This window comes from Tenrec ecaudatus, chromosome 17, assembly GCF_050624435.1.
Source record: "Tenrec ecaudatus isolate mTenEca1 chromosome 17, mTenEca1.hap1, whole genome shotgun sequence".
Classification (NCBI taxonomy): domain Eukaryota; kingdom Metazoa; phylum Chordata; class Mammalia; order Afrosoricida; family Tenrecidae; genus Tenrec; species Tenrec ecaudatus.
In genome coordinates, this window is record NC_134546.1 from 7,906,715 (window position 1) to 8,050,893 (window position 144,179).

General features: G+C 42.7%; 1 protein-coding gene and 1 pseudogene across 1 annotated transcript; both read right to left on the reverse strand.

The window, feature by feature from the left end:
- Positions 1 to 2,894: 2,894 nt before the first annotated feature.
- LOC142430625 (coiled-coil domain-containing protein 167 pseudogene) lies at positions 2,895 to 3,457 on the reverse strand (annotated as a pseudogene).
- Positions 3,458 to 16,430: 12,973 nt separating this feature from the next.
- On the reverse strand, positions 16,431 to 58,841 carry XPO1 (exportin 1). Its single transcript, XM_075536007.1, has 25 exons — positions 58,091 to 58,841; positions 54,872 to 55,003; positions 49,263 to 49,364; positions 45,664 to 45,736; positions 29,447 to 29,508; positions 29,205 to 29,249; positions 28,220 to 28,401; positions 27,530 to 27,578; positions 27,329 to 27,448; positions 26,047 to 26,175; positions 25,391 to 25,549; positions 23,884 to 24,081; positions 23,161 to 23,299; positions 22,647 to 22,828; positions 22,401 to 22,557; positions 22,158 to 22,321; positions 21,878 to 22,012; positions 20,720 to 20,903; positions 20,338 to 20,444; positions 18,902 to 19,096; positions 18,143 to 18,311; positions 17,697 to 17,831; positions 17,451 to 17,610; positions 17,268 to 17,364; positions 16,431 to 16,760 (listed from the first exon to the last, which is right to left on the reverse strand). Exons 2-25 carry the CDS (start codon positions 54,995 to 54,997, stop codon positions 16,614 to 16,616), a joined length of 3,216 nt encoding a protein of 1,071 aa, XP_075392122.1. The 5' UTR covers positions 54,998 to 55,003; positions 58,091 to 58,841; the 3' UTR covers positions 16,431 to 16,613.
- Between the last annotated feature and the right edge of the window lie 85,338 nt (positions 58,842 to 144,179).

Here is a 144,179-nt window from a genome sequence, read left to right on the forward strand (position 1 = left end):
CTTCATTTCATTGCGGACTGCTTCCAATTTTCCTAGATCCACACTTGGCCCATCCAGGTTCTGAGTACTAAGAGATGTTTGCAGTGAGCTCACCTTATTGGAGTCGTGCCTCATCGGAAGATGAAGGTCCCCAAAGCCTTGCTCCATCTGTGCCATTACCTCCGAGGGGCTGATCTTCCGTCAGTGTGTCAGACAATGCTTTGTTGTGATCCAGAGGGCTTTTACTGGCCAAGTTTTGGAAATAGATCCCCTTTCTTCCTAGTCTTCCAGGGTTAGAATTCTGCTCACCATGGGCGACCCTGCTGGTTTTTGGAATCCCATTGGCAACACGGCAGCCACAAGAGTAGGGCAAACTGGCAGGCCAGTGGCAGCCTGCATAGAGACCAGGAGGCTTCAGAAAGTTGGTGGGGAAAATCATCTTGTAATTTCTCTATGTGTGTGTGTGAATAAGTTTGTGGCAAAGTGGAATGAAAAGATAGTGAAATTTTCTCACGAAGCGTTTTAAGTCCTCTTGTGTGTACATACACCAAACGGTACCCTGGTGGTGCTCTGCCAAGAGCTAACTTAAAGATCAGTGGTTTGAATCCACCCAGTGGCTCCACAGGAGAAAGACCATAAAGATTTAGCTTAGACAGTCTATGGGGGCAGTTCTACTTCGTCACATGGGCTTGCCCTGGGTTGACATTAACTAATCACAGAAGCACATACCCAGATACTTTCTCTTCCCACGTTTTATTCATATTGTCCAAACAGCACTATGATTCATTTCACTAGCCACTTCCAGACTTTCCTGTCACCCCTCACTGGTCACCCCCTAAACAGTGACTCCCTCCCACCTAATGATGGTCTCTGTGTATTTGCTGACTCTGGAGAATCACATCATTTTTTAAAATTTTTAAATAATTTTATTGGGGCCTCATACAATTCTTATCACAATCCATACATATATCCATTCTGCCAAGCACATTTGTTCCCATCATCATTCTCAAAACATTTGCCTTCTACTTGAGCCCTTAATATCGGCTCATTTTCCCCCTCCTTCCCCACTCCCCCATGAACCCTTCATAATTCATAAATTATTTTGTGCCAGTTCATTATTGAGTAGACCCCTTGTTCATCTCTCTCCTGCTTGCCTTACCTCATTGCCAGTCCAGCCTCTGGGTAACCCCACTGAACCATGTGCATAGTTGACAATCTCTGTGCTGTGTCCTGCGCTTACCCCACCCTGGTCCTTACTTGTTCCCAAGTATCCACCTACCAGACTACAACCCCATGCAAGTATTGACTCTATCCTAGTCACACTGAGTCTCCAAGAGCCTGGCTCGGAACGTTGCTTGAATGGATACCTGAAGTATAGGAGCTGTTGCCACTCCAGGGGCGGGGTCCCTGGAACACACTCGGCTGTGGGACCTGCGTGCAGGTGTGCGGAGGAGTCAAGAAAGTGGGAATGGGCAAGGGTTGAACTGCAAAGCTAACCCCACTAGGCCTTCTCAAGGCGGGCTGTCCCTAACGGATTCAAAGGGCCAAACCTTTGTCCCCAGGAGAGACTAGTTTTCAGATGTCCCAGAGAAGTTCCACACTGGGGGCTGTGGATCCCTATAAACAAGCACAATTCCGGGTCAAGGACTCAACTGTGAGCCCTTGGAGTCTGTCTGCCCTGGCAGCTGTGGAGAGGCTGCCAACCTTTCCCACCATGGGAAAGCTGAATGATGTTCTACAGCTGAGACCGGCGTGCCTCTGCACGTGGTTCCTGCTCCCCAGTCTGTCTAATTACAAGTGTCACCGTCCTCGAGCTGGTGGAGTTAGCGTCAGCACAGCCCCGTCCCATTCACTCCCGCCCTCCTTCAGTAGCTGCAGAACAGCCTCTGTGTGCTGGGCACTATTTTAGGTGGGGGGAGGGTAGGGATTCTGCAGCACATGAAACAAAAGGTCTTGCCCGCAAGGAGCTTCAAAAAAGTGAGGCAGAAGATGCCACGGGAGAAAACAAACTGGAGAGGCTGTAGCAGTGAATAGAACGGTCCGGGATGGCCTCACTTTTGGAAATCTTAGAGCAGATCAGAAAGAGCATGTGCAAGGGGCCTGGGGTAGATGCACACCTGGATGCTAAGACGAGGGAGAAGGCCAGCAGGGCTGGGGAGGAGGGCCAGAGGAGGAGTCTGGGAGAGGAGAGGTCAGAGAGAAATGCTGGGCAGAGGCTCGGGGCATTACAGGGATCAGTCAACAAGTATGGCTCCTCAGATTCCAGGGAGTGCAGAGAGGAAAACAAGTCAGTGCAAAATCGTGTGGGTTGAAGGAGATCTAGCTTTGGTGGGAGCTAAAGCTTATCCAGCCTGGTAAAGGCCACTTTAAGGAGACAAAACACATTATAAATAGAAGATTAGGGACCAGGAAAGAAGAGCCAAGTGTAAAGGGCACCCCCTGGACTTAGGTCCCTGGGCTGAGACCCTCCTAGACCCAGGGAGATTGTTGTCAAGACGCATGGAGATCGTCAAGAAACATCAGGCCCATAACCGTCCCGCCCCCCCACCCCCATGCTGACACAGAGAAAGAGAGAGAGCCTTTCCCTGGAGCTGATTCCCTGAATTGCCCAGGACCCTCCTAAGAGGTCCTACGCTCCCTGCAAGGTCAGCAGTTTGAAACCACCAGTTGCCCTGAGGGAGAAAGACAGGACTTTCTACTCCTGTAAAGGTCCAATCTCGGAAACTGGCTGAGGCAGTTCTACCTTGTCTTACAGGATTGTGGCGAGTCAGCATTAACTGGATGGCAGAGATTGAGAGTGGAGGAGGCTTCCTGAACTAGGAGAGAATACATTTATTTCTGTGTGTTAAAGTCAACTACAGCAACAAAAGTGGATACTTATTCACAGCAACCACATTTTTTTTTCCAGCCGACCGTGCAGCCTGGCACGCTTTATTGCCTTTCCCTTGGGTGCAGGAGAAGCCAGCACAGTGGCTTTGTGGAGCAAACCCAGGCCCATGGCAGCCAGAGGGCCAGCTGGTAGGGCTCCCAGTGGCTGGGCAGACAGGAAGGTGCCCAGAGAAGTGGACCCGGCACCTTGGTCTTCTTGAGGCAGGTAGGGCCCGAGTGGTCTGACGGGAGGGAGGGGCCCTGCGAGGGCTCACATGGTCCAGCAGACGTAGACGAGGCTCAGGAGGACGAAGATGGCCACAGACAGCAGCATGTTCTTACGGTTCTCTCGCCGCAGCAACCTGAGCTCCTTCTCGTAGTGGGAGGCTTTGCTCATCAGGCTGCTCTTCTTCTCCAGAGACCTCCTGGCCTCAGGGGTCATCTCTGCATGGTCGAGCCTGTCTCTCACGGCCTCTAGGTCCCTCTGACACTGGGCCAGCTTCTCCTCCAGCCCATCGATCTCCAGAGCGACGCCCAGATTCTCCCGCTTCTTTTTAGTCATTGCCCTCGCCGGTGGCCCGCGTCCCTCCTGCCAACCACATATTTTTAAAATGACAAATACTCCAGGCATCATACAGACAAAGATCCCACCACAACCCAGAATGTGCACTAGTCCTGAGGCTTAGATGTCATGAGCTTCTTGATAAGCTTCATGTGAAATCCTTTGAGATAATTTTATGTTCAACTTGAAGATGTCTAAAAGTGTCGGGGTGGGAAAAAAATAAATAAATAAAATAAAAGTGTCGGGGTGGAGTCCACCCTGTCAATCAAGTCTCAGTATTCCTGAATGGTATGAGTGTGAGACGCTGGGAACTGATTGAATCTGCTGACTGGCCACTCTCTGGAGGACCCTGTCACATTTCCACCAACCTTGGATCCACGTGACTTTGCACTCACCAGCCTGTGATCTTCCTGCTGTCTGTGTCATTGCATGTGGCTGGGTGAATCTACAGAGGGATTTATGGACTAGTATCAGACTTATGGACTTCACTGGGCTGGGATGCTTTCTTGATAATTACTTCTTGATATTAAGCACTTTCTTATACATGTATGAATGTTATTGGATTTGTTTCTTTAGTCAACCTGGCCCCCCACATGACCCCTCTTGATACCCGATCAACCCAGAAAGGTAACAGGTGAGAAATGAGTCTAGGAAAAGGGGGCTGCTCGTCTCTCCTACACACGACAAGCTTGTGGCAAGAACTCATGTCCTGTCACCTCTCTTATTTGTCAGAATTCTGAAGGGAAACCATTTTGACCTGAACACAGGTTGATTTTTTTCTCAGTGACTAAGCCTGACTGGGCTGATTGGATTGACAACAATGACTATTTCTCAATGGCTAGTGCGTGTGGGGACGTGGGGGGGGCGGGAGTCACAGGGTAAGCACTGGGAAAAAGACGAGACTGTCTGCTCCACTCACTCAAAGATTTACACTCTCGAAACCCTAGATAAGGTCACTAGGAATTGAAATTGATTTGATGGCAGTGGCTTTGGGTGGATGTAATGGGTTAAATCAGCTGTTCCAAGGTGCCCTTGACAATCATGGTATATATTACATATTTATTTCTTTTCAAACTAACGGCCTTACATTATTTATTATTAACCTTTCCATGCGGGAGAATGAAAACCAAGGAAGAAACCAGGTATTTGCAGTATGTTCAGTTGATCAGATGGTAGCAAAGTCTTAAACTAGTATGACAGGTCACTAGTGAGCCTGGTTAAGTGCTGCCGTGGGTGCCATCCCTTGGGGTGGGGGTGGGGGCGCCTTATAGACCCAGCTCGGTTCTTTTCCAATGTTTTCTCTTGGAGTTGTACCTGATCTTATTACCAGTTTTCATTAAAAATCATTGGGGGGAATAGGCCGAGTCTGCGTTTGTTTCTAGATCCTGAAACTCTTCGGACACTGTGAGGACAGAAAGCCATCACTCAGGATGGTGGAGAAACGGACAGACTAGATGTCAGATTCTAAGGGGATCATTTTTGAAGGCTTTGAGCCAAAGTTCTGGGAAAATCAGTACTGCAGAGACTTGTACAGGTCATGAGCAGAGAAACGAGAGTGCATGCATAGCAATCACCCGGATCTGGCGGAAATGAAACTTCTCACTCAGTAGAGGGCAGCAGAAAGAGGATGCCCTCAACGAGATGGACTGGCACGGTGGCTGCCATGATGGGTTTCCACAGCAACAAGAACCAGCCACATGCTGCTATTGCTTTCCTAAGATGGCATCGACTCAGCAGTCCCTAACAGCAGCAGCAGCAGCAGCAGCAGCAGCAGCAGCAGCAGCAGCAGGCCTGAGCTGGGGCCTGAGGTTTCCTGGTGATGCAGACGCTGTGGGTAGAGGGCCACACTTGGAGCAGCAGTGGAAAGACTGGATGGGGGAGGAATATAGAGGAAGCCAGGGGTTCCTGGGTGGTGCACACTAGCTATGTGCTTATTTGCTAACTAAAAGGTTGTAAGTTCTGGTCCATCCAGAAGAGCTCCAAAAGAAAAATTTGGCTATCAACTTCCAAAAACGCAGCCATTAAAACCCAGCACCATTCTTTGAAGTGTCAATTTACCAGCAAGGTAAGCAAAGGTGTATTTGTGCTTGCTTACTAATCTGCTTTGAAGTATGGCTGACATGTGTTTTTTTTTCCCAACCCCACAACATACTTCCTACAGAATGTAAGCCTCTTTTCAATGCAGACTCCCCAAGAGAACTGGAGCAAAAAAGGAAGTCCCTGCTGTTTCTCATGGTGTTCCTAAGGCAACAAAGACTAGGCTGGAGGCAGTGGAAGAGGAGAAGAGCAGACAAGTGTGCAGTCTGTTTTGGAGGTGCACCTGATTACACTTGATGCTTGGCTAGTTGAGGGTAGCAGAGATGCTAAGGGAGTCTTATGGCGCAGGGGCTGAAACACTAGGCTCCGCTCGTACCAGGAAAGCCTCCTGTTTGAACCCACCCATCCGTCCACAGGAGAAAGACAGCACTCTGCTTCTCTGAAGACTGACAGATTTGGAAATCCTGGTGGCGTTGTGAGGTCTGCGTTGCGCTGCTAACTACAGGGTCAGCAGTTTGAAACCACCAGCCCTTTCCCAGAGAGAAAGATTCTTCTTTCTACTCCTGGGAAGATTAGAGTCTGGAAAACCCAGAGGCAGTTCTACCCTGTCCTACAGAGTGGCCACAAGCCAGAACTGACAGGAGGGCAGTGAGGCTTCGTTCCGTTTTTCATGGAGCATCGGCTGATGCCAGAGCTTTATTTGGGAGCTGAAAAGAATGACTCCCAGGTTTCTTGTTTGAGAACTGGATGAGCGGTTGCTATTGATAAGAGAAACGCTGAAGGAGAACCAGCATGCTTTGATGTTTCCTGAGGGGCAAAGGTCAGTGTCAGTTGATCTTGAGCTTCCGTCTATTAAGGTATATGGAACAAGGGGTCTGGACAGGCAACATACACATGAAAAGATGGTGTCTGCAGACGTGCATGCAGTAAATGAAGCTACGTCCGCAGGTGGGGGGGCAGTGAGGTAAGAGGGTCCAAACTCAAGCACAGCTGAGAAGCAGCACTTTAAAAATGGCTTTCAGACACTTCAGTACACGTTCACAGGGCCGCAGGTGAGTCTAACTTGTGTTTAAAGCCCACTTTTCAAGAGTATTCTAAAATCCTCAGCTCCAAAATTCCATGGCATTCTGAACCAGTCCCCTTGTTTGACAGTTCCAACATATTCCAGCTTTTGCTTCCCAATGTCACTGAGCAATGCAGCAGCACACTCAGATTTACCAAATTCTAGGCCGCTTTTCTGACTCGGTGACTTTACATATAGTAAGTCTATAACTATCCAAAAGTTATGACGCCCGTGAGCCTGGAAAGTCATTGATATTGATAGCCAGCGTGTGTGGTGATGACTGAAGTTAGAAAACTTCTGGAAGCCTCTTCAATTAATAGGAACTTCAGCCAAGTGCTTCAACGAGACAAGAAGAAATTGTACCAGTCATTACCTTGCAGAGACTTACCGTATATACTCGAGTATAACCTGACCCGAATATCAGCTGAGGCACCTAATTAATTTTACCACAAAAACTGCATTAAAAATGTGCTGAATGGAAACACAGAGATCCAGGACAGATGAAACCCTCAGGACCAGTGGTGAGAGTGGCGATACTGGGAGGGTGGAGGAAAGGTTGGGTAGAAAGGGGAAACCGATCACAAGGATCTACACATAACCCCCTCCCTGGGGGATGACAACAGAAAAATGGGTGAAGGGAGACATCGGACATTGTAAGACGTGACAAAATAATAATAATTTATAAATTATCAAGGGTGAGGGAGCGAGGGGGAATAAATGAGGAGCTCAAGCAGAAGGAAAATGTTTTGAAAATGACGATGGCAACAAATGTACAAATGTGCTTGACACAATGGGTGTATGTATGGATTGTGTTAAGAGTTGTATAAGTCCACAAAATAAAATGATTTTTTAAAAAAGTGCTGGGAAACGGCTTATACTCGAGTATATACGCTTTGAAGACCTGAGAAAGAGACAAACACAGCGACAAACCGTTAGTGAGCTGACTTACAACTTCAGCAAATATGAACAGGCATAGTTTATGAACTAGCACATATATATGGGCTTCAAAAAGTTTGTGGATAAATGCTATAATCTTAAAAAACTTTTAATTTAAAAGATCACTTTATTGGGGGCTCTTACAGTTCTTATAACAATCCATACGTCAATTGTATCAAACATTTGTACATATCACAATCATTATGTTCTGAACATTTACTTCCTATCTGAGCCCTTGGTATCAGCTCTTTTTTCCCTCCCGTCCCCCTTGCTGATTTTTTTTTCTTATTTGTAACCCTAACCCTAACCCCCACCCCCTTGCTGATTTTTTAAATGCTTTTTTCCATGAACTTTTGCAAGCCTCCTTGTATTGTGACTTCATGCTATTCTATAAACAAAATTGGGTTCAAATTTGCATCTCTTAGAGTTGAAAAGAAATACTGTGGTAAAAAGAGTTCAAAGAGAGTCTTTCTTCTTTACCTGGGCTGTCAGGAAGCAGAGATCTTAAGAGGCAGAGGATCGTCTAGGTAGGGCACACAGTGCAGTACTCCATTTACAAGGCTCTGTGGGGCACAAAATAAGGAGAAAGGCAATTTATTTCACTGCATTTTGGCAAAAAATACTGACCATTACAGAGTAGTCCAGAGAACCATTTCAGCTACTGAAATATAGTAAGATGCATCCCAGAACCTCTTTGTTATGCATTTCTTACATAGTCCATTAACACGCAGGGATTAATTGCAAGCAATCAGAAGTAGACCCCTTTCTCCCTATGTGCCAATAATTACTGCACTACAAGTTCATGAATAAAGAACAAAGAAACTCGCTGCACTTGCACTGAGGTGCTGGCAGGTGTGACGAGGCTCCGCACTGCTAGAACGAACAGGTGCACGCCAGCACTCTCCTGCTTCCACTGGACGTATGATGAGGGGCCAATTCCCGGAGGGCGTCATGTTCAGTCGAGGGTCAATGAAAACGGCAACAATGGGATGCATTGAGCCCGTGGTCGCCACAATGGGTGGTGAGGACGGGGCAGCACTGGTTGGAATTATTTCAGAGGGTCAGAAGAAAAACCAAACATGATGTCAGGCTTGCGGCAATCGGAAGGCAGGGAGGTCAACTGCGACGCTCAGAAAACCGGACCCACCTGCTGAGAGCGCTACTAATAATGGCCCAGAGAAAGGCATTTCTTGTAGCTCTTTCAAGTCATCAAGAACACAAGAACACTGCTGCCGTGGTCCAGGCAAGCCCAATCCTACAGTGGTGCCGAGCACTTGAGAATGGCACTGTCTTATCATCCGCCCTGCCCTTGACTGACTGGGCAAAGTCTATCAGCAGGACCGTGAGAGACGAGAAGCTTTCTATTGTCAGGGACTTCAGCTGGGGTTGCCTGTGCAGAAAATTCGTGTTTTGGAGGAATCGGTTTTTCTATTGGGAAACAACAAAAAAGGCACATGCCACTTGCACAAAACCAGTCCCAAAAAAACAAACAAACCCCCCCAAACAAAATAACAACAAAAAACGATCTTGTTGCAGTAGAAAACAGCCAAGGAAAGATGTAATAAAGAGTGGAAACTGACCTTCTACTGTATGGTTTAGAGAAATACTCATCGGCTGAGAGGACTCAGTGAGATACTGTGAGTCAGTCAGTCGCTCCCTTGTCAGGAAAAAGGGCTAGTCCCGTCAGCTGACTTGGGGGGTGGGGGGATTGTATGAGGTGTCTCTAACAGAGCAAAAGCAGTAGTCATGTTGGAAGTTACCCCAGTTGGAAGTGGGTAAAAGAATGAGCTTGGGAGGTTTTGAGTTTTTTCCAAAATGACTTTCCTTCCAATGGAAATGTTAGGTGCCATTAAGTCGGTCCCAGCCTACAGCGACCCTGTGCACAGCACCAAACACTACCCAGCCTGTGCCATCGCCCCAACTATTCCCATGCCGAGCACACTACGGCAGACAAAGACGAAGCCTCCCCCTCCTGGGCTCTAAGGCGCACCTTGGCCATACCTCCTCTTCCGAGACCCATTGGTTTGTCCTTTTGACAGCCTATGGTACTTTCAGTGTCTCTCTCCAGCACAAGGGTGTCCTTTGGTCTTCTCTCCATCAATGGAAATGACCACTGAGCTCACTGCCATCAAGTCGACGCTGGCTCAGAGCTGCCCTCTAGGCGAGGGTATAACTGCCCCAGTGAGTTTCCAAGATGGTAACTGTTGACGGGAGCGCAAAGCCTCTTCTTTCTCCCTTGGCTCCCTCGGTCAACTCTCCCAGCTCTCGGACTTGGCCGTGTCCTCTCCCGCTCAACTGGTTTTCGTTTTCCTCTTGCAGGCTGTCTTCGTTTGCACCTGGCAAGAGCTCTACTGGTTTCCTTGTACTTGTTTGGATGAGCCAGTCAGTCTCAGTGAGGAAGCTGAGGAGTCAGTGGTTTTGTCTGTGTAGATGGATTGATTTCCTTTGCAAAGGCTGGACAATGGAAATGTCTGGGCCAAGGCCACCTTCACGGGCATTGAGACTGAAAGTACATCTAAGTTCTGACTGGAACACTCTGGACTTCACTGAGACTAGAGTGACATCAACTACCTGTCACTGTTAATTCAATTGTTATATGAAGCCCCTGCTCGCCCCAAGCAAAAAAAACCCCACCAACTTTAAAGTATTCACTTATGAAAACGTTCTTATACCAGGTTATAAGTTTGAATAATTAAAAAAAAAGCAAGCAAGCAGTGGAATAAAACCAGAGGCAAAGGACAGAAATATTAGGAGGAAAACGAAAGCACACAACAAAATGTATGGGCTGCAGCAAACGCCTCCAAACTCATTGCCATTGCTCGACTCAGAGACCCTGTGGGGCAGGGTGCGCCACCACCTCGCACTTCTGAGACCGAAAACCCTTCTCCTGAGGAGCAGCTGGTGATTCTCAACTTCGGACCAATTTATAGCTGTTAAAAACTGTACCCCCAAAACAACCTGCACACCCTTCAACCATGGAGCTTAGGCCTATAAAGGCAGGGGGTACACCCTCCTTACAACCAACCAGCCTTTCTTGAGGCTTCCTCACCACCCACCATGACCCCAGTGATGCCTCTCACTTCGGACTACACTGGAGCATGTACCCAGGTGGAGATGAGAGCTCACGCAATCCAGGAACAGGAACGGGAACAGATACCAGATGGGAAGGGAGAAATGGAGGGGAAGAGGGAACCGATCATAATGATTGACACACAACCCCATTCAGGTGGAAGAACGGAAACCATGGGGGGAGACAGTGGTCGATGTGGGATAGGAAGACAACAATTTATGATCAAGGGGTCACGAGGGTGTGGGGAGGGAGAAGAGCTGATACCAAGGGCTCAATAAAAAGTAATTCATGTCAAGGGGATCAGGTATCATCAGAAAAAATATAACACAGTGAATGAGGGGGTGGGAGGTGTGCAGAGTGGAGACCCAAAGCCTATTTGTAAGCCATTGGACATCCCCTTACAAAAGGGTCTTGGGTAGGAGACAAGCCAGTCAGGGTGCGATGTAGCAACGATGAAACATAAAATTTTCCTTTAGTTCCTAAATGCATCCTCCTCCCCCGCTATCATGATCCCAATTCTACCTTACAAATCTGGCTAGACCAGAGGATGTACACTGGTAGATAGGAACTGGAAACACAGGGAATCCAGGGTGGATGATCCTTTCAGGACCTTGTGGTATGAGTGGGGATACTGGGAGGGAGGGTGAGTTGGAAATTAGGGAACCAATTACAAGGATCTACATATGAAACTCCTCCCTGGGAGATGGACAACAGAAAAGTGGGTGAAGGGAGATATCAGACAGGGCAAGATATAACAAAATAATAATTTATAAATTATCAAGGGCTCTTGAGGGAGGGGGGAGCCAGGGGCTTAGGTGGAGAGCAAATGTTTTGAGAATGATGACGGCAATGAATATACAAATGTGCTTTACACAATTGATATATGTATGGATTTTGAAAAGTTGTATGAGCCCCTAATAAAACGATTCTAAAAAAAAGTAACTGTCTAGAAAAGATGGCAAATGTACAAATATGCCTGATACAATTGATGTATGGATTGAAGAGCCCTCAATAAAATGATAAAAATTTTTAAATAAAGTATGCACTGGTGTTTCTGGAACTTTGGGTAACAAGCAAGTATTAGCTCACCAACAACAATTAAAGAACCATCAAGCACGAGTGTGATCCAAAGACGACGTTGAGCTCGGGATAAAGCTCTGAAGGCAGGGAGGGAGAGAAGCAAAGGGTGAGCAGGATGAGTGGTTGCACCACGCAGGCAACCATTAAGGCCACCAATCAAAATGGGTCAATGAATGCACCATGGAGAACCCATCTACTGTCACTTTTCACCCACATCTAAGTTACAAAAGAAAAGTTCCCTCAACTATACCGTTCCGCAACCAAGTGGTGAGTAAGGGCTATCCTGAGGACTGCATGATAATTCCCCAAAGGAAGTCACTTAGATCAGATTAAGTGGGCTTAGGAGACGAGGTTGCCCACGTGAGGCGGTGGCACCTGAATACTTAGGTTAAATAGAGAAATGACAAGACACACTCGGAGTAGGACTGCAACTAGAAACTCGATGTCTACACATGGCAAAAAGCACGAACCTAAGTTGGATTCTCATCTGACAAAATAGAAGTCCAGGAAAACATACGTGGGACAAATGGGGGAATATGATACATTATTTTCCTGAAGTAGCCTGGAACATATTCCAGAGACAGAAATGGAAAGTTCCGATGAGAAATTTTACTATTGTACTTAGGTGTTTTGTTTTCAAAAGCATATTTAGCCCATAGGGCATGAATGTTTTTCTATTTATATTCCGAAGACTTTTCTTCTATGGATGTCTAAGCACAAAGATAAATACGGAACAGTTACGTGGTGGGTAAACTAGTCCTTCAAAGTGTATGAAACTCAAAATGCAGGACAGGGCAGGCTAAGGATACTGAGCTATTATTTGGGTTGCTCATTGCTTTATTCAATTAAATCCAACATTGGTAGTAAAATGTACCATCATTTTATGTACCAATTAGTGAAAACACACTGCAACTTTAAGATCCTTAGGATCGTTGTGCAAAGTGCAATAATCCACAAGAGCAGCCTCTTCCTTTTGAAATTCTACTGGTTCAGACAGTGTCTTTCTGAATGAAATTCACTTGGGTACGGGGTAGGCACTTTTTGGCATGTTTTGTAGGCATCTTCTTTGCTGAGGCCCCATGAAAGCCTTGGTTGTTGCTTTGTAGGAAAAACAGGTAAATGTAGTTATCCTCAGAGTACGAACATTTCCTTCCTCAACAGCAAATTCGTTGGTATGGTTATCTATCTACAATAAAACACCATTTGGGAGATGACTGTAAATGGCAACACTCGTCTTTCTGGAGGGTCTTAGTTTTGATTTCCAGCCAATCCACCTTTACCAGCTGGGGACAACAGTCAAAAAATTAAGGGGAATAAGGATGCATGTAGCCTTATGATTTTTTGGGCAAAATGCAGTTCAAGTAACTTGTCATATTCCAGACCTAATGAACATCTCAACTAGGACTCCGATCTACTACAGAAGGGAAACTCCAAGTCCGTCAAATGCTGCCAACTTCGTCTATGCCAATGTCTGAAATGGTCAGCTGTTGATATGCTTTGCTGCCAAACACATGGAGAAGGCACCAAATGAGTAACACAGCTAAGCAACAAATTCCCAACCTGTGGCCTTTTATACTCGTATGCTGTATCTTCTTTGATCGGCACTCACAAAAAAGAATCTTTCTGAAAGGAATTGAAGGTTTCCAAGATTCACTTTACTCAACAAAGGTTTATTTTTGAATGGTTTCCCTTAAATGTACATTTAAGCATTGTAAAGGAGGGCATAATTTTTGTTACACGTAATTACATCCATCCCTGAAATAAACATGTACTAAACCAAGTGAATCTGCTGCATGAGACCTTTTTAAAACGTTGAAAATCCAGATGTTACTTTTGAGGACTGATGTGGGTCTGACCTAAGCCATGTTTTCAATTGCCTCACCTGTGTGGAATTGGACACCGAATAAGGATTAAGACAAAAATGGATGCAACTGAACAAGGCTGCTGGCAAAGAATATTGGAAAGTACCAGCAACTGCCAAGAGCAAATGTTTGGAAGACGTACAGAATGGTTAGAGGTAAGACTTCTTCACCGAGACCACTTTGGACATGTTTTTCATAAGTAGACCAGTCTCTGAAGAACATCATATTTGGTGGAGTCACAGCCAAAGATGAATGCCCTCAAGGAAGGCTGACATCTTTCATGGCCTTGACAATGGGTCGGCGCACAGGAATGATGGGGAGGATGGCCGATGACTAGGTAGCATTCTCTTCTGCTGTACAGGGTTGGAACCAACTCCACAGCATCTAACGGTAGCTCTCAACCTTCCTAACGCCGCGACCCTTGAAAACAGTTCATGTGGTGGTGACACCCCAACCATAACATTATTTTCACTGCTACTTCATAGCTGTAACTTTGATATTGATGTGAATTGGGCGACCCCTGTGAAAAGGTAATTTGACCCCCCCCCCACAAAGGAGTGGCGACCCACAGGTTGAGAAACATTGATCTAACCATTTGACAGAGATAGAGCACCAAGTTGCCAATCAATTTGAATTCAAAATAAGTCTAAAAAAAAAAGTCTAGCTCCTAAACTAAAAAACTTGGTTTCTTGAAACATCTAAAAACCTTCCGAGTCCTGAGGTGGTAAGGGAAGGGTGAACGTTATACATAGCCACCATTGGAAACAGATAGCTCTAGGTATACTTGACGAAATATCTGGGCCATAGTTCAACCAGAGCCAACAATCTGGACCTAGAGTCTTAAAACCCCCTTTAAAAACGTTACCTGGTACAGAGGCAGTAAATAAGCTAAAACCAGAAATTGTAAGTTCTTTAGCAGAAGCCTCTGAAGAGGCATTTCTAATACTCCTTCAATGTGTTCATCTTCCCATTTGTGGTAGAAGGAAACTGAACCCGGGGCTATCCCGTGGCATTGTCTGTGTAACTGTCTGGCCCAATGGCATTTCTAGGGCCAGCTGCTGTGGCTGGCTGCCACTAAGCCGGCTGGGGCCCAATGAGCCCACCTAAGTGGAACTGCTAGTTGTGATCTATAAGGTCTGCACTGGCCCATTCCTAGGACCATCAGGCTGTCCTTCCTACTCCAGCTAAGTCTGGAAATTCAGCCCGAACCGGCTCAGTGTTGTACACACGTGTTTGTTGACAAGACAGTAGCTATGCTATATGCCCCAATCCGCAAGAGGATCGATGTCCCTTTGTAACAGATGCTGAGAATTCTACCAAGGAACCAAGAGTGCCCCAGTGATATTTCAGTCCAAGACGTTTTTACAATCAAAGCATAGCGATTCTACAATGTTAATTCCCCATAAACACAAAGGCCGTTCTTGAGATGCTTTTAGTCTAAGAGAAAGCTGGTTTCACCCCTTACACATTAATCTGAAAGTTTCTTTCCCCAATCCACTTTCATGCTCATGTAGGGATAGCCACGTATTACTTCCCCTTCATTTCATTCATCCTAGGGCCCTTGCCTTTTCAAAGGATCCACTCTCCAAGCATGCAATTATTCTGGCCTCTCTGGGATGGATCACCTGTACCCGTTCTCATTATAGCCTGATCTCTCATTAGCTTCAGCTCTGAATCAGAGACAAGGTGATGTGCAATCCAAAATAAGGCAAAGTGACTCAAACTGCCACCAAAGTAATGTTTCCTGAGAGCATGTTCATTTCATACAATCATTGACATCGTAAATTATACATTAAAATTTTTTATTTTTAGTCAACAAGATGTCAACTGCTAACCCAAACCAAGGCATTAACTAGTTCTTCCTGGTTTTGTCATAGCAGATGAAATTAACCAGAAAGGACTACAATTTGTAAAATGTGGATATACTGAAACAATCAACTGCAACGGGGAAGCTAGAGATTTATAAATTTTTCATCCTTCGAAAACAATGGCAGCTGTGTGATGTGCCATACATACCTCTGTCAAAGAGGGCACTGGATTGGGTCGCTCTCTCTGTGGCCCTGGCAATAATCCAGTCTCTCCAATCGAGCTTCTGAAACGAGTTCTGCCCAGCTCTGTGGAGCCTGCCAGGCCACAGTGGAGGTTGACGGCTAGTGTGGTGCACTCACACGTCACAGACTTGTGACTGCGGCGGGGGCGGCAGCCATGCTTCAGCACAATAAGCACCTTAGCAGAGGAATAACTCTGAGCCAATAGAGGGCAAGTAAATGTAAACCAAGTTTATTTTGCTTTTTAAGTAGTGTTCTTAAAGCACTACAGCTTGGTAAACAATGTAAATTAGTATAAGTCATCTCAAAAGCCAGAGTTCTGTTTTGTTTTTAATGAGTTGTTAAAAAGATGCAGCCTATTCTAACAGGATAAATATCTTAACCATTTCACTTCGAGTTAATGAAGGCTCACAAATGAGCAACACTCCTCATTGAGGAAAACAAAAAGCTGTTGTCGACAAGCGACAGCACACACACACAAAAACAAAAGAACTATGTAAAAATAACTAACGGTGTTCCCATATTTTTTGAAGTCGCTTTACAATGGGATGATATGCACATGATCTTGCTGCAAACTTGCCATACAGACTGTAACACATGTAGTCTAGACCAACAATCCAGTCCAAGAGGTGCTAACTTCAGATGATGCAGCACTATAATCCTTTTAACAACGCAATTTGTTTTACTCATTACCTTTTCTTCTAGGCTGAAACACAGGCTAGAAAGAAAATGCTCCCTAATTAAAAATCGGTATTGTTTACAGGAAAAATTGTATAATCTTGCATTAGAATTTACAAGTATATGTTCAAATTGAATTTGCCTCCTCCCCCCAACCCAGCCACAAAATGGGCATGAAGTAAAATTTTAAAAAATGCCTTAATTTTCAACTTCATGCAAACTAAATAAAGATGACCAAAACAAAAGCTTAAACAATGGAAGAATTATTTCACAGAAAATTTCTTATACAAAAAACACATAAGAAAAAGGGCCACTAGGTGACATTTTAATTTACAAATTGGCATCATTTTGGTCGACAGATATCCAGATGCGGTTTCCTTCTGCCAACGGGAGTCGTACAGAGAGAACAACCCCAGCATGACTTCCCATTTTAATCACACATTTCTTCTGGAATTTCATGCGGATTGAGGATGCCAGGGACAGACATTTGAAGTTTATGCTTCTCCTCCTGAGCCTGCCTTAAGGCTGTTTCTCTTTCTTCCAAGAACAGATCAGATGTATCTTCACCTGCAAACTCCTGTGAAAACAGGTAGTTGAAAGGTAAACACAATGAACTTCAATTTGGGAATGTCTTCCCAGATAAACTATCAATTTAAGTGGTTGGGCTTAAAATTACAGCACATTAACGTAGCGAATCAAAACCAAAGCTATTCATTGTAAGAAAAAAGTTTACAACAGAATGGGCTAAAAATACTCTCCCTAAGCAGGGGCTGAGGCCAAGGGTGCTTGCTGACAGCTAGCAAAGTGCAACCAGCTGTGCCGTCACCATCTCGCTGTACTACTGTCGTTATTTAGAGCGTCAATTTCGCAACAGGTGTTTAGATTAATCCAAATGAATGAAAAGTTATCAAAAACACCCAAAACAGCCCAGACTGAAAATTTTTCATTCTAAAATCAGACTCAAGAGTTGCTGAGTATTAAGACTATATTATAGGAAAAAACAAATCTGTATTATAAATAAAGTGATTACTTTTACAAACCCGCCATTAAGGGTCTTAATGTCTCTGCAATAACAAATCCATACCTTTATTTGCACGAGGAAATCCCTAAGATGTTCTTTGAAAGCAGGAATGTCCTGATTTAGGCTGAAAAGCCCCGTCACAAAGAGCTTCACTTGAGCGCTGCAAATGAAAACAGTCAGTCAACAATTTGTTTCATTTTTTAAAATGCAAAAACATTCAGGTTGATTTCTTTTAAGTGTACTTACTCTTGTAGATGAGGGAATGCAGACTTAAGGAGATTAGCTACATATTCCTGAATAAACATCTGGTTGTTCAGTGGATTTCCAGGATTTAATGGAGTACTTATTTTTCCTTCTTCTACCAAATTAAACATATATGCCAGAATTGATGCGTGCATCGTTAAACCTAGTGACAAAAAGGGGAATGATCAACTACCAGATGTGGTAACAATAATCAAAACATTTAACTCTTTTGTGGCTTTCTAAACTCACCAGCAGTATGTGAAGTGTCTGTCACAACGGAAAAGATGTGCTGAAGGATTTCACAGAAATAGGTTTGATAGAAACTCTGAGCGGCCGCCTCCTCTTGTGCAACGTTTTGTAAGAGTGTAAAAAGTATCTGTAAGCCTAAGACACAGAACACCCACCGAGATTACACGCTGACATTCACTTTAGCGTTGAGCAAAAGATCCAAAACCAGAGAGCAACGAGAACCAATGCTCTGCATATTTATAATCTAATTAATGGCTGTTAAAATCTGTCCACAATTTCTGAAGCCTCCGTAAAAATTCCTTTCACTCCTACTCACGGCAGCAACTCCTGCACCAGAACTCGGCAGACGCCAAGTATTATCTGGAATGGCTCTTAACAAGTAGCTTTGCGTGAACTGAGGGACAAATGAACAAATGATTACACACAGACAATTTTTCTGTATTTACCTGTATCTGCAACATTCCTCATGGTATGTTTGAATGCCCAAATAATAGAATCCAAAACAAGTTTAAACTGTGCAGGTGGAATAGCCAGAAACGCTGGGAAACAATGAGAATTGACAGCCTGAAGTAGCAAGAAAAAATTCGTTCTGTGTTCAGGGTATTCTTCAAAATCCTAAAAACAAGTGGACCAAAAAAAAAAAAAAAAAAAAAAGGTTTCAGACCATACCCAGGGTTGTCAATGAATTCTCCAAAATACTTGTCTCCCCAAAGGTAAGCCACAGAAGTAGAATTCGCCTACTAAGCACCAGCCCCCATGATACAGGAATCACCAAACCGAAAGAGATGGGTTGCATCTTTGGAATCAACCCCCTTTTACTAAACTTTTAGTGAAGATTGAAATTTTGGCATCTGATAATAGTATCATGAGAGCAGACAGCCTGATCTCTCCCCTAAGGAGCGGGTCAAGTGATTCTGACGCGGATCCTACAGCATTACAAAGACAACTAAACAAGAAAGAAAAGAAACAACGAGCTGCTATTTTGGAGGGGGGGGGGAGAAATGGGATGAGATTTTTTTCTCCTTTATTCAATTTTTTGTGGGGGGGAAGCTTCTGACCTGTGTAGTAACTTCCTTAAAATCAAGTATTTCTCCAACTAAATATTAAATGCTTAGATATTTAAATCCAAAATCATGCCACACAGTTACATCTTGAGGACTTAGACATAACTTTCAATTATTAAATTAAAAATGTAAACCACATACCTTATTTATCATATTTAACGTGCATTCAAAAACAGCATCAAATATTTGAGGTATCTCTGCTGTTATGTGTCCTCCTAACTTGTTGACAATAATAGCCATAGTACTAAGCACTTCCGGCTCTCTAGCAGCCGGGACATTTCTCTGATAATCAATGAGAACTGCATCCAACAAAGGAGGAACAAAATTTTCAGCTACCTGTTGGGGAAAAATAAAACTAATTTTAAGCTTTAGGCTAAGCATTTACTTACTATCATAAAGCAGCCAGGTTGCCTGTGAGATTTAAGCTCATCATTCAGAGAAAAAAAGAAGAGCCTGTGCTTCGATTTTGTTTTACTACCATAAATGTTTTTAGGCAAATAAACCCGAAAATTCTATCACGAGCTAGAAAGCACCACAGTGTGTGCATTTCAAATCCATGTCCACAGCAAGGAAAGGGGGGCCTAAGAATACTGCAAATGTGAGCTAGATAACATTAAAAAGCGATAGCTTCGTAAATGGGTACTGTCTACAGGAACGTAGGAGCTAAATCAAATCACTAATAAATACCAACTCCAACAGTAACTTAATTACTTTTAATTAGAAAGTATTTTAAGAGCAAATATTATTTCACATTGCTTTCAATTAATCTTATTTTGTTAAAGTTTTAAATAAAACCTAACTAAAAAGTTCAAAGTTTACATTAACTACCTTTAGAATCCCACTAAGAATTGTATTCTGAACAAATTTACTGGGGGAAAAAAATCTTTACTAAGGAACAGCTTGAAAATTAAAAATCTCTATGATGTTAATCAGTTTTGAAAATATTTGGTTCCTCTGATTTAGATTTGTCCCACATACTGTTAAGTTGATGTAGCAGATTTAAAATTGTTTAAAAAAAGAAAGTTCATTGTCATGGAAGCAAACAGCCTTACTGACAAGCTAGAATCTGTGGAGGTGCCCAAGAGTAGCCAGAGCAAGGAGGCTCAAGTAAATGCGCCGAGAAGTCACTGCCCCGCCCTCCCAAGTTGAAGAGGCAAGTTTCCCTTTCTGAAAACTTAAGTCCAAAAGGAGTAAGAACAAAACATTTTCAAAGCCTCAATCTGGGAAGCACCCTCTTTATTTTACTGAAGAAACAAACTAATTACAGCTTTATAAATTGTTCTAGAAAATCATGAGAAACATAAACATTGCATCTGAATTCCATCAACAAGTCCTCCTCCCTATCCACAAAAACCTAAGATAGTCTCACCACTATCTTGTTATTACCCGCCTTGGCTTACATTGAGCAACGCCTTTCAAAGGTAACCTAAACAATTGGTAACAAACTCTCATAAAAATACACTGTGATCAATTCCACATGTAGCCCTCTACATTACTTTCAAAGAAACTAAGTGTATTTCAGAGAAAGCATCAACCTAACAAGAAATTGGAGCCAAAGGTTAGACAACATCCCTCACCATCTGTGGATCGTTGGAGCGGCTCACCCAACCAGATATTAATTTTAACGTCTCCCTTTTCACCGTTCGCATACTTCTTATCAGTGGTTGTTTTGTAACCATCTCACCTAGAAAATATAATCAAGCAAAATCTATTTTGACAACTAAAATTCTACAGCACAGCTATTGGTGTTTCAAATGTGGTTAGTTCCCACTTCCCACAAAAAAAAAAAAAAAGTAAGGCAAGAGTAAACTGGACGGGAAACCGTTGGGACTAATGAAAATGGGAAAGGCCTGGCGTTACGGGAAGGGGGTGGAGAATGGGGAGGATTACGCGCGTCCCGGGAGAAACACTGCTCGAAGACTGAAAGGCGTGCGACCGACACTCTTCAGACGCGCTCACCGTTAGCCTGGATAGCTGCAGAGATGTTCTCACTGAGGCACTTGTACACATTGAGCATATCTAAATAAATTCTTCCAAGCTGAATTACAAAGGGGTGTCCAACAGCTTTGCAGGCTCTCACATTTGTTTTTAATATGCTACCAAGTTGCTTGACGGTTTCAGGATCTTTAAGAATATCCACATTCTGGAAAGAAAAATTCTAATTATCAAATGATTATTGTCTATGTAATTGCTAAAGCAAAAAAGACCTCCCCTTAAAAGACCTCCTTTATGTCAAATCACATTTACAATACTAAATAATAGTCTATTACCTATGTTTAGCCAAGAATAAAGTGAAATGCTCATAAAAAAAAAGGCCCCCAAACAATTACATGGATGTGAACATGGGGAGTTGGTGTGGAGGCCCAAAGCCCATCAGTCGACAATTCAACCAAGGTGAAGCATAGCAACCACGAAACACACATCATGCCTCGAATTCCTGAATGCTTTCCCACCGGGCCCCCACCCCCCCATAACGCAGTTCTACCTTACAAATTGGGTTAGACCAAGTACACACACTGGTACAGATAAGCGCTCTCGACACTCCCGATACATGTAATTCAGGACAGATAAAACTCTCAGTAACAGTAGCTGGAGTCGTGTTATCATGAGGGTAGGAGGAGAAAGGGGGAACGCATCACAAAACTGGCTATGTAGCCCGACCCCAGGGGTGCAAAGAATAGAAATGTGGCTGAAGGGAAGACACGGAGTAACAGCAGCAATGTGCAAGTGATCAAGGATTCACAAGGGTGTGCGTGGAAATATGAGGAGCTAATATTAAAGACTCAAGTAGAAAGAAAATGTTTTAGACATGTTGATGGCAATATACTTTATACACTTGAGTATAAGCCGACCCGAGTATCAGACAAAGCATCTAATTTTATCACAAAAACTGCATAAAAAATGTGCCGAAAAACTTGGCTTATATGAGTAATATATAGTATGTACAAGTGTGCTTAATACAATTGAATGACAGACTGTCATAAGTGTTAAGATTCCCCCCAAATAAAATTATTAATAAAAGATAAACTTGTGGAATTTGAAATGTGAAAATATGAGCAGGTATAACACAATTGCCTTCTTGTGTGGTGTCTGTAACAGACTAGCAGTAAGACTTACTTTGGTTGCCTGCTGGATTATACTGTCCCACACTTGATTAGGAAGTAGCATGTATTTTTCTATCAAATGTTCTTGTACTGTTTGATCTGTTTGTGCACCAATCATGTAGCCCACAGCTTCATAAAATGTATGAACCTATTTTTAAAAAGCAGACATTTTACTTTCATACATTTGCTCATTTTTATGAAACACAATATAAACATGTAGTAGGGACAACTGATACTGGATAAACAGCCCAGCAAAGGGTTAAATTTCTGCCTCCCCATTAAAACGTACACACCTGTTGAGGCTGAAGATCACAAATTATAGTGTTAATGTTGTTCAAAATTTCATCAATAAATGGCATTACTTCTCCAACCTGAACCTGGACAAAATGTCTGCGGCATTTCTGTGCTATTTTAATGAAAGTGTCACAAGCCATGTCCTGGACGCCATCATGGGTCTCTACCAAAAAAGAAACACTCATCTATTTTGTTCAACAAAAACAGTAACCTAATAAAGGATGTTAAACCAAGACATTTACCATGCATGAACTCAAAAAGCTTGTTAACTACGGTCTTCAAAAACTTCCAGTGAGCTCTCAAAAATCTTGGATATTGACCTACTATGTACATGATATTCGATGCAATAATCGCTTTATTATCCTTGCCTCTTTTCTGCTCACATAATCCTAAGAGATCCTGCAAAACAGACAAATACAGGTCACTCATGGCATCCATGTGTGTGCTTACTTAGAGCGCTGGCTCAGACATGCACCGGCATACCTCACCTTTATAACAGTAACAAGAAACCTTTTCTCATCCTCTTCATGCATTGCTCCACTAATGGAGCCGATCGCCCAACACAACGTGTTCAAATTTTTCCATGACCACTCTGTACCATTCACTTGATTGTGAAGCTTTTCAGTCATTATTCTTTCTGTATCTACATAATCCAGATGAGTAAGATAAACTACAAAGGAGGGAAAAAAAATCTGGAGGTTTTAAATGCAAAACAGATAAAAGCTCTTATTGGAAAAGAGCAGCAGCACACTCAAGCCGTAGATGGCCATTAACACATTCAGTGACTTGTTCCGGAATAAACTCACGGCCAACTCAGTGGAATCTGACTTATGGAGACCCTAGAGGGCAGGGCAGACCTGCCCCTGTGGGTTCCTTAGACGGAGACTACAGGAGTTAAGTCTCGTCTTTCTCCCAGTTATGAGACTAAATACAGCATCTTTTCTAAAAGGTACTCAGCACTGCAGAATACGATTATGAAGGCAAAGATTAGTATCCACTTACCCAATGTTTCTCTCATATTCTTATACAAATTTATGGAATCTGTATCCTTCATAAATTCTCTCACAACTTCTCCTTGATCATTTTCTACAACCAATACTTCCTCTGGTTTAGCCATACGACTAACCATCAATAAACGGACCTTTTCAATAATAAACCAATCAATAAAAATGAGTTAGATTTAGAAATCCACACCAAATATAGACCTGCAGCCACCCCTTAAAATCAAGGCATGCATTTCCACGCAAAATGCTTCTCAAGTCAGAACTACAAGCAATGGCTCCCAGTCTCTAGGGGGAGTAAGAATCACCCCTAGCATTTCCCATCCCTAGACATCTGATGCACTAGGCTGCAACTTGTCTGTGCGGACTTGATTGGACCGAGCAGAACGGCTCCATGTTTTTGTCAGAGCCTGGAAGTATCTCATTCCACCCCATCCCCCCGTCCCCACCCCACGACCAGCCCGAAGGTGGCAGGCTGGGTTAGCAAGCCACACCATTAAAGTTCCTAAAGAAAATGACAAGGGATGCCAAAAGGCGTCCCTCAATCAAATCCCTTGCATGTTCCAGTTTTTAACGTTCTCAAAGTTGTCAAAATCTTAAAACAAAAAACCCAATTTGGATAGAGTAGGGAAGGGGGGTGGGGAGAAGCAAACATTGTATTGTAACTCACAAAACAACACAGTAAGCAACTATGAAAGCACTCCAACACCCTCTTCACTGTTACCTTGGATAATACGGGTAAATAGATCTGCCTCCTGGGAGGCACATCAAAATGTTGGCCTCCAGGTAGCAGCGGAGAGCCAGTTGTAGAGAATGGACTTTCTCTGTAGAGTTCAGCTGCCAAATGATTCCAGTACTCAAGACAAATCTTAAAGATTTCCGTTTCTTCTACTTCTGAGACCAACAACATATAATGGAGGGCCTATACAGAAGACCAAATCTATTAACACACTCTTTAGACATCACGAACCCCGCCCCCAGCCTAGTGGTCTCCCGCTTGCTACATTAGTGGGAAACACGATTCACTGTGATGTTAGTTAGTATTCATCCAACAAACAACATTCTTAGAGTAAAATAGTTATGTCTGACATGTCCCAGAACACCTACAAAACCTATTCATTGATAAATTCATGTTAATCAAGTCTCTCATTAAAAAGCATGGAATATAATTAAAGGACTTTGGCCAAAATAGCTAAGAGGCAAACATTTGTCAATGAATAAATGGGCATAAAACAACATGGCAGTATCCATAAATGGAATACTGCTCAGCTATAAAAACCAATGAATTATTGATATATTGTTACAACATGGACACCCGCCCCCCCCCGCAAATATGTGTTTAGAGAAAGTAAGCAGGAAGCCACAAAGAGACATGACTGTGATTCTGCATAACATATCTAGAGTAGGTTCATCAGTAGATGGAAAGCTGCCTGAGGCTGAGAAATGGAGACTGTTTAATGGGTACAAGGCTCTCCATTGCAGAAGACAAAATGCCTTAGAAACATAAACAGTGATACAGTATCATAATTATACCAACAAATAGTATGCTTTAAAATGGTTAGTTTTATGTCATTTGAACGGTACCTAAATTATTTATTAAAAAAATTTGGACTTGAAAGGAGGTGAACTTAGTGGTGCTGATGAAGAACGTATACTGCCTCTGAGATAAGGCTGACATCATGGTGACCCCCCCCATTGGGCTCACACGTAGGAGCCACTGTGTGGATGGCACAAGACCTGTCAGCACACAGGGCCACTATGGGTCGGACCTGACTTGATGGTACCTAACAACCTACGCCCCGTCGTCATGGCAGCAAATAAAATTTTCAAGCTTTATTTAAACCAACAAAGAGAAGTTTTACTACCTAAAGGCACTACACCGATACACTGCTTACTTTAAGGAAATGAAGCTTGGTCTGCCTGCGCCAATTTTCATCTTAGGGTGCATCTTATCATAGGCTACACTATAACTGAGTATGGAAAGGTCATCTTGTTTTCCTTGTAATTATCCCACCGGGAACTTTCAATTCTTGTTAAAAAATGTCAACTCTGGCATTAAGTGGTCAACAAAACCAGGAAACTTTGCTCACAGCCCCAACTCAGCATCAAGAACTATTATCTATAATGCACAGACAAGGAACAGGAATTTGAAAGCACACTTTAGTTGGAGAAAAAGCAGCTTTCTACTACATACTGAATACAGGAGCCAAAGGCTCCACCGCCAGACTTACCTCCATCAGTGTTTCCCTGAGGTTTAATCTCTTCTCTATAAGTTGACCATGTTCTTTAAGAAAGGTGCAGAGAAACAAACTGAGATTTTGAATGAAGTTCTGCTCATCATCTTTTCCATTGGAGTATGCAAGTCGAATATTAGTATTTAAAGGAAGCATCTACAAGTTTAATATTGAGCAATTAGTCTGCATCTTATTTTTGGCCTATTTACATTCTTAACCTGCCCATTATTAAACATTAAATCAAGTAATTTGTATCACAAGCCTATGTAGTATTCTGATTACTTCATTTATACGTACCTAAATCAAGGTCTATACATCATATACACCATCTGAATCTTTTTACAACTCATCAAAACCGTTTATAGACAAGCTACTAAAACTATTGAGACTTTTTCGTTTTCCTCAAAGTAAATAAACCAATGGTCACTCTCCCAAGGTGTTTAATTACTTCAATATGGATTAGACGGGAAGATTATCAAACTTCCCTTAGTTGAAGGAATTTTCAGATGCTCACTAAATTTACACTTAGTTGTATTTATAAACATACAATCACATCCCCACACATGTACTATAACTTGTACACTCCTAACAGTTTTTTTCCAAAGTATTAAAACGGTCAGTTTTCAAGATAGCATTTTTTGTATTATTATTACCTGTTTTAGCTGCATCATTGTCAGTGTAAACAGTGTTACAAACTGCTCCTCATACTGGCTTACACTGACACCGGCGATCTCAGTGAGGCACTTCAGAGAGACGTTGCGAAACATCGGAACATTCAGGAACTATTTAAAACAAACAGACACAGTTCAAGGACCCAAATGACATAAAATCCACCAACAAAGAGATCTTAAATAAGAACATTAAGGACGTGACAAATAAATATAGGAACATGGGCATTAAACATTTTATTTCGTACATATCTTTTGAAAAATGTCATTGTTCCCTCAATGTAGTCAGATACTTTAAGAGCAAGTTGTGCTTTCTTCGGCTGTGCCCACAGACAACTGAAAGACAGACACAAAGTGGCGTTCTTTCTCGGGGCTAGCCATACTTCATACTGCTTTTTTGTGCAATATAAACAAGAACCAAGATTCACAACTGCTCAGAATTTCAGTTTAAATTTTATTAAGTGTGTAAAAACTGGTTCTCTAAATCTACATGGAGCAAATCGTTGGCTACGTGTATGACCACCCTGTGTTTCTTGTAGGTCAGTGCTAACAACAAAGCGCTATCATGTGACTTCAAGCAGTAAAGTAGAGGCTCTATTATAAGTACTTCTATCAAATCTTCATACTACACCACCTACCTTTAACTGTAAAGTTTGGAACCTCCCTTCCCCCCAGAAAAAAAAAAAGTACAAGCAACTTTTACAAAGTTCCCATTAAATACGATATGAATCTATTTTATTCACTATCCCACTCAAACCCACCGACAATGAGTGGATTCCAACTCAGAAACCTTATCTACCAGAGGCCGCAAATCTTTACAGAAGCAAATGGCCTATCTTTCTCCCATGGAGTCACTTGGGGTTTGAACTGCTAACCTGCGTTAGCACCCTAACCACATACCCAACAGTGCCACCTTGAGAGCTATTCCCCCACCTCCTAAAAAAAAACAACAAAACAATAAGCCACTGGAAAGATAAATACAAGGGGCATCAAAACAAGCTCGTGGAAAAATGTCATTCTCTTTTAATCCCTTGTTTCTGCAAATTTTTGGAGCCTCACCATACAACGAAATGATAACGAAGACCAACAAAGTGGTTATCCTCCAGAAACAATGGTAGTTCTTGATACAACAGCAATTTTAACTTCAGATCACTTCTTATATTTGAGAAACAAAGTTGGTTATGATATGTGAAGATCTTTCAATATGAAAAAGCTTTACAAATTAACCTATGTGACAAATATAATGGAAGTTTTTTTTTTACCATACCTTATAAATTAATGTGCTGATTAACTTGGTTTCAAAAATATATCCTAGTGGAATCCAGTTAAGAAATCTGAGCAATGTTTCCAAGGTTGCGTGTACAAGTGGAGCATTTTGGGAATTTTCCTGCAACAAACACATATCTGTAAATCCTTGATTTCCTATATTAACTGCCACTTTAAAAAAAAGGAAATTTAAGGCACTTACCATCACAAACTGACACAGTTGAAATATTTGTGAGAACTCATTGCACATGCTAGATATAAAGAAAATAGATTTAGAATATATTTACATACTTACAAAAATAAGCAATTTGAGCTACTTCCTTTAAAAACAATTAAAATACCAGTAGTTTTATAAAAATGCACAAACCCATGAAAAATGGCACTAGAAACGATAACACAAATAGTTACTAATGACTAGAACAAATTCTTAATGGGTCAGGTAGTAGGAGTGCCCCAGTTAATCATAATTCACCCTGTTTGTTCACTCCAAAGAGAAGCCTGGTGAGCTGCTAGCGAGCTCTCTGCAGGGGAATCAGTGAGCAAGGCTACTAAGAGTCTAACAGACGTGCAGACACAAGTATTTCCTTGGAAATGGCCAGCAAAGCAAAATGGTGACCTCCATTTCTGAAAACCCTGGAACCCCAAATTATTTTGCTTGAGATAAAAAAAATTATGAGCTTAATTGCTTATTAACCCTTCTTCACACTCTGCCCAAACCTACGAATTTACAATACTAGCTGCGTGTTGGGACTATTTTAGCCCAAAACCACTATCAAGAAATGTAACATAATTAGAGAATAGTCATTTGAACACTTGAAATTTATCTCTAAATTTGTATACTCATTTGAAAAATGACTTGTAATCTCTGAAACAAATTAACAGAATTACTTGCCTGTCTTTCAAATGTTTGGCTTTCACTTGGGTTATCTGTCCACTAGAGAAATCAAATACTTCTTCACTTAAGAGTTTAAGAATCACCATATTATTCTGACAGAGACTTTCACTGGTTCTACTTGCTCCAACAATGTCACTGATGAAAGTTGGCCAGTGTTTGGGCCATTCTTGTTTCAGTATCTAAAAAAGGAATGACATATTACATTTTATTTTACTTGTCAAATAATTCAATTTCCAAATTTGTTTACACAGAACCCAATCCCCCACTGCTTTCCTTGGAAAATGTCTTTTAAACACTACTACAGTTAACAGATAAATATAAAACTTTTAACGTAATATTTAAGAAAAGGAAAATAAGACACGTTTAGAGACCAATTAAGTTTTTTGGTAACGGAATGAGGATTGTGACAGATGACAAAGGACACTCAACCCTACACATGATTTCTGAGACACTGAATCTTTATGGATGCAGCTGATAAGTCTGAACCACAAACCTGTGGTTACCAAACCAACCCTTAGCTGACACTTCACAACCAGAATTAGGCAAATCACAAACTTTCAAGGAATTCAATATAAATACAGATTTATAGTATTGGATACTTTCTATAGTAGCAAATTAACTTTTAAAAAGCTAGGCATTTGTTAAAATATAGCTCGTACTGGACAGCTTTCTCCAAGGAGCCTTAGGAGTGCTATGGGTTAGGCACTGGTTGGTTGGTGGTTCACACCCACTGGCCACTCTGTTGGGGGACAATGAGGCTATCCGTCTCCATAAAGACATGTCGTCTCAGAAACCCCTTACATCGTTTTCATGGGTCAGAATGGACTCAATGGCAGAGGATTTGGGCATTACTACTTTAGGAGCTGTCAGCTTAGTTATTTAATAACCAACTAAGTAAGAGTAGATTTTGGACATTTTATTTGAGCAATAAGCCTAACCAATGAATTATTCTATGGGGAACAGTGGAATCAACAAGGCTTACCTGAACAAGAATCATATTTAACTTCCCAATGTACACCTTCTCCTTCTGTGCAGAGAAAATAACTTATATTAAAAAAAGAATACAAACAGGCAATACTCTGAAGAAATAATTCCAAAACTCTATTGTCAATGAGTGTGCATGGTATTTTAATTACTTGTCTGGAAAAGGTAGCATCTAAATTTATACAAAGCCTAATGTATAAACATTGTTAAGTTTTCACAGAGTCTCCAGCAAACTCTTACCTCTACACAAGTTGGGTCAGATGATGTCTTGATAATGAGTCCAACAACGTATTTTTTAATACCTATTAAAAAAATTGCACATAAATGATAAAAAAAATTGCTCAGTATGACGCGCTAACAAATTTTCAGAATCGAGGAACCAGATTAAAAAGTTAATAGACAAAGCAACGTAAGCATTAAAACAAAATAAACCAAAAAAGGCCAGTATTTTATTAATAATACCTTTTCTCATTAACTTCTTAAACAAAATACTGGTCAGTTACAAAACTTTTTGCAAACTATTTTAAAGATATCCTTCAATTCCATACACCCAATCACAGCAAACAATTTATCAAACAGCTTATACAGATATGTGTGGTTTCTAAATATAGAACAGCATAAAGAATTATGTGTTGCTTTTACATCAGAAATCAAGCTTAATTAAGTACTTATAAATCAAGGCCAGATGCTAAATGCCTCCATTTTATAATAATTATAAACTATCAAACTCACTGGCATCGAGTTGATTCCAACTCACAGCGAATCCAGAGGACACAACAGACAGTAGCTTAGGGTTTCTGCGATCATAAAATCTTTACAGTAGAAGACCGCCTCAGCCTTCCCCACGGAGTTACTGGCAGGGCGGAGCTGCCCCCCATGGTCAGCCACCAGAGCTCCACTTGTAAGTACAGCATTGAAGTAATGCACAGAACACAGTAACGTTCATGGCATGTTCTTCAGGAACACTCAGTACCACTCAGGATTTGCAGAGCATTAATAGAGCTATAGGTCTCCTTATGCAAAACCCTTAAACAACTGTGCTCTAGGATCTTAGTTTTTGAAAACCTTACAGTAAATGTCACGTCTTCATTATCACCCCCAAAGGCGATGAAGGCCCCTCTGCTAATGGGACAAATTAGTACTTCTATCTATATGTAGATTAAGGAATACAAATATTATCTGTCCAGCTAAGGTTTGGTCACCAAAGGAGCTGTGAATATTCAACGTTTGCAAGCCTAGTGCTCTGATGTGGAACGCTGGAGCCAATATTCCAACAAATGGACTGCTAAAAATGTTCCCCCTGAACATGGTGACATATCTTTAAATTAATGGAATGTCAAAGTAATAGAAATTGAAATGAGTTAGTATTAAAGTGACTTTTCATAAACTATGGAGACATCACACAAATATTTGAAAATGTAATTTTTATTAAAGACAAAATTGGTCCCACTTTCTAATAAATAAACCTCACCCCACATCCTGCCCCACAAACTCATTATGAATGCTGAAAGCTTCCAAAGAATGAAGGTTACTTATCAACTAAGCATTGAATAGCAATAAAACTCAGTTGTGTTCAAATTGCTAATGTTTTAGTTAACAGCCCAGCACATAGACATTTGTTAAATTAAACCACAGGATAAAAGTTTAAATATCCTGTGTTTTTCAATGAATATCATGCCAAAAAGGCACCTTGGGGTTCCTCAGAAAATAAATTCTTGCTTCTTGTTCGAGTTATGGGAAAATGAAGTTTGGGATTTATCAAGAGATTTAGGATGGGTGGGATAAGGTTTCTCAAGAAAGGTTCTACACTCTTTAATGATGACCAGGTGCACTGTTGTGAAGCAAATGACACAACCTTGCTTGCTAAAAGCCAGGAGAACTTGAAGCACTTGCTGATGAAGAGCAAGGCTTGCAGCCTTCAGTAGGAATTACAATGCAATGTAAAGAAGGCCAAAATCCTCACAACTGGACCAATATGGACCAACCTTACGATAAAAGAAGAAAAGGTTTTAGTTATCAAGGATTTTGTCTTGCTTGGATCCATAATCAATTCTTATGGAAGCAGCAGTCAAGAGATCCCAAGACAGGTTGCACTGGGTAAATCTGCTGCACAGGACTGCTTTCGTGTTGAAAAGAAAGGATGCTGGAGGACTACGGTACACCTTCACCCAAGCCACAGTGTTTTCAATAACCCCATAGGCATGACACTGAGTAAAGAAGACCATAGAAGAATCGATGCATTTGAATTAAAGTACTAGAGACTGCTAAAAAGACAAACCCATCTGTCTTGGAAGAAGTACAGCCAGAGTGCTCCTTAGAGGCAAGCATGCCAAGACTCTGTCTCGCATACTTTGGACAAGCTGTCAAGCGAAACTAGTATCCGGAGAAGGAAATCGGGTTTGGTAAAGTAGTGCAAGGTCAGTGAAGAGAAAGCCCTCAGAGATGGCCAGACAGTGGCGGCAAAATGGGCTCAGGCACAGGCACTCTTCTGAGGATGGCCCAGGACTGCGAAGTGATTTATTTTATTACAGGTCAGACTGGACGGAATCGTGTCCAACAACAAAACCACCAAGGCCAAGTGTGAAGAAATATGGTGGACAGCTGTGTTTTTCACATCATTTCCACACGATGCTTATGAATCAAAAGAAAAATTGTTACCTGGCAGAGATAATAGTACATCACACAAGCAATTACCAATGTTAGTTAACGAGCAGTAAAACCTACTGCTACCCTTGTGTATTCTTGCCTCTGTTCCCCACAACAATGAAACCTGCCTCAATCTTATGAGAAAAGAGACAAACACTATTTTCTAAAAGAACGGACCAGAACTCACCAAAAGTACTCGGGACAGCAAAGTCAAAAATTGAAAGTTGCCTCATATCAGGAGTCAATGTAGGGTTTATTGCAGGAGAAAACATTGGAATTCAATTAAAGTCTTATCAAGTTATGAGTCAGAATCCACTAAATGGCATAGAGTTGTGAGTTCAACTCCTAAATGAATAAATGGTGATATTCTTTTAAAAAATCATGGTTAAATACAGACAACACAAAATTTGCCTTTTTAACCCCTTTCAATTGTATGATCCAATGACATCAATCACATTCACAATACTGTACATTTGTCATCCCAAACAAAAGCCTTCCCTCTCTATGTACTGGGTCATCCGAGACTTAAAAAAAAAAACCAAAACACCAAACTATTTTCCTAAGCCTTAAATTACTTCAAAATAACAAAAAAAAAGAAAGTCATGGTTTACAGATAAAGACCAAAAAAAGAGTTAAGGTTCCTTGTAATAGGGAGATTTTAACAAAACAGTAATCAGGGGAACAGAGTTATTTGAAAATGAGCACTATACTCAGGGCAATCCACACACTTCCCATGTGCCCTCAATGCATAGTAGAGCGAATCAAAATGGTGTCGTGGTTACGAATTGGGCTGTGATGAAAAAAACCAACCCAAAAACCTACTACCATCTAACATGCCATCAAGTCAATTCTGACCCATTGTGACCCTCCCTCCAGGACAGGTTTCTGAGGTTCCCTCGGGTGTCTGACGAGCCAACAACCCCATCTTTCTAGGTAGGAGCAGCTGGTGCAAAGTGCTCACCTTGTGGTTAGCGGCCTCATGCATAACCCATTATGCCACCAGGGCTCCTTCAGTCTCCTACAAAAGAACAGGATGACTCCATACGGAGTAAGGCACCCCCCTCTGAAACCTCTCAGAGTGTACAATAATTGAACACAACCAGAAAATCATCCTACTCTCATAAGATTAGATGACCCAAAACCATAGAAGATTAAAGAAATTCATTGTACTAAATCTGTCATATGGAACAAGATAATGCTTAAAACTACTATGGCCGCCTCCATGCGGTATATATATATAAGATTCTCAGCCTTCAGGAATAAGAAAACAGGATCAGCCAGATCCTCTATTCTTCTGCTACCAATTTAATTCAATGAGTAGCTTCCCCCTCTTTCCAAAAAGACTAGTGAGACTCGGGTAGAAAGATGAAGACAGAGAAAGTGCAAGGGATGTGAGCAAAGTTCCTTAACAAGCAACGTGTTTCTAAGTTAATGCCATTCTCTGCGGATCAGCACTTTTGGCTCAGCACTAAAATCCCTCAAAACACCGACTACAAACCCCAACACTTTTTGGAATCACTGCTCCATGTCTGTCCATAATCTCTTACCTGAGTAAAGAAGATTGCAACTTCCATAACCAAATTATTTCTTCCTGTAGCCAGCCCCAAATAAAAAGCAGTTCCATTCAGAACAGCTTAATAGATTGGGCAATACATCTTCAAAGAACCTAATGAAGCCCTAACAAAATCAAACCCCCCCGTCACAGAGCCAATCCCCACTCACAGCAACCCTATGGGACATCTGTTCCAAGTTTCCAGAATTGTAATCTGCACGCACGCAGATTGCCGTACTTTTCTCCCCGTTGGTTTGGCCCAGGCTAACCAACTGTTGACAGGTTGATTAGCAGCCCAGGCTTAACCCCCTGTGCCACCAGGCCTTAAACAAATAGCAACAGCTCAGCTTTTCTGAAATTTGAACCGGAAATGATGCATTGCCAGGGTCTCTTGTGCTCCAAAAAGAATCTATTTTCTTTGTGACAAATGAGCCAGTGCCTGCCAGTTACCAAACTGACATTTATGTACATAAGTTCCTTAAAACAAGGAAGGCACCACCAGTATTACTTTGGAAAAATCTTACTGATTTTAAGTATCAACTTCGAATTATCGAGAGTATTTGTGAATTGTGTATTGCTTCCAGTAACTTCCGTGGGAACCAGGAAGACTTGATATATAGATCAAGAATATTTCAACGAAAAGACCTCAATTCAAGAAGCTTATCTGAGAAGTACAATGCTCTTCATGTCCTCCTCATCATTTTCCCAACGCATCCACAATCCTGTAACCATCTTCCCCCACCAAGCCCACACACGTTGCCAATTATAACAAATTCTTCTGTTAACAGTCTAGACGAAACTTTTCTATTATTAATCAAAAAGTACTACCAACAAAAAAGATCAGCTACATATCATCATAAAAGTGTATAATTAACCACTAGGAGGGCAGCTTATGACATGTATCTTTGATAATCCAAATCTATTTTTTCAATTGTCAAGAAAAATGTCCTTCACAACCCCATTTCAAATGAAACCTCAAACCTAACAGCAATATCAACAGTCAACACAAACGTCATCTCAAAAGCCCACATGGAAGAAGCACACCGGCCAGTGCGATCACGAGGTGCCAAGGGACCATGTATAAGGCATCATGCAAAAAAAACAAAAACGATATAAGTATGTGTATGTATGTATGTGCATATATGTGTATATGTATATGTATACCATATTAAGTGAAGGGGGAAGTGCAGAGTGGAGACCCAAGGCCCAAGTGTCGGCCAATGGAGATCCCCTCATAGAGGCGTTTAGGAGAGGAGATGGGTCAGTCAGGGTGCGATGTAGTACCGATGAAGAACACAGCTTTCCCCCAGATCCTGGATGCTTCCTCCCCCCAACTACCATGATCCGAATTCTACCTTGCAGGCCTGGATAGGACAGAGGCTGTACACTGGTACATATGAGGGCTGGAGGTACAGGGAATCCAGGGTGGATGATACCTTCAGGACCAGGGGTGTGAGGGACGATGCTGGGAGAGTGGAGGGTGAGTGGGTTGGAAAGGGGGAACTGATTACAAGGATCCACATGTGACCTCTTCCCTGGGAGAGGGACAGCAGAGAAGGGGGGAAGGGAGACTCCGGATAGGGCAAGATATGACAAAATAACGAGGTATAAATTACCAAGGGCACATGAGGGAGGGGGGAAAGAGGAGGGAGGGAAAAAAAAAAAAGAGGACCTGATGCAAGGGGCTTAAGTGGAGAGCAAATGCCTTGAGAATGATTGGGGCAGGGAATGTGCGGATGTGCTTTATACAATTGATGTCTGTATATGTATGGATTGTGATAAGAGTTGTATGAGTCCCTAATAAAATGTAAAAAAAGAAAAGAGGAGAAAAAAATGATTAGGGCAAAGACTGTACAGATGTGCTTTATACAATTGATGTATGTATATGTATGAACTGTGATGAGAATTGTATGAGCCCCTAATAAATTGTTAAAATTTAAAAAAAAAGATTAATTTAGAAAAAAAAAGAGAAAAGAAATGTGGTCCCAGTTTGGATCCTCTAATAGCACACCTTATGATGTTTGTTGGGGGGCGTGGGTGGTACAAGATGTTTACCAGAGATGAACTGCGGAAGGGGGAGTTGGAAGCATAATTGTGTAATTGGAACATATATACTAATGTGCTTTATATAATTAATGGATGGATTGTTATGAGATGTAAAAGCTCCCAATAAAATGATTAAAAAAAAAAAAGCATCAACTTCAGCTGGCTAGAAGATGAGCTTTGAATAAACTCCTAGCTGATTGAGAAGTTGTATACTATTAGGCACAGCAACATCAATGTCACCAGGAAGTCTGCAAATATTGGACTCTTAATCACAGGATTCGGCAGGCGTTTGAACCCACTCCAAACCAGAGAAACATAGGGCAGTCCGTTTGCATCTACATCAGTCTTGGGAATCTTTGGGAAAGCTGTTCTTGTCCTATAGTCACCATTATCACAATCCATTCAAGGACCATGGATTTTGTTTAACCAAAGTTTAAAAAAACCACGTACTATATGCTCCTTAAATTCAAAGTTTAAAATGAACGCACACTGTTCCAACTTTTACCCACTAAATTACTTGTGAGAAGGAACAGCCAAACTCAAACAGAACCTAGACAGCATGGCTTCTAACCCTGGACCATCAGACAGGATGGGTAATTTTTCTTATAAATCACAAAACCACCAACTTGGCATGACTGATTAAAAACCAAACCAACACATCAAGCCTTGAGGATGATATTCCTGCTCAGAGTAGCCAATCCAAAGAGACCACATGCCCGGCCCCACTATGAGACATGACATTCCCCCACTGACCCTACAGGGGACAACAATGGAGACACAGCGTGGGAACTGTGCCCTAACTGATCCAACCACACAAAGGCAAAACACTAAGGGCATGCAACAGAACAGCAAGGGAACAGAGCAATGATGGCCCCAGGGAATACCAAAATTAAGACTTTGGGGGCAGGGCTTGGTGCCCCATCAGACAACTGGAAAACACTCCTAAAGGACAACAAACAGTCCTTGAACGAACTACAGGTTTTCTTTGTTGTTGTTTTCTTTTGCTGCTTTGTTTTGCTCTGTCTTGTTCTTGTGCATGTTATTATCTCTGCAGGTCTGTCTAAATAAGATAGGTTGGAGAAATAATCTGGAGGAGAAAACAGGACTGATAGTTCTAGGGGATATGGGAGTGGGTGGGTGGGATACAGAAAGGAAATGGAATCTCAGGGAATCCAGGACAGATGATCCCTTCAGGACCAGTGCTGGGAGCGGTGATACCGGGCAAGGGGGGGAACTGATTACAAGAATCTACACATAACCTATTCCCTAGGGGATGGACAAGAGAAGTGGGTGAAGAGAGATGTGGGACAGTGTTAAGATATGACAAAAACAATAATTTATAAATTATCATGGGTTCATGAGAGGGAAAATGAGCTGATACCAAGGGCTCAAGCAGAAAGCAAATGTTTTGAAAATTATGATGGCAACAAATGTGCTTGACATAATGGATGTATGTATGGATTGTGGTAAGAATTGTTTGAGTCCCCAATAAAATGATTATTAAAAATTCCACTTAAAAAAAATCTGAAGTTGATTGTTACACTTAGAACAGTATGTGTCACAAAGTGTTTCTATACTCAAGTGAATAAAACGATGATTCCCCAGCAAAACAAAATCAACAAACCAAACCACCCCATCCCTTTTAATAATTCTATTGTTATGTGGCTGAAAGAAGCATCATCTGGTCTCATCTTTCTGTAAGCTACACATAGCAGAAGACTTGGGAGAAACCAATTTGATGATAGTTTTTACAGGTGGCTAACAAAGGAAGTCCTGGTGGTGCATTGAGTTAAACATTAGGGTTGCTAACCACGAGGCTAGCAGTTCAAACTCACCAGATGCTCCATGGGGGAAAAAAAAATGAGGCTATCTGCTCCAGTAAAGATTTTCAGCCTTGGAAACCCTAAGGGACAGTTCTACTCTATTCTACAGGGTCACTGCACGGCACCATCAACTCAATGGCAGTTAAGCTATAGTGACAAAGTTCCTGTGAATTATTACTGACACCCTGAAAAGGCACTGCTCATTTATCTCTGTTATGATAGTGCTCCAAAAAGTGCATGGAAAACTGAATGAAAAGATAAAGGAATTTTCTCAGCAACTTTTTGAAGCCACCTTACATATGTAATCAGTATTAACTTTCTTCCTGCTATTATCTACCATTATATAAGCTGGCAAAAATGAGTGGGAGTGCTGACTTGTTAAATAATAACCAGTAACGAGAGAGATCCATTCCAGTCTTATAAGCCACTCAAGGAAACGCTGACGTTGAGTTTCTATTGTGAACCAAACATTCAACGAGGCATATAAAATTCTATGTACAGGAGAGAATATGGAAAAGGGTGTATTTCTACTACCAAGGAATAACCAGAAATTAAAAAATGAAAAAAAAATCATTATAATAGAACGGAAAACATTATATGCTTAGGAAAAAATCTGACAAAAGACCTACATAATGGGACCACTACAAAACACTGTTGAAATGAAAAGAACATTTAAGTAAATAACACACTGTGGTTCGTGTACTGGAGGAGTAAATATTATTAGAATGTCAAGTCTTTACAAATCAATCTATAGATTCAATGTAAGCTAAATAAAAATTCCAGGAAGGTATCTGAATTGGCCAGCTCATTTAAAAATATTTTTTAAAAGATAAAGCATCAAGAATAGGCCGGAAAAAAAAAAAAAAAGAATAGGCTGAACTTTCTGTTCTGATGTTAAATTGAATAATCTTTTAGTTTCCATTTTATTGCCTCTTAGAATCTTTAAATTTATCTTTTGAAATTCGTGAGTGACCCCCTAAGAGTGATCCTATCAGCAAATTACATGCTATAACACTGTATGTAATATGTATTACTAATGGTACAACAAATGAAAGCAAACAGGAAAACAGCAACTCACCCAAGACAGACAATTCCTATTTTGCCAGCAAATAGGAATGCCATAAAGTGACTCTCTGAACGGACTTCATGGATCCTACAGTTTAGGAGCTAGAGTTCTGGTGGTGCTGAGGGCTAGGTGTTAAGACTAACGGTAAAGTCTTAAGTTCAAACCCAGCAGCCACACAGGAGAAAGATGCAGCTGTCTGTAGCACCTGGAAACTACCTGGGGTGGCTGTGAGTCAAAATCCACTTGATGGCAGTGGAGTTCTTGGTTTATAATTTGAGGAGAGCAATTGGGAGTGTGATGTAAGGCTAACTTAAAACTTTCAAGTAATTCACTATCATCAAGACAATTCCAGTTCATAGTAACTTCACAGGACAGTGGGATGGTCCCTGGGGATCATTTTTATCCCAAGGAGTGGCTGGCGAGTTTTAACCGTTGACCCTGCAGTTAGTAGCCCAACATGAGGCAAAGCAAGAACACCAAATGTTTAATTAATTCCATGCCATGTCTTGCTCTTTAATATTTTAATCTTCTAAAATCCACTGGCACATACAGTAAGAGATAGGTGACAATCTAGAGTGGCCAGATTTTCCTAGAAAAGTACTTCCACATAGAGTAAAAGTGGAAACCATGAAAACTGGAAAGGCGTACAGGTCCCCAGGGAATGCTGAAAGTGGACTTTGGAGCCAGGGCGTGGTGCCCCAACAGACTGGACTGGGAAACGCTCCTAAGGGCCAGCAAACGATCCCCGAACTAACTACAAGTTTTTCTCTTGTGAAGTGTTTTGTTCTATGTCAGTGGTTTGCTTTTGTTGTCTGGTTGTATACTGTTGCTTTGTTTTCCTGTCTTGTTTTCGTGCGTGTTAGTGTCTCCACAGGTCTGTCTGAATAGGACAGGCTGGATGAACTATCTGGAGGAAAAACAACGGGACCAAGAGTTCCGGGGGGACTTGGGGTGGGGGGGTAAGGAAGTGGTGTTAACACAGGGACAAGAGAACAACATGGGACTCAAAATGGTAGAGAGTGGGGAGTGGCAGGCCTGGTGGGGAATGATCAAGGGTAAGGTTGCGTAGATACTCTAGCCCAGGTGGCGACGAAGCATGGTAGTACGGCAGGAGGAAAATCAAGGGAGATGGAGGAAAGAGCTAGGAGTCAAAGGGCATTTATGGAGGTCTAGACAAAGACATGTACAAGCAAATATATACAGGAGGATGGGGAAATAGATCTGTGTCTATATTTATAGGTTAAGTATTAAGGTGGCGGAGGGACCTTGGCCTCTACTCAAACACTCCCTCAATGCATGAATACTTTCTTTTATTAAATCGGAACTCTACGATGCTCACCCTCCTGACACAACTGCTGAAGCCAAAGCGGGTGAAAAAGTAAATGTGGTGAACAAAGCTGATGGTGCCAGGCTATCAAAAGAGACAGTGACTGGGGTCTTACAGGCTTGAAGATAAACAAGCAGCCATCTAGCTCAGAAGCAACAAAGTCCACATGGAAGAACACACCAGCCTGTGTGATTGAGTGGTCCCTGCACACCTCCATGATAGGATCGTGGAAGACAAATGGGTGCATAAGCAAATGTGGTGAAGAAAGCTGATGGTGCCCGGCTATCAAAAGAGATAGTGTCTGGGGTCTTAAAGGATTGAAGGTGAACAAGCAGCCATCTAGCTCAGAAGCAAAAAAGCCCACATGGAAGAAACACACCGGCCAGTGCGATCATGAGGTGCCAAAAGGACCAGGTATAAGGCATCATGCAAAAAAAAAAAAAAAAGATATATGGGTGTATATGCATATATATGTGTGTATGTATGTATATATATGTATGTATGTGTATATATACCATATTGAATGAAGGGGGAAGTGCAGAGTGGAGACCCAAGGCCCAAGTGTCGGCCAATGGAGATCCCCTCACAGAGGGGTTTAGGAGAGGAGATGGGTCAGTCAGGGTGCAAGGAAGTACCGACGAAGAGCACAGCTTTCCCCCAGATCCTGGATGCTTCCTCCCAACTACCATGATCCGAATTCTACCTTGCAGGGCTGGATAGGGCAGAGGTTGTACACTGGTACATATGAGGGCTGGAGGTACAGGGAATCCAGGGTGGATGATACCTTCAGGACCAAGGGTGTGAGGGGCGATGCTGGGAGAGTGTAGGGTGAGCGGGTTGGAAAGGGGGAACTGATTACAGGGATCCACATGTGACCTCCTCCCTGGGAGAGGGATGACAGAGAAGGGGGGGAAGGGAGACTCCGGATAGAGCAAGATATGACAAAATAATGATGTATGAATTACCAAGGGCACATGAGGGAGAGGGGAGGGAGGGGGAAAAAAACCAGAGGACCTGATGCAAAGGGCTTAAGTGGAGAGCAAATGCTTTGAGAATGATTGGGGCGGGGAATGTATGGATGTGCTCTATACAATTGATGTACGTATATGTATGGACTGTGATAAGAGTTGTATGAGCCCCTAATAAAAAAAATTAAAATACCCTTATGGACAAAAAAGTAGACAAAAGAACTGTCAGGTTCCATCATGAGCTGGTTCTGATGTTAAAATTGAAAAATCCCTTTTAATTTTCATTTTTGTTGCCTCTTAGAAGTTTCCTTATAGACTTAAAGAGGGGAGGGGAAACAATGCAACAAACTTATTTTAGCACGCTGTTTAGCCAACCTATTCTTCCTTAAAATTTCCCAAAAGGCTCAGCCTAGTCATTCTTCTATTGGCACTTACAGCACATATTTTATGTACCTCTTCGGATGCTCACATGTTTTAGTATTTATGCAAAAAACAAAAGCCAACCTAATTCATTTTTACGCAATGCAAATAAGCACCAATCGTGCCCTCTTCCCACTATAGTGCTTACAAATGCACCTTGGAAGGAGGACCTAGCTGTAGAAAATTGTACAACACACATTTGTGTAAAATTTTTGTGAATATTTGTGTAAAAACTAAGGTAATACGGTTTATCTTCCCAAGGAGAGTAGACATTGTGAAATGGCAAGTAGAAACAATCACTTTAAATGGCATAATAATTACAGATAAAGCAAACAATCCTTTTTGGGCTACACCAATTTATTTCCAATATTCAAGGTATTTAAAGTAAAAAAAACCTAGCAGTTGATAAGCAGACAAGGGGCAAAGTCATGAAATCATCTTAACTGGAACAAACCACCTCAAGGGAGTAAAACGCTGGGTTTAGGATCACAATCTGGGGTGGGGTACAGGATGGGCCCGATGACGACATCTAGGCCAAGTGACATAACACAATCTAAGAAGAAAATGTTCTACATCTTCATCTGGTGAGTAGTAATTGGGGTCTTAAAAGCTATCAAGCAGCCATCTAGGACAGGACCATTGGTCCCACCTATCAAGAGGAAAGAATGAAGAAATCTTCATTGATGGTAAATATGGTAGCTCTTCAAGAAATGGTCATCATAAAATGAGTGAATCTAGATAATTTCAGATACACCCTTGTTCATTCAGACTCAAGAAAAACAACTAGGCCAAAGGACTAATGGACCCACAGTCACTTACCTGACACCAGAACACCCAGACTGAAGAACACTGGACAAAAATTAATGGGGAAACAACTGTATAGCCCTTCAACATCCTTCAAACCTGAAATGGAATTCCCCCCCAGGAAAGCCTTTCAGCTAAAAACCAGCCAAGCTCCCCCAATAACGTGAGCCATGCAACCCACAGAACAATCACTCATGGGATCCAAAGGGTAGCACTTCCCCCCAAATAAAGGGCAGAAGACAGGAAGGATGACTAGAAAGGAAGAATCCCAGGAAGAAGCGGGAGGAATATTGTTAGATTGAGAAGATTGCAGCCAACGCCACAAAAACAACGTATTCATCAATTTTTGAACCAACAGTTAATTTGCTTTGTCTATGTTCCCCCAAACCACAAAGGGGGTGGGGGTGGAGTAAGATTTGAGATACAACAAAAACCTTAAAAGTTAAGATGTACTTTCTCCCACCCATGTAATGATTTCCTGGATAACGGTAACCATAAAATGAGTGGATCTAGAGTAATTTCAGATACACCCTTGTTCGTCCTTCCAGCAGCCTGTGGCATATGCAGTATTTGTCATCAGCCTTTTAATTCAAAGGCACCAACCTTCCTTATTCAGGGTCCAGCTTCCCATGCTAATGAGGCAGAAGTACGATGGCCTGGGTCAGGCCCACCTCAGACCTCAAATTAAGACTTTCACTCTCGAACTCTTTCAAGAGATTGTTAGGCATATCTGCCCAATGCAATTTGTTGCCTGATTTGACTGTTTCCAGGGATGGGGACAGTGAATCCAAGTTAAAACCAACATTTCAACCTTTCCTCCTTTTACCAGGATGCTATTAATGGCTTCTTTGTGATGTGAAGTTTTATCTCGAAGTATAATCCATATAGAAGGTTGCATAGCCTTATCTTCAGTATATACTTCAAATCTTCACTTTGCATATTTACAGCTTGTTAATGAAGTCTTCTGATGCTGCTTTATTCTCCATTGTAGTCCAGTTTATTGGACTGCTTGCTCAACATACAGACTGAGTATGTACAGTAAAGAGATAAAACCATGACATAAACCTGTCAAGGTTTTAACTTTAGGTCTAAATAACCTCTTGGTCTATGTGCAGGTTCCACAGAAGAGAATCATAGTGACCCTACTGGACAGAGTAGATCTACTCTGTGGGTTTCTGATACTATGACTCTTCACAGGAAGCAAGTCTCAACTTTCCCCATGAGTAAATTCTTCACAAATATTATCCGTTAATTATTAGCAACAATTAAATGCCTTTGTATATAGTCAACAGAACCTAAACACACACCTTTGGTATTCTATGCTTTTGCCAAAATCTACCTGACATCTGCAATACATCTTATCCCAAGTCCTCTTCTGAATCTGGCTTAAATTCCTGGTAGTTCCCTGTTCATGTACTGCTGTGCCTACGTACTGAATTAATTTCGGCAAAACTTACTTCCATGTGCTACTAATGATTTTATTAAATAATTTGACCCAGCATTTTGCTGGGCCACCTTCTTAGGAATGGCCATAGGTCTACAGGTCTGGTTATTCTTCCATTCGGTTGGTGGGTAAGTGTCATCCTAATGCTTCCAATGTTGCATGAGTTTGCTGAAATATCTCAGTTAATATTTTGTCAATTCCCACAATCTTTTCTAATGCCTTCAGCGTAGCTGGGACTTTTCCCATCAGTTTTTGCACAAACAGGGGAGCAGGTGAAGTGAAATGTCTTAATGTGAATCTTCCTTCCATTTCCCTGTAACCTCCATCAAATGATTAGATGGAATCTTAAGAAATAGCATGTTGGGCCTCTACTCAAACACTCCCTCAATGCATGAATACTTTCTTTTATTAAATTGGAACTCTATGATGCTCACTCTCCCGACACAACGGCTGGAGCCAAAGTGGGTGAACAAGTAAATGTGGTGAAGAAAGCCGATGGTGCCCGGCTATCAAAAGAGATAGTGACTGGGGTCTTACAGGCTTGAAGATAAACAAGCGGCCATCTAGCTCAGAAGCAACAAAGTCCACATGGAAGAACACACCAGCCTGTGTGATGGAGTGGTCCCTAAGGGATCAGTTACCAGGCATCAAAGAACAAAAAATCATAGCATTGACTGCACACCTCCATGATAGGATCGCTGAAGACAAATGGGTGCATAAGCAAATGTGGTGAAGAAAGCTGATGGTGCCCGGCTATCAAAAGAGATAGTGTCTGGGGTCTTAAAGGATTGAAGGTGAACAAGCGGCCATCTAGCTCAGAAGCAAAAAAGCCCACATGGAAGAAGCACACCGGCCAGTGCGATCACAAGGTGCCAAGGTACCAGGTATAAGGCATCATGCAAAAAAAAAAAAAAAAAGATATAAGTGTGTATATATGTATATATATATACCATATTAAATGAAGAGGGAAGTGCAGAGTGGAGACCCAAGGCCCAAGTGTCGGCCACTGGAGATCCCCTCATAGAGGGGTTTAGGAGAGGAGATGGGTCAGTCAGGGTGCGATGTAGTACCGATGAAGAACACAGCTTTCCCCCAGATCCTGGATGCTTCCTCCCCCCAACTACCATGATCCGAATTCTACCTTGCAGGACTGGATAGGACAGAGGCTGTACACTGGTACATATGAGGGCTGGAGGTACAGGGAATCCAGGGTGGATGATACCTTCAGGACCAAGGGTGTGAGGGGCGATGCTGGGAGAGTGGAGGGTGAGTGGGTTGGAAAGGGGGAACTGATTACAAGGATCCACATGTGACCTCTTCCCTGGGAGACGGACGGCAGAGAAGGGGGGAAGGGAGACTCCGGATAGGGCAAGATATGACAAAATAACGATGTATAAATTACAAAGGGCACATGAGGGAGGGGGGAAGGGGAGGGAGGGGAAAAAAAAAAGAGGACCCGATGCAAGGGGCTTAAGTGGAGAGCAAATGCCTTGAGAATGATTGGGGCAGGGAATGTGCTTTATACAATTGATGTATGTATATGTATGGATTGTGATAAGAGTTGTATGAGTCTCTAATAAAATGTAAAAGAAAAGAGGAGAAAAAAATGATTACGGCAAAGACTGTACAGATGTGCTTTATACAATTGATGTATGTATATGTATGAACTGTGATAAGAATTGTATGAGCCCCAATAAATTGTTAAAAAAAAAAGAAATAGCATGTGAAAACACTAATTAGAGGGGATTAGTAGGTATGAGAACTTGGCAAATTAGAAGCAGAGAGAAAGAATTCCTGAGAGCAATGAAGAAATTACCTTTCACGAGATAGCAAAGAGGGGGTTAGATATTAATACTGGGCATCATACACATTTCTTTATTTTAGAACTCAACCTTCCATAAACATGCCCACAACTATAAAGGTAATGTGCTTTACGATGTTTAGTGCTCGTTTTCCATTTTTAATAATCTCAAAACACATTAATTCCTTATGTTGCAATATTGATTATCAGAGCTGCCCCTTATATGATCAATTTCATTCACTTCAGATAGGGGCTTACAATCTCTGCTGTCCTGAATTGCTGTTGCAAACGTGATGACCAGGCATTGTGTATAGTCGACATCTACTTTTACCTCGGTATTTCCCACTGATCTCTTCTCTCATAAGATAACCCTAACTCCTTTCTCTAAAACAGAAATACAACCTGCTACACGATAAAAGCAACACTCTCCATTAGGCAAAGAAACAATAAAAAAACCAAAAGCCCCTATTAAATTCAACCCCGACCTACCCAGTATCCAACTATGATAAAAGTCCCAACATTAAAAAATTCTTAATTTAAAAGTATCAGCATTTTCCTACCTTCACACTGGTTCCTGGGAAGTATCTTCCACCTTGTTTTTATCACATTTTCCAAAATTTGTAGTCCATAATACTGAAAATCGGAGAATAGAGGCGTGTGAGCATACTGCTATAGGACCGGCCACTTCCAGGAGTCACATACCGACAGACACTCACACATACACATCTAAAGTTCCAAACCATTATACTACCAAGTTTATGTACACATATTAAACAAGGAGCTATTCACCCATATACTGAGTTCTCATGCATTTTCCTCATTTTACTGTTTACTACTCTATACAATGTCCTGCTGTTTATACATGCTCACACCAGGAGGAAAAAACAAATAAAAAAGCCCTTTAGCAGCCAAATCTGTAGAAGGAGAAGTAGCAGTCAGGTATGAATTCACAGCATAAATGACTGCTTATAGGCTTACGTACTTTTACACCACCAGGCTCCTAAGAATTTAGCAGCTTGGATGCTATCAAGCTTCCTACCATCCTCTAGGAGTCGTAAGCTTTTGGTCAAGCATTAAAGTCATGTCATGGGTACTTTCTATAGAAAGTGTTTACAAGCGTCACTGGTGTGTTACTTAAGGAGCAGCAAGACAAACCCATGGGTTTATTTAAAATTTTAATCCCACCCTTATAGTTGCTATTTCTACTAATTTAAAGATAAACTTTTGTGCACAGTCAAAGTAATTAATATACAAATGCATGCTGCAATCTGTGTCTACCTTTCAGGTATTCCTTCCTAAGAATAACTACAAGTGTAGACAAGTTTCCTATAAAAAAATAGATGTACCACTTTACAAGCCATTTTTTCCCTCCTGACTATTCACTCCAAATAGTCGATGGTATTGCTAAGAACTTATAATGCTCCAAGAGTTCTTATTAGGCAGAGGGTGTTACCATGACCAATTAGCGTGAACAAGCAAGAAGAAAAGTAAACAGCGCTGTGGTACTCTTCACGTCTGCGAACCAAGGAAGAGTCTGCCACAATACCTGGAAGGTAAATGCTTTCACGCAGAGAGATGTAACTTCAGATTGCAAACTTTGGCTGAGAATAAGAGTTCATCTTTAAAATGGTTAGTCATTACACCATAAAATAGGAGCATTAGTATTTCAACCAAAGGGATCATGGGAATGCTCATTTCATTCAAAGCACAATATAGACTGTCCCAAACTACATTGTGCTCAAACAGTGAATGTGTTTGCTGTTTTCTTTCGTTTTTAACATTTATTACTTTTGAGGGAAAATTCGCCATTTCAACTCAAATCCCACATTTGTGGAACATTCCTTAAAAAGTCTTTCAAAATAAAAACAAGTCCCAAGTAAAATTCTGAAATGACAAATTTGATGCCTTTTTAAAAATTTTTTTCATAATCAGCAGTAAGTAGTGGAACTTTCTATTCTTTTCATTTTTAAGAATACGCCTCTCTATAGCTCTATGTCTCTCAGAAAATATAAGTAGAAAGAACAAAAATTTGGTTAAAATATTAAACTGAAATTAAAAAAAAAAAAACACTCCCCTAAAAATGTTCCTCAAAATTAACTTGTAGACACAGAATGAGATTGCCAAAAATCTTAAGTTTAAGTTCAAGCAATGTATTTCTTACTTCCCAGAATATATCCTAATTATCAATGAATTAAATAAAAAGCCTTAACAAAGCAACCAAAAAACCTAAGAACCAAAGACCACCATATGAAAGATACCATATCATTAAAAATATCTTCAAAGGCAATGTCACCTTTTAAACAAAGTCAAAAAAACCTTCCATTCATGTTTTAAAAAACTGTGGGCATTTTCCTTTTCTAAGTTTATGTCCACTTATTTCTTCCTTGCTCTTTGACACTATTACCTAAATTTATTAGCCCCTAGTCCTTTCTCCAGCCTATTGTAAAAAGTAGCATCAGGTTGCTGATATGTTATTTGTATTTCAAATCTTTCTGCCAAGTGGGAGAGGCAAAGAGCCCAATTCTCACAAGTTAGGCCACACACGTGACGCCAGCATTACGTCCTGAAAGCTACTCATTATCCTAGATGCTAATTATCTGTATATGGAATGGAAATAGAGAAAATTCACATTCTTTGAAAAGGCATTAATTAGGAATTCAGTTCTAAAATCTGAAAGCCAATCAATGTTAAACAGTAAGTTTTGGAAATTTCCATATAGTCCAGCATTATTCTAAATAGCTATATTTCAGCTTAAATAACCTCAGGACTTCAGAAATCCACTGCTGAGTTATGAAGATGAGGGACAGAGAACAGCAAAGACTACATGGGGAAAAAATGCATGAAATGATCCCTATGGTAGAAATTTCTACTGAGCCCTTAGAAATACTTATTTTATGCATCGAATGCCCCTTTCCCTCCCACCACCCATGAAACAAAAACAATCGATGAACAGAATTCAGTTAAAGGGAATCAAAAGGGTAGACCTTGTGGAGGCCTGCCGTCAAAGCCTAGCTGTGTCAGTTGCACAGGAAGACACCCCTTTTCTTCCTATTACAAGCAATCAACATAATGGAACATTATGATTAATATCAGGTAGTGTTAACATCTTTAAAGAAAAAAAAATGATTGCATAAAAGCCAAATGTCATAGTGCATAAATTTAGCACCAAATCATTTGTAATTTATGTAAATTGAAGAATTCTTTACCTGTTGCTTTCTTTCTGTTCCTCTAATCATCTCATTTTTCACAAGACAAATTTGAGTTTTTAAAAATACTGTTGATAAATCAACTTAAACATTAGTAATGTCTGTCAGTATAAAAAGCAAAATTTACCAGGCAAGCAAACAGGCAAACACTGTATGTTACTTAAGGTTAGCACTTTGAGGAAGTTCTGGACTGTATTTTTGCCCTAAAATTTACAAGATGTCAAAACTAATTAATATTTTAAAACTGTTAACTAACACAGTCTGGTTTCAGAAACAGATGTGAACATGGCTATTTTCTGTTTTAACACATGTATATCAAGAAACCTGTGTGTATTAAACAGAATGCCACGCGTGGTATTTTATAACTTTAAGGCAGTTTAAAGAGAAGCGTGAATCATCAAGCCTAAAACAGTCAAAACACATTTTGATCAACCCTTCTGTTCAAACTTAAAAAAGGACCAGAATTATAACATTTTCAATTGCAAATAAAAACGGAGTGCTGTCCCATTAGAAGCATTGGTACCATGGAGTAGGGCTCTAAGCTGTCCACACAACTTGGTGTTGGAGGTGCCTAGCCTGTATTATATTGATTACTTGCCCAAAATAATTCCTCTGATGTTTCATGTCTGAGTAACATTCAGAATTTATATTACTTAGATCTGTATACATATTCCTAAAGAAAAAAAGAGGGGGGAGGAATAATAATAAAAAAAGCCAAAATAACAAACAACAAAAAAGCCACCTTGCATACTAGTCCCATTCACAAAACTTCATTCATAATTCTTAGGACTATTTGCAAGAATTCTATGCCTCTAAAAGACTAAATTTTGAAATAAGTTAACAATAGAATGATTTGAAATTAACAAATGCTAAAACTAAAAGTGAGATACCTTCCTCAAAGTTTATGACTGGAAGAAAAGAAATAATGGATTTTAAAACCACTACTTGCTTACTTTCGTGTTCATATTCTGTGAAAATTCCAAAATTGTGTCAACTCTTGTCCACGCATCAGGATGCTCCTTTAAATGTGTCAGCACCTCCTGAGCCATTCTTTGCTAAAACAGCACACAGAACATATTTTAAGCTCAAACTTTCTTTTGACTCATTCATCAAAACAAAAATACTGTGAACTTTCAAAAGCACCAGTAAATTATTAGTTCTTACATAAATTAATAAATGCTTAAGAAATCATCACTGAACAATGGCAATCTTTAATTCCGTAGAAACAGAACTGCTGAAAATTGAACTTAAACTCTACCAAAAGCCCACTCAGCACTTACACATTTCAAGTAACCCCCAGGCCCCTAAAACAGGCATTTTACACTTACTGTAAACACATGATTTTCCATTCTCCACAACACCAATCTGAGACTCAAAGTCTCGCTTATTTTACCTTTTTTGCTTTCAAGCTTAATGCAACTATGAATAATAGTAAATCTATGCATACACTATCCAGACTCAACCAGCCAATGTACTGCTGTACTGTGTCAGACTGCTTTCCCTAAAAAGAACACAAACTTAGGGAAGTCACTTTTCTTTCTTCCTAGTGCGGCTTCCTCCTCTGTTCTTTACAAACAGCACTTTCATGAATTTGGTGCGTCTTTTCCTGATTTCCACAGCATGTATAATTTTTTCCTGTCATTTCACTTAATTTTTGTGACTTAGCCATGGTGCTAGTTTCATTTTAGCCCAATGTTTTTCAGGATAGGAGCATCACATTTTGCCAAAAGCTTTTAATTTTACTGAAGACTGCCCAGCTGTCAATCCTTCCTACTTCTTTACCTATTTCTATATAAGATATTAACAAAAAGTTAGATGGTTTTAAAATTACCCCTCTTTTGGATCAACAAATTTAGTTTCATGGGTTATAAACAGGTATCAAGACAGAAAAGGCATTCTTCCTTTGGCCACCTCTGACACAAACGCCTCTTCATCCTATCTAGCTTAGCTTTTATTCCAACTTAAACAACAACAAAAATCACATGCCTTTTCTGGCTTAGATGCTATTAGTTTTCCCCACCTGTAAGTGGTAGATAAAATATCAAGTCCGTGCTTACCCTTTAATCCAATCAGCAATACATACTGCTGAAAACTTTTGAAAAATGTATACTCAGTAAGCTATACACTAGTTCTCTATTCTGATAATACCATCAGAACCCCCTGATGCTTAGGCTCTCCCCAGCGGTCACATCTTTGTTAAGCTCTTTAAATACAGTAACATTGTGCAATTAATTTCACTGAGGGGATAACAGATTACTGTATACAGGAGTATAAGCTGACCCAATTATCAGCCAAGGCATCTAATTTTACAAAACCTAAATGAAAAATGTGCTGAAAAACTTGGCCTCTACTTGAGTATATACAAGCAAGCACAAATGGACATCTAAATAATGGCAAAAAACTCAAAAATAATGTATTTAGAGTCAATGCATATTTGAGGAGTGTTTTCACACTCAGAATACCTAATGAGAGGGACTGACACAGTGGTTGTATCACTGGGCTCAGGCACAGGAACCCTGTGAGGATGGCACAGGACGGGGCAAGGTTTCATTCTGATGGGTGCGAGGTGACTCAGAGGCACCTAACAATATCAGCAAAGCCTACTGACTGGGTGGGTTGTGGTCCAGCTGCTAAAAGTTCGAGGCTGCTGACTATTACACAGGGCAGTCGAGTGTTTCCGAATGGCTCAAGGCACATCAAAGATGTGAAGTTATTTGGAGGAGATGCTATTTTGTCAAGCCTTTTGAAGTATGGAGCATTCTTCCAAAATTGTAAGGCAAAATGCTTCCCAATAAACATCTCATGAATTCACTGTTCATTTCAACCTCTGTTAAGTCTTGCGCATTTCTATTAACCTAGTATCTGTATCCTAACTGTATCCTTTATTGACCTACTCCCATCCCCCTTACATAGTATTGTTTTATCAATTTAAAATCAAAGGAATTGAAAAAACAAGAATAGGGGGAGAAAATCTGGTGTCCCGTGTTACTGAGCGGCTAAAGCATTTTAGTTGCTAAGTAATAGATTAAAGAGTTCAAGATACTTAACAGTAATACAATATTGGAAAAAACACCTAGCTCTTTCCCATACTCCCCCCCTCCTACTGTTGACTTGGCTAAAAAGAACCACCTACGGCTACCCTATAGGACAGAGGAGAACCGCCCGTGCCCTTTAAGGTTTGCTGTCAATCTTCATGGGAGAAGATGGCTCCATCTTTCCCCTATTCAGTAGCTGGAGGACCTTAAATGGCTAATCTTGGGATTAGTATCCTGAAGCACCACCAGGGCTACCTTTAAAGAACTGGATGCTCTAAGACCCAGAATAAAACCATACCCAATGTGAATGAGGGGCATGGAGTGGAAACCCAATGCCCATCTGCAGATAATTGGATATCCCCTCACAGAGGGAGCCACTTGGTGCAGTATAGCATCGATGATGAAACACACAACTTTCGTCCAGCTCTTCGATGCTCCTTCACCCCACTCTCATGCCCTCAATTCTACCTTACAACTTGGATTGGACCAGAGCATGCACACTGCTACAGATAAGAGCCCGAAACGGGGAATCCAAGCTAGATAAACCCCTCAGGGCCAACAAGGAGAGTAGAGATACCAAGAGGATTAGGGGAGGGTGGGGGAGATCACAAGGATCAATCTAGAACCCCCTCCCAGGGGGATGAATAACAGAAAAGTGGGTAAGGGGTGACGGAGGACGATGGAAGACACGGGGAAAATAATATAAAACTTATCAAGGGTTTGTGATTAGTGGTGAGGAGGGTGTATGCGGCCTGGTAGGGCTTAACCAAGGGTAATGCAACCAAGAGCAATTACTGAAATTCAAATGAAGGCTGAGCATGATAGTGGGAAAAGAGGAAAAAGGAAGTAGAAGAGCTAGGAGGCAAAGGGTATTTATAGAGGTCAAAATACAAGCATGCACATATGTAAATATATTTATATATGACGGGGAAATAGATCTATGTGTATATATTTATAGGTTTAGTATTAGGGTAGCGCATGGACACTGGGCTTCCACTCAAGTACTCCCTCAATGAAGAATACTTTGTTTTATTAAACTGGCATTCCATGATGCTCACCTTTCCTACATGACTGGGTGCATTAGCAAATGTGGGGAAGAAAGCTGATGGTGCCCGGCTATGAAAAGATATAGCATCTGGGGTCTTAAAGGCCTAAAGACAAACAAGCAACCATCTAGCTGAGAAGCAAAAAAGCCCACATGGAAGAAGCACACCAGTCTGTGTGATCACAAGGTGTTGAAGGGATCAGATATCAAAGAACAAAAAATCAAATCACTGTGAATGAGGGGGAGTAAAGATTGGGGACCCAAGACCCATCTGTAGGCAACTGGACATTCTCTTACAGAATGGTGGTGAGGAGGAGAGGAGCCGTCAGGGTACAGTGTAGCAACCATGAAATACAACTTTCTTCTAGTTCCTAAATGCTTCCCCTACCCCGCCCACTATCATGATCCCAATTCTGCCTTACAAATCTGGCTAGACCAGAGGATGTACACTGATACAGATAGGAACTGGAAACAGGGAATCCAGGACAGATGATTCCTACAGGACCAGTTCTGAGAGTGGTGATACCGGGAGGGTAGGATGGAAAGGGTGAACCGATTATAAGGATCTACATATAACCTCCTCCCTGGGGGACGGACAACAGAAAAGTGGGTGAAGGGAGACGAACAGTGTAAGATAGGACAAAATTATAATAATTTATAAATTATCAAGGGTTCATGAGAGGGGGAGCAGGAGGGAGGGGAGAAATGACCTGATACCAAGGGCTCAAGTAGAAAGCAAATGTTTTGAGAATGATGATGGCAACAAATGTACAAATGTGCTTGACACAATGGATGGATGTATGGCTTGTGATTAGTTGCATGAGCCCCCAAGAAAATGATTAAAAAATAAAAAAGATGGGACTCAAGAGCTACTACCACAGAATTTAATGGAATCAAGATGCCTGTAACACTGAAACATGCTCTGCTCCAGCGCTTTTTATTCGAAGTGAGACCTCCATGAAGAGGAGGCTGCACTGTAAGTTTAACGAAACGACTTCGGACGACCAAAAGAATCACTGATGGTTGGTAAATCTTTTACAAACACGGCTACTGATTGCCTGATCGTCTTTTTGTAATAACCTGCAGTAAGAATTCTTACTTTTGGGAAAGTTAACCCATTGCCTTTATAAACAAAATATTCAGATACATCTTCTCAAGTCAACTTTAAAAATAAACCATTTACTCCTAATACCATGAAACATTACTAAAAGCCATATAACATGCTTCATGATCAAAATTATTGCTACTTCTCTGTTAGAAGCCTAGAACACTGGTCTACTCATTACTGTGTACTAGGATAAAAAGACCTAAAGATTAAACTGCAAAATTAACTGAACAATGTGATAAAGCCAATACTCAGCTTTGCAGATGACTGAAGACCTGCGCACTTTGGGATCCCAGTTTAATTCATGTATAGCTGAATAGTGAAGCTGAAATCTATGCTAGGACAAAAATGTTCAATGCACAAAACCAGGAAACTACTAATACTGATGGAATGTTTTCAAGAGGGCATTGAGTTTATGGTTATTTGTGGTACAATAATTTGAAAAAGGTTATCAATAGTGGCTGCAACCCATGGAGAGCATCGAATTATACATGTAGGAATTGTTAAAACTGAACAATGTCTTATGCATATTTTTGTCACAATTAAGTCATTCTCAGAAACCCTAAGCTGAGTCGGAACTGACTCGACACACCTTTCACAACCACGACAGACTTTTCCCCTATTCTTACAACAACCGTCACTGCCCGTTTCAGTTTTTATTTTCTCTGTATTATATATAGTTCAACCAATTTTGCTGAACGTCACAAAAGAATGCAAATATTTTTACGCACCACACACCCTAATTTTGGTCTCTATAGAAGAAATCATATTCACCTCTCAGGTTTCTAAAAATAAGACAGCACGCAGATTTAAAAATAATTATGTACATATCTTGCTAACACAATTTCTTATGTAGTCGCTGAACATTAGCTAATCAGGAATGGGATGTTTTGGCAACAAAGTACACTATTCAGTGTACTACTAAATAGTATACCTGAAAAGATTTTGACCCAATAAAAATACTTCTACTCATTGCACATTCTTCTTCCACAAGGTTGGTTCAACAAGGTAAAGACAACTAAGGACTGACTGACCAGTTTCTTGTTTTACACACACACACACACACACACACACACACACACACACACACACACACACACAGACTCGTGACAAAAAATGCTCAGTATTGCTGACTAGCTTTTATTAAACACTATACACGTTTTTGAGATTAAAGATAAAATAAGTATACCCTGTATCATCTCACACTAACCATGTCAAAACTTAATGCCATCTCCTCCAATCAACTTTCCTTACAGCTAACTTATAATTCTAAGATTAACACAAAACACCCTTTAAAAAGATTAAAATTTTATTCTAAATCCCTAGACTCTTGCTACAGTGCAATAATGTTATTAAAGCTTGCGCCAGCTACTTTACCTGGGCTCCTTCTCCATGGTATAAGCAATTCACCACATTGTCTAAAAGGTTGATATCCAATTTTTGGCTGAAATCAAGCAGCTGGCGAGCTGCATGGTCTGCTAACATTGTCATAATTGCTGGCATAGATTACTGAAATAAAGGAGAAAAAAACACAACACATTGATTTTTGATCAAAAAACCTTTTACTCAAATTTTACTCCAACTTCTTAAAAGTATTTTAATGAATGCCAAAGTCTTATATATAATTACTACAAAACAATTCAGTAAGAATAACCGAAGCTTAAGTTACTTAGCTCCTCCATAGTGCAGAATTGGGGTTCATGGAACATTTCTAGTGTTTCTTTTAAGACAACACCAGAAACTTTACTATTATTTCAACCAACACTTAAACAAACAGCTGCCCTGATGTTTTATTCAAATCCATAATCAGGGTTTTATTACTCTAAAAATGTAAACAGTTAAAAGCCTGAATCTTAAAAGTTGTAAACATATGTGAAATATAGTTAATGTCCAAGTGGATGAACACCCCACCCCACGCAGTGATTAGTTAAAATTTAGCTTCCTTCACTTGTCTTTTTAAAGATATGCTAAAAGCCAGAGAAGTATTAAAAATACAATAAATATGGCTATTCTAATGTCTATTGTGCATAGCAACAACGATTAGCAGCAATTTTAAGCCCACTGAATCTTGGTACCAATTCCCCTAACCTTTCCAAAACTTAGTTTCCACACTTCATAAAGCCATCCATACTGTCTTAACTCTCAATGAATTTAAGGATTAAAGTTATATTACAAGCATGTAATCTGAGCCAGTCATTCCTTGACTACATGGTCTATGGAAAAACAACCCTATGGCAGTATGCCAAACACGATGATAAAAAAATGCTCAGGTATTTACTGGCATGATAAAAATTCAGCCATTTTCCAAATGAAAGCAAATTATACCATAACAGAGAGCTCATTACTTGGTTTTAAACACAGGTACTGGGCTAAAATCTACTGGTTTATATGCAATGTTACTCTTAAGAGGGTTCTACTCTACTATGCGGGCACTCCTGCTCATTTTTGTTGTCCAACATTAAAAATAAGTAAGTCACTCGTTTCTCTTCAAAATTAATGCCACTCAAGCCTAATTGGGTGAACCTGCAGTCCTTAGTCTTCGAAGAACACCATATAAATCTTATCCCCACTCTCTTCTAAAAATTCTCAATCTTGTATACCATTACAAAGGATTTAGAATCCTATGAAAATCCATCCATGAAACTCCAGATGAAGAATCCCTGGTTTAGGGCAGTTAAACCTAACAAGGGCAGATGGTCACAGCTCCACTTCTGGGGGGTGGGGGAAGGGTTTATTTCTGGACTATCAAAGTAGTTGAAAAGTGTTCAATAACAACTCTAATTTTAAATGCAAGTGGGTTCTTAAAGAGTGTCAGAACCAAATTTGTCTAAAACGAATGATTAAAAATAAACACAGGGAAATGGAGACGTTAAGAGTTCAAGGGCATTTTCACTCTTGGAACCACTGTTAACACTAACAGCACAGCATAATCTCCCATAACAGGTATGACACAACGTAAAAACAGCAAAGCACTGGGAACGCACGGAAAGCAAAGGCTGAACACCTAATTAATAGAAAAGCCTAAAATCGGATGCCAGAGAATATCAGAAGTACCAGCTCTACCTCACGAAAAAAGGCATTTCCTTATTTTCAGTGAACTTTTTTTACTCTCCCCTTTAGCTCCACCCTCTTAATAGACGAACCGCGCAGCCTTGGTGTGAACCCCGCGCCGGCATCGCCGGCGGTCACAGAGGGCTTGCCGTCCGGCTCGGGGCTAGCGGCAATCTCCCAATGACCTACCTAGTCGTGAACCGCACGTAGTGCAGAAATGGCGGCTTTGTGGTCACCGCCAGGCGCATGCAGCGCCCCACGCCAAACAGCTTCCCAAGCATCCTCCCCCCGAACTCGGGGTGGGGGCTCGGCACTCAAGGTGCAAGACCACCGGGCAGATCGCGAAAGGTCACGGGCGGGGAGCACCCCACGCGCTGCATTCGCCCGCCGGGCCTCCTCCTCGGTCCCCAAACCGACTCACGAGGCGGCATGTTCCCGGGGCGATCCTCGGTGACTCCACAAGTGACTGCCCCCCCAGAGCTTCCCGGGCGCTGCAAACTGAGCAGGCAGGCAGCCCACAGCCGGCTCCCATCCCCAACCCAGGAGGACCCAGGACGGCTGCGACGCTAACTTCACACCGGGTCCCCAAACAAGTTGCCACAGGGAGCGAGCCTGCCACCGCGGCGCGTGGGCCCCGGGCGGCGGCACCCCTCGGAGGCCCGCCCTCCCGGCTTCCCAGCCGGCGCGGCGCAGCGCCCAGCCGCAGCCCTCACCCCGCCCAGCCTCGCAGGAGGCGTGCAGAGCAGGCGCCCGAACTTCGCCGCCCCTTTCTCCAGGCAGCATGGCCTCGGCGTGCTCGCAGGCGCTCGGGGCCGGGCACGAACCGACTCCTCCACCACGTCCACCCACAACTCAGACGCCGGAACGGAGGAGAAGCAGGGCACCATCCACTGCACAATGCCAGCACTCAGAAATCCGACCGCTCCGCGCGCGCACACACCCCACACACTCACTCCAGCCCCCAAAGCGGAAAAGAAAACTACAAGCCGGAACCGCGGTAACCGATCCCCCTCAAAAAGAGAACGAGCCCCCCCCCAGCCCACCCTCATCCGACTCCGCCAAAAAAAGGGGGAGGGGGGCAGAAAGCTTTCGAGTTTGCTCGCAGAGGCAAGGACTCGGCAGCCCCTCCCTCCCCGATCCCAGGCTCTCCACCGAGGGGAACACGTGATGCAGGCGGACGTTTCAATGCTGCTGCACTAAATATTTCTGGAAACTTCCACTCCTAATAATGTACAGAGATCTTCCCGAAAATCCCTCCAACTTCTCCCCAGCCCAACGGGCTGGGGAAGCCCTCGCCGCCGCGCGCGGGGCCCCGCGCCGCTCGCACGCTCCTCACCTTCCTCCACCGCCGCCCGCACACGCGGATGACCCAGCAAGCGCGCCCCTCGCGCGGCCGCCTCCCCGCCTCCATCCCCCAGCGGCAGGAGCGGCTCCATTCAATCGCAGGCTCCACTCGGGCCCGCCGCCCGGGCTCGCCTCCCGCGGCCGCCGCGCCCCGCGCCGGCCTCCTCCCGCCCCTCGGCCCCGGGGAAACAGCCGACTTACCCAGAGACTGAACCAACTGCTTCTTGCTTCCTTGTCGGGGGATTAGGGCCGGGGAAGGTGGGGAGGGGGGAAGAGGGAAGGTAATCAAGGTGGGTTTCACAGTTTTCCCACCTTAAAAAAAAAAAGGAAATTAGAAAAACGAGAGGGGAAGGGCAAAAACAAAAAAAGGCTCAATAATATTTACTATTTCTGGGCCACCACCCCCCAACACACACCCACCCGTCCCCCCCAAAAGAAAGGGAATGATTCTGTGGGATAAATGCTCCCGCCCGGCAAGGGAGTGAGGGAAGGGGGAGGGGAACGGGGTCAAGTCCCAAAGATTCAGCCCCAGGGGGACCCTCCAGCCACAGGCGGCGGCAGGAGTAGGGGGTGTCGAGTCCACACGGCCGGGGGGACGCTCCGCTGCCAGTTGCAGTCCGACTCCCCCCCTATCAAAACACGGCTCCCTCTCTCACGCGGCTCCGGCGCTGGGCCCCCCCACCCAGGCTCGCCTAAACTTTCCCCCCTTCTCCTGCTCCTCAGCGACTGGTGGTTCCCCCCTCCCCCTCTGGGTGGTTGCACGGACTGCAGCAGCAAAGACGGGAACAGGCACCGCCGCCGGGCTGTAGCTACTGTTGCTCTTGCTGATGCTGTAGCTCCCGCTGCTCCTGCCGCGGCCGCTGCAGCCGCTTCTCCCCCTCCTCCTAGAGCCTCAAACTCGGAACCGGTTGAAACCGGTTCAGACTGGGAGATTCCATCTCGGTTGAGTTTTCAGCCCATGGCGCCGCGGAGCGTTTGGAACCTGGGCCTCCGCCCCCAGCCCGCCCGTCCATTGGCCGGCTCCAGCCAGAGCCGCGCCATCAGCCTACCTCTTATTGGTCCGCCTCGCCGTCAATCCCACCCCAAGCCTCCACACGAGCCCGCCGCTTCAGCCCCCGCCTCTTTCCAGCAGCGATTTGCCCGCAGAGTGGGGGAGGGGACGCGGGGCGGGTCGAAAGGGACCCAGAAGGGGGGGGCGCGGGAGGAGGAGGTGAGGCGGAGAGCCGAGTCGAGCGGAGACCCGAGCGAAGAGAAGCCGCACGGAGGATTGGTTCGAACGGGCTGTCAATCAAACTCAGCCCGCCCTCGACTTCCCGTCTCCCTCCCGCCGCTCCCCCTCCCAGTGCTTAGCCTGCAGGCCCAGCCTTTCCGACGCGCTCATTGGCTGGGCGCCTTTCGTGACGGAGAGGGTGGGGCGCAGCTCGCGAGCTGCTGGCGGCGCGCGTTTGAGCGCAGCGCGCGGCGGCGTTCGCTCGGCTTTCCCGGGATCCGCGCTGGCCCGCCCCTGCGGGTCCCGCCAAGCCGAAGGGCCGGGAGCCCGCCTGCGAGTTGACCCGCCCCTCGGATGGGGCCTGCCCTCGCAAAGCGGAGGGCACACCCAGTTTAGTGCTATTCCTGGAGGGCTGGTTGTAGGAAGATGGGTGGAAAAGAAACAAAACTGGTAACCCGTGGTAGGCCCCGCCAGCCCGCTCTAGCCCACCTTAGAAACTTGGGTTGGGACCAGACGGTAAGGAGGACGAAAAACCGTGAATGAGGTTGCGGTGCTGGGTGGGTGTGCACTCCTTGTGCCTCGTGACTCGAGTTCTGAAAAAGCCGAAGAGCTCTGGGCAAGAGCCGCCTGAAATCTTACCTCTAGCTCCCCAGGTTTGCATTTGGCCGCTCCAGCTCCCTGTGCTGCCTGGTTAGAACCTAAAAACTGAAAACACTGTTATTCCTGTCATTGGTTTAATAACGCGTACTTCTGCTGGGTAAGCATGCATACCAACTGCCTCCCACCTGGTGCCCTTGGACTGCCCCACCCTCAATTTTCCTTTTCAGTTTAGTTACCATTCACATACTTCTTCATATTCAAATAGTATTTTCTGTGAGAGTCACACGCACGTGGCCTTTCACATGGTTGCATCTCTTTGTCCCCAAGTGCCCTGCAAATCAGCTTTACTGATTTAAGAAACAGCCCACTGAAACTTGGACTAGGCCCATCCTGCCACCAAGATGTTGGTGAATTGTTTATTAACTCGGTTTTCTTCAGCAAACATCACAATGGACAACAGCTAACAACCAAAGCACCACTTAAAAATAACTCCCTCCTCCTCTGGTAAAGCAGAACTTAGATTGACCAGATGATAGTGAATGACTTTCAGACCTAGGATTTTTATTCATTACTTGACTGAAGCGCCTTAAACTGTCACAGAGGGGCGCTTTTAAAGGTTCATGAGAAAATGTACTTAAGAATTTTGTCTATCAACGTTTTGAACCTCCTCTTAAGTGTATGTGTATATATGTATAAAGTTTAAATGCCATTTTTTAGTTCATTTTTTCCATGAACATATGCATGCGAGAGAAAGTAGAAGTATTTCTACCAGGGTTCCAGTTCATACATGCATAGGTTAATTCCCAACAAACTTGTTTAAAAATCTCACTCCCATCAGTGGATAACCTAAGACAATAAGCTACCTTTAAAAATAGGTCTAATTAAAGTAGAGGCTTCCCAGGGGACCTGCTGGGCCAGTTAAATTCACTGTGGAGAGGTCAGCTCAGAAGGTGATGGCGACTGTTTTGGAACTCCAGAGCGATAACCTTGATAGAGTTTCTTGAAGAACACTGGACAATCACAGGATGCCAAAGCAGCAGTTTTGATGTGGTATAAATTGAAGAGCACAGAATTCTTCAGGGAAGGGATCAATAGATAGAAACACTACCTTTGAAGCGTGTAGATGGAGGATATGTCAAGAAACAAAAGCTTCACATACTCAGATTTTTGTTTAATAAAGGGTTCTATGATTTCATAACAATATTTATTTATTTATTTATTTTATCTTAATTGCTGATGTCAGGTGGATCTTGGTTACAAGGAGCGAATACCAGAAAGCAGTTTGCCTGTTATTTTCTTGCCTAGGTAAAGGCAGTTGACTATGTGGCTCATAACATATTAGGAAGACTGGGAACTCCGGGATACTTTAACTGTGCTCCTGTGGAGCCCAAGAGGCACTTGCTTCAGCATAAGGAAGGGAATACTATGTGGCTTAAGATCAGGAAAGATCTGCCTCCGGGTAGTTTCCCAACTCTTTAACCACCGGTGACATGCAGAAGATCCAACCTTACTTATTTGCTGAAGAAGAGAAGACGTGGAGCATTTACTGATGATCATCAGAGACTCCGGCCTTCTTAGGAAAACTTCTCAAAAACTCACTGCCTGGTGAGTCCATGCCAACAAAAAGTGACTGTATAGGACGGGGTAGAACAGCCCCTGTGGGTATCCGAAACTAGCTTTTTAAACAATCATTTTAATTGGCGCCTCCTACAACTCTTATCACAATCCATGCCTACATCCATGGTGTCCAGCACATTTGTACATTTGTTGCCCTCATTCTCAAAACATGTTCTTTCTACTTGAGCCCTTGGTATCAGCTCCTCATTTTTCCCCCTCTCTCCTGAAACTGTAACTTTTTATGGGAATAGTTTTGACCTGCTGACCTCGTGGTTAGCAGCCCAATGCTTCAGGGGACCTCAAACTTTTTAAACGGGGCCAGTTCACTGTCCCTCAGACCCGTTGAAGGGTCGGACTGTAGTTAAAAAAAAAAAACTATGAACAAATTCCTATGCACACTGCACATATCTTATTTTGAAGTGAAAAAACAAACGGGCAAAAACACCCGGCGGGGCAGATAAATGTCCTCTGCCGGCCGCATGTGACCCGTGGGCCGTAGTTTGAGGGCGCCTGGCTCAGCCCACTAAACCAGGACTCCTAGAGTTAAAGAGAGTGGACTAATGAACCATTGCAAACATCAGTCTCTAGTAGAACTATCTGGTACTTAGCTGTCACTACCACACTACCAACCACTCTGAAAGGAATCACAAAAGAAGGCTGTGGATTGAGTGGGAGAAAAATGTGGAACAAAACTCAAAATCATAAAAGGGCTTACTGGTCAGATGAGACTGGTGGGATAGCCCCATTATCCCCGAAAGATTCTTAGTCGCCCTTCTGGTCTGGAGCTGAACTCACCCCCATTGATCATTTTATCAGCCAAACAATAGACGGGTCTATTGATCTGTCTGCGAGTCTTAATTCACACGCACACGCCCACACACAACAAAAAGCACAGACTTCAATATGGATTATACTTCAACATAAAACAAAAATTCTCACAATTGAACCAACCAATAAGCAACATGATAAATGAAGAAAAGATTGACGTCGCTGGTCAGGGAGGTGGATGGATGAGCAAAGAGGAACCCATCACAAGATATAGCATACCTCCCCACAATGGGACGAATAACAAATGTGGGTGAAGAAAGACAATGGAGAGTGTAAGATATAAAATAAAGACATTATAGTTGATTAAGGATTCATGAGGGTGGGAGGGAAGGGAAAAAGAGAGGAGCTTATACCAAGAGCTCAAGAAAAAATGTTATGGAAACGATGATGCCAACATATGTACAAATATGCTTGATACAATTGATGTATGGAATGTTGTAAGAACCCCCAGTAAAATGATTTTTTTTAAAGATAGAGGTTGTCAAGGAGTTCATTGAACCTGGATCCACACTCAGAGCCAGTGGAAGGAACAATCACATCAAAGAGTGGACAAATCTTTTGTGAAAGACCTCTTTGAAGTGTGCGCCTGTGTGCTTCACATGTGTGCAAAAGCTGGACATGTGAATAAGGAGGACCAAAGAAGATTTGATGCCTTTGAATTATGATATTGCTAAGGAATATTGAATATACCATGGGCTGCCAGGAAACTGAGCAAAGTCCCGCTCTTCCACACAAATACAGCAACGCACATGAGGGTGGGTCATAAAGTATCGCTACTGGGTTTCCGGTTCATGCCTGCGTGGCTTTATTGCAAATACAACGTGATCAGTGGATAGCTGAAAACAAATTTTCTCTGTCGTGCATGTGCTTTAATCTCATTAGGAACCCTTAAAAAAAAGCATTTTATGTCATGGCAAAAAGACAATTTTTGAAGTAAGGGTTAATGTGAAAAATTTTATGGAACTCAAGTGGACATTTGTCCAAATTATTGGAGCTTTGCCACAAGTTTACAGTAATGCTGCCTCATATAAAAAAATCACAGCTTTAAAGGGGCCCTGGTGGCCTAGTGGGTTGCTCACTGGGCTATTAACCACAAGGTCAGCAGTTTGAAACCACCAGCTGCTCTGTGGGTGAAAGACAAGGCTTTCTATAAAAAACAACAGTTTTTATATGGCTGAAACATCTTAAGGAAGGTTGGGAAGTTATCCAAGATGATTTTGAGGCAAAGACGTCAGCTCAAAAGGTTATGGCAATTGTGTTTTGTATCCCAAAATATTTAAGATTTTCCTAGAAGGACCTAAGTTGATTTGCAGGTCTAATTAGACATTTTAAGAAAACTGAAAACTGTACTGGTGAGAAAAAGACGAGCCCTATGGAGTTTCTTTTCCAAAACTATGCACCTACAAATCCTTCAAGGGTAACAACGGCTATCTTAGGAAAATGTTGCTGAGAAATGTTACCCCCTCCACCTGATCTTTCCCTTTCAGACTTCCTTCTCCTGCCCCTTCCCCCACCCCCCAAATAAACCCTAAAATCAAAGCTCTTTGAAAAGGAACATATTTGGGGCTTTGAGAGTGCCCAAGCTGCCATTCGGATGTGCTGTAAATTAAAGAGCATAGACTTCCCTGGGGAAGAGTGAAAGAGGTGAAGACACCGCCTTCAGAAGTGAACAGACCTGGGTGGAGGGTGTTGAGAAGCTACAGCTTCCCATTTTGAGATTTTTTTTAAAAAACATTTTATTAGGGGCTCATACAACTCTTATCATAATCCATATATATACATACATCAATTGTATAAAGCACATCCGTACATTCTTTGCCCTAATCATTTTCAAAGCATTTGCTCTCCACTTAAGCCCTTTGCATCAGGTCCTCTTTTTATTTTCCTCTCCCTCCCCGCTCCCCCCTCCCTCATGAGCACTTGATAATTTATATATTATTATTTTGTCATATCTTGCCCTATCCGGAGTCTCCCTCCCCCCCTTCTCTGCCGTCCATTGAGATTTTTTTAAATCCACCCTACAGCCTGTGCTTTGTAGCAACGCTTTTTGACTTGGTGTGTGTGTGTGTATGTGTATGCACATATGATAATGATTATATTACATATAATTACATATATAGCAATATATTTGTGTAAATGTGACTGTATGTCCCATATGACATTATATATCACTTATTTATATAAAACCAGAAATGAAACCCACTGTCACTGAGTCGATTCCAACACATAACAGCCCTATAAAAACCTAAAGCCTTGGATTCTCTACAGGTAAGTTCTTTGTTTTATAGGGCACTATGAGATGGAATAGACTCAGTGGTTGTGGGAGTAGGTGGGTTTACATGATATATGAGGAGGCTTCAAAAAGTTTGTGGAAAAATGGAATTAAGAGATCACGATTTTCCCACAAACTCTTTGAAGGCCCCTTCCAAATGATGTGTTAAATGCTAATCATCTGTGTACGCTCACTCTTCACTTACCAACATGGTTGATTAAGTTCTAAACACTGGGTTGTCATGCAAAAGGTAGTGTCATGCAAGAATGTCCTGGAGGAGGACCACATCAGATTCCAAAATGGAATATGACTGCCTCGTTGCATCGCTGTCAAACCAATGATCCATCCTGGCCCAGCCAAGCCGACACATAACCTTAGCCATCACAGCCACGGTGACCTTCACCTTGGCCGCAGCATACATTACTGCCAGATATACAGTGTTAATGTGCAGAACAGTTAGATTTTTTTACTATTGCCCCAAATGTGGAATGTCAGATGATGAGACAGTCAATAAGTGAGGAATGAGTGTGCTTACCGTCTATTCAGGAAAATTGGACTCTCCTCCCGCTACTTTCAAAACCTGGACTAGGCTACTGGTACTGACTTTTGGGGTGGCAGCATCTCTCGTTGCTATTGAGTAAGATCTGGCTTTGGGTGAATAACTGTACCTCTTTGGGCTCTTTCCCTCTCCCTTCCCGCGACCCCTCCCCAGTCTTTCAGTCTCTCTCGTTTCACAAACATGTTTGTGGTCTTTCTACACATCCACATTGTTTCACAAAAATATAACATTCATCAGAAATGAGAAAGAGAAGTCTATAAAGTTTCTCTCCCTTTGTCTTCTTCACCATTTGCCATTAATTACCATTTAAAAGATTATGTTTTAATTCCAAAAGTAATACATGACCAGAGTTCATTCAAATAACAGAAAAAAGTGAGTCCATCTTCACATGTCCCATTCGCCTTTCTGCCCAGAGATAATCATCCTTATCAGTATATTATACTTTGAGAGGTATTTTTATGAACTCATAAACATAATTTGTGTTTTGATCTACATGTATGAATGTACCACACCTAGAGTTCAACAACTTGATTTGCATCTAGCAGGTTGGGTGTAGAAATCTGCCATTGCATCTGTTAATCATGAGACCAGCCCCACAGCTTTCCCCATGTGGTCGGTTCCATAAATAATTCCACCGAGGACTAGGAGACTTTCTGGCGTGCCCTCTTATAAATAACACGGCAGCGACTATCCTTGTATGTTTATCTTTTGGCATAAATATGAATGTATCTCTAGGTTAAAGTCCTGACAGTGGAATGACTATGTCAAAGGGTGTGTATATTTGTTATTGTGCTAAGTACTGCCAAGGTGTCCCCTAAAAAGATTGTATCAATTTGGATACCCACCCCAATCTATGAGCAGTGTGTTATTCCCACTAAACGCCATGGGTCTTTGTTATCCTTGCCGGATAGATGATACAATCATAACACACACACCTGTAAGAAGGTTCTTTAGGGTCATACCACTGAGTTTGATGATTCAAATGAGCAAGCTGCACCCATTGGCTCTGCAGGCCATCTCTGTAAGCACATAAAAGAGCCCCTGTATAGTATAGTGAGAATCCCCGGAGGCTAAAGGACCTGACTAAAATCCAAAAGGTTGGCTGAGCTCTCCATGGCTGACATATGTGATAGTCCGCTTCTCTAAGGATTCACAACCTTGGGACCCCCGGAGCAGTTCCACTCTGTCCTGTAGGGTTGTTATGGGTCAGATACAATTTGATGAAAATGGGTTTTGTTTTTTGCTTATAATGTAGTTTAGAAAAAGATAACCATTGTGTTGAATATTACTTTTGTTTGTTTGCTTGAGATGAACTTGTCTGTCACTAAAGACTCCAAGTCCATTTCAATTTCACTTTTCCTTCTCTTTTTTTAAATTTTTATTTTAAGTTTGAGGGATAAGGAATGTGAAGGGGTGTTGTGTTTGTTTTTAAGGAAACATACTGTATATGTTTACACAGCCCATCTCAACACATTAAACCAATAGCAATATCCTATTAAACACTTATTTTAATAAGAGGATTGCTGGGTTTTTTTTGTTTTATTACTTTATTTTTTTGAGAATTGCTGTTTTAATAACAGAATTGGTCTTTTCATTTTTTTTGAGAAAATGAATTCTACTCGCAGTGGTTTTCCAATGTGCACTTCTTCCTACAAGCCATACAAACAAGCTCTTAGCCTGACCCTGCTGAGAGTCATATGTTATACTAAAACTCACAATTCCATGGATTTTTCCTTACAATGAATGTATAGGACTTGTTTGTACTTTGCAAGGCTCAAAGGTGAGCATGGGGTAAAATGTTTCTATGCAGCTATTTGTAAAACATTATTTTTCTATTTCCTTTAAAAGGGTGTCATAAAACAGCACATCACACCATGCCCTTAGATTTCAAAAACACTCTGGGTATAACTTGTCTAATTGTGTATGATGCGCAAGGGTAGAGGTAGAAGGGGAGGGGCATTCTTCTATAAAAGATGAATTAGAAAGGTGCTAGTAGTCCCAATTGCGATCATATTGCGATCGAGCTCAACTGACACCACTTGGAATGCTTATGAGAATTGTGAGTATTCTGCCTGTGGAGTTAAACTGTATGACGGGGCACCCCCCAAACCAGGAAAAAGCTTAGCTGGGCAGAGCTTTCGTAGTACCCAATACGCGCTCCCTTCCCCCAACACACACACACACACACAAACACACACACACGGAACACAATTTGCTCTGAGTTAGGGCACACAGTGGCATCACCTGAGAAAGTTCTCTCTGGTCACAGTGAATTTTTTCGTAAAAGCAGTTTTGCTCAGACCTTGTTTTTTTGTGATGGCTGATTAAAGAGAACAGCATGTGGCTGTGAAATGTTGTTACCTGCTGGGGAAAAATACTGCCGAACTTTGTGACATTGAACAGAGCTTACAAGGACAGTGCTATGGGAAAACCTCAAATTGTACATGTGTTTTTCTCATTTCAAAAAAGGTAGAATGTCCATTGATGACAAACCTCGTTCTGGATGTCCGTCTGAAAAGATAGTGTTAACAGTGTGTGACAAAAAAGGCCTGGTTTGTGGCAGACAGGGACTGGTTTTGCCACCACGCAATGCACCTGCTCACACAGTCATCTCAATATGCCAGTTTTTGGCAAAAAACAGCATGCCTCTCTTGCCCCACACACCTTAACCTCTCCTCACTCTCTGACTTCTTTTTGCTTCCACAAATGAAGAGGGGCATGAAAGAACAGCGATTTGACAATATAAAAGAGGTGAAGAAAAAAACAAAGGAGGTGCTGTCAGCCATCCAAACAGAAGAGTTTGAAAAATGTTTCCAAGAATGGAATCGCAGATTTGACAAACATATTAAGTATAATGGAGAGTACTTTGAAGGTGAGAAGCTTGCTTTATACAAAAATTTAAGTACATAGCTTTGAAGAAAAAAACAATTCCAGTTGTTTTTGGGTATTCCTTTGTATGTGTCACCAAGACCTCAACGACTATCTACATGATAGTTCTGTGAACCTTGAATCGATCAGGAGACAAACCAGCAATCGTCTGAAAATGAGTTGCTGCCTTCTTGAGAACAAGTATCTGGCAGTGTAAGATCGAGGCAATGTCGTTGAGCAGTGTGAGAAATTCTTACTCTTCTATGAGGTGACATTTCATAACGAGCTTTTCTTACGTATGGAGAAGTGAGGGATGAAGTCCCAGTTTGCACCATTCTTCCCCCAAACCCAAATCCACTGCCAATGAGCCAGTTCTGACCCACAGTGACCCTAGGAGACAGGGTAGAACCACCCCTGTGGCCTTCGGAGAGTGTCCACTCTTCAGGGAGATGAAAGCCTCATCTTTCTCCCACAGAGGAGTGGGCTGTTTCTAACTGCTGACCTTGCTCCCAGGAGCCCAACTTGTAACTCACTATGCCACCCAGGCTCCCCAAACTATGGTACCCAAACTCACTGCTGACTCACCGTGACCTTATAGGACAGAGTAGAACTGCTCCTGCAGATTTCTAAGACCACATCTCTTTCTGGGAGCAGAAAGCCTCATCTTTTTCCCATGGAGCAGCTAGTGGTTTCAAACTGCTGAAGTTAGCAGCCCATTGCATAACCACTATGCTATGGAGCTCCTGGGTCCATTCTTAGGACGGGAAATCTCAGAGTTGCTTTTGCTCAAGTAGTTCAAGCAACAAAATAGAAGTAAAATAAAGCAGGCCAAGTAGAGTTAGTATCTGTGTATTAGTATCTGTGTGTGATCATCCACTGTTAGGCAGTGAGCAAGAGAAGTGTTTAAATAAAGGAGATGAAAAGAGATGACACTAGTCCTTTCATCCAACAACTGTTATGTGGAGAGGCCACTGTTTACCAGTCATTGTTCTCAGAGGTATGGATTGATCAGGAAACAAATCCTGCAAAAATCCCTGTTTTCATTGAGCTTTCAGTCTGATGGAAGACATAATAGCATGAATAAATGGGAGCCGCAGTATGTTGTGAGGTGATAGTGCTAGGGTTACACTGAAACAGAGTATGACACATACCTATCACAAAGGTCACACTAGAGTCTGGCAATTCAAAAATGAGCAATTTTCACATTTTAATTTGACCTTTTTTTAAAAAAAATTTATTGGTGGCTCGTACAACTCTTATCAAAATCCATCCATCCATCCATTGTGTCAAGCATATTTGTACATTTGTTGCCATCATCATTCTCAAAACATTTGCTTTCTACTTGAGCCCTTGGCATCAGCTCCTCATTACCCCCTCCCTTGACAATTTATTAATTACTATTATTTTGTCATGTCTTACACTGTCCGACATTTCCTTTCACCCCCTTTTCTGTGTCCATCCCCCAGGTTGGGGGGTATATATAGATCCTTGTGATTGGTTCCCTTAATTTGACCTTTTAAGGAGTGTGTAGGACTGGCTTCAGTTTTAGGTAGAGTTTCTAGGGAAGGCCTCCCCTAGAAAGGGATCTGAGAGAGGCAGAACTTGTAAATATTTGGGAGAAGAGCTTTTCAGGCAGATGTAAAAACAAGTTCAAAGTTCCTGTGGCAGGAACCTGCTAGGCGTGTTATTTACAGGAGTATCTAGCAGCCGATTGTTAAAATTTCAGGAATTCTGCAAGCTGGTTGTTAAACACGGCCATTGTTCAAGATGAAATTATATTAGCTTACATTTAAACAAATAAATCAAACACAAAGGTAATACTGAAGGCAGCTCTCAAATTAGGAACGTCTGCTTTCTGGACAACGGCTTTCATTAAATTTGCCCTCACTTTAAAACATGACTTTATGTATGGATTGTGATAAGAGTTGTATGAGCCCCTAATAAAATGTTTAAAAAAAAACCATGACTTCAAACTGGTTCAGTCCCAGCTGACAAAGAAATTTGAACAGACTTGAATTTGTAAAATATGGGTGTCCTTGAATGATTAGGGGAACAGGAAAAGTTACAGGTGGAAGCCCTTGAGGAGGAGACTTAGAAGAGGCAGTGCGTGAGCCCTGTGAGGACCTTGATGTGAGACTGGGTCGTGGGTAGTGCTGTCCCTGGTGGCACAGTGGGCTGTGCACTGAGCTGTCCACTGCAGTCAGTTTGAAGTCAGGGGAAAGAGGAGGCTCCAGTAGAGATTTACAGCACAGGAAACAAACCACAGGGAACATTCTACTTTTTCCTGTAGGGCCGCCGTGAGTTGGAATCAACTCCATGTCCATGAGTTTGGTTTTTTGTTTTGGTGGGGGCGAATACACTTTTCAAGCAGCATAGTCAGCTGCCATTTTTGAACAGAGCACTGTGGTGGTTATACAACCTGGATATAACCTGGAGTCAATTTGAGGATTAAGCGTGTAGGGGTGGAGTCTAGGCTGTCAATCAGGATATAGCCAATGAGGCCTCTGTGTGGGCGTGGGCTTCCCCTAAGGATTCTGGGAACTCCTGTATTTCCTCCTTGGAGGCAGGAGACCCTTCCCTCTCTCTGTTCACTTCCTGAGAAACTCTACGGACACAGCTTTCCGCCTCCCCCCGCCCTCTGTGAGACATCCCTGAGGAGAAGCCACATGGACCTACCCTGATGCAAACCTAAGTGCTGGAGCAGCCATGTGGAGACCCCTGCGAGTGCTGAGATGCTTACACCACCACTGGATCCAAAGACTTTCTACCCACTGGCCTGTGATCTTCCTGCAGTTGGCTTCATTGCATGTGTTTCGTGAGTCTGAAGAGGAGTTTATACATTAGTACTGGACATATGGGCTAATATCAGACTTATGGGCTTGGACTGGACTGGGTTGGAATGATTTTTTAATGTTCAATTACCCTTTATATAAAACTCTTATACACATATGAGTGTCTGTGAATTTGTTTCTCTAGTCTACCTGGATGAGCACAAGCACTGCGGTTTCCACCTCTGCAGGTTGCTATGCAATGTACACACTGTCCTTGACTTCTAAAAGGGAGATTATGCTTTTAGCAGGGTGCCGACCTATACATTTTTCTGTTCTAGGTATCATTTCTGTACACCCACATTGTGCAAATTTGGCTCCATGATGGCTTCTCAATCATAAAATTATTATACTCAACATTCATCTTTACTGATTATGCTCTGTCATTTCCCTATTAATCCATGTTCTTGGGGCTACTATGTGCTTTAAATTTAGGAAAGGTGTGTGTCAGGGCTGTGTCCTTTCACCGTGAGCAAACACTTCAAGAAGCAGGGGCAGGTTCAGGAATAGAGGAAGGCTCACTAGCAACCTGTAGTATGTGGATGACACACCTTGCTTGCTGACAGGAGAGGACTTGAAACCCTTACTGATGAAGATCAAATGCTAAAGTCTCACTTTGGACTGCTCCTCAATGTGAAGAAAACAAAAGTCCTCACAAGCCAACAACATCATGACAAAAGATTGATGTTGTCAAGCGTTTCATCTTACTTGTGTGCACAACCAATGTCCATGGAAGCAGTAATCAAAAACCAAGAAATCAAACTATGCGTGTTGGGAGCAGTCAGATGGAGAGAAGATGGCGGTTGTGCCACGAAGACCTGTCAAGGGATGAAAATAGATGTGCCTGGAAGCAGATTTTAAGAGTAGTTTCTCTTCATAATATCTTTTGTCGTTCCATCTGATACACGCGTCTTGGTCCACCATCGCAGTGGCAGCAGTAATACAGGCACTCGCAAACATAACTGTCTAATTAGACATGGAGTTTTTATACAGCGTTTGTCATCAATCTACAAACTCTCCCAGAACACTATAATGGCAAAGTAGACCTTGGTTTGAAGTCAAACAGCAGGATAATAGTTGGCGACCACCCTTCTGTGGACATTCCCTCAGCCAGATCCTGTCCATAATAGTGAATGAAGAAACACACGATGATGTGCTGAAAACCCGGTGAGAAGCGAAAGATCAGCCCCTTGAGCAGCGACCTGTGATTGAACAACTCAGCAAAAGGTTCTTGACTGCAAAGCACTGTTGGCATCCTCATGGGCAGTATCACAGACAACAAAGATGGGGAATCCTCCCAAAGACAGATGATTTCGAGGTTCTCATTAGAAAATCAGGGAGAAATGTTTTCCTTTTACTTATTTGCCATTTGAGGGGAAAAAATCTGATAGAGTCAATACTATGTTATATATTAAAGTAATTTTAAAAAGTAAAAAGAAAGAAATGAAACTATGTATTCCATCAGGCAAATCTGCTCCTTTTGATTGTATAGATGTACTAGTCTGGGTTGACTAGAGAAACAAATTCATAGACACGCGTGTATAAGAAAGAGCTTTATATCAAAGAGTAATTGTATATTAAGCAAACATCCCAGACCAGTCCAGATCAAATCCGTAAGTCTGATGAAAGCCCATATGTCCAATACCAGTCTATAAATTCCTCTTCAGACCCACACATTCAGGAAGATCACAGGCCAGTGGGTGGAAAGTCTTGTGGATCCAGTGGTGGTGGAAGCATCTCAGCACTGGTGTAGGTTTCTGCATGGCTCCTCCAGCTCCAGGGTTCTGACTCTATCAGTGTAGCTCTATCTGATTTGTCAATGGGAATGTCTCGCAGGGAGATTGTGTGTCCCACCTCCAGGGAGGAAGACGGGAGTTCCCAGAATCCTCAGAAGAAGGCCATGCCCACACAGAGCACCATTGACTATGACCTGATGACAGACTGGACTCCACCCCTTCGCTCAAGTTGATAGATTATGTAACTGTCACAGTGGATCATAGCAAATGATGGATAACATTGCGAAGGATAGGAATTCCAGATTACTTGTGTTCATGCAGAACCTTTACATAGACCAAGAGACAGTGTGTTGACCAGAACAAGGAGATGCTGTGTGGTCTAAACATCAGAAAAGATGTGCATTAGGGTTTTAGCCTTTCACCATATTTATTCAATCTGTATGATGGACAAGTAACCCAAGAAGCTGGACTATATGATGAGGAATGTGACATTAATGTGGATTGAAGGACAACATTGAGTATGCAGTTCAGTACGGATTACAGCTCACTATTCAGAAAACAAAATTCTTGCATCATGACCAATAAGCAACATCATAATAAATGGAGAAAAGATTGAAATAGTCAAGAATTTTATTTTACTTGTATGCAACACCCATGGAAGCAGTAGTCAAGAAATCAAATGATGGAATGCATTAGGTAAATCTGCTGTAAAAGACCTCTTTAAAATGTTAAAGGACTGGGGAGGGGGTGTGTGCAGAGTGGAGACCCAAAGCCCATCTGTGGACAATTGGACATCCCCTTACAGAAGGGGCACAAGCAGGAGACGAGCCAGTCAGGGTGCAGTGAAGCACCGATGAAACATACAACTTTCCTCTAGTTCTTTAATGCTGCCTCCCTCCCACTATCATGACTTCAATTCTACCTTACAAATCTGACTAGACCAGAACATGTACACTGCTACAGATAAAAGCCTGCAACACAGGGAATTCAGAACAGATAAACCCCTCAGGATCAATAGTGAGAATAGAGATACAAGAAAAGTAAGGGGAAGGTTGGGGGAGAAAAGGGGAATTGATCACAAGGATTGGCATATAACCTCCTCCCAGGGGGGAAAACTACAAAAAAGTGGGTGAAAGGAGACAGCAGACGATGTAAGAGATGAAAATAATAATTTATCAAGAGTTCATGCGGGTTGGAGGGTGGGGAAGAGAGGGAAAAGCGAGGAGCTGATATCAAGGACTCAAGTAGAAAGAAAATGTTTTGAAAATGATGACAACATTGTATAAATGCCCTTGACACAATGGATGAATGTATGGATTGTGATAAGAGCTGTAAGAACCCCCAATAAAAGTATTAAAAAAATGTTAAAGGACAAAGATGTCACTTTGAGAACAAAGGTGTGTCAGACCCAAACTATGATATTTCTCAATTGTCTCATGTGCATATGAAAGCTAGACAATGAGTAAAGAAGACGGAAGAAAAATGGATGCACTTCAATTATTCAATATGGAGAAGAATATTGAAAGTACCAGGTCTGCCAGAAGAATGAACAAATCTGCTTGGAAGCAGTACAACCAGAATGCTCCTTCGAAAGGGGGACAGTAAGACCACCTTATGTACTTCGACATGTGCTCAGCAGGGACCAGTGCCTGGGGAAGGTAAAACAGAGCATCAGCGAAAAAGGGGAAGGCCCTAACGGAGGCGAGTTGACACGGAGCTGCAGCAATGGGCTCAAACATAACCACGGCGAGGACGGCACAGGAGTGGGTGCTGGTCCCTACTGTGGTGCATCAGCTTGCCGGGAGGTGGAATCAACTCAGGGACACCTACCAACAACACCGTCTTTGGGGGTATTTACATCTACTCGCTGCATGGTGGAAATACTCTATAATGGTGTGCCACTGAGCAGCTCTTTACAACTTCACACCTTTGTGATGTCACACGGGTGGCCTGAAACATTTTCACTATGAAGGTCAGCTAAAAATTCAGGACATTTTCCCCTGAGAGCCAGTGTTGATTTATCAGCATATTGCTGTGCCATAAGGACGATGAAGGAGGCCAGAGTTGTTGTCAGAACTGACTGAGCAAGAAGTCAGGAATATGCCTAGATGGCAACAGACTCTGTTACTCTGGGGTGACCAGAGAAACAAATTCATAGACATTCATATGTGTATAAGAAAGCTTTATTTAAAAAATTTTAAAGAGCAACTGTATATTGAGAAAACATCCCAGCCCAGTCCGGATCAAATCCATAAGTCAGATATTAGCCCATATGTCCAATAGTAGGCCACAAATTCCTCGTCAGACTCACACAACACATGCAATGATGCCAAATACTGGAAGATCACGGGCCAGTGGGTGGAAAGTCTTGTGGATCCAGTGGCAGTGGAAGCATCTCAACACTGGTGCGGGGCTCCATGTCTCTGAGTGTCTCAATAGCAGGAAAGGGAAGGCAGAGAGAGTGGGTCTGGTCTCCAGTGAGCTATTTATTTTTGTAGCGCCTCCAAATGAGGCCATCAAGCTGCGACCTGATTGGCAGACTAGACTCCACCCCTTCACTCAAGTTGACAGGAGATTATGTCACTGCCACACAGATGATGTAAGGCTGTATTGTCGGTCATTGTGAGCACTTTGACTTTCCTCTGAGTAACATAAAGCACCACCAGTGATTGACTCGAGGCACAACTTGGCCTGTGTGAATTTTAACTATATCACTCTCGTTCGGTGTTACGAATAGTCTAGGGCATGGTCTAGGGCGAGGGCATAGTTTGGGGAGGCAAGGGTGAAAACGGGACCTGTTTGGAGGCCCTGAAACAATCCAGGGATTGATTGTGGCTTGGGCCAGGGGGGTCCCCAAGGAAGTGTTCAGATTCTGAATGTATGGTGAAGGTCGAGTTGGAAGCACTTCCTAAAGGTTAGATTGAATTGGGTGTTACAGACAGGGTGGATTTCAACCTCAGTGATTAGAAGGGTGGAGTTACCATTTTCTGAGAGGGGGACGGCTGGGCTGTGGGAGGAACAGGTTGGGGATGGGGTGGTATTAGTATCTCAACTCCTCCTTAACCATAAATTCCGAAAAGATAAGGACATGGTTGCAAGTTCTAGTAGTGCTTACAAAATAATAGCTGAATTCATGATTTAATTTTCTGTTTGTTTGTTTAGCATTTGCAAAGAAAATGAAGCCCCGGAAATTAATGTCAGGAGGAGATACATCCAGATCGGATATTCTGTGACTTAATGAATCCAAACAATAGGAGAAAAGCTACCCGCTGCCATGGGCCGATTACATGCCCTGCAATTCTCGCCACCTAGTAGATCTATCTGACTCTCCCCTGCATCTAACCGACTGCTTGGCTCTCTGCTTCGCTGATCAATAGTAGAAATTCGGGCATTGTTAGTATTAGCATAAAATTTGGAAAGCCAGCAAGAGTAGTAATACCACATTTTGCTCATCTGCTATCGAAAGTATCTTTCAAAGTCTCAAAAATAATAAATTGAGAATATAGTCTAACAACAACAATAAGAGATGCTCATTCAGGCAATCAACTTGAGAAGAAATGAAGATGTGAGCAAAGCAGATGGACTTTTTCAGTGGTTCTCAGTCAGGGGCAGTTTTGCTTCCACTGGAGAAAGTCATCCATCAAATGTCTCAGAAAATGACAACCTGGTTAGCTAATGTCGAAACCAAACCCAGCACATTACAGTCCAGGTAGACCAGAAGGTGAAGATAACAAACTATCAAATACAACAGTGGTGACATGGAGAGGTTTTTGTCTCCATGTCACAGCTGGTTGTGTGGGTGGGGCATCCACTGTCTGGAAGCCCAAGACTCGGCTACATATGCATCCTATAATGCATAGGACAGCCTTGCCCACCCCCACAAGAAAGAATTACTTGACCTAAATTATCAATACTATATGAGTTGCAAAAGCCCTATTTTTTAATTTAAATTTATTAATTTTCAGCAGTTTTATTGGCACATCATTTACAGATCATATAATTCAATAGTCCAATCGTTCAGTCACATCAAGGAGAAATGTACAACCATCGCCACATCAATTTTAGAACATTTCACACACACCCCATGGCTGCATTGCCTTTAAAATGAATTATGCAATTGAAATCTGTTCTGATGCTCCCTCCTTGCTCCTGCCTTCATTATTTGCTCCCCAAATCTCCTTTCCCTCCGCATCACTCCTCTCCCCCACCCCTGAATCCCCTAGATCCCCTTGTATCAGCTGTTATTATTATGCCTCTTTCCTGTGATTCACAGGTGGGAGAACCAACAGAAAACAAAAATCACGCTAATACAAATAACGTCTAAGAAGGAAAAGACACCCCCCACCCCCACCCCATCAACACACAAAAAGTCCAGGAAGAAATTTCTGTCATGGACCCAGTAGGAGATACTTGCACCCAGGACAAATTCAGGTCACGTCTATAGGGTGGGCAACTGGCCAGGTATCAAGTTCGATCCCGCATCTTCAAGATTACAATAGTCTGCCTGATAAGAAGGCTGTTGGAGGCTCTTGCCTGTGGCTAGAGCGGATCTGCATATGGCTTAGTCTGCCTAGATCCTCTGTGGATCTGCATAAGTCTCAGGCTGCCTAGATACTCTGCAGGTGGGTTTTGAGCTCTCACTGTCCCCCACAGCCCTTCACAAATGGTGTGTTCATAATTTTAGATCGGATGCGTTTCTCACCATATTTGTATTTTGTAACTATCATCTTTGCATCACACAAGCCACCCCTCTCTATTTATAAAATCTTTGAAAGCATCCCGACCTATTAAACCAGCCCTTTGCTGTGGAGTAGCATGGGACTCAGAGTGCCTCTGTAGGTCAGAGACGAAATCCCCATAGAGTTTTCCAAAGCTTTGTGACAAATAGACTGCCACATCTTCCACCCGTGGAGTGACTGCTGTTGACCACTGATCTTTTAGTTAGCAGCTGAGCTAAGCATCTCACACTTTACTGTAGGTTTGCTTCACCTGGGGATCCTATTGAACTACAGATTGCAATGCAGCAGGTCGTGCTGTTAAGTAGATACCTACTTACACTGACTCCATGAGAACAAGGTATAGCTGCCCTGTAGGGTTTGTTTTGTTTTCCTGAAGCAGATTCCCAGGCATTTTCTCTCTTGGTGCTTCTGCCTAGGTTTGAATCACCAACCTTTGCTGAACTCTTAATCATTTTTGCCACCCAGGCTCCTTCTGCCGGTGGCAATCTCCAACCCAATCCATTGTCATGCAGTTGATTCTGATTCAGGCCCATAGTAAGGTAGTAATGCTCTAGGACAGAGTAGAACTGCCCTGGTGGGTCCCCAAGACTTCCATGGTTACCAACTGCCATATCTTTCTCCCAAAGAGCAACTGGTGGATCCGAACTGTGGACGTTTTGGTAAGCAGCCAGGCACCTTACCTACAGCACCACCAGGACTCTTTAGATTTGAAGTTGAGCCTGAAGGGCGCCTTTCTGATGAACTTCCAGCTAATGCTACTGCTGCTGCTCTCTGGGCCACACTTGGAGCAGCAGGCCATTGGATGGCGCCCCTGGGTGTCTGTTGTGGGTGAGCAAGGGCCTTCTGAAGCGTCTGTGCAGGGAAGGCCCCAAACAAAGTGTGTAGAGTTTGAGATAGTGAAGTTTGTACTGAGCTCATAAAGATATGCCATTTTGGGGTACTCTGTATTTTGTAATCCTTGACTCCTGGGAAAGCTTTTGAAATTTAGCTCTAGAGCAGAAGACACTCCTCACTGCAGAGATTAGATTAACATCATAAACACAGGAGTGGAAACTTCTCAATACCTCACCCAACCTTCAGGTGGTACGACGTTTATGGTTTTGAGGTTAATTTCTATGAACTTGCAGAGAATGTCACAGGAGCCCAGTGGCACTGTGGGTTAGGCATTGGGTTGCTAATGCAAGGTCAGTGGCTCAAACCTGGCAGAAAGCTGAGGCTGTTTGCTCCCTCCACTCCCATATTTACTGTCTCAGAAACTCGATATAAGATTGCCTTGAGTCAGAACGGACTGGAGGGAAGTAGGCGTGGGTGTATTGAGAATGTCAAAGAACTGCTCTAGTGGTGGTGGTGGCGGGTGCCATCAGGTCAGTTATGACCCACAGTGACCTTAAACACAGCAGAAAAAGCGCACTGCCCAGGCCTGTTCCTTCTCAGATTTATTCCCAGGCTTGACCTGTTGGTATAGCCTCGATGCCACGCCCTCTCCTTGAGAGCCTTCCTTTTCACTGACTCGCTGCCAAACATGACGTCCTTCTTCAGGGACTGGTCTCTGCTGATGATATAGTCTGGCCATCCTTGTTTGTAAGAAGCACTTGGGCCGTACTATTCTTCTCCCAGCACAATTCAAATGCATCGATCCTTCTTCAGTCTTCTTTATTCAGTGTCCAACGCTCACCTGAAGCTGAGGCCATTGAAAATATCATGGCTTGAGTCAGGCACACCTTAGTCCTTAAAGTAACACCCTTGGTTTTCAATACTCCAAAGAGGCCTGGTGCAGCAGATAACACAGCGTGTCTTTTGATCTCTGACTGCTACTTCCATGAGTGTTGACTGCAGAGCCAAGCAAGATGAACCCAACAACGTCCATCTTTTCTCCATTGAGCCCGATGTGACCTGTGGGTCCAGTGGTGAAGACTTTAGTCGTGACATGGAGTTGTAATCCACACTGAAGGCTGCAATCCTTGATCTTCATCAGCAAGTGCTTCCAGTCCTCACTCTCAGCAAGCAGGGTAGTGTCATTTTGCATATCAAAGATTGTTCATAAGGCTTCCTCCAATCCTGAGGTCACCTTCTTCTCCATATAAGCTAGCGTCTCTGATTATTTGTTCAACGTACAGATTGAATAAGAATGGTGAGAGGATACAATCCTATCACATACCTTCCTGAATTTTGTTTGTTTATTTATTTGTAATCATTTTACTGGGGACTCTTATCACAATCCATCCATCCATTGTGTCAGCACATTAGTACATTTGTTGCTATCAACATTCTCAGAACATTTGCTTTCTACTTGAGCCCTTGATATCAGCTCATTTTTCCCCTCCCTCCCTCGTGAACCCATGATCATTTATAAATTACTATTTAGTCATCTCACACCTTCCTGATTTTAAACCAAGCAGTATTCCCTTGTTTCATTAGCACAACTTCCTCCTGATCCAAGAACACGTTCCACAGGAGCACAATGAAGTGTTCGGGAATTCTCACTCTTCTTACGGTGATCCACAGTTTGTTATGATCCACACAATCTAATGTCTTGGCATAGTAAATAAAACGCGAGTGGACATCTTTCTCTGCTTTCTGTCAACATCCACCTGACATGAGCAATGATACCCCTCGTTCCGAGTCCTCTTCGGATTCCGGCTAACGCTTTGGCAGCTCCTGGCTGCTGGCGGAACGGTCAGCGTTGGAAGCCGCCAGGCCCTCCTGCCCGGTGGGACAAGGATGAGGCATTCTGCCCCTGTTAAACAGCGTCTTGCCTCCAAACCCAATGGCGCGCTTCTAGTCAGTCCTCCTGGAATGCGCTCCAGGGCCGCGGGTGGTTGAGAACTGCATCCAGGGGCCGAAACCCACGGCCCTGAACTTCACCCCTGACTGCGCTCGTCCCCAGTGCTGTGCGTTTAGAGCCGCTTCGTCAGGAATGGGTCCGGGTGAGCGGGAAGGCGGTCTTCTCCCTGGAGGGGCGGTGACCACCCCAGCTTCCTGTAACCTCGGAGGTGCCTTCCCCAAAAGGCACTTGAAACCTCGCGTCCCAAATATGCGGAGAAGCAGCATGGGCAGAAGGCTGTGCGCGGTGGCCAGCAGCAAAGGAAGTTACCAATCCCGTCACTTCCAGATGACTTCTCTGCACTCTTTTGTGTGAGTCCGTGGGTAAAACTTGGGAACCTAACCGGCGGCGATCCTTGTGTGTCTGCAGGGTGGATGGACCAGGAAACGGACTCTCCAGGCTCCACGTGGACGCCACTCACACCTGTGACATGCGGTTCCTGAGGCCACGAAGCTGGTGATTCTCGGTGTGAATTGTGGGGGCGGCTGATGGTGGTTTGACCTTGACCAGGGAGGCCAGGGTGTGGAGCAGGGAGCTTTGGTGAGTCTCTGCTTGATTTGCAAAATGTACACAGTCCCTTTTATCTGGTGCTTTTTCTCGAAGAATGATTCTGGGTGATAAAATACAGGGACCTCCCCCCACCCTCATTCACTCAAAGCCAAACAAGTGGCTTCCCCTGAGGTCCTCCTCTTGCGGGACAATGTCAATGCCAACAAACATACAGCTACTGGGAGCATTTGCATTATTTCCATTGAAAACAAAAACCTAACAAATAACTCTTGGCAAAACTGATATGTATACTGCACACACACACCCCTTTTTCTCCTGGTAGAAATAAAATGTGGTCCAATAATAATAATAAACAGAATAAAACAGCATATATAAGAGCAGGTAGATTAGAAAGTGAGGTAATAATAAAACAAGTATAATAAGGACTCACATTTATTGAACACTTACTATCTGCCAGGAACTCTTTTACGCACTGTATAATAGCTTTCCTTTAAAAAAATAACCCAAAAAACTTCTATTAGGGGCTCTTACATGTATGATAACTTTTCAGTTAATTTTTGCAACTCACTGAAGATCTATTCTTTTTTTTTTTTAACAATTTATTGGGGCTCATACAATTCTTATCACAGTTCATACATATACATACATCAATTGTATAAAGCACATCTGTACAGTCTTTGCCCTAATCATTTTTTTCTCCTCTTTTCTTTTTTTACATTTTATTAGGGACTCATACAACTCTTATCACAATCCATACATATACATACATCAATTGTATAAAGCACATCCATACATTCCCTGCCCCAATCATTCTCAAAGCATTTGCTCTCCACTTAAGCCCCTTGCATCAGGTCCTCTTTTTGAAGATCCATTCTTACTGCAACATTAAGGTGGCAGGTTCAGGCAGTTGAAGAGTTAAGCACAGACAGCCAAGGTACAGTTTAGACAAATAGAATGATGCGAGGACACACACGAAGGAAACAAGCACATAAAGCATGAAGACCTTTCCTGGACAGAATAAACTCTCTGAGATCATTTTCCTCTTCATTTGGATGCAAACTCCAGAAATATTACAGGACAAAAAAGAATGAGAAATATGCCTACTCTGATTTGGAAGGACTAAAGCATGTCGATGTAATATGTTTGGGGGGAAAAAAAGCTTGACTCTCGTCTGAATAAACTGGGAGGGGAAAAATGAGGATCTGATGCCAGGAGCTTAAGTGGAGAGTAAATGTTTTGAGAATGATGAGGGCAACAAATGTACAAATGTGCTTCACATACTGGATGTATGTATGGATTGTGTTAAGAGCTGTATGAGTCCCTAATAAAATGATTTTTTTTAAAGAACTATGGTCCAAAAAAATTTTTTTAAGCGTAGATCCCAGAAGTTAACCATTTTATATTTATTTAAACATTCTATTATTTTTACCCAGAGAAGTGTAGAAGCAAAAGTTTTATTTAAATAACAGGAACCTCTTGAGCGATGCTACAACATGGATGAACTTTGAGAACAGTGTGCTGAAACCTCCATCCAGATGCCAGCACCCTTTTCCAAAGAAAAGGAGAAGCTAATCCTGAGGCTCACTGGTCAGGTAGAGACTGCTGGTGGGACACACACACACACACACACACACACACACACACACACACACACACACACCCCTCCCCGCCAGGCAATGAAACTTGGTAACCCTTTGAGTTTACCTCCATTGTAGAGTAATCAACCACTTAAGGTCAAAGGGCAGCATAAACGTGGGGACAAAATTCTGAGGGCAATGAAAGGAGTCACGGACACAGGAAATACACCGAGGAAGTGAGGTAAGGGATGGTGTATTGAGAGGACTGTAAGGCGTGAGTTGAAATAAAAAGTGTCTGAATGTAGGAGTCACTTAGATGAAATGTCTAGATGTCGAGATGAAAGTTGCCTAGCGCTATCAGTGGTGAGTGGGAGGGAGGAAGGCTGGCTCAATGCTATGCAGACACTGATCTTCTGTTAAAGGTAATGGAAAATCCAGGGAACAATAAGGATGAAGGTTGAACCACACGAACATAATTCATGTCCCTGAGCTGCACATACGAAGATGGCTTAAATGGCAAGTGCTTTATTACACGTATTTTTACTACAATAAAAATCTTAAAATAAAGAAACCATAAGCACACATTTGCTTAGACATTTTGAAAATTGCCACAAACCTGGATTTTTCCCTTAAGAATGGTCCGAGATGATTTGCCAGACAACTCGTTATGGATCACGTAGCTAGAGCTTGAGGCTCCTTTGAGACTGGCTGGTGTGTACATTAAGATTCCACAGGGGCCTGCTTCTGCTTCCCAAGGCTCCCCAACTACTGACTACTTGCTGATCCACCCTGCTGCCTGCTGCCTGCGGGCAGACTCTTCCTGTCTTACCCAAGGGAAGATTCTGCTGTTTGCACCGTTGAACTTTGACCTGTAGCCTAAGCGAGTTGAAGAACTTCATTATATTAACTCTTCCACCACAGTGAGTTGAACTGAGCTCTCTGTACTGCTGTATGGACTTGTTAGCTGTTATATTCCTTCCTGCCGTATAAACATACATATGTAACACACATATACACATATACATATATACATATACATATACATATATATATATAAAAGTCACAAGTGTCCTTGTTTTGTTTCTTGAGAACGCTGCCGAACACATTGCCTCTGTGTGACTTACCTCGTGCTTGCCCTCAACACTATCTCAATGTCCCTCACTCTGACACAGCGGCACCAGGCCCTATTGCAACACTGTCTTCATGGGACTTACCTCACTTGCTGCCTGTGGGGTTTTGAAGTCAGTGAAAAGCCTGAGAGCCTGTTTTTGCACTAAGTAAGGATAAATAAGGACTGTAAGCACCTGTACCAACTGACCTACAAATTCTTAAAGTCAGTTAGCAATGCATAACTCATCTCTCTTCTCACTCTGGGAAAATGGAAAAGAAAACAGGTGCCGGCGGGGGCGGTGTTTCTTAAGTGGAAGAAATTGTTGGAAATGACTGTCTCATTCAATATTTTTAAAAAACGAGAAGCCCACCAAACTTCTATGATACATTTGGACAGTTGTCAAAGATGTCCACGGGTCTTCTTTATAAAGATCTGAATATTGGACAGGTAGCTTTTTTGCCTGGCTGGATAATGTAGTCTGGAAATCAAGTGCTAGCTGTTGCTACTTATTAAAAAACAAAACAAAACTTCCTGCTGAAGCTATTGTTCACCAGCATGATTTGCATCTAGAACGAGCCTTAAGTAAGTCACAAATAAGGCCAAGGTAAATCAGCTTTTTAAAATGTTAGAATGCTCCATGTAATAAAAAGCAGGGCTTTACAACATCCTTACACGTGATAAAATGGTTCATAAAAGTAAATAAATAAAACCATAGAATCATAAAGTAGGAGAAAAATAAATAAAAGATCCAAGGGAAAACAGGACAGATGATCCCTTCAGGACTAGTGGTGAGAATGGCGATACCTGGAGTGTGGAAGAAGGTGGGGTAGAAAGGGGGAACCGATTATAAGGATCTACATAAAATCTCCCCACTGGGGGATGAACAACAGAAAAGTGGGTGAAGGGAGATTTCAGACAGTGTAAGATATGACAAAATAATAATTTATAAATTATCAAGGGTACATGAGGGAGAGGGGAGCGCGGAGGAGGGGGGAAAATGAGGAGCTGATACCAAGGGCTCAAGTAGAAAGCAAATCTTTTGAGAATGATGAGGGCAACAAATGTACAAATGTGCTTGACACAATGGATGTGTGTGTGTGGATTGTGATAAGAGTTTTACCAGCCCCCAATAAAATGATTATTAAAAAAAAAATCCTACCTAGAACAAAAATATCATATCAATGTGAATGAGGGGGAGTGCGGAGTGGAGACCCAAAACCCATCTGTAGACAATTGGACATCCTCACAGAAGGGTCATAGGGAGGAGATAAGCCAGTCAGGGTGTAATATAGCATGAAGAAACATACAACTTTCCTCTATTTCTTTAATTCACACACACACACTCATGACCCCAATTTTACCTTAAAACCCTGCTAGAAGAGAGCATGTACACTGGTACAGATAAGAGCTGGAAACACAGGGAATCCAGGACAGATAACCCCTCAGCGCCAATAATGAGAGTAGGGATACCAGGAGGGGAAGGGAAAGTTGGGGGGGGGGGAGCGGCGAAGGGGGAATAGATCACACTGATTGACATATAATCCCCTCTCATGGGGACGAACAATAGAAAACTGAATGAAGGGAGACAGTGGTTGGTGTCTCTACCTGAAAAAAAAAAGTAATTTATAAATAATCAAAGTTTCATGAGGGAGGAAGGAGAGGGAAGGGTAAATGAGCTGATACCAAGGGCTCAAGTAAAAAGAAAATGTTTTGAAAATGATGATGGTAACATACGTGCAAATGTGCTTGACACAATGGATGCATGTAGGGATTGTGATGAGAGCTGTAAGAGCCTTCAATAAAATGATTTTAAAAACGAAGCGACTTAACTATGGAAGTGAATGATACGTGAATATCAAGAAAACTACTTTAAAAAATGAGGAGGAAAGGGTTTTGCTTGGGGGGCACTCAGTTTATGTTAATCCTGGTGGGAAAATTTGGAAAAGGATATCAACAATGGGTGCACACATGAAGACTTAATCAGTTGCACTGAGTTCTACACGAAGCAGCTGTTGAACTGGAGAATGCTTTGTTGTGTATATTTTTACCGTAATAAAAAATTACACTAATTACAGTGAATAACAAGGAAGAAGAAAATGTTCTAAAAGTGATTGTGGTAATTTAATGGTTGTACCACTCTTCTTAATATGACTGAACTATTAAATTGTATAATATAGAGATGAACTGCTACTTAAATTGATACAAAATAACGAGGACAGAAAAGGACAAATGCTGGGTGGTGCTCCTTATATGTAATATCGAGAATAGAGACAGGGAGCAGATTCGTGGTTACCGAGGGCTGAGAAAAGAAGAGGCTGGGAAGGTATTGCCTCATGGGGACGTGCTTTTTGTTTGAAATCCTGCAAAAGGTTTGGGAAACAATTAAAATTGTATACTTTACCTATGTTTACCACAATAAAAATTTCAATAACAATAAAAGATCCTTATATAAGGTGAAATTTTGGTTGTGAACACATGAAAAAATGTACAGCAGTAGACATTCAGGCTGAAATGCAAATCCCTGGTTTTTCTAGATAATTATTTCTCCCTTTTCTCTGGGCTGCGTTCTACTCCCTTACGCAGCTGCAGTCGCGACACTCACAGAGGCCCTTCTACCCTGTCCTGTCGGGCTGTTACAGGGCGGCATTGACTCGATGGCCGTGAGTTTGGTTTTTGGAGTTCTTTGTCTGGAGACATCTACTCTACTGGATACACTCTGTGAAAGTTATCTTAATGTTTTTTTTTGTGGTCTTTCAATGCTTTATTTATTTTTTAAAATCATTTTATTGGGGGCTTTTACAACTCTTGTTACAATCCATACATCAATTGTATCCAACATATTCGTACATATAGCCCATCAGCTCCTCTTTTCTTCCCCTCCCTCCACCGCCCCCCAACCCTCGTGGCCCCCTTTATAGATTGTAGATTTATTTTAATGTTTTAAAAATCAGTTACAATAATTTCTTTGATCTACTCTGGGATTGACAAAGACGGAAGCATTTTGGAAACTTTCCTTATCTTTCCTACAAAAGTCAAATCGTGCAAGTGACACATTGAAAATAGTTTGCCTAATCGTTTAACTACAGTTTTTTGTTTTTGGTAGCACCTCAGTGTAACGTGCGCACTCATCATTAAAGGCCACGCAGCCTTTTCTTTCCAGCTGTGTTGACACCGCGACAAGCCACACTCCTCTCCTCACTGGGTAACAAGCAGATGTCCTCAACGAGGGCCGAGGAAACGAACCGAGGAAGAGGAGAGCAAGGGGCAGCGAAGCCATTGGGAGCACGGGGTGACCTAGGAACAACTGGCCGCCTAGCATCAGGCTGGAGGTGTGGTTGGAGCTGACAGCTGCAGGCTGCGAGGCGCAGGCTTAGCGTGGCCCATATGCTTATCCAGGAGGCTGCGTCAAAACAAGCCCACAGTGCTCCAGACCGAGGAAACAGAAACAGTGCTGGGTTGGCCTTCAGATGCAACGAGGTGGGTGACAGTCATGATCGCAAACCTAATTACCCGTGTGGCCTTTGTACTCTTCCAGGCAGAAGGGTCATCTCTGCCACAGACCAATGGCTTAGGCCAGGGAAGCTCTGCAGAAGGAAGGAGGGGTCCTATGAATGGAACGGGTCACAGCTTCGTCCACCCTGGCCAGGATGCACACACTGGCTTGTGCAAAGGGTCCGTCTTGTAAGTGCAAAGGGAGTGGACCAGGAGGCAAAGGAAGCCATGCTATCTGTACAGAGATTAGTCCAGGGTGATGAAGCGATCCCAAGATCCTGTGCCTAATCTAACTGCAAACCAGTTACTCTTGGGTCTGATGTGATTTCGAGTCACGGGGACCCCGTGTATAACAGACCAGAACTGCTCCAGAAAGTTGCCTCGACTACAATCTTTAGTTTTATATATTGTATGCATTTCTTTTTTAAAAAAAATCATTTTATTGGGGGCTCTTGCAGCTCGTTACAAACCATACATCGATTGTATCTGACATATTCGTACATATATTCCATCATACTTTTCTAGACATTTCCTTTCCATTGAGCCCTTGGGATCAGCTCCTTCTTTTTTTCCCCTGCCTCCTCCCTGCCCCCAACCCTCATGTCCCCCTGATAGATTTCAGATTGTTCGTTATTTTCAAATCTCACTCCGACCGCTGTCTCCCCCTCTGGTTTCTGTTGTTCTTCCCCCTGATTGGGGGTGTGTGGTTATGTGCATTCATTGTGATCAGTATCCCCCTCTCGCCCCACCTCTCCCCCCTTGCCTGTTCCTGGGTTCCATGTGTTGTGAATTTTATCTCTTGCCTATACCTGGGTACATGTTCCCGTTTAGTCTAGATTGGGAAGTGGTGCTGTGGTCATGATAGTGGAGTGGGGAGGGAGAGTGAGGAGGCCTCCAGGAACAGAGGTACAGTGCATGACCCATAAGTGCACACCTTGATTGACTCACCCCCTCCCTGCAACCCCTCTGTGAGGGGATGCTCGGTTGTCTCCACTCCAACCCTCATCCATTCTCACCAAAGCATTTTTGTTTGTTTGTTTGTTTGCTGTTTGTTGTGAATCTTCTGATGCCTGTTGCCCAGTCTCGACACCCCATGATCTCATCGGCTGGTGTGCTTCTTCCATGTGGGCTTGTTGCTTCACTGTTGGATGCCGCTTGTTTAACTTCAAGCCTTTAAGACCCCAGACACTATATCTTTTAATAGCCGGGCACCATCCTCTGTCTTCACCACATCTGCTTATGCACCCACTTTGTCTTCAGCAATTGTGTGTGTGGTGGTGGACGAGGATCGGGGGAGGAGTGAGCATCACAGAATGCCAATTTGTTAGAACAAAGTGTTCTTGTATTGAGGTAAAGTATGAGCCAAGGCCCAAGGCCCATCTACAACTTCATTGTATTGCCTTATAAGTAGATGTACATAGGCCAATACCACTATTGTTATGGATTAATGTACCAGATTACCTCTGTAAATCTCCCTAGCTATGCCTTTGCTTCCTAGAGCTTGCCTCTGTTTCCTTTTGACCCCTCTTGCCCTGCCATCACATTTCACCCTTCTTTCACCTCTTAGTGCTTCCTCTCCACTAGCTTGGTGTTGCTCTAATACTCACAGGATCTCTACCCTCGCCTAGATACTGGCTCTGATTCCCTAGTTGTTCCCCTGTCCATGATGCTGTCTGCTCACCACACCCTGCCTTGCCTACAATCTTTATGGAAACATATTGCCAGGCCTTTTTCCTGTGGTGCCACTTAGGCGGTTTGAACCTCCAACCTTTTGGTTAGTGGTTGTTACATGCTGACAATGAGTCAAGTACAAGTGGTGTGCACCCCCCAGGGGCTTTGTATGTATTACCAAACCCACCACCATTGAGTCACTTCTGACACATAGAGACTCTACAGGACAGGGTAGAACTGTCCCTGTGAGATTCCTAGACTGTTAGCTCTTTACAGCAGTAGAACGACTCATCTTTCTCCCTTAGAGCGGCTGGTGGTTTCAAACTGCTGACCCCATGGTTAGCAGACCAAGGTGGAACACACTACTGTTTTCTAGGTTCTGTCTTTAGAAGAATGGGCCGGGGGCTGTTTACAGGCATTTAAATTAGAGTGAGCGAAAGATCTGTCAGCATGTTTCTTCCAAGGCCAAGTTGGACCTGGGGAGCAGCGTGGATAAGGGAGGAAACAAGGGCAGGAAGGGACCTCAAGGGGACAGAAGGAGGACCAATGAGGGTGGATAGGTTGAATAGAACCTGGCAAGGGAAGCAGCATGCCAGGCAGATGTGAGAAGGCAATCCAGACTGCCCAGTGGGGTTCCTGGTAGAAGAGCGTGAGGAATCTGCTTTGATTGGCCCCAGTGAACACAAACTCCTCCAAGGTCTTGGGGAGAGCATAACCTCATTGGTTGTTGAAGATTGCAGCCAAGCAGCTCACACTGTGGACATAACTGGCAAAAAGAACAATACACAGGGTCGACTTGAGGGACGAGCGTGCCTTCCTGCATCATTTCTCCATTTATATCCCGAATTCGGCTCTGACGGGAGACACCGGACTCTGCGGTCACCCCCAAACTCTGAGAGAGAGGTTTGAGCTGCCCACAAAAGGGTGAATTTTACAAGACCAACTGATGTGTTTCTAAATATTGCCATATTAAAAATTTTTGATTGGGGTTTCCCAATGGCCTAATGAAAAACTTGTGGAAACAGGAGCCCTGGAGTCCCCTCCATCTTCAAGATCTCTGCCGTCTGTGAAGGGGTTAAGCCACCAGGCTTCTAAGGTCGATGATGGCTTGGTGTCAGTTCTGAATTTGTGAGCGCCCTTTCCCCCCAAAGACTAGGGCTCTTAGAAGTGCAGCAATGTTTTCATTAGGAAGCTTCTCTGTAGGGGCTCCTTCATTCATCTCTTCAAACACGTACTGCGAGTCCCAGCACGTGCCACGCACCGTGACTGAGGCAATGGACACAAGGACGAGAAAAACGTTTACTTCGCAGGACAGGAAACAGACACATCATTTTAAGAGAAAGTCGCTTCCAGATAACGATTTTCCTATGAATGGACATTCAGTGCTGCTGTGAGGGCCCATCGTGTTGGTCCTGACTCACAGCCACTCTGCACAACAGAACAGAACTCCGCTCGGTCCCGTGTCATCCTTATCAACAATCGCTGTGTTGTTGCCCACTGCACAGCCACGGTCGCTCCACTCTTAGAGGCCCTTCCTCTTTTTGGCTGACCCCGCCCCCCCTCACTAAGTATGATGTCCCTTCCCGAGGCTGAGCTCCCATGGCACCCTGTCCACAGTAAGCGGACGAGTGTCTAAGGAATCACACATCATTTCATACTTTTGAACACCTATTCTTTTTTTTAACACCTGTTCTTAACAACTAACGAGGGTCATTTATTGGTGTTGCTTTTTCTTTTTTAAATATGAGGCAGTTCTTTTTGTTCAATGACCTTGGAAGGAGTTGTTGAAGACACGTTAGAGTCACTGGTTAAAAGTATTTACTGATAACATGCTTTATGTCAGTCTTAGTTGTAGGTGCTGAAGATATAGAGGGCTTAAGTCAGGACATGCTTCTGGCCTCGAAGAATCCATATTTGGGGGCCCTCTAAAAGAGGAGGAAGTTAAACCAGCATGCATTTATGCCATTTAAACTTCTTTAGCCCCTCCCCCCAGAAGAATTTATTTCAAAGGACGGCATTGAATCTGCAGCTCCGGGAGAGGGACATATCTGATCAGAGCACACGGGAGCAGATGAAGGGGAAGAGGAGAGAGTGGAGCACATCCTGGCCCACCAGGCCATGAGGACGATGTTCCCAATTAGAGCAGTCAGTCCACAGAGAAGACCACATGGCCGGCTCCACTATGAGACATGACGTCCCTCACTGACCCCTGCAGGGGACAACACCAGAGACAGAGTATGGGAATTGTGCCCGATCTGACCCTGCCACACCGAGGCAAAACACTAAGGGGGTGCAACAGAACAGCAAGGGAACAGAGCGGTGAGGTCCACAGGGAATGCTGAAGGTGGACTTCGGGGTCAGGGTGTGGTGCTCCAACAGACTGGACTAGAAAACATTCCTAAAGGCCAACAAACAATCCTTGAACTAACTACAAGCTTTTCTTTCTCGTGTTTTGTTTTTGTCATTGGTTTATTGTATATTGTTGCTTGGTTTGTTTTTGTGCATGTTATTATCTCCACAGGTCTGTCTAAATAAGATAGGCTAGGTGAACAATCTGGAGGAGAAAACAACAGGACTGACAGTTCTGGGGGGGACATGGGAGCAGGGGAGGTGGGGAGAAAGGTAGTGGTATTAACAAATCTAGGGACAAGGGAGCAAGTGATCCAAATCAGTGTTGAAGTGGGTGTAGGAGGCCTGGTAGGGCGTAATCAAGGGTAATGTAACCAAGAGGAATTACTGAAACCCAAAGGAAGACTGAGCATGATAGAGGGACAAGAGGAAAGTCAAAGGAAATAGAGGAAAGAGCTAGGAGGCAAAGGGCATTTACAGAGGTCTAGATAAAGACATGTACATATGTAAATATATATATGAAGATGGGGAAATAATTGGAGAGCAAATGCCTTGAGAATGATTGGGGCAGGGAATGTATGGATGTGCTTTATACAATTGATGTATGTATATGTATGGATTGTGATAAGAGTTGTATGAGTCCCTAATAAAATGTAAAAAAAGAAAAGAGGAGAAAAAAATGATTAGGGCAAAGTCTGTACAGATGTGCTTTATACAATTGATGTATGTATATGTATGAACTGTGATAAGAATTGTATGAGCCCCAATAAATTGTTAAAATAAAAATTTAAAAAAAAGATGGGGAAATAGTTCTATGTGTATATATTTATAGGTTTAATATTAAGGTAGCAGAAGGACATTGGGCCTCCATTCAAGTACTCCCTCAATCCAAGAATACTCTCTTCTATTAAATTGGCATTGTATGTTGCTCACCTTCCCAACATAACCGCTGAAGACAAAGTAGGTGAATAGGTAAATGTGGTGAAGAAAGCTGATGCTTCCTGGCTATCAAAAGATATAGTGTTTGGGCTCTTAGAAGCTTGAAGATAAACAAGAGGCCATTCAGCTCAGAAGCAACAAAGCCCACATAGAAAATTCACACCAGCCTGTGAGATGACAAGATGTCAAAGGGATCAGGTATCAGGCATCAAAAAACAAAAAATCATATCATAGTGAATGAGGGGGAGTGCAGAGTGGAGACCCAAAGCCCATCTGTAGGCTACTGGGCAACCCCTTACAGAAGGGTCTCAGGGAGGAGACCAGCAAGTCAAGGTGCGACATACCAACGTTGAAACATACAACTTTCCTCTAGTTCCTAAATGCTTCCTCCCCCACCACTATCATGATCCCAATTCTACCTTACAAATCTGGCTAGACCAGAGGATGTACACTGGTACAGATAGGAACTGGAAACCCAGGGAATTCAGGGCGGATGATCCCTTTAGGACCAGTGGTGTTAGGGGTGATTCTGGAAGGGTAGAGGGAGGGTGGGTTGGAAAGGGGGAACCGATTACAAGGATCTACATGTAACCTCCTCCCTGGGGGACGGACAACAGAAGAGTGGGTGAGGGGAGACGTCAGACAGGGCAAGATATGACAAAATAACAATTTATAAATTATCAAGGATTCATGAGGGGAGGGGGAAGTAGGAAGTGAGGGGAAAAATGAAGAGCTGATGCCAGGGGCTTAGGTGGAGAGCAAATGTTTTGAGAATGTTGAGGGCAACAAATGTACAAATGTGCTTTACACAATTGATGTATGTATGGATTGTGATAAGAGTTGTATGAGCCCCTAATAAAATGATTAAAAACAAAACAAAACATAAAAAAATAAACTTGTTTAGCATGTTAGCCATTGCCCCCCATTTCATAAGACGGCCCTGATGGCTTTCAGGTGATTTTTCCCCCTTCAATTTAAACAATTTGTGAAAATTACCACTAAATTTTTTTCTAACCCTTTTATTGGCATATAATTCATATAGCCTACAATTTAATGATTTAAACATTTAAAAAAGAGTTGTGAACTCATCATCACAATCAATTTTAGAACATTTTCTTCTTTCTTGTACGCATTAGTATTAGCTCTCTGTTTCCCCCCAGTTGCCCCTGCCTTAACCCCAAGAAACTATTAATCCAGTCACTATCTCTATAGATTTACCTATCCTGGGTTTCACATAAAGCAAAACATACCAAAAGCATTTTTAAAGCAATGGTATTAGAATGTTCATTTTCAAAAACAAATGTGATCACACTCCTCATTCTTCTCTCCCGCTCTCCCCTACCCCCTCTTTCACTTGTGTTGTTTTTCATTCTGGTGAAATATACACAACCAAACATTCACCAATTTAAACAATTTCAATGCACACAGTGCAGTGACACTGAATGACTTCTTCATGCCATATAACCATCACGACTATTCTTTTTTAAAAAAATAATTTTTATTAGGGGCTCATACAACTTTTTTCACAATCTGTTACATTCATCATTTGTGTCCAGCACATTCGCACATATGTTGCCATCATTATTCTCAAAACACCTGCTTTCTACTTGAGCCCTTGGTATCAACTTCTCATTTTTCCCCTCCCTCCCCCATCCCCCTCCCCCTTGAAAATTTATAAATAATAATTATTTTTATCATATCTTACACCATCCAATGTCTCCCTCACCCAGTTCTCTGCTGTCCGTCCCCCAGGGAGGAGGTTATATGTAGACCTTGTCATCTGTTCCGCCCTCATCCTCCCTCCACCCTCCCGATATCGCCACTCTCATCACTGTCTTGGATTCCCTGTATTTCCAGTTCCTATCTGTGCCAGTGTACATCCTCCGGTCCAGTCAGATATGTAAGGTAGAATTGGGATCATGATAGTGGGGTCGGGGGAGGAAGAATTTAAGAACTAGAGGGAAATTGTATATTTCATTGTTGCTACACTGCACTCTGACTGGTTTGTAACCTCCCTGCAGCCCTTCTGCAAGGGGATGTCCAATTTCCCCCAGATGGGCCTTGTATCCCCACTCTGCACTCCCCCTCATTCACGATACTATGATTTTAAAATTTTATTTTGGTCTTTGATGCCTGATACCTGATCCCTTTGACATCTTGTCATCTCACAGGTTGGTGTGAATTTTCCATGTGGGCTTTGTTGTTTCTCACCTAGATGGCCCCTTATTTATCTTCCAGTCTATGGGACCGCAGATTCTATATATTTTGACAACTGGGCACCATCAGCTTTCTTCACCACATTTGCCTATGCACCTGCTTTGTCTTCAGTGTTCGTTTCGGGGTAGGCCGGTGTGCTTTTTCCGTGTGGGCTTTGTTGTTTCTTAGCTAGATGGCTGCTTGATTGTCTTCAAGCCTTTAAGATCCCAGAAGCTATATCTTTTGATAGCCGGGTGCCATCAACTTTCTTTACAACTTTTGCTTATGCACCCACTTTGTCCTCAGTGACCGAGTTGAGACAGGCCGGTGTGCTTCTTCCATGTGGGTTTTGTTGTCTCTCAGCTTGTTTATCTTCAGGTCTTTAAGACTTCAGGTGCTATATCTTTTGGTAGCTGGGCACTATCAGCTTTCTTCACCACATTTGCTTGTGCACCCATTGTCATCAGTGATTGTGCCAGGCAGGTGAGCATCTCAGACTGCCGAATTGTTAGAACAAAGTGTTCCTGTGTTGAGGGAGAACTTGTAGATGGGCCCACTATCCATCTATTTTCTTAATACTCAACCTATAAATGTATGTACATAGATCTATTTCCCCCTTGTCATATATAAATATATTTACATCTTTATATGCCTGTATTTTAAATCTCTTTGACTACCCTTTGCTTCCTAGTTCTTTCCTCTATTTATTCTTTTCTGAATTATTCCACTATTATTAACATAAACTCAGTACCCAATAAGCAATTGACCTCCTCCCTCTAAACCCTGGTGACCAGTAAAGATTTCATAGTCAACTACATGACCCACTGCCTGGTCACCGCACCATCCTCAAATTGTTGTTATGCTTGAATTCACTATTGCAGTCAGTCCTTGAGGGCCTTCCTCTGCTTCGAAGACTCTACCAAGCATGGTGTCCTTGTCCCCAGGAACCGGTATCTCTGATATCTAGTCCAAGGTACACGAGACAAAGTCTTACTATCCTTGCTTCTGAGGAACGGTATGGCTCTCCTTCCTCCGAGACAGATTTGTTGGTTCTTTTGGAAGCCCACGGTACATGAAATCTTCTTCCCCAACACCATAATCCAAATGCATTCTTCCTTCTTCAGACCTCCCTACTGACTTTAGAGCTAACAATCTCTAGTGTCTATAGATTTTCTGATGCTGTATATGTGAGACCAGCATAATGTTTACCATGTCTCAGGACTTCATTTTTTTTAAGCTGAGGAAATACACACACCACTTTGCTTATACATTCATCTGTTGGACATTTCAGTTGCCTCCACTTTTTGGCTGTCATGAAAAAATGCTGCACCGGACGCGTTTCATTTCTCTGAGTGTGTACTGCCTAGGACTGAGCTGATCAGATCATTATGGTTCTTCCATGCTTCACTTTTTGGGGAACCAGCAAATTCTTTTCCACAGTGGCTGCACCAGTGTACATGCTCACCAGTAATGGACATAGTTCCGTTTCTCCATGACTTGGTCAATACCTGTTGTTTTCCTTAAAAAGAAAAAAAGAAAAGGAGAAGTCATTGATGTTCTAGCGAATGGGAGAAAGAGTGTTACAGTCTCGAAAGCGCACAGGTCTGTTCTCTTTCGTCGTATGGGGCCGCTGTGAGATGGCCTCGACCGGACAGCAGTGAGTTTGGTTTTGGGTTTTGGTTCTAGTGGATATGAGATGATATCTCTGTGTGGTTATGTTCTAATGGACTTGATGGTTGTGAGTTTGGTTTTTTAAATGATTAATGGAAGGAGCTTTGGTGGTACTGTGGCTAGGCAGCTGACCACAAGGTCAGTAGTTCAAACCCACTAACTGTTCCCAAAGAGGAAGATGAGGCTTCGTACTTCCTTAAAAATTTACACTCCCAGAAACCCTAGGGTTGCCATGAGCTGGAATGAACTCACTGGCAGTGGGTTTGGTTTTTTCATGATTAATGGAAGAGTCTTCGTGGTTCAGTGGTTAAAGTACCTTACTGCTAACTGAAAGGTCTATAGTTCGAACCAACCAGCCAGCTACTCCCTCGGGGGTTGGGGGTGGGGGTGGGGTGAAGATGTGGCCGTCTGAGTCTGTAAAGATGACAGCTTTGGAAACCCCGTGGGATTGTTCTACTCCGTACCTTAGGATCATTCCGAGTTGGAATTGCCTCAACAGCAGTAGCTTCGTTTCTGTTATGGAGGCTGCTGATGTTGAGTATCTTTTCATTTGCTTACTGGTCATTTGAATATCCTATTTGTGGGAAGCTGGTGGTTCCGACCGATGGTTTTCTGGTTAGGAACTTAGCCCTTAACCACTGTGCCGCCAGGGCTCCTTAACAGATGCCTACTGCCATCGAGTTGACACAGTTCCCCCAAATGTTCTCCTACTCGGCAGCTTGTCTTTTCACTTTGCTCAAATACTTTGATCAGAGAAGTAATTTGATTAGAAACGTTTTCCATTTTTGTGGGGCCTCCCTTATGTATTTTGTCTGTTGTTGCTTGTGCGTTGGTTGTCGGATCTGATCATTCATTGTCAAAGTTAACTCCCACCGTCAGATCCTTGCATGTTCTGCGGATGGTGCTGCAGTTCTCACATTTACTTCCTTGGCTACCTTTGAGCTGGGTTTGGTGCGCAGTGTGAGGCATGCATTCTGATTCATTCTTTTGCTCCTGGGAGTCTAATCTCTCGAGCAACATTTATTGAAGAGTCTCTTCCTTCTCCGTTTAATTGAATGAGCACCCTTTTGAAAATTGGCTGACAAGACGTGTATGAATTTAGTTCTGGATTCTCAACCCAATCCCATTGGTCGATATGGACATTATTATGCCAGCGTCAATGCAAACAACACAGGCACAGTCCCTTATTCCCTCACTGTGATGGATGTGGTTATGACTCATGCCGTGTGTTAGGTCCCTTTGACGATTTCTGACTAAGAGCAGCTCTGTGCACAGCAGACACACACTGTCCAGGCTTGTGGCATCCTCACGGTCATTGCGGGGTTTGAGCCCATTGTTGCAGCCACTGTGTTAATCTATTTCCTGGACAGTCTACCTTTCTTTTGCTTTACCAAGCAGGGAGCCCTGGTAGCACAGTGATTATGAGCTGGGCTGCTAACCGCAAGGCCAGCAGTTTGAAACCACCTTTCCCTCTGCAGGAGAAATGTGGGGCTTTCTACTCCCGTAAATACTTACAGTCTCAGAAACCCATGGGGCAGTTCTACCCGTCCTACTGGGTCACTATGACATTGACTCAGTGGCAGTTAGGTTTTTGTTTTTTATTTTTAACTTCGTGTGCTGTCCCTGGAGTGGATTGCTCCTGAAAACATGTCCTAAGTATGTGAAATGAAGTCTCAACGCCTTGATTCTAAGGAGCACTATAGCTGTAACTCTTCCAAGACAGATCTGTTTGCTTTTCTGGCAGTCCGAGCTTCTTTCCATATCCTTTGCCAGTCCCATAAGTCAAACGCATCAATTCATTTTTGGTCTTCCTTATTCAATGTCTAACTTTCACATGCATATAGGTGATTGAAAATACAATGGCTTCTACACGAAGGGCTCAAGGTGAAAATGTTTTGGAGATGATGATGGCAACATATGTACAAATATACTTGATATAATTGATGTATGGAATGTTATAAGAGCTGCAAGAGCCCCCAATAAAATGATTTTTAAAAAACCACAGTGGCTTGGGTCAGGAGCACCTTATGCCTCAAAGTGATATTCTTGCTCTTCTGTGCTTTAAAAAGGTCTTGGGCTGCAAATTTTCCCAATGTGATATGACATGTGATTTGTTTGCTGTTGCTTCCATGATCATTGATTGTGGATCTGAGCAAGATGAAATCCTGAACAACTTCAATCTTTTCTCTGTTTAACATGATGCTACCTCTTGGTTTTCTTTACATTGAGTTGTAATGTATATTGAAGGATACAGACCTTGATCTTCATCAGCAAGTAGTTCAAGTCCACCTTGTTTTCAGCAAGCTAGGTTGTGTCCTTTGCATAACAAAAGTTGTTCATAAGCCTTCTGACGCTGTGTTCTTCATATAGTCCAACTTCTCTGATCATTTGCTCAGCATATAAGGACCCCAATGCCAAACTCACTGCCATTGAGTTGATTCTGACTCCTAGGGATTCTGTATGACAGAGAACTGCCCTGTGAGTTTCCGAGACTGTAAGTCTATGGATTAAACAAATATGGTGAGAAGATACAACCCTGACACACCTTCCTGCCTTTAAGCCACACAGTATTCCCTTGTTCTGTTTGAACAACTGCCTCTTGGCCTATGTGCAGGTTCCTTATGAGTATAATAAAGTGCTCTGGAATTTCCATTTTTCTCAATGCTATATCCATAGTTTGTTATGATCCACACAGTTGAATGACTTTTCATCAATAAAGCATAAGTGAGCTGTAGTCCCTTCTAGCCACAATTCCTTATGTGATGTGCTATGATTTTGGACGCTATGCTTCTGGCTAGAATCCCATTTTGGAGAGCACCGTCCACTAATGGATTCAGATATAATGTTAGTAGAGGGTTTGAACCAAGTCTCACCATTTCCTTGGGGCATCTTTAGACTCTACCTTAGCAGAGTGTATGAACCACACCTTTTGTTTCCATGGGGGCATCGTTAAGACTACTGTACTAGAAAGTGCGATTAAGGCACCATCTTTGTTTTCCTTGGGTAGGGCATATGAGTTGGTACCTCTGCACAACCCTTTCGCTCATCACCTGGAAAGCCAGGCCTCTTATTTCCTGGCAGAGCTTTGGTGGAAGCAAGAACACCTGCTGTGACTTCTGAATATGTGGGGCTTCTGCCTCTGTACGCTCCCTGATCTTTGGATTTGGGACTGAACAGCACCCCCCATCACGTGAAACAGTTCCTTAATGTATGGTGAGTTTCTAGAGGATGTTGCAGGGACTCAGAACCCAGGGATGTGAGGGAATATGCTCAAGGAAAGAGCGAGGGGGAAAGGGAGCCAAAGAGCATCTTGGGAGAGTTGCACATTCAGGACATCTTTAATCTCCAACTCGCTGGGACTAGGCTGGCATTTGTCAATGTAGTGCTGCAACAGTTGTTGAATGACCTTCCACAACTTCTTACTTGCATATGATATTCACAGTATTAGATGAAGTTCACATTCAATTGGGCCACCTTTCTGTGGAATGGATACACATATGGCTCTCTTCTAGCTGGTTGGCCAAATTTGGTGGACGTGGTCACAATGTGGTTGGGGCAAAGATGTGCATGTGGTAGAGTGGTGATGTCCCGCATTTGGAGGGGTGGGGTGTGGTGGCAGGCAGCAGCTGTTCCTTGTTCTCAGGCAGCGTGTCCTAGGGCTTCATGGGGGCCGCCCCGTGGGTTTAAATCTTTGTGGGAGCAGAAGGCCTCTCTTTCTCCTGCTGAATGCCTGCCAGGTACACACTACTGACTCTGTGGCCAGCAGCTCACAGCGGTAACTCACTCTTACCAGCAGGGGCCGTGTACCAGTCCCAGGCTGTTTTTAATTATTATGGCTTTGGAGTATGTTTTGAAACCAGGAAAAGTAAGGGGCTGGCCCCAATCCCAACTACTAAGTGGACACCTGCCCTTCCCCACAGAAAAATGTATTTCAAAGGACTGCATTGAATCTTCTGCAGCTCCGGGAGAAGGACATAGCTGATTGGAGCACAAGGGAGCAGATGCAGGGGGAGGAGGAGAGAGTGGAGCACATCCTGGCCCACCAGGCTGTGAGGACAATGTTCCCAATTAGAGCAGCCAGTCCATAGAGAGGACCACATGGCCAGCCCCACTATGAGACATGACGCCCTCACTGACGCATAGCCCCACAGATGACAACACCAGAGACACAGTGTGGGAATTGCACCCGACATAATCCCGCCACACCGAGGCAAAACACTAAGGGGGTGCAACAGAACAGCAAGAGAATGGAGTGGCAAGGTCCCCAGGGAATGCTGAAGGTGGACTTTGGGGCCAGGGCATGGTGCCCCAACAGATTGGACTGGAAAACATTCCTAAAGGCCAACAAACAGTTCTTGAACTAACAACAAGCTTTTCTTTCTCGTGTTTTGTTTTTTGTCATTGGCTTGTTGTTATTTTGCTGTGTGTTATTGCTTGGTTTTGCTCTGTGTTGTTTTTGTGCATGTTATTATCTCCGCAGGTCTGTCTAAATAAGATAGGCTGGATGAACAATCTGGAGGAGAAAACAACAGGACTGACAGTTCTGTGGGGACATGGGAGAGGGGGAGGTGGGGGAAAAGGTAGTGGTGTTAACAAACCCAGGGACAAGGGAACAACAAGTGACCCAAATCAGTGGTGAGAAGAGTGTGGGAGGCCTGGTAGGGCTTGATCAAGGGTAATGTAGCCAAGAGGAATTGCTGAAATCCTGGAGGGGACTGAGCATGATAGTGGGACAGGAGGAAAGTCAAAGGAAATAGGGGAAAGAGCTGGGAGGCAAAGGGCATTTATAGAGGTCTAGATAAAGACATGTACATATGTAAATATATTTATATATGAGGATAGGGAAATAGATCTATGTGCATATATTTATAGGTTTAGTATTAAGGTAGCAGAAGGACATTGGGCTTCCACTTAAGTACTTCTTCAAAGCAAGAATACTCTCTTCTATTAAATTGGCATTCTATGATGCTCATCTTCCCGACACAACTGCTGAAGACAAAGCGGGTGAATAAACAAAAGTGGTGAAGAAAGCTGATGCTGCCCGGCTATCAAAAGATAAAGTGTTATAGGGTCTTAATGGCTTGACGGTAAACAAGTGGCCATCTATCTCAGAAGCAACAAAGCCCATGTAGAAGAAGCACACCAGACTGTGCGATCATGAGGTGTTGAAGGGACCAGGTATCAGGCATCATCAGAACAAAATTTCTTACCATTGTGAATGAGGGGCAGTGCAGAGTGGAGACCCAAAGCCCATTTGTAGGCCACTGGACACCCCCTTACAGAAGGGTCTCAGGGAGGAGACAAGCCAGTCAGGGTGTGACGTAGCAACAACGAAAAATATAACTTTTCTCTAGTTCCTAAATGCTTCCTCCCCCTCTCCCCTCACTATCATGATCCCAATTCTACTTTGCAAGTCTGACTAGACCAGCGGATGTACACTGGTGCAGATAGGAACTGGAAACAGAGGGAATCCAGGGCGGATGATCCCTTTAGGACCGGTGGTGTGAGTGGAGATACTGGGAGGGTGGGTTGGAACCAATTATAAGGATGTTCATGTGACCTCCTCTCTGGGGGATGGACAACAGAAAAGTGGGTGAGGGGAGACATTGAACAGGCAAGATATGACAAAATAATAATTTATAAATTATCAAGGCTTCATGAGGGAGGGGGAGGGTTCGGATGAGGACCTGATGCCAGGGGCTTAAGTGGAGAACAGATGTTTGAGCATGATGAGGGCAACAAATTGTACAAATGTGCTTTATACAATTGATGTATGTATGGGATACGTGTTGCATGAGCTAATAATAAAAAGAAAGAAAGAAACCAGGAAATGTAAGTCCTATTCATTTTCAAGATTTTATTAACTATTTATCTGGCACCACAGGCAATGCCCTTGGTGACTGGCAATTGCTTCTCCTAGTCCTGCTCCTGCTCTGAGGTTAGCACATTGCCCTTGAAGGCCACAGTGTGTCATTCAGCCAGAAGAGATAGCCTGCTCTTAGCACTTGGCCTTTACACATGCTGCTCCCTCAGTTCAGACAGTTCTTCATATCCTTCCTCACACCAGAGTCCTCATTGACCCCTAGGATCAGCGTGGGGCCCTCCTCCAGGTTTCCCACCGTGGCTGTTCCTGCATCCATCCTGGGACTTGTCCACTGCAGTGTGGTGACTCTCTCCTAAAAATGATAATTTCCCAGCAGGTGTGCAGGGCTAAACATGGAAGCACCCTTAGTAAACTGGTTTTGAATGAATACATTAGCTCATGGACACTCATCTTTGGAGAGCAGGCCAAGCTGGGAGAAGAGCGAGAGGGAAGACATGGGGGGTGGACACACATCTCTTACAAGCATTGGGAGTGGCTGGAAGTGATAGTTGAAGAAAGTAAATGGACAGAAATGGGGCAAAGGAGAGAAGCTAGCGTCAATTCTGAAAGAGGAATGTGGAATTTCTCCTGAGGGCAATGGCAAGTGAGGAAAGGGAATAAGGAGACTGGCATTTTGTTTTGTTTTATTTTAGATGGGCGCTTTGGAAAGTACTTGTGAAGACTAGATCTGAAGAAAGCAAGAATGGGGAGCAGGACCTATACTAGAGTCACTATTGCAGAAGACCCAGGAGGGCTGGTGGTCATCTGAACTAAGGACATGACCCACAGGCAGATCTGAGAAATGTTTAAGGTGGTGAAATTGCTCTACCTTGTTTTATTGTTAGCAGCCTCCTCTCTCCACCCCCCACCCCCACACAAAAAGAATACCTTCAGAAAAGTCTCGTGTTCCATTAAATTCCCTAAATCTACACCTGTAGATTAGGTGTTCAATAAGAATTAGATTGTTCAATGTTTTTTTTATTTCATAGGTGGATGAATTAAACATTATGGCTATACACAATATGGAACTAAAAATATCCTTAGTCTTTAAAAAAGGAAAAGAACTTTCACACAACACAGATTTGCAAGGCTCAAAGCACATGTTCGTTGAGCCAGCCTTTTTTTCTCACTGCCATCTAGTCGATTCTGACTCATAGCTACTCTACAGGACAGGGTCGGGCTGCCCCGTGGATTTCTGAGGCTGTAACTCTTCCTGCGGCAAAAGGCCTATCTTTCTCTAGTGGAGAGGCTGCTAGATTCAAACTGCTGACTTTGCAGTTAGCAGCCCAACGCATAGCTCACAAGATGTCAGGGCTCCCGAGGCTGTCATTGTAGAGCGAATCAAACCCCAAGCTAAACCCACTGCTATCAAGTTGATTCCGATTCATATGCAAGGTTGTCACTCTTTGTGGAACAGCTGGTAAGTTTGAACGACACCAACCTTGCAGCTAGTAATCCAATCCCTAACACATAGTACCATCTGAGCTCCTTTTAGGTCTGATAGGGGACTGAAAAAAACTATCTTGATGGGATATTTTTGTTGTCAAACGAATGCAAATGTAATCAATTTATAAAATTTCCTACATTGACTTGGAAGTAAGGACATTCGTATTAAGCAAGTTCCAAAAGGATCTAACATTACACAGTTTCTGCAGCCAGCCAGTTAGAATCACATAGAATCACATTCCATAGACATACCTTATCTAATACTATGTAAAAGTAGAGTGTAAGCTATTATATGTTACATCTGTTTAGAGAAATCTTGTCACTTTGGTATGCCAGCCAACAGAGTCGTTTCTTCCCTACAAAGAAACATTCTGTGTATTTTTCAGATTTCCTCTGAAAACCTTCTTGGCACTCCTAAAATATTGAACTATGATTCCTGAAGTTATAGGTTAAGCCAATCCATGAGAAGTGTCAGATATGGTAGAGGAGGTCATTAGAGTTAATCAATAATTCAGTAGTGGAAACCAGCAATAATCTTAACAGTTAACATAATAAACACATTTAGGACACATAATGGACACTTCCATTCATTCTTCAACCTTTACTTAATTATTTCCACAATCAAAGAAGTGAGGACAAAAGTTTAAATTTCAAAGTTCAATATCCTGTCAATAACATTTTCAAACAAGGTAAAACACTAATCATATATATAAATAAAACAAAGTCACGGAGGCTAATCCATCTCTATTTGCATAACTCTTGGTGGTAAGCCAAGAAGGAGCATAAATCATTTCTTAGAACATGAAAACAATTTACCACACTGTATCAGATGGAAAATTACATTACGGAAACTGATTGCCACAGACATGAAACCAACAGGATTGGTTTTCCAAAAAGGGAAAGCGTCCTAAGTATCTTGCTGTATCTGCAAAGTTAGACCTAAAAACACATCAGTCCAACTGTGTTAGTCCAGTTAGACTAAAGAAACAAATCTAGGGAGACTCAGATGTATATAAGAAAGAGCTTTATATTACAGAGCAATTGTATATTGACAAAATATCCCTGCCCGGTCCAGATCAAGTCCATAAGTCCAATATTAGCCCGTATGTCAGATACCAGTCTGTAAATTCTTCTTCATACTCATATAACACATGCAATGTTGCCGAATGCAGGAAGATCACAGGCCAGTGGGTGGAAAGTCTTGTGGATCCAGTGTCAGTGGAAGCATCTCAGCGCTGGTGTGGGCCTCCAGGTGGCTCCTCCAGCTCCAGGGCTCTAGCTTCATCAGTGGAGCTCCACGTGTCTTGTCAGCAAGAAGAGGAAGCAGAGAGAGTGCCCCGCTTCCAGGGAGGAAGACAAGAGTTCCCAGAATCCTCAGGAGGAGGACATGCACACACAGAGGCATTATTGACTACAACGTGATTGACAGGCTAGATTCCACCCCTTCTCAAGTTGACAGGTGATTATGTAACCGCCACACCAACTATACTTCTGATTCTACTCAGGCATTCCAAAAACACACTGTTCCATGATTCTTTCCCTTTTACTCAACTGATAAATGGTAACCGTGTGAAATAGTTTTCCAGATATTCGTGAGATACAGTATTTATCATTCCATAAAAATACAGTGTTTTCCTCAAATTAAAATTCAAATTATATGTAGTTACCAAACAAATATTTACTTCAGGGCCAAAGAGTAATTTTATCATGAATTAGCTTCTCAGTCTCACCACAACACACTCTCAAAGGACATGCCAGTCTGTGCAATTCTCTCTCAGATGGTGTTGACAGTCTCTCTCTGGTGAGGAAACATGTCTGACGATGACATTTAAAAGTGTGATCATTGTCTTTAGGATTCTCACCCCATCAGATTTATACAGCCCAAAGCCCAGCTGAGATCATCACTGACTAGAAAACAATGGCATTCCCTTTTTCTTTTCTTTTCTTTTTTCCAGAACGTCAGTGGAAGAAGGAAAAGATATAGCCTTCTACACAGAGATTCCGGACTTTATTACTCAGTGCCTACCCCTCATGGCTCTGTGCGTTAAGCATCGGACTGCACACCGGAAGCTTACTGGTGTCAACACAGCAGTAGAGGCTTTCGGCTCACATAAAGAGTGACCGTCTCTGAAACCAGGTGTAGAGTCACTATGAGTTGGAATAGACTCAGTGGCAGTGGGGATACCAACAATAAAGTAAAAATCTCTACAAGAGAAACAGAATAAAGATAATTCTAGAGTTTTTACTATTTTTATTTTAGTAAGACTAATGGAGTCACTTGCTATGTCATTTTAATTCCATGAAAACCTTAGCCAAGTATGCTAGATAGCTATTGTTGAAATAGAAACTCCCTGATGGTATTACAATTCTGAGAGTACAATTTTCTGGTCTGTTACTCAAATTAATTTCTAGATACTTAAGGCCCGAGTTTCTGTAAAAATCACTAGAATTAAGATAAAGACGGGCTTTTCTCCGCTATCTCTCATTTTCTGTATTGTGTTTGCACCTTCGCCAGAACGACACACTTGCTTATTTTTCTTGTAAAGCTTTTTGAGGCTTCTCCTAAGCAGAGTGAACTGTGTGGTGTTTTTTCAGCGAGGGGGTGTTTCGACAGCTGGCACAGTGTGGAATGAAGACTATGTGGTCTACGAGTCAACTGACAGCTTTCAAGATTTGATTATCCTCTGCAGTAGATTGATATCAACAGGTAGTAGGATCTATTTATAGAGGTAACTCAGTTACCTCAATTCTGACATAGTGACTCTATAGGACAACGTAGAACTGTAGAGAGACCATCCTAAACACAGATAGTAATCTGTAGCTGAGTAAATCTTTCAGTATCTAGATGTAAAGTAAACAGGACATCAGAAGTCAAAACAAAGCAAAGCAAACCAATTGCTATCAAGGTGTTTCCAACACATGTCAACTCCATGTGTGCTGAGTAGACCTGTGCTCCCTAGGGATTTGAATGGCTGTGACCTTTCACATGGACTCCTTCCTTCTGAGGCTTCTCTGAGTTTTGGTTAGTAGCTAAACTTTTAACTGAGTCACTCAGGGCTCCTAGATAGGACATTGTCTCAATAGAAAGAACCCTGGTGGTGTCGTGGGTAATCTGTTGACCTAACTGCAAGGTCAGCAGTTCAAACTCAACAGCTTCTCTAAGGGAGGAAAATGAGGCTTTCTATTCTCATAAATCACTTATTGCCTTGGAAACCCCAGGGAAAAATTTTCCCTATGAGTTATAATTGACCTGATTGTACTGTAATGGGCTTGATTTTCTTCTTTTTGATTAAACCAAGGGTGTTAGTCTGGGTAGACTAGAGAAACAAATTCATGGACACTCATATATACATAAGAGGTTTATATACAAGAGCAATTGAATATTGCAAAAACATCCCAGCCCAGATCAAGTCCTTAAGTCCAGTATTAACCCATATGTCCAATACCAATCTAGAAAGTCCTCTTCAGACTCACGAAATACATGCAATGATGCCGAATGCAGGAGGATTACAGGCTAGTGGGTTGGAAGTCTTGTGGATCCAGTGGTGTTGTAAGCATCTCAGCGCTGGCAGAGGGCTCTATGTGGCTTGTCTGGCTCTAGAGGTCTGGTTGCATCAGGGTAGGTCCATGTGGCTTCTCCAGCTCCCAGGGCATAGCGCCAGGTGTCTCAACAGTAGAGCATCTCTCGGGGAGTGAGCAGAGAGAGAGAAGTATTTCCCACCTCCAAGGAGGAAAATACAGGAGTTCCCAGAATCCTCAGAAGGCCATGCCCACACAGAGGCCTCATTGGCTATGACCCGATAGACACACTAGACTCCACAAATTGACACCAGATGATGTAACTACCACATCAAGTAAATTTGCATCTATTTGAAGATAATTGGTATATGAATTCTTATTTGGGATTTCTTCAGTCTTTCAGTACTTAGTCACTACTTGAGGAAATAGCATGGGGGCCACTTCTGACCTCCTTTGGCTACGCAGAGGAGAAGGAAATCCAACTCCACACCAGCCCAAAGCCTTAAGGCAGCGGCCAGACATGCCTTCTTCATTGTGACACCAACCGTCCCTGCCAGGGCACTCTGCTTCCGCGCTGGATTCTCTCCTCCCTTTGAGAATTCACTGGAATGGCTGCACGGAACTCACAGATAACAGTCACAATTACGGGGATTAGTTTGGGAAGCTAATAAGTTACAATAAGGTAAGGATACCGTTCTTTTGTCCACAGTGCCTTTTCTCTGACCTGCTGACATGCAGCATTGTCTCTTGGTTCTTGGCCTTTCAATCACGTGGTCCCTTGGCCCTGCCTCTTCAAGCTCGCTCATTGCTCTGCCCATGGTTTCCCCTGTTCCTCTGCTCTGTCTCATGGTCTCTGTATCTCGGCCTCTGCTGCCTCTGTCACTTCAGGCAGGGATCTCACATCTCAGCTGGTGGGTCTTCTTTCTGGATGGTTGTGGGATTCGTTGTTCCTGCTTTTGAGACGGCTCTCTCATAGCCAGAGGAATGGCAAAACTGACCAGTCCCCTCTATTAGTGTCTCACACACCCGATTTGCATAGCCCCACCCAATTATTTGGTGAGAGTTACAAATAAGTGGATAGAAGGGCCATATTTTGGCAATTTCATTTCACCACACTGTAATTCTCCACAACTTTTACAAAAGGTTCCTAACTCACCGCTCCAGGTTTTAAAAAATGCTACTTTGTCTCCCGCTGGAAAATCTTTATTGGAGAACCACTGTTCTTAGTACCAAGCCCACTAGTGCTACTCCGTTTGTCAAGATGTTTCTGCAGATGTTTCTATCCTCCTCACTCTGTAACAGTGGTTCTCAACCCGTGGGTCGTGACCCCTTTGGGGGTCGAATGACCCTTTCATAGGGGTCGCCTAAGACCATCGGAAGACACATATTTCCCATAGTCTTAGGAAACGAGACACCGCTTCTCTATCCGTCTCCAGGCACTCCGCCCACATGCAGATATGCCCACATACAAGTACCTGGTGTGAAGACTGTTACCCATGCTACACCATGCCTCAAGACAAAACTTCATTTATTTGTCATTAGAAATAAATATTCCACAATATATAACTACATACTATTTTTGTGACTAATCATTATGCTTTAATTATGTTCAATTTGTAACAATGAAAATACATCCTGCATATCTGATATTTACATGACGATTCATAACAATAGCAAAATTACAGTTATGAAACAGCAACAACAATAATTTTACGGTGTGTGGGGGTCACCACAACCTGAGGAACTGTCTGAAAGGGCCATGGCGTTAGGAGGGTTGAGAACCACTGCTCTAGAAGGATTACCGTTACCTGCCTGGCTTCAGGATAAAATCCTTTCCTCTGGGGGAGCGCTTTGTTCCCCTGGTAACCGTGTCTCCATAATTTTAGGTAATGTATGAAATCAATTCTCATTCTGAAGTTCCCGAAGGAGGTGCTCTCGGATGATACCCTTCCTGCCCTTGTGGCACAGGGGAATTGGCTACTAACCGAGAAAGGTCAGCGGTTTGAACGTGCCAGCCCCTTAATTAAGAAAGATGTAGCAGTCTGCTTCTGTGAGGATTACAACCTTGGAAATCCTACAGGATACTCATCATCTGCTCCATATGGATATTCTGAGTTGGAATCAACTCAGTGGCAAGGGTTTGGTGTTTATTTTGGCGGTGTTTCACTATACTTGTTAGGTGCTTGTGAGTCGGTTCCAGCTCAGTGACTCCGTGTGCCACAGAATTGAGCATTGCCTGGTGCTGCATGCTCCTCTCAATTGTTGTGTTTGAGCCTACTGTTGCAGCTACGGTGTCCATCCAGTTTGTTGTCCGCCTCCTTCTTTTTGTGCTGACCCTCTACCAAGCCCAATGTCCCAGTCTGGGAACTGGTCTTTCCTGCCAGCAGGTCCAAAGTGCAGGAGACTAAGTCTTGTCAGGCTTGCTTCTACGGAGCATTCTGGTTGTATGTCCTCTGGCAGCCCACGGTACTTCCAGTATTCTCTGCCAGCACCATAATTCAAGTGCATCAGTTCCACCGTAGCCTTCCTCACCCATTGTCCAGCGTTCTTGTTCAGCAGACTTGCTGAAGGCAGTGCACCGTTTGATTTCTTGACTGCTGATTCCACGAGTGTTGACTGTGGATCCAACTGAAATGAAATTCTTGACCAACCACTCTTTTTCCTCTTTACCGTGCTATTGTCTACTGGTCCGGTTGTAAGGATTTTGTTTTCTTTACATTGAGTTGAAATCTACACACAGTATTTACTATGTCTTTAATGCCTGTCTCTTCTGCTAGACTGTCAGCCATGGCATACCAGGCTCTTGATGCTTCGTAACAAGCAGAATACATGGTCAAGTGGCAGGTGCCGAATAAAATATCTGTTGAATGAGTGAGTGCGCATTGATTAGGCATTTACTGCATGCGCTGGGCGCGGGGAGACAGGGAGGTGCATAAAACAGGATGCCTGCCTCAACAAAGATCAGATTACTATGGCAGACTGAGACACGCACTCTGACCAAAAGGGTTGCCACGTGGCTTGGGCTGAGGAGGAGCCAGTGCCAGGTGCTCAAGCAACACGAAAACAGGCATTTCTCCTTGCCGCGTGCCAAGTCCTGGACTAGACCTGCACAATCGAAATCTTCCTTATTCAATCCTCAGACAACCCTATGCAGTTGGTTGTCATAAGGACGGTTAAGGAAGTTAACCGAGGCCACAGTCCGTATTTAAACTCAGCTTGCTCAGGTCTTTTGGCACCAAAGCAAAAAGCCATCCATATACAGTCAACAGCTGACACAGGGATGTCCTGTGGCCATGTGTCCAGCCACTTCATCACATCCTGTTAATAACTGAAAAGGGTCCCATAATAGCTAGTTTTAAAGACTTAAAGTTTACTAATTGCTGAATATGCCATGTAGTGGTATCTATTCCCCATGTGGCTATTTGAACAGACAACATGGTTTCATGGTTAAACAACAACAACAAAAAATCCAGCTCCGTAAAAAGTTTCCTAGCCTAGTCACCCATTGACTCCGCCCCTAATTGTAATGTCTGTCACGAGTACCGTATGCATCATTTCAGAATATCGCAACATACATATAAGCAAATAAAACTCTTTTCTCCCCAAAAGCTAGCATGCCACACATGTATTTCTGCATTTTCCCCTTCCCCGGTGAGTCACTCTGGAAGACCTTACTGTGTCAGTACATTGTTCTTTCTTTGAGGCATAGCATTCCATTTACTAGATACACTGCAATTTGTTCAACCAGTTGCTTATTGACAGATACTTGGATTGTTTCCAAGGTTTTTGTCATTGCAAACAATACTGTAATGGCTAACCGTGTCCATAGGTCAATTAGCACGTGTGCAGGATATCAGGAGGCTAAATTCCTAGGAGTGGTATAACTAGGTCAAAGGGTGTATGTGTCCGTAATTTTGATAGATAGTCTTACAAGCCAAGCTGCCTTCTCGAGGGATGAAATTGATTTTCATACCCACCAGCAGGGGATGAGAACACCTGTTTTCCCACAGCCTCTGCACAAACGCTGCGAACAGAGTACTGGGTACTTGTCAAGATAATGGTTGAAAATTGGCATCACAACATTTTCCTCACTGTAGATGAGATTGAGCCTTTCCTTCCTGTGCGCCAGAGTTTGTATTCCTCCTCTCTAAACTATCTATATCGTTTATCTTTTTCCCTTGTTGGTCTTTTCTTTGTAGGAGCCTCTGTTACATGTAAAACCAAGCACCAAACCCACTCTCACTGGATTCTAGATTATCGTGACCCAAGAGGACAGTAAAATGGCTTCTTTGGATTCCTGCTAATCTGATTTTAAAGATCATTTTATTGGGGGCTCTTACCGCTCTTATAACAATCCATACATCAATTGTATCAAGCCCATTTATACATATGTTGCCATTCTCATTTTTAAAAATCATTTTATTGGGGGCTCATACAATTCTTATTACAATCCATCCATCCATCCATCCATCCACTGTTCAAGAACATATGTACATGTGTCGCCATCATCATTCTCAAAACATTTGCCTTCTACTTGAGTCCTTAATATCTGCTGCTCATTTCCCCCTCCCTCTTCACTCCCCCTACCTCATGAACCCTTCATCATTCAAAAATTATTATTATTTTGTCATATGTTACACTGTCCGACGTCTCCCCCAGCCTTCTTCTCTGCTGTCCCTCCCCCAGGGAGGAGGCTATACCTAGATTCTTGTAATCAGTTCCCCCTTTCTACCCCACATTCTCTCCACCCTCCAGGCATCACCACTCTCACCACTGGTCCTGAAGGAGTCATCTGTCTTGGATTCCCTGTGATTCCAGTTCCTATCTGTACCTATGTACATCCTCTGGTCTAGCCAGATTTTTAAGGTAGAATTGGGATCATGATCGTGGGAGGAGGGAGGAAGCATTTAAGAACTTGAGGAAAGTTACATGTTTCATCCTTGCTACCCTGCACACTGACTGGCTCATCTCCTCCCCACAACCCTTCAGTAAGGGGGAGTCCAGTTGGCTACCAATGAGCTTTGAGTCTCCACTCTGCACTCACCCACATTTACAATGATACGATTTTTTGTTCCTTGATACTTGATACCTGATCCCTTGGACAGCTCGTGGTCACACAGGCTGGTGTGTTTCTCGCATGTGGGCTTTGTTGCTTCTGAACCAGATGGCCACTTGTTTATCTTCCAGCCTTTAAGACCCCAGACGCTATATCTTTTGATAGCCGGGCACAATCAGCTTTCTTCACCACATTTGCTTATGCACACGTTTGTCTTCATTGATCATATCAGGAAGGTAGACACCCATTGATATGATTTTTACTTCTTTGATGTCTGATAACTGGTCCCTTCGACACCTCGTGGTCAGACAGGCTAGTGTGCTTCTTCCATGTGGGCTTTGATGCTTCTCAGCTAGATGGCCACTTGTTTATCTTCAAGCCTATAAGCCCCCAGATGCTATATCTTTTGATAGCCAAACACCATTAGCTTTCTTCACCACATTTTCAATCCGCATTTTAAAACATTTTCTTTCTTCTTGAGCCTTTGGTATCAGCTCCTTTTCCTCCCCCTCCCCCTCTCCTGCCCCCATGAACCCTTGATCATTTACAAATTATTTTTATTTTCATATTTTACACTATCCGTGGTCTCCCTTCAAGCCTGTTAATCCTTACAAGAGCAGGAGGTCTCATTTTCCTTCCACAGAAGCTCGGTTGGGTTTGAGTCTCTGACTTCACACTGAACCCACCACCCCACCAGGGCTCCATCTCGTTATACACAGGGGAGATGAGCACTTTGCCTGTGCGATGAGCTGCCACCATTCTATCATATTGTTTGAGATGCTCTGAGCGGTGCAACAAAACATTTACTAGCTACCACAGAAGCACTCCTCATTAGCTATCACAGAGGGAAACCATCCCCAGAGGGCATTTAAATGAGATTGTCTCACAAAATAAAGACTATCCTCTGTGACCAATGAACTCCTTTAACAAAATCATTTACAGGAGAACACATATCAGAAATGGTTCTCAAGCACAGAGGAGAAGAGGAGGAGTCAGGGAAACTAGATACTGAAAATGATGCCACCAGAATGATTGAGAAAGATGACACATTGTGAAAATGCAATCTACATCTCTGAATAACTTGTGTAGAAATAGTGAAACCTAATTGCTGTGCTAAGTTTCACACTAAATGCAACAAACTACTATTAAGCACCAACTGCCATACATTAGGTGATGTGTCAATCATATTCCGGAGGAAAAAGCAAAATGCCATCATTTAAACTGTTTCAAAAATTAAATAAGATCAATGCCAATGAATGAAACTAAGTAAAGACCTCCCGAGGAAAGAAATTGAACATAGTGGCAGGTCCAGCTTACAGTTACTGTTAGCTGCTGTCCAGTTGGTTCCAGCTCACAGCAACCTTGTGTACAGCCGAGTGGAACGCTGCCCAGTTCTGAGCCAGCCTCACAGTTGCTCTTATGTTTGAGCCCATCTGGTCCAATAAGAAGATGATATTATAAGATGATATATGCCTAGTAAGATCACTTCTATATACTAGTAATAAGAAATACAATAAAAGATTTAGTTTATAGTAATTACAAACATTATGAAATACCTAGAAATCTGGCCTACTGGCTACATATTGGGCTGCTAACCACAAGGTCAGAAGTTTGAAACCATCAGTGACTCTGAGGGAGAAAGACGGGGCTTTCTATATTCCAGTAGGGAGTTGCAGTCTCAGAAACTCACGGGGGCAGTTTACCCAGTTCTGTAAGGTTGCACCAAGCCGCATCCATCCCATGGCCGTGAGTTGAATTAGAAAGAGTAGATATGAAGGTGGGTTGCATTTGACAAGAAACTAAGCTGTACTAGACATTAAAATCAATTATAAAGCAATGCGAACGCAGTGTAGTTTAAGTGCAAGATGGATCATGCAACAGAAGAGTCTACATATATGTTGTTAGTACTGTCAAGTAGGTTCCAACTTACACCAGCCTCGTAAAGCAGAGAAACCTCTGCGTAGTTCTGCGCCATCCATGTGGCCCTTGTTTGCGCCCATTATCGGAGTCATTCTGCCAATTCACCTCGTTGTGGGCCTTCCTCTTTTTGGCTGCTCTTCTACTTTGCTTATTTATCTTTACTGTGGTTTAGGGGGAAGCTAGCAGAGCAAATTAGCTCCCCTTTCAACAATTAATACTCATTTTGTTTCTTAACAGTTGCAATTCCATCAATGTAACATTTTTTTAAAGTGTGGTTTGGGTGAAAGCGTACAGAGCAAATGAAATTCCCACTCAGCAATTCATATACATTTTGTTGTGTAATAGATGAGATGCTATCTATCAATGTAACAGCACTATTCCTGATTCCTCCCTGGGCCCCTATTTCCAGTTTCCATTCTCCCCTCTTCCCAGCCCTTCCTGCTTTCTGAGCTCTGTTTTGGGGTAAATGCTGAGCTTTTGATCTTCTGTAGTTGAATGTTCTGAGTGGTATATTCTTCACAGTAAGTTCACTTTATAGATATGTCTGCTGTTTGGTAGCCCAGTGATCCCTGGGGTGGTCTTATTTTCAGGTTTGAAAGGTGTCTAGGGGCTGCAGAATCATGGGTTCCATCAATGACCCTCTGTTGTACCAAACTTGATGTCCTCCTTCAGAGACTGGTCCCTCCTGGCAGAATGCACAAAGAACCCAAGACAGAGTCTCGCCATCTTCACCTCTGAGGAGCAGTCTGGCCATATTTCTTCTAAGACGAATTCCTCTCTGGTAATCCATGGTATGTTCAATATTCTTCATCAATACCACACTGTGAATGTATCAGTCTTTTTTCAGTCTTCCTTATTCATTGTCCACCTTTCACTTGCCTATGAGGCAATGAAAATACCATGCCTTGGGTCTGGCCTACCTTACTCCTGAAAGAACAACTTCTTCTTCTTTAACACTCTAGCACAGTGGTTCTCAACCTTCCTAACACCGCGAACCTTTCATACAGTTCCTCATGTGGTGGTGAACCCCCAACCATAAAATAATTTTCGTTGCTACTTCATAATTGTAATTTTGCTAGTTATGAATCAGGTGACCCCTGTGAAAGGGTCATTGGACCCCCAAAGGGGTCATGACCCACAGGTTGAGAACGGCTGCAGCAGGTCTCTTTTGTAACAGATTTTCCCAAAGCAATACATCACTAGATTTCTTTTATTTATTTATTTATTTGTTTTTAATTTTAACAATTTATTAGGGGCTCATACAATTCTTATCACAGTTCATACATATACATACATCAATTGTATAAAGCACATCCATACATTCCCTGCCCCAATCATTCTCAAGGCATTTGCTCTCCACTTAAGCCCCTTGCATCAGGTCCTCTTTTTTTTTCCCCTCCCTCCCCTTTCCCACCTCCCGCATGTGCCCTTGGTAATTTATACATTGTTATTTTGTCATATCTTGCCCTATCCGGAGTCTCCCTTCCCCCCTTCTCTGCTGTCCCTCTCCCAGGGAAGAGGTCACATGTGGATCCTTGTAATCAGTTCCCCCTTTCCAACCCACTCACCCTCCACTCTCCCAGCATCGTCCCTCACACCCTTGGTCCTGAAGGTATCATCCACCCTGGATTCCCTGTACCTCCAGCCCTCATATATACCAGTGTACAGCCTCTGTCTTATCCAGGCCTGCAAGGTAGAATTCGGATCATGGTTGTTGGGGGGAGGAAGCATCCAGGATCTGGGGGAAAGCTGTGTTCTTCATCGGTACTACTTCGCACCCTAATTAACCCATCTCCTCTCCTAAACGCCTCTATGAGGGGATCTCCATAGGCCGACACTTGGGCCTTGGGTCTACACTCTGCACTTCCCCCTTCATTTAATATGGTATATATATATACATATACACATATATACACATACATACACACACTTATATCGTTTTTTTTTTTTTTTTGCATGATGCCTTATACCTGATCACTAGATTTCTTGATGGCTGCTTCCATGGATGTTATTTAGGGATCCAAGTAAAATAAAATCCTTGACTTTGATCTTTCCTCCATTTATCATGCTGTTTCCTATTGGTTATGGTGTGAAGCTTTTTGTTGTCTTTATGTTGAGATGTAATTCATATTGAATTACTGACTGGATGTTTTCTTTCAATCCCGATGCCCTATTGGTCTTTATATAGTCCAGCTTCTTGGATTATTTGCTCAGCATACTGATTGAATAAGTATGGTGAAAGGTTACAACCCCTAATGCACCACTTTCCTGATTTTTAGTCATCCAGTTTCCCATTGTTTTCTTCAAACTCGTGCTCCTTTGTCTAGGTAGAGGTTCTGCATGAGCACAATTAAGAATTCCTGTTCTTCACAATGTTAACCATAATTTATTATGATCCACACAATTGAATGTCTTTGTGTAATCAATAAAACAGAGGTAAAAATCTTTCTGGAATTCTCTGTTTTCAGTCAAGATCTATCTGATATCAGCAATGATATTCTTCATTTCACATCTTCTTCCAAATCCAATTAGATTTTCGGATGGCTTTCCAACTGTACACTGCTGCAACCACTTTAGAGTTGTCTTCAGTGAACTTTGACTTGCATGTGATATTAGTGACTTTGTTGGAATATGCTCTGTTGGATCACCTTTGCTTGGAATGGCCTCAAATATGGATCTCTTCCAGTTGATTGGGCAAGCAGCTGTCTTCCAAATTCCTTGCTATAGATGAATGTGTCCAATGTTGCATGCATTTGTTGGAACATCTCAATTACTATTTCTTCAATCACAGAGACTTGTATTCAGTGCAGCTTGAATTGGTTTAACATCAACCAATTCTTTTTAGTACAATGACCCTGTATTCCTCATATCTTCATTTGATATTTCTTTGCTATAGAATCCATTCATTTTGGAACATGAAGCTTGAAATTTTTTCTTTAGTTCTTTTGGTTTGAGAAATGCTAAGTATGTTCTTCCTGTAGATTGTCTAATTCTAGGTCTTTAAACATTTCATTATCAAACTGTACTGTGTCTTCTCAAATCACCTTTTGAAATGACTTGTTCAACAAATTTATTCAATAATGTCTACCCCTATCTTTAGCTAGTCTACATTCAAGAGCAGTTTCCGAGTCTCTTCTGACATCCATTTTGGTCTTTTCTTTCCTTCTTTTTTTTGTTGACATTTTTATTGAAGTGCTTGATGCTGTTTTACAGCCCGTCTGTTCTTTGGTCATTAGTGTTCAATGCGTCCAATCTATTCTTGAGATGGTCTCTAAATTCAGATTGGACATATTCAGGGATGTATTCATTTGCAAGTTCAAGATAAGTCCACTTATCCATGGACTGTTGTGGACTTATCTTGAACTTGCACATGAGTAATTGATGATCTGCTCTTGTTTGGGCTGGTGATATTGAGCTTTTTCATAATATCTTTCCACAGATGCAGTGGATTTGATTTTTGTGTGTTCCATTCAGCAAGGTCCACTTGTATAGCCACCTTTTTTTTTAATGGAAACGAACTTGATATCCAAGTACAATTTATTCAAGGTTTAAATAGTACACCAAAAAAAGAGAGAATAATTTCAGAATAAATTGTGCCAAGATTTTTAAATGCTCTGATTTTTAAAAATTATTTTAATAAATCATTTTATTGGGGCTCTTACAGCTCTTATAACAATCCATACATCAATTGTATCAAACACATTTGCCCATATGTTGCTATCATCATTTCCAAAGCATTTTCTTTCTACTTAAACCCTTGATGTCAGCTCTTCTTTTTACCCCTACCTTCCCCAGCTTCCCACCCTTATGAAGCCTTGATAATTTATAAATTATTTTTATTTTCATATTTTACACTGTCTGCTGTCTTCCTTCACCCACATTTCTGTCATTTGTCCCCCTGTGTGTTGTATGTTGATCATTGTGATCCATTCCCTCTTTCTGCCCCTTCTTCCCCCACCTTCACCCTACCCTCATGGTATTGATACTTTCATTATTGGTCCTGAGGGGTTATCTGTCCTGGATTCTGTGTTGAGAGCACTTATCTGTACCAGTGTACATGCTGTGGTCTAGCCAGATTTGTTAGAACTGGGCTCATGGGGGGGGGGATGTTTGTGGGGGGAGGAAGCATTAAAGAACTAGAGGAAAGTTGTGTGTTTCATCGGTGCTCTAATACACTCTGGTTGTCTCGTCCCTTCCTTGTGACTCTTCTGTGAGGGGATGTCCAATTGTCTACAGATGGGCTCTGGATCTCCATCTGACTCTCCTCATTGTCATCGAAATTGTTGTTTTGAGTCTTCTGCTGCCTGATACCTGATACCTTCGATACCTCGTGTACTTCTTCCATGTGGGATTTGTTGCTTCCCTGCGAGATGGCTGCCTGTTTAACATCAAGCCTTTAAGACCCCAGATGCTATATCTTGTAATAGTAGGGCACCATCAACTTTCTTTAGCACATTAGCTTGTGCACCCATATTGTCTTCAGTGATTATGTGGGAAAGGTAAGCATCACAGAATGTAAGAACAAAGTGTTCTTGCATTGAGGGAGGACTTGAGTAGAGGCCCAGTGTCTGTCTTACTACTTAACCTATAAATATATATCCTTATATCCCTATAGTTATATATTAATATATTTACATATGTATATGCCTATGTTTATATCTATAAATGTCTTTTGCCTCCTAGTTCTTTTCTCTATTTCCTTTATCTTTCCTCCTGTCCCACTATCATGTTCAACCTTCATTTGGTTCTCAGTAATTCCTCTCAGTTACATTACACTTGATCCAACCCCACCAGACATTCTATCCACTTCTCGCCATCGATTTTAGATCTCTTGTTCCTCTGTCCCTGGGTTTGTTGTATAGCCACAGAGTTATTAATGTTAAAGTATTTGCAAAACAAAAAATTTTAATATTTGCAATGAATAAATCATTGGTCTGATAAAATTCTGTCAAGGCCACATTCCAAGTTGGGGATCCTTCTTTGTTCCCAACATTTGCACTTCAATCTCCAGCAATTATCAATTAGTCTTTTAAAAAAACTTTTAAAAATTGCAAATATATGGGAGTTTACATTTCAAATCATCAACCATAAGAGGTGGGGGGGATAAAGACTTCCATACAAAAGAGCAAAGTTTGGAAATTTCCAGAGGGGGGAGGGCAAAAAGGGGGAGATAAAGCAATGGGTATACTGTTGACAGGTGTTAACGTGGGTGAAATGGAAGATAGAAGTCCATAAGAGGGAGAAAAAATATCAAGGAGAGGGTGAAGAGTCAAGTATTGAGGGATTTTTTTTGGACAGAAAATGTGACAGCTGTTCCTGGCATAGGAGACCATGTGAAACGAATTCAAAATGGCCAACACCAGCCTCTTTCGGCTCTCGAATGCTTTGGAAGAAGTACAGCCAGTCAGACTGCTCATTTGAAGCAAGGAGGGTGAGACTTTGTCTCATGTTCTTTGGACATGTTATCAAAACAGGCAGTCCTTGGAAAGGGACACCATTCCTGGCAGGTAGAGGATCAGCAAAAAGAGGAAATCCCTTGACATGACAAGATGGATTGATCCAGTGACGGCAACATGGGCTCAAGCATAAGAACAGTTTTTATTTCTTTCTTATTTCTACACATATTCCTCACATACTCACATTCTTCTCTTCCCATAGGAATATACAACAAACCTTTAAGACTCCAGACACTACATCTTTTGATAGCCGGGCACCATCAGCTTTCTTCACCACATTTGCTTATGTACACATTTGTCTTCAGTGATCATATTGGGAAGGTGGGGACCCACTGAAATGACTTTTGTTCTTTGATGTTTGATATCTGGTCCTTTCTACACCTTGTGGTCACACAGGCTGGTGTGCTTCTTCCATGTAGGCTTTGATGCTTCTGAGCTAGATGGCTGCTTGGTTACCTGGAAGCCTTTAATACCCCAGATTCTATATCTTTTGATAGCCGGACAAAATCAGCTTTCTTCACCACATTTGCTTATGCACACATTTGCCTTCAGTTATCTGTCGGGAAAGTGTGCACCATGGAATACCAATTTAATAGAACAACGTGTTCTTGTATTGAGTAAGTACTTGAGTGGAGGTCTAATGTCCATCTGCTGCCTTAATACTAAACCTATAAATAGATGCACGCAGATCTATTTCCCCACCCTCTTCCCTGGGGGATGGACAAGAGAAAAGTGGGTGAAGGGAGACGTCAGACAGGGTAAGATATAACAAAATAATAATAATTTATAAATTATCAAGGATTCATGAGTGAGGGGGAAGGGAGGGGAAAATGAGGAGCTGATATCAAGGGCTCAAGTAGAAAGCAAATGTTTTGAGAAGGACGATGGTAACAAATGTATAAATGTGCTTGACACAATGGATGCATGTATGGATTGTGATAAGAATTGTGCAAACTCCCAATAAAATGATTCAAAAAAAGAGTATACAACAAGCAATTTACAAAGCTGAAACAATTTATATCAAGAAAATGATTCACACAGTTGTAGAAGTTGATAAGACCAGTCCAATTTCAAGTCCCCGGGTCAGTTGTATTGATTCAAGTTCAAAGAACCAGGCTATTGATTCAAGTTCAAATGAATCAGCTTCAAGATGCAGACCTAACAAAAAGCAGGCTATCTTCCCCACAGCATCCTTATATAGAAGAAGGCCACAGCCCTGAGGAAACATCCTTTCATTTGCATCAGGGCTGCGACCTGAGCAAAGGGTTGCAATGCCTCCAATCCTCCCACAACGACTTGACTGCTCACAGCGATTTCATCATGGAGTTGGTCACATTATGTTAGGTCACATTATGGGGGACTAATGCCTCAACTGCTAGACTGCAGGGATTCTTGACCCAGCCAAATTGACCGGAAACCTAACTATCACAAGAACACAAGCGGTAGAGACTTTCTAACATGTTAAATAAGGAGTCAGAGTGCTCACTCGAGCTCGTTAGCACCGAGAATAACACTCGCTTCTTTCTCACAGGGTGGAGACCAGCCCTTGAGATTTCCTAAGTGCTGTCTCTTTTGGCAAGAAACATTGGTGGTGCTGAGGTTAAGCACTCAGCAACTAACCAAAAGGTTGCCAGTTTGAACCCATCAGCTGTGCCATTGGAGAAAGATGTGCCAATCTCCGTTTGTAAAGATTACAGCCCTGGAAACCCCAGGGGACAGTTCTGCTGTGATCTATGTGTCCCTGTGAGTCAGAATCGATTCCACAGTGGTGGGTTAATTAACGCTTTTGGTAGGTCTTTATGCACCATTGAAATGGAAACCAGACTCAATTGCATTTGATTCCAGTTAGAATAGTATAAATGTAATGCATGTCCACTATAGAAAATATAGGAATGTGCCAGCATCTTATCAAGAACAAAGCTTCTACTGTATTCATTTGATACATGTATGTTTTTTCAGTCTCGAAACTTAGCCAGTGATGATTTTAAAACCATAGCTTGAGACATGCTGAGATCAGGGGAAGCACCCCCAGGGGCTCCATAGGGCTTGTCAAGCAGGCAGAGGAGCTGGGTGGAAACAGCTCAAGTTCACCCATCCTGAGTCTAGTCAGGAGCTGTTTTCATTGTTGCTAAGTTCCTATTCGTTGCACCCCTCTTACAGCCGAAAGACATGCCGCCCAATCCTCTACCATCCTCACAATTGCTGTGACGTTCGAGCTTGTTGTAGACTGTGTCGCATAAAAACTCACTTTAGAACAGTTTCAGAATCGCAATCTCCAAATAAAGCCAATGCTCAAATATTGGCGTCTTAATTATTGAATGCTGATATAAGAAATACTACAAGTGGATGCCTCTTGTAAAAAATCATTTTATTGGGGACTCATACAACTCTTATCACAGTTCATCCATCCATCCATCCATCCATCCATCCATCCATCCATCCATCCATCCATCTATCCATCCATCCATCCATCCATCCATTGTGTCAAGCACATTTGTTGCTATCATTCTCAAAACATTTTCTTTCTATTTGAGCCCTTGGTATCAGCTCCTCATTTCCCACCCCTTCCTCCCCCGCCCTCCCTCACAAACCCTTGATAATTTATAAATTATTATTATCTTGTCATGTCTTACACTGTCCGACGTCTCCCTTCACCCACTTTTCTGTTGTCTGTCCCCCAGGGAGGGGGCTATATGTAGATACTTGTAATCAGTTCCCCCTTTCTCCACCACCTTCCCCTTATCCTCCTGGTATCGCTACTCTCATTATTGGTCCTCAGGAGTTTATCTGTCCTGGATTCCCTGTATTTCCAGCTCTTATCTGTACCAGTGTACATCCTCTGGTCTAGCCAGATTTGTAAGGTAGAATTAGGATCATGATAGTGGTGGGGAGGAAGCATTAAAGAATTAGAGGAAGGTGTATGTTTCATCAATGCTACACAGCACCATGACTGGCTCGTCTCCTTCCTGTGACCCTTCTGTAAGAGGATGTCCAGTTGCCTACAGATGGGCTTTGGGTCTCCACTCTGTGTTCCCTCTCATTCACAATGATAAGGTTTTTTTTTAATGCCTGATATCTGATCCTATTGACACCTCGTGATCACACTGGCTTGTGTGTTTCTTCCATGTGGGCTTTGTTGTTCTCAGCTAGATGGCCGCTTGTTTACCTTCAAGCCTGTAAGACCCCAGACACTATATCTTTTCATAGCCAGGCACCATCAACTTTCTCCATCACACTTGCTTGTGCTCCCACTTTGTCTTCAGTGATAGTATTGGGAAGGTGAGCATCATGGAATGCCAGTTTAATAGAACAAAGTATTCTTGCATTGAGGGAGTACTTGTGTAGAGGTCCAATGTCCATTGCTACCTTAATACTAAATCTATATATATATGCACATAGATCTATTTCCCCATCATTATATATAAATATATTTGCATATGTACATGCCTGTATTTAGACCTCTATAAATGCCCTTTGCCTCCTCGTTCTTTCTCTATTCCTTTGACTTTCCTCTTGTCCCTCTGTCATGTTCAGCCTTCACCAGGTTTCAGTAATTCCTCTCAGTTATCTTGCCCTTGATCAAGCCCTATTAGGCCTCCTACACCCTCCTTGCCATTGATTTTGGATCACTTCTTGTTCCCTTGTCCCTGGGTTTTTAAACACCAGGTGGGTGCCTTTAACAAACAGAAATGTATTCTCTGACAGTTTGTGAGGCTAGAAGTTCGAATTCAAGGTGCCACTTCTAGAGGAAGGCTTTGGCTCTGGGGTGAGTCCTCATCTCCTTTCAATATCTGTGGGCCCAATACATCTTAGAGACCTCCACACATCTTGGCATCAACCTCCCCCTGGATGTAGGAGCTTCTCTGTGCAGGTTCCCTGGGTCCAAAGGACACACTCAATGCACAGCTCAGTGATAATGAGGTTCTTCCCTTTGTGCTCAATTCTTTCTCTTTTTATCACTTGTAAGATAAAAGGTGACAGTGGCCAGACCCCTTGGAAATTCCCCTTATGTCAGATAAGGGCCATGACCTGAGTAAGGGTGTCTTATCCCTCCTAATCTGCTTACACCTCACCAGCTGATTACATCACATCACATCTCATCATGGGGGCTGATTACATCGTTCCATAAACACCAGCTTTTGTCATTACATATATGCCTAGTTATGGAGAAACAATGGCCCAGCCAAGTTAACAAATATGTTGGCGGGGAGGGGGGTATGATTTAAATGACAGGAGGCAGCAAAATTGCAGTGTGTTTACTTATGGTCTTTTTCCCCTTACTTTTATTGGGGGCTCCTACATCTCTTATCACAATCCATACATTCATCCAGTGTGTCAAGCACATTTGCACATGTGCCGCCATCATTTTCAAAGCATTCTCTTCTCACTTGAGCCCCTGATATCAGGTCCCCATAATTATGTTTTAAACTGATACACTTCTCACATGTACCACGGTAACGATAACCTGCACATCCCTGCGTCTAACCAAACATTCCCTCCATCCCGCAGCGTTGCTCAGGTGCTCCTCACACACAAGTCCTTGGCTCCTTCTCCCAGCCTCGGATAAGATGCCTTCTGCCTTCCTTGGCTCCTTCTTCAGGTTGTCCTTCCCGGTCCTTTCCTTGACATCTGTTCCTCTGGCCCTTGTGGCACTGTTTGTGGACCCCACCCCCGCCCCAAGGTTGCCAGGCAAAGGGAGGGCTTCCTATTAGCCACATTAGCCACTTCAACCCTCCAGGAACCTCTGACCCTCCCACCTCGCCCTCCAAGAATGACCTCACCTCCTACTTTAGAGAAAACAGAGAGCTTGAAAAGAAACTCCCCCCCAACCCCCCACCCCGCCTTCCTGTCTCCAAAATAACCCCCTTCATTTCCTCTTATTAAGGCTATTTTTTCCACCTATGCTGTGGATGTGGATCCCCCCCACACACACACATTCTCTTTAGTCTTGCACTATGAATTATCCCCCCTCTACGAATTGAATTTTGAATCTCTGGCTCACTCCTAGCGTTCAGACAGGATCCGCTATAAGGAATGCAGCAAGTCTATCAGGTCAGCACGAAGGCCCTGGTCTGTCTGCAGGCATTTCTGCGATGCTTTCTTCACACAGGGGCCAAGTGATGGGCACCTTATTCTGGCTCCTTTTGGCCAGCTGATGGACTTCACTGAATAAGCAGTGTCAAGCAGCTAGAAGAAGTATGTAGCCACATTATTATATTTTGGGGAGGCTTCTTCTCGTCATGGAGTTGATGCTTTGGGTTATATTTGTGGAATGGAGTTAAGAGAGAAGGATGCATTGAAAGCGCTTCAACTAACAGCTCTGGTCACAGAGAGCAAGGTGGGGAGGAAAAAGGTGGAAAAACTTAGTCAACTTAGCCAGGCATTTTCCCAGGACTACAGTGACAGGATGGCGCAACTTCTGGATCTGTCAAGGAGTCAGATCTATCCCTCGCAAAGCTAGTGGTTAGTCAGACAGGTTGGCAGGCATTAACAATTTCCAGAGACCCAACGATTCAAATAACCTACAAAACAACTGGTCTCGGGAACTTAACCCACTGTGATCTACAGCTCAGAGACACAGAAGAGCTGGCACACAACCCTCCCATAAGGGACTCTATGTCCTTCCTGTGTGTGTGTGTGTGTGTGTGTGTGAGAGTGTGTGTGTGTGTGAGTGTGTGTGAGTGTGTGTGTGTGAGTGTGTGTGAGTGTGTGTGTGAGTGTGTGTGTGTGAGTGTGTGTGTGTGTGTGTGTGAAGACATTTGAGCTGGAAGTCTTTTTTTTTTTTTAAAAGAGACGTATCACAGGTACCTGGTCATTTTTTTCTCTCAATCTCCTAGTCTCTTGTCTAAATTAAATGCTAAATGAAATTTTTTGCGGCATTTTTTTCTTGTTATAAATGCCCTAGATTTTATTTCTTAGATTGTTGGTATCCACAACCCACTCATATTTATTTGTTCAGGTTCTCCATTGAAGTGCACTTAAGATTTGTCTTTGTAACTATTTCTTGACACCGTTGTATTAAGTAATGTCAGAAAGCAAGGTACCTCGTGGTACTGACACAGTTTTCCGTCAAAAGGTCGGTGCTGAGTTAAGATTTAATCTTATGCCCCGAGCTTCTATAGAAAGGTAATTATAAGAAATGTCCTTTCCAAGAAATATTTCCAGATCTTTTGCAAAGTCAAATCAAAGACATCCATTTATTCATTCATTTAACAAATATTTATTGAATCCCGATTACAAGACCAGTTGGGGATGCAAACATGAACGAAGCTTGGCTCCTGACCTGAAGGAGAGAACAACCTGGTGGAGACAGGTCAGAGACACATAAATAAATCATAATACAGTACTGGTGCGCCTATAATTAAAGGCAAGAAAAAAGTGCAATAGACTACAAAGATAAGAGGTAATTCAGCCTCAGGGTGAAGGAGGGCTTCCCACAGAAGGTAATAAGAGGGTTGGGTATGGAAGGGAGAAAATAAGTTAACGTGGCTGCGAGGAAGAGGGAGAGAGAGAAAGGCACTCCAGACCCAAGAGCCAGAATGAAGATGGGCAAGCATGAAGTAACTTTGTTACCAAGGGCAGTCACTCATGTTTTGGCTAGGATAGGATGTGAATGCAGCAGTCTTAGTGGCTCAGTACTTAAGTGCTTGGCTGATTTCACCAAAAAGAACAGTGGTTCGAACTAACCAGCCTCTCCATGGGAGAAAACACCAGGAGATCTGCTCCCATAGGATTACAGCCATGCAGAACCATTGGGACAGTTGTACGCTGCTCTACCAAGTCCCTGTGGATCTGAACGGACATGGCTGCCCACAACGACTGCAGAAAATGGAAGCTAAGAAGAGGCCAGACAGGAGGCCAGAAAAGGCAGGTAGGGATAGATTTTAAAGAGACTTGAGTTTTAAACGCTAATGTGTGTAGGGCCTGGAGTAAGACCGTTCTCTGTGACTTTTTAAAAACCACCCTCTAGCTCAGAATTCATGGGTAATTTGAAGTCCTAGTGCCATGTCCCCATCTGTAACAAGGAACGCACTTGTTTAATGTTTAATTGCATATTTACGAAGGACCAAGCACGTAACAATAGTAATGCCTATTTTATAGGGTTGTTGTGAGGACAAGCAATAAATGTAAAACATTTTGAATGATGTGTGACACACAGTAAATGGTGGTGGCACTGTGGGTTAGGCATTGGCTTGCTCACTATAAGGTCAGTGGTTCAAACCCACCAGTTACTCCCCAGGAGAAAGATGAGTCTATCTGCTCCCATAAAGATTGATAGTTTCTGAAACACTGTATACAGTTGCTGCATTAGGCTAGGTACTCTGGAGAAGCAAAACAAGTGAAACTGTGTGTGTTTATGTGGGTGTGTATAACGAGATTATATCAAGAAAGACTCATACAGTTATAGAAATGAATAAGTTCGGTTTGGTTCAAGTCCATAGGTCAAGTGATAAGCTGTATGCGTCTCCTGATTGATGCAGCTGCAGGGGCTGATGAACTGAGAAGCAGGAAGATGATAGCAGGAAGACCATAGACTATAGGGTACAAAGTCAAATTAATCCAAGGTTGACAGTTCACGGATGGATGTTGGAAAAAACAGGCAATATGGCAGGAGGATGATGACTTAGATTCAGGGATGCAGACCCAGCAGACATGCCAAGCTTTCTCACAGAATCTGTTTAAAAAGGAGCAGGCCACAGCCCTGAGGAATCTTTCTTGCAATTACATCAAGGTTATAACCTGCTCAGAGCTACACTCCACCATAACTGCTGGCTGCTCACGGAGTGGGTTGTGCTACGTTAGATCCCATCACAGAGTTGATGACAGTAGAGCACGCCATGAGCTATTACTGCCAAGTTACTGGGAACTGGCCCAGCCAAGTTGATACAAAACCGAACTATCAGAGTCGCTGAGTGGGAATTGACTTAATGGCAGTAGGTCTGGGCATATTAGTGTTGCTGTGGATATTATAATGTCAGAATGGCTTCTTATCCTGAATACATTGGGGAGTCATTTAAGATTTCTACCATGGAACATCAATTGCTCATATGTAAGTTCAGGTTGAAGCGGAAGAAAATTAAAACAAGTCCACAAGAGCCAACATGGGACCTTTAGTATATTCCTCCTGAATTTCAAGAATATCTCAAAAACAGATTTGACTCAATGAACACTAATGATATCAGATTTGATGAGCTGTGGAATGAAATCAATAGCATCATTCATGAAGAAAACAAAGGTAATTAAAAAGACAGGGAAGGAAGAAAAGTTCAGTGGGGATGTCCGAAGAGATTCTTGAACTTGCTCTAAATTATAGAGTAGCATCATATGAGTAAGAACAAATGGTACCGAAGGAAGAAATTCAAGCTGCACTGAAAGCATTAGGCAAGAACAAGGTTCCAGGAATTGATGGAATACCTATTGATGAAGCAACGGAAGCACTCACTTGTCTATGCCAGGAAATTTGGAAGACAGCTAGTTGGCCAACTTACTGGAAGAGTGTGGTAGTTACATAATCTGTTGTGAATTTGAGACTTATGAGTGAAGAGGTAGAATTTAGCCTGTTAATCAAGTCACAGCTTGATGACCTCATTTGGAGGCACTAAGGAGATAAATAGCTCATTGGAGGCGGGACACATGCTCAGTCCCTGTGAGACATTCTTGTTGACAAGTCACATGGAGACACGTTGATGTCGCCAGAGCCCTGGGAGCTGGAGGAGTCATGTGGAGACCCCTGCTAGCACTGACAATGCTTCTACCACCACTGGATCCACAAGACTTTCCACCCACTGGCATGTGATCCTCCTGCATTCGGCATCATTGCATGTATTGTGTGAGTCTGAAGAGGATTTTTATAGATTGGCATCGGACATATGGGTTAATATCTGACTTATGGACTTGATCTGGACTGGGCTGGGATGTTTTCTCAATGTTCAATTGCTCTTATTTATAAAGCTTTTTCATGTACACTTCAGTGCCTCCCTGGATTTGTTTCTCTAGACTCCCCAGACTAATACAAAGAGATCCATATATGTGCCCAATCCAAAGAAAGGTCATCCAAAAGAAAGCTCCAATGATAGAACAATATCAATTAATTAGTATGCTAGTAAAATTTTGCTGAAGATCATCAAACAACGGTTGTAGCAGTAGATTGACAGGGAGATTCCAGAGGTTCAGACTGGATTCAGAAGAGCATGTGGAACAAGGGATGTTACTACTGGATCTTGTGTCAGATGGGTCCTGGCTGAAAGTAGAGAATACCTGAAAGATGCTTACTTGCATTTTATGGGATGTGCTAAGGTATTTGACTGTGTGGGTAAAAACAAATTGTGGATAGCCTCGAGAAGAATAGGAATCCCAGAACACTTTCTTGTGCTCATGTGGATCCTTTATGTGGATCAAGAGGCAGTTGTGCAAAAGGAACAAGGGAATACCTCATGGTTTAAACTCAGGAAAGGTGCGCGACGGGGTTGTGCCCTCTCACCATACTTACTCAGTCTGTATGCTGAGGAAATAATCCAAGAAGCTTGTTTATATGAAGGGAAATGTGGCATCAGGATTGGAAGAAGGCTTATTCACCTTCAATATGCAGATTATACAACCTTGGTATGGATTAAAACACAAGATAAAGAAGACCCAAATCCTCAAAACTGGACCAAGAGTTGATGTCACTATCAGTGGAGAAAAGGCTGAAGTTGTCAAGCATTTTGTCCACTTGGATCCACAGTCAATGCTCATGGAAGCAGCAGGCAGGAGATGCAAAGATTTGTTGCATAAGGTATATCTGCTGTACTAGACTTTTTTACAGTATTGAAAACTAAAAATATTACTTTGAGGACTAAGGTGTCCCTCATCCAAGCCATGGTATTTCTCCATTGCCTCATATATATGTGAAATTAGACACGGAATAAAGAAACCTGGAGAAGAACTGATGCATTTCAATTGTGGGCCGGAGAAGGATATTGAAAGTCCCATGGACTGCTAAAAGGAAAACCCAATCTGTCCTGGAAGAAGTACAGCCAGAGTGATCTTGAGGAGCTTAGGACGGCGAGACTTCGCCTTACATACTTTGGACGTGTTGTCACGAGAGACGAGTCCCTGGAGCAGGACATCATGTTTGGTGAAGTAGAGAGACAGCAAAAGAGAGGAAGGGCTGCAAGAAGATGGACCGACACTGTGGCTCCCACGATGGGCTCAGGCAGAGGAACAACGGTGAGGAGGACACAGGGCCCAGCCATGTTTCATTCTGCGGTGCATAAGGTCGCCATGGGTTGGAACTATCTTGCTGGCAGCTAACAACAACAAGACCCTACATAGTGTTCCTATGAGTCAGAATCAACTCAGTGCACTTGGTTTATATATATGTGAGGGGCCTTAACATTTTCATGTAGAATAAGGGGAAACAGGGAAAGCCATTGAGAGGTTTTGATAAGTTGTTCAAGTTGTTGAATGCAAATATTATGATGTGATATATAAACCACCCCCTAATTCATAACAAAAATAACTAAAAAAAAAGAGCCTTGGAAACCTTATACAATGAGTAGAAATGATTTGTAGCTGTGGGATATATATATATATAATACCCACTCCCTTTGAGTCAGTCTTGACTACTAGTGTCTCTGTGTGAGGTTTCTGAGGCTGGAAATCCTTACAGTAGCGGTTAGCTTCGTTTCCTCCTGCAGAGCTGCTGGTGGATTTGAACTAACGCTCTTGAGGCTAGCAGCCTCACACTTATTCAATAACACCACTAGGGCTCTTTAGTGTACTGTATATTATAGGATAAATATTATATATAAACACATACGATTGCATATATTTCATAGTTTACATACTAGAAAGATATACAACAGCTCATAGAGATATAGTATATATTTATTCAAACCAAACTCACTGTCATTGAGTCAAGACTGACTCATAGAAACCCCCCTGTATGTTTCCAAGACTGTATTTGTTTTGGAGAGTAGAAAGCCTCATCTTTCTCCCACGGAGGTGCTGGTGGATTCGTATTCAAACTGCCAACTATGTGAATCGCAGCCCAATGCATAACCACTACATCACCAGGGCTCCTGTATATATATTTTATATATGTATATATATCTATATACACACATATACACACTATAAAAATATGCTATCTATAATTTATAAATATACCATACAATAAAATAAATATATGATAAATATATTTATAATATATGCAATAGAAACCTATTACTATTAATATATGTAGTATCGATGGCTATGTAGTATATATTGATAGTATATAGTATATATAGCATACACAATAGTATATACCATAGAGAGGAACCCAGGTGACGTAGTGGTTAGTTTGGGGCTGCTAACTGCAAGGCAGTTTAAAAGCCACCAGTTACTCTGTGGGAGAAATATGAGGCTTTGTACTATCACAAACAGGTAGAGTCTCAGAAATCCACAGCCCTACCCACAACACACTGCACTACCAGGGCTCTTTTATATATACATTATCTACTATTAATATATATTATATAAACCAAATTAATTTAGTCGATTCCAACTCATAGAGACCCTGTAAGGCAGGGTAGAACTGCACCCTGTGGGTTTCCAGGACTGTAACTCTTTATGGAACTAGAAAGCCTCAACTTTCTCCCTTTGAGCAGCTGGTGATTTGTAAGTAGACATATGAAGTTTACTATAGGATACTATAAGGCCTGGCATCATGTAGAGAATGCTATATTAGTGTTAGCCATTAGTACTGATGTGGCACATATCCAAGTAAGAAAAAAATAGTCTGTTCTGCATGATCACATTTCAGTAAAGGGAAAAAAGTTATACCTGAGTACATAAATATTCATGAATGAAAATCCAGAGGGCTATACCAAAGGTGTTTACCATCATTTTCTTTGTGGGACAGAATTGTATATATTTTTGTCATTCTAAAGTTGTTCATTTTAAAAGTTTTATTGGCATATAATTGACAAACTATGACATTCAATAGTTCAATTATATTAAGAAATTATTATGCAATCATCACAATTAATTTTAGAACATTTCTTCATTCCTGTACGCATCGTTATTAGCTCTAGCCTTTTAAAGGATATGAAATCATTTTTATTTTTGAAGAGACTTGTTTGTGGCTTTTCCATAATGTAGATCTATTATTTTTATAATTTAAAGATGTATATAGTTGTGGGATTTGCATTTAGGTCTCTGAGCCATCTTTTGAGAAAATATAAAGTCCGCCATAGACCCAAGTCTAATAAAATTCATTATGCTAATTAAGGGCAGTAGTGCAGCATGTCTTCTTTAGCATATAATCACGAAAGCTCTACAGATTCTTGGAAGTATGAGTGGAATTTCCAAAAGTCCTTCCCATTTGTCTAGGCTTCTCAGTAGAGATGCTGTCCCCTGTTTGGGTGCTGTCTCTTCTAGGGGCTTATTTCTCAGAATCAGGAGCAAGATTTGGGCCAGTGGCTTAGGTTCCTGACATTTCTGTTGCTTGTAATAAAGGAAGTGGAAGAATGGGACAGTTCAGAGAGGATGGTGACAAACTATTTCAGAAAGTCTGAATTTGAAATGATGGAAATACATCTGATGGAAAGTCATCTGATGTAATATATATTTTTGACTGTCAAAATTACATTGCAAACATGCCTGAAGAATCATATAAATGTTGCAACCCTAGGACTTTATGAATTTTTTTCTTTTGGAAATTTATCTATGGTAAAAGGAGAAAACTAGAAATCAGAATAAAACAAGATACAATGTAAATGTTCAATAATATGAAAACAGCTAAATAAATTAGCTACTAGACTACTACATAAAAGTTAAAGTATGGTTACAAAGACCATAGTGTGGGTGAAGTTAACAGGGGGCAAAAGGAAAAAGCAGATTACAAAAGTACATATACACTATGCTAACAGAGAGGAAGAGAAAGAAAGAGGTGAAGAAAAAAATGAAGAGAAATGCCTTATCATTCACCTGAAAAAAAGAAAGAAAATATCCCCAAATAACGCCAAAAACTAACAGTTGACTCCACTTTTCTTTCCTCCATGTTTTATAGACATATATCTTGAGTTCTGTCATGTACATGCACATGAAATACATGTACAGTTTAAATATTACAGAAGAAACACTTGTGTAACTAGTACCCAACTAAAAAAAAGATCATTAGCAATAATTTGATATATACCCATGTCAATCATATTCCCTTCTTCATGCCAATATAATAATTTTCCTCATATTTATCTTTCTTTTAATTTCCTTCACAGTCATGAACACACATGTGTTTTAAATAATATATACTGTCACTGTGGTTTTCACATAGAATATTCTATAACAGAAATCCAAAGCTGTGTATCCTTCTATTCATGAGCATTTGAGTTGTTTACGAGTTCTGGTCTTTGGAGGGTGGGTACATGCGTTTTCTCTAGCTGTCTGCTGGTGCACAGTGAAGGAGGTCCTCCAGGACCCACAGCTGTGAGAACTCTTAGGTAATTGGATAATGTATGTTTTCTGTTTCAATGTCTACTTGTTTCCCTCCCCACCGCATGTCAGTTTGTACTGCGGTGGCTGGTGCGTTGCTGTGAAGGCCAGGCTTGAAGAAAGAGTAGTCTGTCCAGTTCTGAGGAATTAGCCATTGAAGAGCTACAGATAATAGCTAAACATTGTCAGCTACGGAGAACTTAATGAATAGAAGCAGGGCATTGCCAGAGAGAGTGCTGGAAGATGAGCCCTTTAGGTCAGAAGGCACTCAAAATACACCCGCGGAAGAATGGCCTTCTCAAAGGAGAGTCGACCTTAGTGACGTGGATGGAGAAATTCTGGGCTGCAACAACGGGCTCACACATAAGAACAATTGTGAGGATGGTGCAGGACTGGGCCGGGTTTTGTTCTGTTGCACATAGATAAGGTTGCTATGAGTCAGAACCGACTTGACAGCCCCAACATCAACCTTTGTTTTCCAATATGGAAATATGATAAGACCCATATTTGTACCCATTCCAAAGAGAAGTGGCTAACAGAATGATGAAATTATAGAATAATATCATTAATGTAGTAGTATGTGAACAGGAAGCGGCCAGGAATTCAAGCCAGATTCAGAAGAGGATACAGAACACGGGATATCACTGATGATATCAGATGGATTTTGGAGGAAAGTAAAGAATATCCAAAAAATGTTTACTTTGTTTTTTGACTATGAAAAGGAATTTCATAATAAACTGAGCAAAATGGGAATTTCATGACACTTTATTGTGCTCATGATGAACCTGTACATGAATCAAGAGGCACATATCGCCACAGAACCGGGGAGACTTTTGCATGGTTTAAAATCAGTAAAGGTGTGCATCAGGGTTGTATGCTTCCACCATACTTATGCAATCTGTCTGCTGAGCAAATAATTTGAGAAGCTGGATTTTATGAAGAACTCAGCATCAGGATTGGAGGAAGGCTTATTAACAACGTGCTATCAAGAGGATACAAACTTGCTTGCTAAAAATGAGGAGGACTTGAAGCATTTGCTGATAAAGATCGACTGTAACCTTCAACATGGATTACAATTCAATGTAAAGAAAACCCAAATCCTCGAAACGGAATCAATAAATAACATCAGGATAAACAGAGAAAAGATTAAAGTTGTTAAGTGTGTTAGTCCAGGTTGACTAGAGAAGCAAGTTCATACAGACACTCATATGTATACAAGAAAGAGGTTTATATACAAGACAATTGAATATTGAGAAAACATCCCAGCCCAGTTCAGATCAAGTCCATAAGTCCAATATTAGCCCATATGTCCGATACCAATCTATAAGTCCTCTTCAGACTCACGCAACACATGCAATGATGCAGAATGCGGGACAATCACAGGCCAGTGGGTGGGAAGTCTTGTGGATCCAGTCGTGTTGTAAGCATCTCAGCACTGGCTGGGGTCTTACATGGCTTCTCTGGCTCCAGGGGTCTGGTTGCATCAGGGTAGGTCCATGTGGCTACTCCAGCTCCCAGGGCATGGCGCCATGTTCTTGTCAGTAGAGCATCTCTCATGGAGTGAGTAGAGAGAGTGTCTCCCACCTCCACGGAGGAAAATACCACAAAGACAGGCTAGACTCCACCCCTTCACTCGTTATCCTTTTAAGTCCCAAACTGCTGCCAGATTATATAACTACCGCATTAAGGGTTTCATCTTGTTTGGATCTACAATAAAGGCTTGTGGAAGAAGCAGTCAAGAAATCCAGCAATGCGCTGTATCCTGCAAAATCTGCCGCCTAAGACCTCTTTAAAGTGTTGAAGAGCCAGGATGTCACTTTGAAGACTGGGTGTGCCGGAGCCAAGCCATATGCATGTGAAAGTTGGACAATGAGCAGGAAGATGGAAGAATAATCAGTGCATTTGAATTTTGGTGTTGGTAGAGCATACTGAATGCACAAAACGGACTACCGGAAGAACAGACAAATCTGAAGTACAACCAGAATGCTCCTCAGAGGCAAGGTTGGTGAGACTAGGTCTCTGGTTCTTTGACATGTGATCCGGAGAGACCAGTGCCTGGAAGAAGACGTGCTGCTTGGTAAAGTGGAGGGGCACGAAAACACAGGAAGGCCCTTGCCAAGATGGATTGACACAGTTGCTGCAGCAGTAGCTCAAACACAACCATTGTGAGGACGGTGCCGGGCCGGCCAGTGGTTTGTTCTGCTGTCCATATGGTTGCTGACAACACTGATGACAACTTACTTTCTGTCATCTTTGTGCCACTTAAACGACTTTGTCGTGGGAGAAGTCTAGCCTAAGTGCCCTTTGGAAGTGAAGGATGGCAAGGCTGCACTCATGGACTTGGACATGTCAGGAGAGAGCAGTCGCTGGAGAAGGACGTCACGCTCAGTAAAGTGAAGGGGCAGCAATAGAGGAAGCCCCTCAACAAGATGACGGACACAGTGGCTGCAACAATGGGCTCAATCACACAAACAATTGTGAGGGTGGCACACGCCGGGCAGGGTTTCCTTCCATTGTACATAGGGTCACTATGAGTAGGAACTGACGTGGCAGCACCTAACAGCTCTGCTGAGCTGATTCCAACTCAGTGACCTCGTAGAGCAGCGGTTCTCAACTTTCCTCAGGCCGCGACCCTTTCATACAGTTCCTCAGGTGGTGGTGACCCCCAACCATAACATTATTTTCATTGCTACTTCGTCTCTGTCATTTTGCTACTGTTGTGAATCAGGCGACCCCTGTGAAAGGGTTGTTCGACCCCCAAAGGGGTCGCGACCCACAGGTCGAGAACCGCTGGAGTATAGGGTTTCCAAGACTGTAAATCTTGACAGCAGCCCGAACAGCCAGTGGGCTTAAATGGTTGGCTTTGCGGTGAGCAGTTCAATGCTTACCTGACAGTGTCACCCAGGGAGCCTCTGAACTCTGCCAGCAGTATATACATATGCTGGTCACATCTGTCACTATGGGACACACACAGTTTACTAATATGTTGGTTATTAAATGTTTCACTGTGGGTTTAATGCCCAGTTCTCTGATTACTAATGAGAAGCCCAGGTGGCATAGTGGTTACATATTGTACTGCTAGCAACATGTTAACAAGCAAAAAGTCAACAGTTCAAAACCACCAGCTACTTCTCGGGAGAAAGATGAGGATTTTAAAATCCTGTAAAGATTTAAAGTCTCAGTAATCTACAGGGACAATTCTACTCTATCCTATAGAGTTGCTATGAGTCAGAATTGACTGGTAGAAAGGGGTTTTCTCAAATTACTAATGAGGTTATCAATCTTTTCATGTTTATTGACCATATAAGATTTCTATGCTGTGAAATATCTCTTGAATAATTTTATTTCTTATCAATCTTTTGGTTAAGCATTTTATAAGGATTCTACATGGGGTCGGAAGATTTTTCATGAATTATCTTGTTAATCTTTACAACCTACTACCTCAAATCCTTTTTTTGAGCAATATTAATGGGTTTTTGCTATTGTATAAGGTACTTATCTTCAGAAGAAGGAAGTATAGTATGTAAGTTTCCTAGCCTGTTAGCAAAATGTTATGCATTGAAACCTAACACATTTATTTTGGGAATGACCTAATTCTGAATTTATTTCACAGATACTACCTGAAAGTAGCATCCATTTTTATGAGTTAAAGAGTTAATTCTGAAAGAAAAACAAAGTTAATTATGCCCCATGCAAAATAGCAACCATCTGAAAAACAAAAACGATTACAAAAGACAGTGAGGGGCTAAGTGGCTCAGTCTCCTGATCCTTAGAGTGTAGACCTCCAACCAACACCATCAGCGTCATCTGGGAGCTTGTTAAACATGCAGCTATTTGAGTTTCACACCAGACCCACAGAAGCAGAATCTGCGTTTTTATGTTTTGTTTTTTTTAAGCCCCCAGGCAATTCCACTCCACAACTCTAAGCTTGAAAGGACTAGTTAGTTGAACCTTGGTCCAAAGCCTATGCAATTTGTGAAATGTAGCAGGCCCTGCGATTGAAACACATCTGGGTGTGTTTTGTTTTTTCCAACCCAGATAGACATGCCGTGGCTCCCTTTGTTAAATAAAACGCTTGAGTTGTCCAGGGGCCACCCAAGTAAAAAGAGATGTGAACCAGTGAGCTACCTTGCTCCATCTGGTCTCTGGGTCCTAGAAAAATAGAAGAGAATAAGCCATTCAGTCTGAAATTGGGTCCGATTTATTTTTAATTATCCCAGACTGATCCAAAAAAAGTTGATTTAATAGTCCACTTCTTTTTGAGCGCATGACTCAGCCACTCAGTCCTATATGAACCAGACATGTTGGTCTATAGACTTTCAAGCCATAGGATCCCCAAATGGTTTGTACCTGCACTCTCATTTTTACAGATACGACAAATAAGTGGTTCATGAGAAAGTGAGAGCTTGGGCTGTGTTTAGCGACAGGCCAGGAGCTCCAGCCTGGGGCCTTTCCCACGGATTCAGAGACTCAGATTCGGAACCCCCCAGATCTCTGGATGCATCTTCTGGCAGGAGAGGCATAAAATATCAGCAGCTGTTTTTGATGTCCATGGACAGAAATTTCTATTTGCGGAAGTAGGTTAGTGATGAAAAAAGATTCCAAGAGTAACTCTCTGGACAAAAGGATTTTGAAACATCCACCCATTTCAATCCCAGCAATAATCCTAAAGAAAGAAATGCTTGGGGATCTCTTTTTTGAAGCTCAGCCAGTGGAAACGGTATGGAGCACCGCAACAGATCCCAGGGATAGTGCAAGACTGTGCGTGCAGGAGTTAGAGTGTGTGTATGAATTGGAGCTCAACGGTGGTGAGCAAAACCCACTGAAACCAGCAAGGTGGCCTGTGAGCGGCATGCCTGGTGGTCCTTTCTACATTCAGTGCCCTGTTGGGCTATAAAGAAGCACCTGACACTCAAGCTCTTCCAATCTTCTCACTGTCTTCTGTCATAGCATTTAAATACAGACACAGATACAATTTAACCCTCATGACTTTCTTATTCCCCAGTCGCTCAACTCAGGCGGCCCGTGTGCTAGCAGGCGTACCCCACCTCCAGAAGGCAGAGGTGGGGTGACTCCATTGTTCTGGACTTCCTGTCTTTGTCCACTCCCAGCCTCCCCCCAGTCACCTTAAGCCATGTCTCCTCTGCTCTTAAAGAGCTAAACAAGGCCTGGGGTTTTCCCCGATGCTGGGCTAGTTTATGACAAATATTGTCGCTCTCCTATTTTAAAACTTCCCTTTCCCCAAAAGGAGTATTTCTATGGTCATCGGGGGACTTTCACAACTAATAATAAACACAGAGATTTAAGTAGCTCAAAGGAATTTACATATACTTTTAAAATCATAAAAGAAGGAAACAAATAAGCCATCAACAACAGCGGGTTATCTCCCGGGAAGAGAACTGGGCTTGGGAGGGGCTGGGAGTGAAGGCACTTTGACTCTCTGTGAGCTGTTGGACTATTTTGCAAAGAACATGTGTCCACTTGTCACTTGGATAACTCAAAGTCAGCGGATGAGCATGGAACAAACGGGCAGAACTACAGGCTTATATTAGAAGTGTTAGCATATATTGAAGGACGTGAAACCCCGCCTTCCTGATTTCCCACCCCATTCTGTTAGCAAGCTCTTCTTCCCTGTCCTCCCATTAGATGAGCTAGGCTTATTGAAGGATACCCAGTTCTCTTTCTCCCTTTGGGTAAACGGGGGTCCATGAAATAGTTCTACAACTTCTTGTATTCACCCAACACTGTATCTTGCCCAGACGGGATGGCTCTTGGTCTTCCATTGCATTCCTGGGTGGTGAGACTGTTGGACTGAGAGCAGGCACCCAGCAAGAAAGCCCTGGCAGGTCATTGAATGAATGTACCTTAAATTATTTCACAATGGAAATCTAGGTTGTGTCCAATTTTTACTATTAAATGTTACAACGAACACCTTTTAATGACCATACTGCAGTTTCTGTAAGCATGAATGTGAGATACATTTTTAGCAGAGGAATTTCAATATCAGAGGGTGTGTGCATTTAAATTTGTTATATTGTCAACTTGTTTTCAAAAACAAACAAAAAACTCCAAGTAGCACCTTCAAATATAATTGATAATTTATTCTTTGTAAATGATATATTCCAGTTAATTGTCAAGATTAACCACAGACTAAGGATTACCTACACATTACACATTCACTAAGATAGTCATTTCAAAGCCTGGGTTAGAAATCATCTGGGAACCGTAATGAACCCGTCAACAAACATTTATTAACCGGTCAACTATGAAAACCCAGATCTCAAAATTGTTAATAATTTGTAAGCAGTAAAAGGGAGGCTGCAAACGTCAAATTTGGAGGGTGATCCTTTAATGTATCATCCAAGCCACGTGGCAAACGAGCAGAAAGAGCCTGCTCCAACGAGTCAGGATGGATGGCCACTTTTCACGGAGACTGTGGAAAGACTCATGCTAAGTGACAAAAGCAAGGAGCAGTGTCACATGGACAGCAGGGCACATTCGCAGAAACAACGAGGGAAAGCTTGCTTAGAGATGGAAAAGGAGGCGCTGGCAGCACACGCTGATGAAACGGAGGAGGTAGGCACGGGAAAGAGATGTTATCTGCACACTTTTTAATATTAGGAATGCATTTTTAATAGACTGTGATGATATAGATGATACCAATGGAAAAAATATAAAATTCTAAAAATCAAATTTATGTACCACACACACACACACACACACACACACACTTGGCTATCATCATGCCAAACCCATTACCAACTTCAACTCAGAGCAAGCCTATAGGACAGAAGAGAATGTTGCCACAAGGTTTCTGAGACTGAAACGCTTAGCAGCAGCAGCAGACAGCCTCGTCTTTCTCCTACAGAGTGGCTGGTGAGTTTGAACCCCTGACCTTTCAGTTAGAAGCCCAAAAGCCCAATGCTTAAACTCATTGGACCCTCAGGATTCCTTTTTTATGAAATTGTGAAAAATCTTATTTTACTTGGATCCACAATCAACCTGTGCCTGATCCAAGCCATGGGATTTTCTTTTCTTTTTAAAATCATTTTATGGGGGGCTCATAGAACGCATCACAACCCACACACACATCAATTGTGTAGAGCACATTTGTACATTCATTGCCCTCATCATTCTCAAAACATTTGCTCTCTACCTAAGCCCCTGGCATCAGCTCATTTTCACCCCTCCCTCCCTGCTCCCCCTTCCTCATGAACCCTTGATAATTTATAAATTATTATTTTGTCATATCTTGCCCTGTCCGACATCTCTCTTCACCCACTTCTCTGTTGTCCGTCCCCCAGGGAGGAGGTCACATGTAGATCCTTGTAATCGGTTCCCCCTTTCCAACTCACCCTCCCATCAGGACTCCTTCTTTAAAAAAAATCATTTTATTGGGGACTCATACAATTCTTATCACAATCCATACATACATCCATTGTGTCAAGCACATATGTACGTTTGTTGCCATCATCATTCTCAAAACATTTGCTTTCTACTTGAGCCCTTAATATTGGCTGCTCATTTTCCTCCTCCCTCCCCATTCCCCCCACCTCATGAACCCTTCATAATTCATAAATTATTATTTTGTCATATGTTACACTGTCCGACGTCTTCCCCCACCCTCTTCTCTGCTTCAGGACTCCTTTTATAACCCCCTCACAACTTGATTCAGATGTGTCTCCAACTCTTTAAGGAGCTCATTGCTGTTAGATGCCATTCAGGTGGGTCGGCCCGGTAGCCCTCCTGTGCACAACGGAAAGGAACGCCACTGTGTCTGGCCATGCTCATTTATTTCTGTTTGAGCCCACTGTTGCAGCCCCGGATCAGTCCATCTTACCAAGGGTCTTCCTCTTTTTACTGACCCTCTATTTTATGAACAGCCATGCCCTGCTCCAGGGCCTTGCGCTTCCTGATCACCTGTCCAGAGTGTAGGAGATGACACTTGCCAGCCTCACCTGAGGGAGCACTCTGGCTGCATTTCAAGGAACATTCAAGCGAAATGAGCCGATGGGAGAGAAACGGTGGTATTAGAAACGCCCACAGGTAAATGATAGACGGGTCGTGGCTTGCAAAGATCCTAAAACAAAGATGACGAGAACCAGAATTTATGAGTACCTCCCCAGAACAATTTGTAGAGAAGATGCTATGCTTCTCAGGAGAAAAGGTAGCTGAGTAAACCCTTTGTGGAGAAGGATTAAATGGTTACATTGATGTGATCAGATCATTTTCTTAAATGCTAATTTCATTGTGTGTTTTGCTTACGATATTTCTCAGCCTCCACAGAACCCTCATCCCACACCCACACAGGCTGGGTGTCTAACCTTTTGTAATTCCTTCTGTCCCTAGGGATTTTTGCAGCAGGGAAACCCCCAAACAGCTTAAAGCTAACTGCTCCTCCTGTCTTTTGTGAAAGAGTTCGCCCCTATGAAGCAGGGCAGGAAGAGAGAGGAGGCGCCTACCTGAGAGAGTAATGAGCTTGGGGGAGGAGGAGGAACTAGGAAGAAGGAGGCCAGGTGGCTCAGTGGTTAAGGGATCCAGCAAGAGATTTGAGCCACCATCCACTCGGAGGGAGAAAGATGTAGCAGTCAACTTCCATAGATGAACACCTTGGAGACCTTATACAGGGCTGCTGGGAGTTGGAATCAACTCCATGGCAGTGTTTAAAATAAAAAAATTATGGGCTCATTGGAATGCCATGAGTTGAAAGTAACAAAGCAACACGGGCTCTTCCTCTGGTCCCCCACATAAGCACCCTAGAGTGAGACCCGTGTAGGACTTCTGACCACCAAGAGAGTCAATTTGCAAAGATAGGAAAAAGACAGATGCAAGAACTAACTGCTTTGAGAATTTTGGAAGAGAGACCCAAAGCTTTCCTCTGCTAAGAAAGACCTGGGCCGGTTACAAAGAAAGTGGGGCTTGAATTAGGCCTTTATCTCAGTAAAATGCCCGAGGCAAATTTAGCCAAAGCAGAAGACATTCGTGAAAGATAAGATCGGAAAGGGACATTGGAATCACATTCTGTACATGCCAGTAGGGTTGGAGATTTTGGGTTGGGTAACTTGAAGCCACTTCGGTATCAGCTAGGGATTGTGATGGAGACAGTTTTTTTTTTCTTTTAATTATTTTATTTTATTTTTTAAAATTTATTTTAACAATTTATTGGGCTCATACAATTCTTTTCACAGTTCATACACATACATACATCAATTGTATAAAGCACATTCATACATTCTCTGCCCCGATCATTCTCAAGGCATTTGCTCTCCACTTAAGCCCCTTGCATCAGGTCCTCTTTTTTTTTCCCCTTCCCTCCCCATCTCCCCCTCCCTCATGTGCCCTTGGTAATTTATACATCGTTATTTTGTCATATCTTGCCCTATCCGGAGTCTCCCTTCCCCCCTTCTCTGCTGTCCCTCTCCCAGGGAAGAGGTCACATGTGGATCCTTGTAATCAGTTCCCCCTTTCCAACCCACTCACCCTCCACTCTCCCAGCATCGTCCCTCACACCCTTGGTCCTGAAGGTATCATCCACCCTGGATTCCCTGTACCTCCAACCCTCATATGCACCAGTGTACAGCCTCTGTCCTATCCAGCCCTGCAAGGTAGAATTCGGATCATGGTAGTTGGGGGGAGGAAGCACCCAGGATCTGGGGGAAAGCTGTGTTCTTCATCGATACTACCTCACACCCTAATTAACCCATCTCCTCTCCTAAACCCCTCTATGAGGGGATCTCCATTGGTCGACACTTGGGCCTTGGGTCTCCACTCTGCACTTCCCCCTTCATTTAATATGATATATATATATATATATATACATATATATACATACATATATACAGATACACATATATACACATACATACACACACATATCTTTTTTTTTTTTGCATGATGCCTTATACCTGGTCCCTTGGGCACCTCGTGATCGCACTGGCCGGTGTGCTTCTTCCATGTGGGCTTATTTGCTTCTGAGCTAGATGGCCGCTTGTTCACCTTCAAGCCTTTAAGACCCCAGACACTATCTCTTTTGATAGCCGGGCACCATCAGCTTTCTTCACCACATTTGCTTATGCACCCATTTGTCTTCAGCGATCCTATCATGGAGGTGTGCAGTCAATGATATGATTTTTTGTTCTTTGATGCCTGGTAACTGATCCCTTTGGGACCACTCGATCACACAGGCTGGTGTGTTCTTCCATGTGGACTTTGTTGCTTCTGAGCTAGATGGCCGCTTGTTGATGGAGACAGTTTTGAGAGGACTTCTAGGGATCTGGGGGTTGGTTTTTTTTTTTTTTTTTTTTTTTAACTCTGTGAACTAGGCTTACACTGAAGAACAGGCCGATTCAAATATACGGTGCAAAGGGACAAGAGGGACTATCTGGCGGAATATATGTACATACTTGGAGTCTTCCCTGGGCAAACAACAGGTCATGACTAAGTGTTCCCTGCGGCTGGTGTGGACAAGGGACCATTTCAGTCCCGTTGGAGTATGGGAGAGCCCGGAAGTAACTGGACCTGCCAGAAGCAGCAGCTTTCAGTTCGAGCCCATTTTAATCGCAGCTCAGATTCTGAGGCCTGTGGATTTATTTATTTCAGTACTTCAGAGGCAGAGATCCCTCTGGATTCTCAGCTGTAAGAAAATATTTATTTTGAATTTCAGCAAACTTATAGAAAAATCCCCTACTGAGGATTAGCCTCTAAACTATTTATGACTCCAAATCGTCTGCCAGCCCTGACTGTGCTCTGTACATGGATTTCAGAATACAAATGTTTGATGTTCCGTCTTCTGAGTTTCATTGGATTCACCCTGCATTTTCTACGCGTCAACCTAGTCTGTATGATACGAGAGGGCGTCAAAGCGTTGGTGAAAGAATTCCATGATTTCTCCATTCTATTTTTCCACTAACTTTTTTGAAACCCTCTCATATACTTTTTATTTTAAGTAGCCCAAGGAGTCCTGGGGGCACTGCTGGGCAGGTACTGAACTGCTAACTGCAAGGTCAGTGATTTAAACCCACCAGCTGTTCCACCTGAGAATGACGAGGCTGTCTGCTTACATAAAGGCTTACAGCTTTGGAAACCCTGACCCTGCAAGGTCACTATGAGTCAGAATCAACTCCAGGGCAAGAGGTTTGGTTTCCGGTTCGCAATATCCCAAGGGGCCCGGGGAACGCCTTGGGGCAAGAGCTGGACTACCACGTAGAGGTTAGGACTTCCAACCCACAAGCTGCTCCTCCAGAGAAAGAGGGGATCCACAGTACTCTTGTACGAGTTGAGTTTCCAGGAGCAGCGTTACTCAAAGGGCGATAAGGAGTCAGAACCAACTGAACGGCAGTGGGTTTTCAGTTTATGTAGGGTCCCGTGTAGCTGAGAGCCACAGTTGGCTCAGTCTCTCCTGTTTCAGGCCATTTGGTGGTTGGTTGGTACAGTCTTTGCATCACAATTCCTAGCAGACCTGATAAAAGCCATAGCTTCTGCCCTCAGGTCCCGGAGAGACAGGTCTAGAAAACAGATATAATTCTCTATCTCCTAAGATGCTAGATGACCCTGTTGTCTATTATTCCAGGCTTATCTGTATAGGAACATCTTGTTTCCTGTCCAGAAGCTACACATAGCCCGGACATTCTGTGTCACTCCCTTGGTCATTGGCAGTTTATCTAACTGTTTATTGTATTAATGCATTAGATTAAAAAAAGGAAAATCAATCCTTTTGTAGGATATGTTAGTCTGGGTAGTCTAGAGAAACAAATTCATAGAGATACTCATATGTGTATAAGAAAGAGCTTTATATACAAGAGCAGTTGAATATTGAGAAAACATCCCAGTCCAGTCCAGATCAAGTCCTTAAGTATATTAACCTGTATGTCCAATACCAATCTATAAAGTCCTCTTTAGACTCATGCAGCCACGTAATGATGCAGAATGCAGAAGATCACAGGCCAGTGGGTGCAAAGTCTTGTGGATCCAGTGGT

Bases quoted from the DNA above. Each gene is read 5' to 3' on its own strand.
- XPO1 (XM_075536007.1), bottom strand. From the start codon at position 54,997: ATGCCAGCAATTATGACAATGTTAGCAGACCATGCAGCTCGCCAGCTG. The intron at 49,365-54,871 runs GTAAAGTAGCTG...GTGCTGTTTTAG, and splicing joins ACCATGGAGAAGGAGCCCAG to CAAAGAATGGCTCAGGAGGT. The intron at 19,097-20,337 runs GTGAGGGATGTT...TTTCCCCAACAG, and splicing joins GCTCCAACGATCCACAGATG to GTAGCTGAAAATTTTGTTCC.